Source organism: Melanerpes formicivorus, unplaced genomic scaffold (genome assembly GCF_026170545.1).
Source record: "Melanerpes formicivorus ecotype bairdi unplaced genomic scaffold, bMelFor1.0.p_v2 SCAF_34, whole genome shotgun sequence".
In the NCBI taxonomy this organism is placed as follows: Eukaryota; Metazoa; Chordata; class Aves; order Piciformes; family Picidae; genus Melanerpes; species Melanerpes formicivorus.
Genome location: NW_027142386.1, coordinates 1399519 through 1534984, shown reverse-complemented (window position 1 = coordinate 1534984; position 135466 = coordinate 1399519). Strand labels below are relative to the sequence as shown.

General features: G+C 60.3%; 4 protein-coding genes across 8 annotated transcripts in view; all 4 read right to left on the bottom strand.

Annotated features, from left to right (window-relative positions):
- ATP8B3 (ATPase phospholipid transporting 8B3) overlaps nucleotides 1-17651 on the bottom strand; it is a 26778-nt gene extending 9127 nt beyond the window's left edge. Inside the window, exons 1-19 of one of the 4 annotated variants that reach the window (XM_068156304.1) lie at nucleotides 17581-17651; nucleotides 16950-17041; nucleotides 16370-16483; nucleotides 15483-15581; nucleotides 13742-13803; nucleotides 12409-12481; nucleotides 12235-12305; nucleotides 10549-10631; nucleotides 9723-9881; nucleotides 9128-9216; nucleotides 7528-7721; nucleotides 6939-7156; nucleotides 5810-5844; nucleotides 4977-5133; nucleotides 3998-4186; nucleotides 2256-2368; nucleotides 1163-1327; nucleotides 345-456; nucleotides 1-56 (exon numbers count right to left, since the gene is read on the bottom strand). The exon at nucleotides 1-56 is cut by the window's left edge and continues 20 nt beyond it. In XM_068156304.1, the coding sequence (XP_068012405.1) occupies nucleotides 1-56; nucleotides 345-456; nucleotides 1163-1327; nucleotides 2256-2368; nucleotides 3998-4186; nucleotides 4977-5133; nucleotides 5810-5844; nucleotides 6939-7156; nucleotides 7528-7721; nucleotides 9128-9216; nucleotides 9723-9881; nucleotides 10549-10631; nucleotides 12235-12305; nucleotides 12409-12481; nucleotides 13742-13803; nucleotides 15483-15581; nucleotides 16370-16483; nucleotides 16950-17041; nucleotides 17581-17635 (2136 nt within the window). In that variant the 5' untranslated portion in view covers nucleotides 17636-17651. Of the gene's footprint in view, nucleotides 57-344; nucleotides 457-1162; nucleotides 1328-2255; nucleotides 2369-3997; nucleotides 4187-4976; nucleotides 5134-5809; nucleotides 5845-6938; nucleotides 7157-7527; nucleotides 7722-9127; nucleotides 9217-9722; nucleotides 9882-10548; nucleotides 10632-12234; nucleotides 12306-12408; nucleotides 12482-13741; nucleotides 13804-15482; nucleotides 15582-16369; nucleotides 16484-16949; nucleotides 17042-17580 lie in introns of those variants that run through there. The other 3 variants (XM_068156305.1, XM_068156306.1, XM_068156307.1) reach the window with 3 other exon arrangements.
- Nucleotides 17652-28833: 11182 nt separating this feature from the next.
- Nucleotides 28834-79729, bottom strand: REXO1 (RNA exonuclease 1 homolog). 2 transcript variants are annotated; one of them, XM_068156302.1, is made up of 16 exons: nucleotides 79457-79729; nucleotides 63800-65631; nucleotides 60672-60773; nucleotides 56365-56566; nucleotides 54873-55036; nucleotides 52617-52754; nucleotides 50483-50606; nucleotides 47448-47561; nucleotides 44842-44979; nucleotides 41059-41172; nucleotides 39646-39719; nucleotides 35942-36052; nucleotides 34995-35110; nucleotides 33792-33930; nucleotides 30277-30397; nucleotides 28834-29193 (listed from the first exon to the last, which is right to left on the bottom strand). In XM_068156302.1, the coding sequence occupies exons 1-16, from the start codon at nucleotides 79641-79643 to the stop codon at nucleotides 29105-29107; spliced, it is 3765 nt and encodes a 1254-aa protein (XP_068012403.1). In that variant the 5' UTR covers nucleotides 79644-79729; the 3' UTR covers nucleotides 28834-29104. The 2 variants fall into 2 exon arrangements, with proteins under 2 accessions (XP_068012403.1, XP_068012404.1); XM_068156303.1 differs by lacking the exon at nucleotides 79457-79729 and adding an exon at nucleotides 68582-68652 and having other exon boundaries at nucleotides 28835-29193.
- Nucleotides 79730-88603: 8874 nt separating this feature from the next.
- On the bottom strand, nucleotides 88604-97880 carry ABHD17A (abhydrolase domain containing 17A, depalmitoylase). Its single transcript, XM_068156354.1, has 5 exons — nucleotides 97756-97880; nucleotides 94031-94532; nucleotides 92244-92438; nucleotides 90977-91156; nucleotides 88604-89668 (listed from the first exon to the last, which is right to left on the bottom strand). Exons 2-5 carry the CDS (start codon nucleotides 94348-94350, stop codon nucleotides 89443-89445), a joined length of 921 nt encoding a protein of 306 aa, XP_068012455.1. The 5' UTR covers nucleotides 94351-94532; nucleotides 97756-97880; the 3' UTR covers nucleotides 88604-89442.
- Nucleotides 97881-99255: 1375 nt separating this feature from the next.
- LOC137450133 (AN1-type zinc finger protein 5-like) lies at nucleotides 99256-113501 on the bottom strand. The gene is made up of 7 exons (XM_068156362.1): nucleotides 113369-113501; nucleotides 112593-112892; nucleotides 110779-110952; nucleotides 109430-109523; nucleotides 108656-108774; nucleotides 104595-104705; nucleotides 99256-101785 (listed from the first exon to the last, which is right to left on the bottom strand). Exons 3-7 carry the CDS (start codon nucleotides 110927-110929, stop codon nucleotides 101637-101639), a joined length of 624 nt encoding a protein of 207 aa, XP_068012463.1. The 5' UTR covers nucleotides 110930-110952; nucleotides 112593-112892; nucleotides 113369-113501; the 3' UTR covers nucleotides 99256-101636.
- Between the last annotated feature and the right edge of the window lie 21965 nt (nucleotides 113502-135466).

Sequence of the window (135466 nt, the reverse complement as noted above, 5' to 3'; positions counted from 1 at the left end):
GATCTCCATGTCGTCAGTGAGCAGCTTGCAGGCGTAGCCAATGTTCACTGCAGTCTCTGCAGCATGCAGGTGTCAACAGCTGATGGCCACATGCTGCTGCCCCCCACCCCTCCCCATCCTGGGGCTGCTCCCAACCCCTGCCCTGCTCCAGCTCTGTGCCATGGTGCAGATAGCTTCCCCTTGCCTCAGCTTCCCCTGGGTGATGTGGGACCTGCTCTTCCTTCACGTTAAAGGGAACGGCAGAACCTGGTGGCTGCCCACTCCCAGGGTCTGATCCCTCCTCTCTGCTTCTGGTTAGGGAAGCAGAAATGTGTTGGTGGGGACCTGGGGTTGCCTCCACTGACCTTGTTTGTCTCCTGTCAGCACCCACACTTTGATGTTGCCCAGCTTCAGCAGCTGGATGGTCTCAGGGACTCCGTCTTGCAGCTTGTCCTCAATGGCCGTGGCCCCAAGCAGCTGGAAGGAGGGGAAGTGGGTGGCATGACATGGGGCAGGGCATGGTGCAGAGGTGGGAGCTGGCCCTGAGTTCAAGCCACAGCTCTTTGCCCATGGCTGGACACAACCTGACAGATGACTGCAGGTGTTTAAGAAGAGGCCTGATGGGGTGCTTGGTGCCAGGGTTTAGTTGATTAGATGGTGTTGGGGGATAGGTTGGACTCGATGATCTCAAAGGTCTCTTCCAACCTGGTCTGGTCTGGTCTATTCTATTCTATCCTGTCCTATTCTATCCTATTCTATTCTATCCTGTCCTATTCTATCCTGTCCTATCCCATTCTATCCCATTCTATTCTATTCTATTCTATTCTATTCTATTCTATTCTATTCTATTCTATTCTATTCTATTCTATTCTATTCTATTCTATTCTATCCCATCCCATCCCATCCCATCCCATCCCATCCTATTCTATCTCATCCCATTCTATTCTATTCTATCCCATCCCATCCCATCCTATCCCATCCCATCCTATCCCATCCCATCCCATCCCATCCTATCTCTAACCCAGTGGCCTGTCACAAAGTCACCCCTGGAGGGTGACCTCCACCTGCTCTCCTACCCAGAGGGCAGGGTTAGCCTCTTCACCTCCTCCCCCCAGAGAGCTGCCCCCCACTGCCCTGCCCTCCGTGGGGCCAGCAGGGGCAGTTGTGAGGCAGCTGCCCCCACCTGCAGGTCCTGCTCCATCTCCTCGTAGAGCCTGTGGAGCTGCGGCGCGCGGTCCCGCAGCCGGACGCTGGCCTGGTGGTGCCTCCTGCTCCAGGAGCTGTACTCCGCCTCGCTCACCTCCTTGCTGGCCAGGCACAGGGTCCTCAGTGTCTCCTGGGCAAAGTGCTGCAGGGATGAGACATCAGGGCTCCCTCCCCTTCCCCAGGCTGCCTCTCAGAGCAGGGAAGTCATTGTGCCCTGTGCTCAGCACTGGTCAGGCCACACCTTGAGTCCTGTGTCCAGTTCTGGGCCCCTCAGTTTAAAAAGGACATTGAGAGACTTGAAGGTGTCCAGAGAAGGGCAACAAAGCTGGGGAGGGGTCTGGAGCACAGCCCTGTGAGGAGAGGCTGAGGGAGCTGGGGTTGCTTAGCCTGGAGAAGAGGAGGCTCAGGGGTGACCTCATTGCTCTCTCCAACTCCCTGAAGGGATGTTGGAGCCAGGTGGGGGTTGGGCTCTTCTCCCAGGCACCCAGCACCAGAACAAGAGGACACAGTCTCAAGCTGTGGCAGGGGAGGTTTAGGCTGGAGGTGAGGAGAAAGTTCTTCCCAGAGAGAGTTGTTAGCCATTGGAATGTGCTGCCCAGGGAGGTGGTGGAGTCCCCATCCCTGGAGGTGTTCAAGAGGGGATTGGATGTGGCACTTGGTGCCATGGTTTAGTCATGAGGTCTGTGGTGAGAGGTTGGACTTGATGATCTTTGAGGTCCCTTCCAACCTTGGTGATTCTGTGATCAGGCCAGCTGGTCACAATGTCTCCATGGGCAGAGCCAGAGACTTCCCAGGGTCTCCCCCCACAGCCTCTGACTCCCTCCCCCCACCCTACAGCATCCCCATGAGCAGCCTTGCAGTGCAGCTGGTCCATGCAGCACATCAAAGGTGGATTTGATGCCCTCTTAGCCCCTGTCCCATAGGCAGGTGAGGTTCCTAGAGCAGCAGAAGAAAGAAGGAACCAAACCCCTCAAGCTAGAAGGAGAAAAAGAGCAGCAGGAGACTCCAGGACAGCCAGGCCAAAGGCAGCTCAGCCCTTCCCACCCACCCCAGGCTGGCATCAGACTCACATCCAGAGCCATCTCGGTGAAGCTCTCACTGGGGCCCCTCCTCTGCAGCCTCTCCAGGATGACTGTGTCTGCACCCTTGGTGTAGAGCCGGATCCTGCCCTGGGGGTCTCGCACTGGGAGGGAGGGAAGGGACAGCTTAGGACCCCAGAGAGGTGGCTCCCACTTGTGGCTGTCCCCAAGCAGTGGCCTTGCTGCAGGAGGCACTGCAGGAGGCACTGCAGGAGGCATTGCAGGAGGCACTGCAGGAGGCACTGCAGGAGGCACTGCACACTGCAGGAGGCACTGCAGGAGGCACTGCAGGAGGCACTGCAGGAGGCACTGCACACTGCAGGAGGCACTGCAGGAGGCACTGCAGGAGGCACTGCACACTGCAGGAGGCACTGCAGGAGGCACTGCAGGAGGCACTGCACACTGCAGGAGGCACTGCAGGAGGCACTGCAGGAGGCACTGCACACTGCAGGAGGCACTGCAGGAGGCACTGCAGGAGGCACTGCAGGAGGCACTGCAGGAAGCACTGCAGGGCACGCTGCTGCTCTCCTGCTGGCTGTGGTAGGGAGCAGAGGAATGTCCCCAGGTCACAGCATCACAGAGCATTAGGGGCTGGAAGGGACCTCGAAAGCTCATCCAGTCCAAGCCCCTGCCAGGCAGGGTCAGCAGCAGGCAGCATCATGCCTCAAGGGCTGTCAGTTCCTCACACACCTCCCCTCACCTGCTGGCTCCCTCTTGGCTGCTCAAACCCTTCACTGAGCTACTGGGGAGGAGCACTGCAGGGACAACCAAGACAGTCCTTAGGTGTCCCTATGCCAGGTGTGGTCAGCTGCAGCCATTCTGGAGGGCAGGGATCCACCCAGAGGGACTTGGACAGGCTGCAGAGCTGGGCCCAAGCCAACCTCATGAGGTTCAACCAGAGCAAGGGCAAGGTCCTGCAGCTGGGTCAGGGCAGTCCCAGGCACTGATACAGGCAGGGCAGGGACTGGCTTGAGAGCAGCCCTGAGGAAAAGGCCTTGGAGGTGCTGGGGGAGGAGAAGCTCAACAGGAGCCAGCAGGGAGCACTTGCAGCCCAGAGAGCCAAGCAGAGCCTGGGCTGCAGCAAGAGAAGTGTGGCCAGCAGGGCCAGGGAGGGGATTCTGCCCCTCTGCTCCACTCTGCTGAGACCACAGCTGGAGCTCTGGGTCCAGTTCTGGAGCCTCTGTGCCAAGAAGGATCTGGAGGTGCTGGGAGGTGTCCAGAGAAGGGCCAGGAGGATGAGCAGAGGGCTGGAGCTGCTCTGCTCTGAGGACAGACTGAGAGAGTTGGGGGTGTGCAGGCTGGAGAGGAGAAGGCTCCAAGGAAACCTTCTTGTGGCCTTCAGTATCTGCAGGGGGCTACAAGAAAGCTGGGGAAGGACTTTTCAGATGGTCAGAGAATGACAGGACTTGGGGGGATGGAACAAAACTAGAAGTGGGGAGATTCAGATTGGATGTGAGGAAGAAGTTGTTGCCCATGAGGGTGGTGAGAGCCTGGCACAGGTTGCCCAGGGAGGTGGTGGCAGCCTCCTGCCTGGAGGTGTTTGCAGCCAGGCTGGATGTGGCTGTGAGCAACCTGCTGTGGTGTGAGGTGTCCCTGCCCGTGGCAGGGGGGTGGAACTGGCTGAGCCTTGAGGTCCCTTCCAACCCTGACAGTTCTGTGATCCTGATGCCCTCCCTTGCAGGGCTGGCTCTGGAAGGGACTCTCCTCCATGTCCCTGCAGCCATCTCACTCACCCAGGACAGACATCCTCCTGCGGTCGCTGCTGAAGTCCAGCATGGCCAGGACCTTGTAAGTCCTCTTCACCCCCAGCTCACTGATGGTGATGGTGTCCTGTGTCCGTGCCAGGAACACGTACCCCAGGTCCCTGGCAGCCAGCACCAGGGCTTCTTCATCTGGGGAAGCTGCCTGATAAACCAGCTGGCCTGCAGAGGAGGAGCAGCAGTTAGGCAATGAGGCTCCCAGGCAAGCCCCACTTGGAGAGCTGAAACCTCCCTTTCATCCCCAGCACCACCTTTCCCTCTGCAGAACCTACAGCCCAAGCTACCAGGCTAGGGAAGCTCAGTCTCACTTGTCTCATCTCTTCTGCTTGCTGCCCCAGGCAGGACAAGTGCCCAGCCAGGGCTGGATTCACCTCTCTGTGCTCTGTTCTAACTGAGGAGCTTCAAACCAAGCCCAAGTATTCACATCCATGATGGTAGGACACTGGCCCTGAGCATCCCTGGGCTCTCAAGCTACCAGAGTTTGGTTGGGGGATGGAAAAAGCCATGGTGGCCAAAATGCCCTGAAGAGGCAGAAGAGCAGCATGAGGGAAGCTGAGCAATGCTCAGCAAGAGCTAAAGGAGCTGTGGGGGGCAAGAGGCTGGGGCCAGACTCTGCTCAGAGGTGCCCAGGGACAGCATAAGGGGCAAGGGACACAAACTGGAACCCAGGAGGTTCCACATGAAGAGGAATAGGTTTGGTGTGAGGCTGCTGGAGCCTGGAGCAGGCTGCCCAGAGAGGTTGTGGAGTCTCCTGGTGTGGAGAGCTTGCAACCCCCCCTGGGCACTGTGCTCCTGGGCAGGGTGCTGTGGGTGCCCTGCTGGAGCAGGGGGGTTGGGCTGATGATCTCCAGAGGTCCCTTCCACCCCCCCCCCCCATGCTGGGATTCTGTAACAGCAACCTGACCCCACTCCAACCACTGTGCCCACACATCAACCACTGTGCCCAACCCACCTCCCTTCTCCTCCACCATCACAGTGTGGCACAGGGCCAGCAGCCTCAGGAACTCCCTCAGCACAGGGTCAGTATCCTGCTGGGCAGCTTCCAGCAGAGTCACTTTGCAGAAGTCCAACTTCTTCTCCTCCTGTTGTCTCCAGTTCAACCCCAACCCCTGCAAGAGGCATGGGCAGGTTGCAGGAACCCAAGAGAGACCAAGCTGGGCTGCAGCCTTGTGGTGGCACAGCTCTGGCTCTGCACTCTCTACACAGAGGGGATCACAGAATGGGTTGGGGTGGAAGGGACCTGAAAGCTCATCCATTTCCAACCCCTCTGCCATGGGCAGGAACACCTCCCACCAGCACAGCTTGCTCAGGGCCTCATCCAGCCTGGTCTTGAACACCTCCACGGAGGAGGCAGCCACAGCCTCCCTGGGCAGCCTGTGCCAGGCTCTCCCCAACCCTCACTGCCAAGAATCTCTTCCTCATCTCCAGTCTCAATCTCCCCTCTCCCATCTCAAAGCCATTGTCCCTCATTTTGCCACTCTCAGCCCTCATCTAAAGTCCCTCCTCAGCTCTCCTGGAGCCCCTCCAGGCACTGAAGGCAGCACCAGATGTTGGGAAAGAAAGAGGACTAAAACAAGAAGAGGATTCTTTGATAAACCAATCCCCCTGGTCCTTAATGGGCAGCTGAGACCTGGCAAACTTCCCAAGCTCTCTGTGCCAGCCTGGGACCCTGCTGTGCTCCAAAAGCCTGCTCCTACTGCTGCAGGAACCAGTATCTGGCATGGCTTTGGCCCTGCTAAAGAGCAGTGTCCAGCCCCATGCCACCCAGGGAGGGGAGCTACACACCAGTGGCTGCTTGTTCTCCTGGGCTGTGTCTGCACCTGCCAGAAGAGAAAGAATTCATTAGCAGGGAGCTGGAGGAGGACATCAAGGGGCTCCTCTAGAAGGGCCTGGAGACCTGGGTGCAGGGGGACCTCGTGAAGCTCAAGCAGGGCAAGGGTAGGGTCCTGCAGCTGGGGAGGAGAAACCTCCTGCAGCAGGACAGGGGAGAGGGGAGCTGCTGGGGAGCAGCTCTGTGCAGAGAGATCTGTGGGTGCTGGTGAGCAGCAAGCTCCCCAAGAGCCAACAGTGTGCCCTGGTGGCCAAAAAGGCTCTTGGGGTGCATGAAGAAGAGTGTGGCCAGCAGGTCAGAGGAGATTCTCCTGCCCCTGTACTCTGCCCTGCCTGCATCTGGAGTGCTGTGTCCAGATACCTATTATATTCTGTAAGGAGGAGAGGAGAGGAGAGGGAGAGGAGAGGGAGAGGAGAGGGAGAGGAGAGGGAGAGGAGAGGGAGAGGAGAGGGAGAGGAGAGGGAGAGGAGAGGGAGAGGAGAGGGAGAGGAGAGGGAGAGGAGAGGGAGAGGAGAGGGAGAGGAGAGGGAGAGGAGAGGGAGAGGAGAGGAGAGAGACTTGGGGATTCTTGGGTTCACAGGGGGAAAACCAAATAAATGGAGATCATAAAAAAAAGCAAAGATGAAATCACTGGAACAAAACTGCCTAAGGGAGGCCTTCTGGTGGCCTTGCAGTGCTTCAAGGGCTGAGCAGAAAGCTGGGGACAGACTTTGGAGCAGGGCCTGTTGGGACAGGCCAAGGGGGGATGGTTTGGGGCTGAAAGAGGGGCATTGAGAGTGGAGAGAAGGGAGAAATGTTTGCCCCCGAGGGTGGGGAGAGCCTGTCCCAGGCTGCCCAGAGAGGTTGGAGCTGCCCCCTGCCTGGAGTCATTGCAGGTCAGGTTGTCTGGGGCTGTGAGCAACCTGCTCTGGTTGCAGATGTCCCTGCTGATTGCAGAGGGCTAGATGACCTTGAGAGATGCCTTCCAACTCAAACCAGTCTGGGAGCCTGGGACTTCTATCCAGCCAGGAGGAGTGAAAAGCAGCAAAGTGGCCTAGATTCCAGGTCAGCCTCACCCCCAGGGCTCTACAAACTTGTGCCCACCAGAAGCTGCATAGATGGTGCCATTGATGCAGCATTTCTTGAAGGTCATCACGTTCTGGGTCAAGGTGCCAGTCTTGTCTGAGAAGATGTACTCAATCTGGCCGAGCTGGTCGTTGAGGCTGGTGCTCCTGGCCTGGGCTGGGATGTCCTTCACAGGGTAATACATCTCCAGGTCCCAGTTGATGAAGAAGCTGTTCACCAGGTAGACAAATTCAAACCTGGGCCATCAGGTAGGAGAAAGGAAGGGGAAGGAAGTCTCATAACTCACACCCAATGAGTTTGGAAACAGCTTCTCCTGCTCACAGGGGCTGTGCCCTCCCTTTCCTGCCTTTCCAGCAGCTCCTCCTCAGCTCCTCCACCATTTCCACCCCCAGGATTGGCTCTTTGCATCTTTCTCCTCCCAGAAGATCTCAAAGGACATCACTGATGCTTGTAAGCCACCCCCCACCTCCCATCCTTACCCCCTCCCAGCCAAGGGAACACATGGGGCTGACATGCTCGGGGTCTCAGCCCCATTTGGGGGCTGCAAAGCAAGGTGCCAGATGCTGGCCAAGGTCAGGGCGCTGGGCTGCTGAGCTCTGATCCTTACGTGATGTACATGGACATGGGGATGATGATGCTCAGGAGGATTGTGAAGCCCCAGAAGCTGAAGAAGGCCTGCTGGGCAGGAGTGGTGTGCTGGTAGAGAGCAGAGAGGTAGCTGTGGTCCTCCTGGAAGGTCTTGGCCCAGAAGCCAGAGGCGACGGCGAGGCACAGGGAGGTGAGCAGCAGCCCCAGGAAGATCTGCGATGGGAAGCCAGGAGGAGAATGTCCTATCTCACAGAGCCCACCAGACTCTGCCCTAGGGCCAGCCACTGCCCCTCCCAGGCTGTCTCATTCATCTGTAAACCCATGGAAAGGTGTCCTGGGGGTGGTTCTCAGAGCTCAGCCTGGGCCCCGCCGAGGGATCAGAGCTTGAGCTGCAGCTTGACCCAGCCACAGCACACAGAGAGCAAGCTGGGCTGGTGGGAGGTGTCCCTGCCCAAGGCAGGGCTGTTGGGACTGGATGGTCTTCCAGGTCCCTTCCAACCCAAACCATTCTAGAACTCTATGGAATTTTCCCACCCTCCTAACCACCTTTCCCAACTTTCCCACCCTCCTAACCACCCTTTCCCAACTTTCCCACCCTCCTAACCACCTTTTCCAGCTTTCCCACCCTCCTAACCACCTTTCCCAGCTTTCCCATCTTCCTAACCACCTTTCCCAGCTTTCCCACCCTCCTAACCACCTTTCCCAGCTTTCCCATCCTCCTAACCACCCTTTCCCAGCTTTCCCATCCTCCTAACCACCTTCCCCAGCTTCCCCACCCTCCTAACCACCATCTCCCTGGACAAAGTGTGTCCCACAGCTTCCTGCTGAAATGCCAGCCAACAGAGGGATCACAGACCACAGGATGCTAGAGGTTGGAAAGGACCTCCAAAGATCACTGAGTCCACCCCCCCTGCTAGAGCAGGACCATGGAATCCAGCACAGCTCACTCAGGAGCACATCCAGATGGGCCTGGAAAGGCTCTAGAGAAGGAAGCTGCCCAACCTCCCTGGGCAGCCTGCTCCAGGGCTCTGTGAGCCTCACAGTGAAGAAGTTCCTCCTGATGCTGAGGTAGAACCTCCTGTGCTAGAGTTTCTATCCATAACCAGGAGTGCTCATGGCCAGCCTGGGAAATGATGACACTCAGCCACCAGCAGCAGGAGCAGGAAGCATCCAGCTCCTCGTTATGACCACACTGCTTAGCTTCCCATGGAGGAAGGACTTCTCCTTCCCCCATCCTCCATCTACTCTGTGCTGAGCCACAGCCTGCAGGTCCTTCAGCACGAGCCCCCTCCTTGGACCTGCATGGTTATGGATTAGTGAAGCACACCAGAAGGGGTTGGAGATCCTGAAAGCTCCAGCTCCTTGGTCCCAGAGGCTTTGGAGCTGAGGGCTGAGAGCTGCCAGCACCCAGGGTTTAAGCACGCCCAGACCCAAGAGCTGCTGCTTCCCGGGGCCACCACTGGCTCTTTGCCCATGGTTAAACCTAAGCTCTTCTCAGCAGGAGGTTGCAAGCTTAAGGGAATCAGCATCCTCCAAGCAAGAGGTCCTCCATGAGAAGACTTGTGAGCAAGCCCAGGAGGGCAGTGGGGCAGGGCAGGAGGTGTCTGCCCCACACTCACCATGATCACCAGCCGGTCCATCAGGCGGTCCAGCTTGGTTTTCTTCCTCTGGATCTTCCCACAGTTCCTCATGATTTTGGAATCAAATCCTGGGTGAGAAACATTTCAGAAGTAAAAAGGCAAGAGTCTGGAAAGTCTCCAGAGAAGGAGACTCCACAACCTCTCTGGGCAGCCTGCTCCAGGGCTCTGTGACCCTCACAGTGAAGAAGTTCCTCCTGATGCTGAGGTGGAACCTCCTGTGCTGGAGTTTATATCCATTACCCCTTGTCCTACCACAGAATGGAGCAGAACCTGTCCCTGCCCCTTCCCCCTTGAGCCCCAGCCCTCAGGTATTTATAGACATTGATCAAATCCCCTCTTAGTCTCCTCCTCTCCAGACTAAACTGCCCCAGGGCTCTCAGCCTCTCCTCCTCCTCCTCATTTATGAATGGTGCATCCCTGTAAATATTGCCTGCTTTATACTCATTCATTGCTTTGCTTGCAAACAGAGCTTCATTTCCTTCCAACTGAGCTGGTCTGGCAATCTTGGGGGGGTGGGGGAATTTCAACACCCCACACACACCCAGATGTGGAGGCAGCTGGGCCCAGATCTCACCTGCATAGAGGACCAAGCCGTAGCAGAGGTCTGTGTTGCGCAGCCTGCAGCCCCTCAGCAGGATCCTTTCACTGTCCAGGGAGAAGCTCTCCCCCCTCCACTCCAGGGTGCCTGTGAAGCTGTGCATGCGGCTGTTGGGCTCCTCACAGGTCACCCTCCCTGCAGCAGAGGCCATGCTCCACGTGGTGGCTTTGTGGGGAAAGGAGAAGACCCCTTCCCTCCCCTCTTCTCCCCTCCTGTCCCTCTCCTCTCCTCTCCTGTCCCTCTCCTCTCCTCTCCCTTTCCCTCCCCTCCCCTCCCCTCTCCTCTCCTCCCCAAACCTCTCCAAACCTCCCCTCTCCCCTTTCTTCCCTCCTCTCCCCACATCTCCAAAGCAGCTTGGGGGCTTCCTGGGGAGATTCAGTGTTTGCCAGGGCATCTCCCAGATGCAGGTGGGATGGGGATGGTCACCCTGTGGTTCTGGGAGGGTGCTCAGCCCAGCAACCTCACTGGGCTATATAAAGTGCAGGATTTACAACCCCAACCCCCTGCAGCCCCAGAGCCTCCAGGGGGAGAGTCTGCACCCAGTGGAGGACCGAAGGGGAAACCCCCCAGGGTCTAAGCTCAGGTTTGGGAGCCAAGCACTTGAATCCTTTGGGAAAACCAAGATCCAGGGCAAGGGGCAGGTGCACAGCTCTGATGGACTCAGCACTGGGGAAGGGTCTCCACATTAGGTCTTTGGCTCCTTGCAGCCAGAAGCAACCTCCTGCTGGGGTGATGGCACTTGGTGCCTGAGGGGACAGAGACTGGTGGGGTGAGCACCTCCCTGCCTGCTCAGGGCACTCACCATCAAAGGCAGCCATGCTCTCCTCACTCACCAGCTCCTGGTGGGTGACCAGAAGAGCTTGCCTGAACTTCAGGTTCGTTTCCCTACAGACAAGAACCAGGAAGGGGAAAACAAGAGCAGGCTGTGAGGGGACAGAGCTGCTCCTCCTGCTGCCAGACCCATGGGACAGAGACAGCCATTGATTAGCAGCTGATTAGAGGAGTGATGGCAATGAACAGTGAGATAAGGACCACAGCAGACTCCCAGCACTCAGACAGGAACAGAGCCTTGGCCTGGAGACCCTGGAGTTAAATCTTCCTGCAGATGGAGGTGAGAGGGATGGGCAGTGCGTGACAGTTTCAGGCTATGGCTTTAAAATGCTTCACAGATCTTGAGCAGAAGAGGAGTAGAATGTAAATGAATCACTGGTGGGTGGGAAAAGAGAACTAAAGATCATTCTGAACAGTCCCATGGGAGAGAGATCTACCATGAGATACAGTTCCCAAAACAAAAGGCTCTGGAGGTGCTGGAAGGTGTCCAGAGCAGGGCCTCGAGGAGGAGCAGAGGGCTGGAGCTGATCTGCTGTGAGGACAGACTGAGGGAGTTGGGGTTGTGCAGGCTGGAGAGGAGAAGGCTCCAAGGAGACCTAATTGTGGCCTTCCAGGATCTGCAGGGGGCTACAAGAAAGCTGGGGAGGGACTTTTTAGATGGTCAGGGAGTGACAGGACTGGGGGGGGGGGGGGTGGAGCAAAACTGAAAGTGGAGAGATTCAGATTGGCTGTGAGGAAGAAGTTGTTGCCCAGGAGGGTGGTGAGAGCCTGGCACAGGTTGCCCAGGGAGGTGGTGGAGGCAAGGAGGGAGAAGCTGGTAGCTTCCCCTGGTCCTTGGGGGGTGGGGGGGTGTGTGTGTGTCCTTGTGCTGTTTGTGAATTGCAAATCCCTGTGGATGTTGTGTGTTTTGTACACATCCAGTGCAGTTTGTTGTAGCTTGGAGTGCTGCTTGTAAATGCAGCTTTCATTTGCTTCCAGCTGAGCTGCTCAGGCAAATTTGATGTTGGGGGGGAGGATTTCCAGCCCACCACACAGTGGCTACCCCCTGCCAGGCTGAGAGGGAGTCCAGAAATGGGGGGGGGAGAGAGAGACCCCAGGTCATAAGCTGCTCTGTAGGAGCCCCAAGGGTGGTTTTGGAGTTCCCATTTCAAAAGCTGGAGCTCCAATCCCATTTCTGGGGGGAGGCCTGAAGGGTTCTCTTCCAGGGGATCCCTCACACCCCGTGGTTTCTGCTGACCTCACAGCATGCCTGAGCCTCTACCGCTGGGGGTTCCCCGGGGCTGGGGGCTTCAGCTGTTGGCTGGGATGGCTCTGCCCCTTTTATCCCCATGGCAATAGAGGTCCCTGCTCTGCCTTCAGGGGAGGTTCAGGTTGGATGTTAGGAAAAATATCTCCCCAGAAGGGGCTTCTCAGGCACTGGCAGAGGCTGCCCAGGGAGGTGCTGGAGTCCCCATCCCTGGAGGGCTTTGAAAGCCGAGGTGGTGGAAATCATCCCTGGAGGGGATGTGAAAGCTGCAGGGGTGCAGCACTGGGGGCTGTGGTTTAGAGGCAGTGGCTCAGCAGCAGGGCTGGGAATGTGAGCTCCAGGCCAGAGGTTGAACTTGCTGAGCTCCCAGGTGCCCCCCAAGCTCCACAGCTCCAGGGTTCTGTGCCTCACCCATCGATCTCAGCTGTCTCCACGTAGCACAGGCTGCTGGGCTCCGAGCTGCACAGCAGGAGCATGTCAGCCTTGAAGGGCAGAAAAGGGGGGGAGAGGGCAGCTGGCTGAGTCCCTGCTCCTCAAAACCAACCCCCCCAGCGCCTCCCACTGCCCCTGGGGGCCCTTCCTCACCGGGACGAAGCTGTCCTTGCGCAGGCGAACGATGTCCCCCACGCAGATGTGGCGCCACTGCTGCCAGCGGAACCTGCAGGAGGGGCAGGGGGAGGGGGTGGAATTTACCACCTCACAGAGCAGAGGGAATGGGGACAGAGGTGGCTTGTGCCCACTGGAGCAGCCTGTGTCTGTCCCAGCTTCTTCATGGAGCGCAGAGGAGGCCACAATGATCCAAGGGCTGGAGCAGCTCTGCCGTGAGGGAGCTGGGGCTGTGCAGCCTGGAGAGGAGAAGGCTCCAGGGGGACCTCGGAGCTGCCTGCCAGGACCTGAAGGGATCCTGCAGGAAGGCTGCAGAGGGACTTTTCCTGAGGGTGTCTTAGAGACAGGACAGGAGGAATGGTTTGAGGCTGAGGTAGAGTAGGGTTGGACGGTAGAGGGTGGTGAGACTCTGGCACAGGCTGCCCAGGGAGGCTGTGGCTGTCCCCTCCCTGGGGGTGTTGAAGGCCAGGCTGGATGAAGCCTTGAGCAAGCTGTGCTGGTAGGAGGTGTCCCTGCCCATGGCAGGGGGTTGGAGTAGATGATCCCTGAGGTCCCTTCCAACCTGAGCTGTTCCAGGATTCTATGAATGGGCTTTTAAGGTTGTTGGTTCCTCTGCCACCATGGTGACCTCCCTCCTGCATGCCTGAAGGGTGGCTGAGCAGCAAGGAGGGCATGAGGCTCATTTGTCACAGCCACATTCTCTGCACCTGCAGGAGCCAGGGACTTTCAGCCCCCTGGCCACCAGTGGGAAACATTGGTCCTTCCCTGGAGCAGGGCTTAGCAGTGACAGGACCTCATGGCTTAGATAGGGAGACCTGGAGGAACTTCTGTGGCCAAAGCAAGCCAGGGAGGTTTTGGACCTGCTGGGTGTGCCTGGGACATGACCATCCCTGCAGCTGGACCTGCAGCAGGTGGCTGGGAGCTGATGGGAGTGTGCAGAGAAAGAGGTAGTCCCACCAAAACCCTCTCAGTCCCACCAAACCCCATCTCAGTCCTACCAAAACCCTCTCAGTCCCACCAAACCCCATCTCAGTCCTACCAAAACCCTCTCAGTCCCACCAAACCCCCATCTCAGTCCTACCAAAACCCTCTCAGTCCCACCAGATCCCCTCCCAGTCCCACCAAACCCCCTCTCAGTCCCACCAAACCCCATCTCAGCACCACCAAACCCCCATCTCAGTCCTACCAAAACCTTCTCAGCCCCACCAGACCCCCTCTCAGCAGCTGTGCTCAAGGGTGCTCAGCCCTTCAGACAATCTAACATTCCATGCAGCCCTGGAAAACTCAGAGACAGTCTCCCAAAGCCTCTCACCTCTTCCCAGAGAGGATTTCACAGGGCCTGCTGTTGATGTTTCTGTCACTTTGGTGACGACCCTGCCCAGAGGAGAGAAAGAAAAAGAGAAGCCAGAAGTCTTCTTCATGCCATGAGACCAACCACGATTTGTTTCCTCAGCCCTGGGGCAGGATCTCCTTCCTGAAGCCACCAGAAGATGCCTCCTGATTAAGAAAGAGGCTAGCACAAGCCCTGTGAGGAGAGGCTGAGGGAGCTGGGGTTGCTCAGCCTGGAGAAGAGGAGGCTCAGGGGAGACCTTCTTGCTCTCTACAACTCCCTGAAGGGAGGTTGGAGCCAGGTGGGGGTTGGGCTCTTCTCCCAGGCAACCAGCACCAGAACAAGAGGACACAGTTTCAAGCTGTGCCAGGGGAGGTTCAGGCTGGCTGTTAGGAGGAAATTCTTCCCAGACAGAGAGATTGGCCATGGGAATGTGCTGCCCAGGGAGGTGGTGGAGTCCCCATCCCTGGAAGTGTTTCAAGTAAGCCTGGATGAGGCCTTTGGTGCCATGGTTGAGTTAATTGGATGGTGCTGGGTGATAGGTTGGACTTGATGATCTCAAAGGTCTCTTCCAACCTGGTTAATTATTCTATTCTATTCTATTCTATTCTATTCTATTCTATTCTATTCTATTCTATTCTATTCTATTCTATTCTACTCTACTCTATTCTAATCTATTCTATTCTATTCTACTCTATTCTATTCTATTCTACTCTACTCTACTCTACTCTACTCTACTCTAAACTCCACCAAGGTATTTCTGGGGACCAGCCTGGGAATGTTGGTTCAGGTAGTAAAAATCACAGAATCAATCCTTGAGATTCTCAGCCTGGGGAGATGCAGGATGGCCTTGTGAGCTCCACAGCCTGGGGAGATGTGGGATGGCCTTGTGAGCTCCACAGCCTGGGGAGATGCAGGATGGCCTTGTGAGCTCCACAGCCTGGGGAGATGTGGGATGGCCTTGTGAGCTCCACAGCCTGGGGAGATGTAGGATGGCCTTGTGAGCTCCACAGCCTGGGGAGATGTAGGATGGCCTTGTGAGCTCCAGCTTGGACAGAAGCAGGGAAAGATCCCATGTGCAGTCAGCAGGCTGCCTCCAAAAGGGGAGCTTCTATCCCAAGGGCCATCAGTGTGATGTGACCACCACTGTGGGGCTCCAGCCCCATCTCCATCTGGCCCCACAGCCCACTGATACCATGGGGCTGATGCAGAGCCTGGGGCAATTCCATGGGGATTTCCCTGGAGTTTGGATGGGAGTCTCTTGGCCTCACCCCTGGTGCCTGGGAAACTTTTCTGAGTCATAGAACCACAGAACTGTTTGGGTTGGAAAAGCTCTCAGAGATCATCAAGTCCAACCTATTCCCTAATCCCTAACACCTCCTGACAGCTAAACCATGGCTCCAAGTGCCACATCCAAGCCTTTCTTGAACACCTCCAGGGGCAGTGACTCCACCACCTCCCTGGGCAGCACATTCCCAGGGCCAATCTCTCTTTCTGTGCAGAACTTCTCCCTACCATCCAGCCTGAACCTCCCCTGGCACAGCTTGAGACTGTGTCCTCTTGTTCCGGTGCTGGTTGCCTGGGAGAAGAGACCAAGCACAATTCCCAAGCTTTCCACTTCACCCTACAGCAGAGATGGGAACCCTCCTGACCACCTCCTGACCATCCTCCCACCCCTACCTGCCCTCACCCCCCCCAGCCCTTGGCTCCAAGCCCTACTCACGATGTCATCGATCAGGTCCCGCAGCCCCCGGATGGTGAGAAGGCAGCCCAGGGGGAACAGCAGAGTGTACCAAGGCAACGTGGAGATCTCAGGGATGGTCTAGGGAAGGAGAATTTGACACTCCTGACACAGCTTTCATCCCACCTGGGACACTTGGGGTGGTTGAGTAACTTGAGGTGACCTCCTGCTCTCAGTGTCCCTTCCCAGTCAGCAGCAGAGGAGGGCAGGAGCCCAGCTGAGAAGCAGCTCAGCAGCTCTGGGCTGCAGGTGGCTGCTGGAGGTGGAGGGTTCTGCTTAGCTGGGGTCTGCCTGAGCTTTGCTTACATCCAAACCCAGCTGGTCTGAAGCACCCAAACTTAATGGAGGTTAAACTCCTCAGAGGTCATAGAGTCACAGAGTGGTTTGGGTGGGAAGAGACCTCCAAAGCTCACTCAGACCAAGCCCTGCAGCCAGCAGCATCCCCAACCAGAGCAGGATGCTCACAGCCCCAAACAACCTGACCTGCAATGGTGCCAGGGATGGGGCAGCTCCCAGCTCTCTGGGCAGCCTGGGACAGGCTCTTCCCACCCTCAGGGTCAAACATTTCTCCCTTCTCTCCACTCTCAAGCTCCCTCTTGCAGTTCCAAACCATCCCCCCTTGTCCTGTCCCAACAGGCCCTGCTCCAGAGTCTGTCCCCAGCTTTCTGCTCAGCCCTTGAAGCACTGCAAGGCCACCAGAAGGTTTCTGGACAGCCTCACCTGTGCTCACTCTTACCTTGGTGCCCAGCTCACCACCTGGACACCACTGCAGACCAGAGTCTCCTCCTCCACAGCCTCCCTTTCTGGAGTGCCTGCCCTGCCTGGAGGTGAGGCTGCCTAGAGAGCTCTTACCTTGGTGCCCAGCTCACCTGCAGCAGGATGACAAAGACAAAGTAGACGTTGGCCATCCGGTGGAACTGCTCGTAGAGGTTCAGAGGCAGGAAGGTGAGGATGTTGTACTTGGCTGTCTTAATGGCATTGCCCTGCAGGAGAAAGGCAGAGTCAGCCCCACAGCAGGGGTCCAACCCTGATGGCTTCAAGGAGGTGTTTGGAAAACGCCAGAAGCCTCCTGGTGGATCTGGGACCTTCTCGACTCCAACTGCCTCTGGCTGCCCAAGCCAGAGGGCAAAGAGGAGAGAGCTGTTAGAGCAAAGGGCTCCTGCTGACCTGGAGCCAGGGACACCCAAGTGGCCATTGTCCAGCTGGAGAAAATCCCCAGCTGGTTTTGTTCAACCAAATCTTTCCCCCCCTCCCCACCAAACCTTCCTTTTGGTTCAACCACCAGACCAAGACTTCTCCCCCCTAGGGCATCCAGGGCAGCAGGTAGGAAGCAGCCTCCCTGCTGGCGGTCTTCAGCCTCCTGGGTCCCTTCTCATCTCATCCCCAACCACCACCAGCTCAGGAACCAGGGGAAAAGAAGTGGCCCAGCAGTGGCCCAGGTGGACTCACTGAGTATTTCTCCCTGGTCAGGCAGAAGGCAAACTTCTTCTTGAACTGCTTGTGGTAGCTGCGGTCGTTGGCCCTCACCTCCCAGGAGAAGGCTGCAAAAGCAAGAGGGTGGCTGCCAGCTGTCACCAGCCAGCCTCTGGCCATCACCCCCTGGCCTCCAAGGACAAGTGGTGGTGCCTCTGAGCTCCTGGTGAGCTGTGCTGTCCACCTGGAGAGCTGCTGGAGGTACAGCTGGGGCAGAGTTTGCCCCCTGGGGTGGACAAAAGGTGGAGCAGGAGGCCAGAAGCTTCCAGAGCTGTAGGACTGCTGTGTCCTCTCTGAGCCTCAGGCTGACCATCTGGGCTGAGCTGTGGGTTAAGGTACAGCCAGGCCAGGTGAAGTTTCCTCCTCCAAGACTGTGCTGCAGACTGCTCCTGCCTCTCCTGATGTCACTTTTGCAGCTCCAGTGCAGATGCTGCCCAGCCAGGGGCATCCAAGCAGTGTTCCCCATCTCCCACACCCCAGCTGATGGCCAACCCACACCATCTCACCCCAAAGCTGCTTCTTCCCCACCCCCCAGCCCAGCCCCAGCTTTTTCATGAACTCTCTAAAGGAAGAGCAAAAGCCCCAAATGCCCTCCCTGCAGACTGACCTGGCAGCTGCTGCTTCCCAGCTGGGCAGCCTGGGCCTGGGTCCTGCTCAGCCATGATGCCACCACTGCCAGGACCTAGGAACCAGGACAGCCACAGAGATTTGCAATGCTGAACAGCCACAGAACCCCAGAATCCCAGCATGGAGGGGTGGGAAGGGACCCCTGGAGAGCATCCAGTCCAAGCCCCCTGCCCCAGCAGGGCACCCACAGCAGCTTGCCCAGGAGCACAATGCCCAGGGGGGGTTGGAAGCTCTCCACACAAGGAGACTCCACAACCTCTCTGGGCAGCCTGCTCCAGGCCCCCAGCACCCTCACACCAAACAATTTTCTCCTCCTCTCCTCCTGCTCAGATGGAACCTTCTGGGTGCCAGTTTTGCCCCTTGCTCCTTGTTCTGTCCCTGGGCAGATTGTGTCCTGTCCCACTGAGCACAGTCTGGTCCCAGCCTCTTGCCCCCCACAGCTTCTTTAGCTCTTGCTGAGCATTGCTCAGCTCCCCTCTGGGGCTGCTCTTCTCCAGCCCCAGGGCTCTCAGCCTTTGCTCCTCACAGAGCTACTCCAGGCCCCTCAGCATCTTCAGAGCCTCCACTGGACTCTCTCCAGTAGCTCCTTGTCTCTCTTGAACTGGGGAGCCCAGAACTGGACCCAGTACTCTCTGCCCCTCATGCCCACACTGCTGGGCATCAGCCCAGGACAGGGCTGGTGCTGGGCTGGCAACACTCAGTGCCAGCTTGTGTCCAGCTTTTCACCCCCCAGCACTCCCAAGTCCTTCCCCCAGGGCTGCTCTCATGTCCTGTTCTCAGTATCCACAATGCCCCTGCTGCAGCTGGCACCTCTCAGCCCATTGTACCCCCGGGCATCACTGTTACCCCCCCGTGTGTCACCCTTTGGCTCCAAGCAGCCTGTTCCTGGGCCATGCCAGGCACAGCCACCAGCCACCTGCAGCTGGCAATCGTGGGACCCTCTGTGGAGCTGAGCACCAGGTGAAGGCAGCTGGGAGGAGATCTGCCAGAGGCCAGGAGCAGGAGGAAGAGGGTTAAAAGGCAAAGCAGAGTGATTCAGAGCATAATTAGACATCAAAATCACAGCCTGGGCAGGCGGGAAGGGGCTGGCAGCAGGTGCCAGGGCTCCCTGCCAGCAGCAGCCGTGCCAGCAGGCAGCCAAGCCCTGTCCTGGCCCCAGCCTGGGGCTTCCCACGGCCAGAAAGAGCCAACAATGGCCAAAGGCACAAGAGATCCTTGACCTCCAGAGCTCACCTGCAGCTGCAGTGATTTATAACCCACAGGCTGTGCCTGCAGCTCGGTGCCCAGGAGGAACCGGCAGGGCCAGCAGGGCTGCCAGGGAACAGCTCGGTCCTGCTGCCCCCCGAGGGCTCCAGCTGTGGAGCAGCCACAGGTTGGGTTTCTCACCCCCCCAGAGAAGCACTTCGGGGGGGGGGAGCTTTGTGTGGCTTTAAGCTGGAGAGGGCACAGTGCCAGGGGGGTTCAGGTTGGTGAAGCACAGAGCCTGGTGCCAGCCCTGGGAGAGCCCACGGGGGTTGTTCCTGAACCCTCTGGGGGATGGCAAGTTGTGGCTCAGGGCAGGAAGCAGGGAGAGATGTCTTGGGTTCCTTGGGAGCATGCAGCACCCCCAGTGCCCACAGCACCCCCAGTGCCCACAGCCAGAGGACTCTGGGCACCTTCCTGCTCCCTGCCAGACAAACTAAAAGGGTGGTGGGAGCAGAGGGGGGGAACCAGAGGGGGGCGGGGGGGGGCTTCCCCCCAATCCCCTTGACCTCACCTTGCCAGTGCTGCTCTCCACCTGATCACAGCATCCCAGTGGGACCCCAGCCCTTGCTCCACCGCCCCGGGGGCACACCCCCCCCACACCTCCCACCTCCCCAACCCCAGTTCCCACGGCTCTGGCATCACCCCCAGCTCAGCCCCATGGGGACAGCTAGCAGCCGGGGGGGGTGATGATTGGGTCGGGTGGCTCACGCCTCCTCCTGCCCTCGTCACGCCGGAAACACCCCCACGCCCGCCCGGGTGGATCCCAGCTCATTAACCTCTCCCGGGCTTCCATCCCCAGCTCCCGGGACGTGCCCAGGCCCTGAGCTTCCCTCTCCCTGTCCTATTTTTCCACCTCTTTCGATGGGACTCCGGGTGAAAAGGTGTCTCCCCCAGCCCCAAAACATCCCCCCCCCCCCCAAACCCCCCCCCCCCCGCCGTGCCCAGCATCCACCCGAAGCATCAGAGGGGCTGCTCCAGGACCCCTCTCTTCTTCCCGGGGTCCACAGAGAGAGAGGCAGCTCCCAAGAGAGTCCCAAAGGGGTTCAAAGGGACAAGAGACCCCCTGACACCCCACCCCCCCCACACTCCCCTCACTGCCCATGCAGATCCCAGCTGGCACTCATGGGTGCCCCAAAGTGAAGAGGAGGAGGAGGAGGCTGGTGCCCCAAAGTCAAGATGAGGAGGAAGGGGAGGAGGAGGAGGATAGTGCCCCAAAGTGCGGGTGAGGAGGAAGGGGAGGAGGAGGATAGTGCCCCAAAGTGAGAAAGAGGGGGAGGAGAAGTAGGATGGTGCCCCAAAGTGGGGGTGAGAAGGAAGAGGAGGCTGGTACCCCCAAAGTGAGGATGAGGAGGAGGGAGAGGAAGAGAAGACTGGTGTCCCAAAGTGAGGATGAAGGAGAGGAGGAGGAGGAGGATGGAGACCTGCTGCCCTTAGCCGGGGGATGGCACTGTGCCGTGCAGCCCGCAGGGTTCCCCTACCTGCCCCAGCCCTGCCCGCGGCCCTGCCGGCAGCCGCCGAGCTCCTGCCGCCGCAGCTCCCAGCGCCGCTGCCAGCCGTCCTGCCCCGCCAGGGACCGCGGGCACTGCCCACGCCACACCTCCAGCCCTGACCTCCCCAGAGGGCCCTGCCCGCCCCCAGCCCTGCCCGCCCGCCCCTCCCTGCCCGCTGCCGGGGCACGCTCGCTGGGCAACCCCCCCGGGGCTCCCCCTCCGCGCTGGCAGCTCCAAACCTGCCCTGATTTATGTTCCCGAACCGCCCGGAGCTGCCTCTGCCGCAGCTGTTCCCATGGGATGTGCCCAGGCTGCCATGGCCAGGGCATCCCCACCCCCTGCCCAGGGACCAGCAGGTGGTGCCAGGCTGGATCTGAGGGCAATGGGTGGGCACCAGCACCTGCAGGGCAGTGCTCAGGCAGAGGGCAGGCAGACTGTGGCAGCACTGGGGCTGAACTGGGGTCACTGGGGAGCACTCAGTGTGCCCCAGAGCTCCTGGGCTCTGGCAGCAGTTCAGTGGGGCTCAGGCAGTACCTTCAAGACCAAGGAAGGTAAGAGCAGGCAAGGAGGAAGAGGCTGAAGGCACAGAAGAGCCAAACTGCCTCCCAGCAGCCCCAGGGTGACAGCTCTGGGACTGCAAATCCCCCTGGGGATGTGACTGCCTTCTTAGTGACAGCAGCTAATGAGATGGTGCTTCCCAGCTCTCCCATCCCTCCCAGCACTCATCCCAGTCACTCCCAGCTCTCCCATCCTACTCAGCACTCATCCCAGTCTCTCCCTGCTCTCCCATCCCTCCCACCACTCATCCCAGTCTCTCCCTGCTCTCCCATCCCTCCCACCACTCATCCCAGTCTCTCCCTGCTCTCCCATCCCTCCCAGCACTCATCCCAGTCTCTCCCTGCTCTCCCATCCCTCCCAGCACTCATCCCAGTCACTCCCAGCTCTCCCATCCCTCCCAGCACTCATCCCAGTCACTCCCAGCTCTCCCATCCTACTCAGCACTCATCCCATTAGCTCCCTGCTCCTCCACCCCTCCCCACACTCATCCCAGGCTCTCCCAGCTCTCATCCCAGCCTCTCCCCAAGCTCATCCCGTGCCACACTCACCCCAGTCTCTCCCTGCTCTCCCACCCCAGTGTCCCTCAGAGAGGCCCCACCACAGTGGTCCTTCATTAGCCATCATTAGATTAATTGCTCGCTGCAATTAAGCACTGACTGCCGGAGGCAATTAGCCAACTGCTGGCCCAAGAGTCCATAAAGCATTTCCTGCAGGGAGTGACTCCTTGGAGGTCCATAAGTGATGCAGCTGCACCACATCCCATGGCCCTCTGTCCCCGGGGGGGGACAGTGGTCAGCACCCAACCTGTGGCAGTGGATTTGGGAGCATCCCCACCCTGGGACTTTCCTCTCCTGATAAGGGAGGGGAGAAGCTCACCCAGACCCTGCCCAAGTGCAGAGCCCAGGGAAGGAGCTGTCAGAGGTGATGTGGAGATGGTGGCACATGGAAATCAGAGCCATGGACTGGCTACGGTGGGAAGGGACCTTCAAAGCTCACCCAATCCAACCCCCTGCAGCCAGCAAGGACATCCCCAACCAGAGCAGGTTGCTCACAGCCCCACACAACCTGACCTGCAATGGTGCCAGGGATGGGGCAGCTCCAACCTCTCTGGGCAGCCTGGGACAGGCTCTCCCCACCCTCAGGGTCAAACATTTCTCCCTTCTCTCCACTCTCAATCTCTCTCTTTTAGTTCCAAACCCCAGCCCCAAATCTCCCCATCCCTCCTTATCCGTCCCCATCCCCAAGCCTTCATGTTCCACTCCAGCCCCAAATATTCCTGTCCCAGCCGCAGCCCTCCCGGTCCCAGCCCAGCCGCAGCCCTCCCGGTCCCAGCCCAGCCGCAGCCCTCCCGGTCCCGGCTCAGCCTCCGCTGCCGCTCACCGCTTCCGGCAGCAGCGGCTTGGATGCGGAGGGAGGAAAGAGCTTTCCACATCCCACCCTGGTGTCCCCCCCGCCACGCAGGGACATGTGGGGGGGGTGGCTGTGGGCACCCGGAAACCGAGAACATGGCAGAGAAGGGCCGAGGTCACCCTGGCAACAGCAGCCAGGCACGGTGACATTTTACCGATCAATCCCCCCCTGCCATTAGCCCAACCCCCACCCCCACCCCGGTGCAATTAAGCCAGCACCAGGAGGCCACCACAGCCGAGTGCCAGGGCAGAGGATGCTCCGCTGGGCACCGCGGCCGCTGTCCCCATGCCTCTCCCTCTCCATGTGCAGAAGCCCCCGGTGGGAGCTGCCCCGGGGCAGGGGTGCCCAGATGCCATGTGCTGGCTGCTGCCCTCGCAGGGAAGGGTTAAACCTCGAGCCTGGCTCTCACCTTGGCTCTGGTGCCAGGTTGCAAGCGGCCAAGCAGCCACAAAGCTTCATTTGTTCAGAAAATCGCCCAGATTTGGGAGCTTTTCCTGCAGCACGGGGCAGGGGGGGAGGTCCTCAGCCTGGGAGCCGACCCTGCGCTGTCCTCGGCCTCAAGGTGGCATCTCCCCAGGCTCCCATTGCTGTCCCCAGCTTTAGTTCAGGCTTGGACAGCAGCAGGAGTGATGGCAGAGGATGGATTGGGCACTGCAGCTTCCAACCCTGGCTTCTGCCCTCCCATGTGCCCCCAGAAATGAGTGATGCCCTCAGCACTCACCTCCAGCAACCAAAACCTCAGCCACCCCTCCCCAGACCTTTACAAACAATCAGCTGCTGCCCTCTGGCCTGCTTGGCACCGTCCTTGGCAGTGAGGGTGGGGAGAGTCTGGCACAGGCTGGCCAGGGAGGCTGTGGCTGCCCCCTCCCTGGAGGTGCTCAAGGCCAGGCTGGATGAGGCCTTGAGCAAGCTGTGCTGGTGGGAGGTGTCCCTGCCCATGGCAGGGGGTTGGAGCTGGATGACATTCCAGGTCCCTTCCAAACCAATCCAACCCACTCTGTGAATCTTTGATTTGGGAGCTGGAAATTCCCCACCCTGCTTGGGAGAGTGGAGCCCTGGGCAGGGAGAGAAGCAGCCCTGCAGAACAAGAGGCAGGAGTAGGGCAGGGACTTGGGTGCCAGCAGGGACCCAGCAGGGACCCAGCAGGTCACTGTACCCCTGGCAGCTCTGAGGACACAGCCAGCCCAGTGGCACCAATTTGCTGGTAGAGAGCTCAGGCTGGGCCAGAGGCTATTTCCACAGATCAATACCCAGGGCTGGGCACTGCAGGGTGAGGGACACTGAGGGACTGGAGCAGGGCCAGAGCAGGGCAACAAAGCTGGGGAAGGGTCTGGAGAAGAGGGCTGGGGAGGAGCAGCTGAGGGAGCTGGGGGTGGTTAGTGTGGAGAAGAGGAGGCTGAGGGAGACCTCATTGCTCTCTGCAGCTCCCTGAGAGGTTGGAGAGAGGCTGCTGCTGGCCTCTTGCAAGTGACTAAGGACAGGACAAGAGGAAATGGCCTCAAGCTGCACCAGGGGAGGGTTAGGTTGGAAATGAGGAACAATTCCTTTGCTTCCAGAGTGGTCAGGGCTTGGCACAGGCTGCCCAGGGAGGTGGTAGAGTCCCCAGCCCTGGAGGGGTTCCAGAACCCTGAGCAGAAAGCTGGGGACAGACTTTTTGTCAGGGCCTGTTGGGACAGGACAAGGGGAGATGGTTTAGAACTGCAAGAGGGAGCTTGAGAGTGGAGAGAAGGAGAAATGTTTGACCCTGAGGGTGGGGAGAGCCTGTCCCAGGCTGCCCAGAGAGGCTGGAGCTGCCCCATGCCTGGCACCAGTGCAGGTCAGGTTGTGTGGGGCTGTGAGCAACCTGCTCTGGTTGGGGATGTCCCTGGGGGCTGCAGGGGGTTGGACTGGGTGAGCTTTGAAGGTCTCTTCCCACTCAAACCCTCCTGTGAGTCCATGGCTCTGTGAAGGTGGCAGAGTCCCCAGGTGCCTGTGAGAGCCTCTCACGGGGCTGCTGCCATCAGCAGGCCACCAGCAGCAGCTTCAGTCAAAGCCTTGCAGTGAGGTCATCCCACAGCTCATTATTCCTGTGTCTGAACTTTTTACCTTCACCTCTTCCTCCCTGCTGACTCAGCTCCTTCCCCTGGCACTTCAGTTCCTGCCCCATTTGTGAGATTGATTTGGGCTCTCCTGAGGAGCCAGCTCAGGCACTGGGAGGATGCCAAGGGTTGTGCCAGCACTGCTTAGCTTCTGCCCTGGCTCCAGGACAGAGGCAAGAGGAGCCAGGACCTGTCCAGCTGCTGCTCAGCAGCTCAGGGCACTTCATGGGGGGCAAGGTGGGCACAGAGCAAGGATATGGCCCAGAGCACCCCAGGCACCACCACAGGCATCAGCTCATCTGGCAGCCCCAGGCTGGCCTTTCACAGCTGCCAAGTGGCAGCAGGTTCTGCCCCTTGCCTCCAGCTCCTTGGCTGCCCCCAGTGAGCTGGTGAGGCACAGAGAGGCACAGAGCCTCAGCACGGTTTGGGTTGGAAGGGAGCTCTGGAGCTCACCCACTCCAACCCCCCTGCTGCAGCAGGGCACCTACAGCAGCCTGCCCAGGGGGACAGTGCCCGGGGGGGTTGGCAGCTCTCCACACCAGGAGACTCCACAACCTCTCTGGGCACCCTGCTCCAGGCCTCCAGCACCTTCACAACAAAGAACTGTCTCCTCCTGCTCAGCTCCAACCTCCTGGGTCCCACTTAGTGCCCCGTGCCCCTTGTGCTGTCCCTGGGCACCACTCAGCAGAGTCTGGCCCCAGCCTCTTGCCCCTGACACATCCTTTGGCTCTTGCTGAGCATTGCTCAGCTCCCCTCTGGGGCTGCTCTTCTGCAGGCTCTCAGCCCCAGGGCTCTCAGCCTTTGCTCCTCACAGAGCTGCTCCAGGCCCCTCAGCAGCTCTGCAGCCTGCACTGGACTCTCTCCAGTAGCTCCTTGTCTCCCCTGAACTGGGGAGCCCAGAACCTGACCCAGGACTGCAGCTGTGGCCTCCCCAGGGCAGAGCAGGAGGGAAGAACCTCCCTTGCCCTGCTGGCCACATCTTCTTGATGCACCCAGACTGGCACCAGTGGCTGTGAAGCCAAGGAGACGTTCTGGGGGCAGGCTGGGCTCTTGCAGAGCCACTTTGTGAGGCCATGGAAGAGGTGAGAGCAGCTGCAGGTTGAGAGGATGGCTCCAGGGACAGCTGGCCAGGCTGTGCCCAGCTGGAGATGTGTGCAGCCCCCCTCCTCCTGCCCTGGCCGTGGGCAGAGCAGTGCCAGCTGGGCAGCTTGTGTCTCATCAACACTCTTTTATTAAAAACAGTTACAAAAAGTGACAGGTTACAACAGTTCTGTACAGCCCCTGCCCTCCCCCCAACCCTCTGCCCTTCCCCCCCCCAGGGGCACCGCAGAGGGCAGCCCCCGGGGCACACCCGTGCCATGGGTGGCTGTGGTTGGCTTCCCCACCAGCATCCCAGCAGCAGGGCAACCTCCTCCCCACAGCCCACTCCCAAAGCCTCATTTCAGGGGGTCTCAGTCTCAGGGAGAGGGAGGGGAGCTGAGCAAGGCCCCTGGCACAGGAGGACTCCTGCCTGAGGAAGAGCCTGCAGCGATGTTCTGCCCTGCCCAAGCCGGGGGGATGGGATCAAGCCAAGCAACCAGCTCCCTGAGTAGGGCACCAGCCCCATGCTAGGAAGGTGCCAGCTTTCCAGGGCAAGCAGCTGCTGCAGGAGAGGGCCAGGAGCTGGGGTGGTCCTTCCAGTGCTGAGGGAAGCTTGGGGCAGGAGCTGGCTTTGAAAGCTCAGGAGATCTGGGAGCTGCTCCGGGTGTGCTCCACCCCTGCAGCCAGGGCTGAAGACAGACAGGGGATGGCCAAGGGGAAGGAGAGGCAGCAGCAGGAGCAGAGCAAAGCTTCCCTCCCTGGCTGCAAGCACTCAACCTTCTCCCACCTCTCCCACAGCCTGGGCAGGACCAGACCCCTGCAGGCAATGGGGAGGGGACAGGAGACTATGTCCTGAGGCTGCCTCACCTGGAAGCCCCCAGGCAGGGCAGGGGGTGGCTGCAGCACTTGGCAGAGGGCAGCTGGACCTGAGGTGCCCTGGGGAGTGCTGGGAACTCAGGGTAGCAGACTGGGAGCCTGTGCCACTGCTGCCAGGGGAAGCACAGGAGGGCTCAGTACTAACAGAGGCTTTACAGCCCCTGGCTTCAGGAGAGCCTGGCACAGATCAGGCCCTGGAAGCCACATCCTCACCTCCAGGGGCAGCAATGGCACAGGGAAGGTTCCCAGGGCTTGTACCAGCACCCCCCAGCCCACAGAGAGGGCTCCAAGCAGGATACCCTGCCCCTGGCACACAGCCCAGCCCTGCTGGGCACGGTGTGGGGACAGCAGCACATGCCAAGGGGCATGCAGCACATCCCCAAACGGAGCCCAGCACTGCCAGCAGGGCACAAAGGAAGGAGCTGGACCCAGCTCCCACAGGAAGCAAAGGCCAGCAGCTGCCCTGCTAGCCCATGCCAGGGTCATGGAGCCAGCACCATGCCAGGGCCATGGAGCCAGCACTGCCAGTCCCACCTGGGAGCAGCAAGGCTGTTGCTGCTCTGGAGCTGCCTGGAGCTCAGCTTGAAGAGCTCAAGACCTCATCTAGCAGGGACCATTTCAACCAGCTCCATTGCTCCCCCAGCACCACCAGAGCCTGGGCACCCAGGCAGGGAGCCCACCAGTGCTGCTGCCCCACTCACCACCACTGACAGAGACACCCTGTGGGCAGCTGCTTCAGCCCAGGGGCAGATGGGCAGGGAGAGGTCTTCTGCTCTTCTCCAAACACCCAAGGAATAAACTAAGTTCAGAGTCACTTTTCCCTATTGCTTCTGCTTGTGCCTGCAGCAAGTCCCTGCTCCGAGGGACAGAGTGCTGGGGAGTCCTGCAGGCTGCTCAGGGCCACCCTTGGCTGCTCAGGGCCACCCTTGGCTGCAGACTGAGTGGCCCCCAGGTCCCTCCAAAAACCTTGATCCCTACAGCCCAGCTCACTGGGGCCCTGCTGGAAGCTGAGGGTGAGGGCAGGGACAGTCAGCTCCCACCACTGCCCTCCCCAGCAGGGCTCCTTGCCTGGAGGGCTGTGAGCTGCTGCTGGCTCTGGCACCCCAGTTTGGCCCAGCCCTGCTCTCCCTCACCTCAGCACCACAGCCCTGGCTCCCCGAGGGCTGGGCAGGGTGGGACACTTCTGCAGCCAGCCTGCTGCCAGCCCTCACCCAGCAGGGGTCACCTGGGCTGCAGCAGGTCACAGTTCCCTGACCCCCTTCACTCCTCTGCTGCTCCCAACACACTCACAGCCTCCCCCTTGTGCAGCTCCAGCTATCTCCTCACCCTGGGACCTCACGAGGACCTCCCTGCTGGTTTGATCCCCAGCTCTCTCCACCCCTTGCTTGCTGTGCACACCCCCAGCCTCCTGCCCAGCTTTCCTCCATTGCCCCCCATCCAGGACTGGGGCTCCCCCAGCGCTGCAGCACAGAGGCAACAGAAGTTACATTGGAAGGAAACCCAAGACCAAGATCAACCTGGAACAGAACCACAAGGCCCTTCTGCAGCTGTGCACCGGATCTGCACCAGCTTCTGCCGGGAGCCAAGGAGTGCCTTGGGGCTGTGCCACTCACAGCCACCCTGCCAGGCCCACAGGGGCTGTGCCACAGAGGATGCCTCAGGTGGAGGGAGGAGGGGCTGAGAGCCAGCCTCTGGCCCCTGGGGAGCTGCGAGCAGCGAGCTGGAGCCTGCGGCGCTGCACCGGCAGCCTCCCACGGCACTGCGGACAGCAGCCTCCCATGCAGCAGCACCAGCAGCCTCCCGATGCGCTGCGGACGGCAGCCTCCTGAGGAGCAGCACCGGCAGCCTCCCGCAGCACTGCACCGGCAGCCTCCTGAGGAGCAGCACCGGCAGCCTCCCGCGGCGCTGCACCGGCAGCCTCCCGCGCAGCAGCACCGGCAGCCTCCCGACGTGCTGTGGACAGCAGCCTCCCGCGCAGCAGCACCGGCAGCCTCCCGACGCGCTGCACCAGCAGCCTCCTGAGGAGCAGCACCGGCAGCCTCCCGCGGCGCTGCACCGGCAGCCTCCCGCGCAGCAGCGCCAGCAGCCTCCCGACGTGCTGTGGACAGCAGCCTCCCGCGCAGCAGCACCGGCAGCCTCCCGACGCGCTGCACCAGCAGCCTCCTGAGGAGCAGCACCGGCAGCCTCCCGCGGCACTGCGGACGGCAGCCTCCCACGCAGCAGCACCAGCAGCCTCCCAACGCGCTGCACCAGCAGCCTCCTGAGGAGCAGTGCCAGCAGCCTCCCACGGCGCTGCGCATGGCAGCCTCCTGAGGAGCAGCACCAGCAGCCTCCCGCAGTGCTGCACCAGCAGCCTCCCGTGCAGCAGCACCAGCAGCCTCCTGAGGAGCAGCACCAGCAGCCTCCCGCAGCACTGCACCGGCAGCCTCCCGAGGAGCAGCACTGGCAGCCTCCTGCGGCGCTGCACTGGCAGCCTCCCGCAGCGCTGCACTGGCAGCCTCCTGAGGAGCAGCACCAGCAGCCTCCCGATGCACTCCGGACGGCAGCCTCCTGACGTGCTGCAGACGGCAGCCTCATGTGGTGCTGCAGACGGCAGCCTCCCGTGGCACTGCACCAGCAGCAGCCTCCTGCAGAGCTGCACCGGCAGCCTCCTGTGGTGCTGCGGGCGGCCAGGGGGCTGGGGGAGCATGCGGCTGCGGCGGAGCGTTTATTGCACTGCTTCGAGGAGCTGGAGGAGCAGCAGCAGCGAGAGAGAGAAGGCTCCAGGTCATCGTTTCACCTTGGCATCTTCTTTGATCTTCCAGACCATCAGCTCCATGCAAGCCCTGGCGTCCTCGCTCGAGTCGTGCCCTCCAACTGGGGACAGAGAGACAGGGGTGGGGGTCAGCACCTTGGCCGAGGGGTGAGGGACAGGCTGGAGAGAGGGCAGAGCCCAAGGGCAGGAGATTCAACACATCCAAGTGCCAGGTGCTACACACTGGCCACAACAACCCCAGGCAGTGTTACAGGCTGGGGGCAGAGGGGCTGAGAGCAGCCAGGCAGAGAGGGACCTGGGGGTGCTGGTTGATAATAGGCTGAACATGAGCCTGCAGTGTGCCCAGGGGGCCAAGAAGGCCAATGGCATCCTGGCCTGCATCAGGAACAGTGTGGCCAGCAGGAGCAGGGAAGTCATCCTGCCCTGTGCTCAGCACTGCTGAGGCCACACCTTGAGTCCTGTGTCCAGTTCTGGGCTCCTCAGTTTAGGAAAGATGTTGAGATGCTGGAGGGTGTCCAGAGAAGGGCAACAAAGCTGGGGAGGGGTCTGGAGCACAGCCCTGTGAGGAGAGGGGTCAAGAGGAAGCCCTCTGCTGGGAGGCAAGGATGAGAGAGTTGGGCTTGGGCAGCCTGGAGAGCAGAAGGCTCCAGGGAGACCTTCTGGTGGCCTTGCAGTGCTTCAAGGGCTGAGCAGAAAGCTGGGGACAGACTTTGGACAGGCCAAGGGGGGATGGTTTGGGACTGCAAGAGGGAGACTGAGAGTGGAGAGAAGGAGAAATGTTTGACCCTGAGGGTGGGGAGAGCCTGTCCCAGGCTGCCCAGAAACCTCCCCTGCCCCAGCAGCGTGTTAGGGTGTGCTGGAGGAGATGGAGAGGAACAAATCATGCTTCAAACAGAAAGAGCAACCTGAGTTTGCCAGGCAGAGAAGGGAGGGCATGGCCTGGCCTCAGCAGAGCTCCCTCTGCCTGCTCTGGTCCCCACTGAGCCCAGAAGCCAGCAGCTGCTGGCCCTCAGCGCAGGCTGCACACCGAAGCCGCCTGCGGCAGAGCCTCTGTCCGCCGGCCCCTTCCCAACCACCACCAGGAAACCCAACCAACCCCAAACCAAACTGACAGGGATCAAGAGGATGAGGAGGAAGCAGCCCACCCCCAGGCAGGCTGGGAGCTGGGGCCCCCCGGGTCTCACCGCTGTCCTGGATGATGCGCTTGAGGTAGTCGGCCATCAGCGTGCGCAGGGCTCGCTTGTAGGGCAGCCCCAGGCGGTGCGGGAAGACGATGGCAGTGTCCACCACGGTGCCATGGATCAGCTGCAGGGAGGCAGCAGGAAGCACAGGTGTTGATTTTCCACCTCCCACAGGGGTGGACACTCCTCAGGGTTAACCACGCTAAGGAGACCTTCTGGTCAGGCTCTGGGGGATGTTGCTGTTAAGCTCCAGCCCAACCGGTCCTGCAGGAGAGGCTCTCCACCGAAGGTGACCTCCTCCCTCCTCCCCTGCACAGCAGCTTCCCAAAGCCCTGCCCTCAGAGTTCAGCCTCCACAGCAGGAAGTGTCCTGGGAGAGCTGGGGCTGTTCAGCCTGGAGAAGAGAAGGCTCCAGGGAGACCTCAGAGCTGCATTTCAGTACCTGAAGGGGCTCCAGGAGAGCTGAGGGGCTCAGAAGGGGCTGTGGGGATAGGACAAGGGGCAATGGTTTGAAAGTGGAGCAGGGCAGAGGTAGGTTGGACATCAGGAGGAAGCTCTGCACAGGGAGGCTGGGGAGACACTGGAACAGGTTGCCCAGGGAGGTGGTTGGGGCTCCATCCCTGAAGGCATTCAGGCTCAGCCTGGCTGTGTCCCTGTGCAGCCTGCTCTGGCTGGAGCTGTCCCTGCTGCCTCCAGGGGGGTTGGACAAGATGCCCTTGGAGGCTCCCTTCCAACCCACTGCAAGCTGTGAATCTGTGAGAGCATCTCCCACAATGAACAACTAAGCTGAGGAAGCAGGTGACCACACAAAGCTGGTGGCAGCCTTTCAGCTGCCTCTCAAGAGGTGGAGGGAAGTGGGCAGGATGTGTAAGTCCAGCTGTCCCTAACCCATGGCAGGTCCTGGCTGAAGAAGCCTCACCTGTGAGGTGCAAACCACCCTGGAACTTCCTGCCTGGCAGCAGTGAGTCAACAGGAAGTTTGTGACCAGCAAGGATGAAGTGGGACACAGGGATCTGCTGCTCCTGCCACAAGAACTATGCAGAGGGAGGGAGGGAGGAGGCCCTGGCTGGTCCCATGCCTGGGCACACAGGAGATGAAAGAGCTTTGCTGTCCTCCCAAAGTGTCACCATGCTGGAGATGAGGAAGAAATTGTTGCCAGTGAGGGTGGGGAGAGCCTGGCACAGGCTGCCCAGGGAGGCTGTGACTGTCCCCTCCCTGAAGGTGTTCAAGGCCAGGCTGGATGAGGCCTTGAGCAAGCTGTGCTGGTGGGAGGTGTCCCTCCTCTGGACCTGCTCCAGCCTCTCAATGTCCTTCTTGGAGTGAGGGGCTCAAAACTGACCCCAGGACTCAAGCTGTGGCCTCCCCAGTGCCAAGCTGGGTGCCAGGCTGTAAGTCCAGCATTAAGAGCCTCAGAGCTCAGCTCTGAAGTGCCTTAGAGCAGCTGCAGCTCAGCAGGGACAGGCTGGGAGCTGTGCTGAGCAGCCAGCTGCCAACTCTGGGTAACCTCTGCTGGAGTGCAGTCAGCTCTGGCACCCAGCCAGGCACAGGGACAATCAGTTATGGAGAAGCAGAAGATGGAGAGAGGCTAATGTGGCTTTAAACACAAATGGCAGAGCTGTCACCACTTGGAGCTGGCCACAGCCATCAGGCAGACGGCAGCTGCCCTGCCAAGGCCATCAGGGAGGCTGTGCTGACGTGCCAGGGCCTGCCACACTCTGCTCTCTGCCTCCTGGGTTCCTTCTCCTGGCAGTGGCTGCCCCTGAGGGCTCCAGGCAGCCACCTCCTGCTGATGGAGTGGGAAATAATCTTTTGGTGATGATGATGAACTCCACAAGAGGCAGGGTAATGGGAGCCACCCAGAGGGGGAGGGATCTGCAGGCAGCCAAAGCTCCTGCTCCCAGCCATCCCCTGAGCTGGCAGCCACAGCCCCTTCAGCGTGGCCAAGAGTGGCTGCAGGAAGTGCTGGCTCCTGAGCACTGAGTGAAGACTCAGCTCCTGTCTGCCACAAGCTTTCCAGGACACCCTGGAGATCTGTGTGCACAGTGGGCAAGGGGAGGACAGCAGAGGGCTGAGGGGTGCAAGGCTGACTGAGGAGGAGCGAGAAATGAGACCCAGAAGAGGCCAAACTTTGATCACAGCAGCAGCACAAAGCCCAGCAGAGCAGGCAGAGAGGCTCAGGCAGGCATGGACACTGCTGGGGCACCAAACTGGGAGGGGTGGCTGAGAACCCACCAGGCTCTGCTCTCACTCAGAGAGACCTGGCCAGGCTGCAGGGCTGGGGCATAGGAACCTCCTGGAGTTCAAGCAGGGTCCTGCACCTGGGGGAGAAACAACCTCCTGCACCAGGACAGCTGAGGGGGGAGCTGGGAAGCAGCTCTGTGGAGCAGTACCCAGGAGTGATGGGGGACAAGTTCACCAGGAGCCAGCCAAAAGCCCAATGGTGTGAGGAAGAGTGTGGCCAGCAGGGCAAGGGAGGTTCTCCTGCCCATCCACTCTACCTGGGTGCAGCCACAGATGGAGTCCTGAGTCTAGTTCTGGGCTCCCCAGTCCCACAGAGCCAGGGAACTGCTGGAGAGAGTCCAGAGGAGGCTGCAAAGCTGCTGAGGGGCCTGGAACAGCTCTGTGAGGAGCAAAGGCTGAGAGCCCTGGGGCTGAGAGCCTGCAGAAGAGCAGCCCCAGAGGGGAGCTGAGCAATGCTCAGCAAGAGCCAAAGGATGTGTCAGGGGCAAGAGGCTGGGGCCAGACTCTGCTCAGTGGTGCTCAGGGACAGGACAAGAGGCAAAAGGCACAAACTGGAACCCAGGAGGTTCCACCTGAAGAGGAAGAGAAATTTGTTTGGTGTGAGGCTGCTGGAGGCCTGGAGCAGGCTGCCCAGAGAGGTTGTGGAGTCTCCTGGGGTGGAGAGCTTCCAACCCCCCCTGGCCATTGTGCTGCTGGGCAGGCTGCTGTGGGTGCCCTGCTGGAGCAGGGGGCTTGGACTGGGTGAGCTCCAGGGGTCCCTTCCCTCCCCACCATGCTGGGGTTTGGGGATAAGAAACCATCACAACTATCTCCAGCAGCACAGAACCTTGGCCTGCTCCTGCAGCAGGTACTGTGGGCATCCAGAGGGCACAGGGCACCCCAGGCCTGACCCTGCCTGAGCAGATTTTCCAACAACTCAAAGGATGCTGAGACCAAGAGAGGGCTCTTGTGTCTCTGGCAGGGGGGAAGGGTGGATGACTGGAGCTCAGTCCCTCCAAAGAGCTCTGCTCCAGCACCCTCACAGCCACCTCTAGAGAGCTCTGCCCCTCTGGGCAGCACCAGGCACTCAAAGCTGCAGTGCCACCAGGAGTGACCCACAGGAGCCTCCCACCACAGGCAGACAGACAGAGAGCTCCTCCCTGCCTCAGAGCCAGGAAAGACCTCCTGTGACCTCCTGCTTTTGGAGCTGAGCAGTTCCACAGCTTGAAGGAGACACCAAACCAAGCCTGGGGTGGGAAAGAAGCAGGGAGGGGTGGCAGGAGCAGACCTGGAGCTTACCTTTAGTGCAAATAAGTCACTCTCCAAGCTGTGCCCTATCAGGATGGTGTCTGCACTGAACATGTTCAGCAGGACAGCCTGGACGTCCCTCAGGGTGATGCTTGTGTTCTCCAGGTCCTCTTCTGTCACACCTGAGAATCTGCACAGCAACAGCAGAAAGGAGGCTTCCATCACTGCACAAGCTCCCAGACTGCTTTGGGGTGGAAGGGACCCTCAAAAATCCTCCTGTGCAACCCCCTGCAGGCATCAGGGACAGCTCCAGCCAGAGCAGGCTGCCCAGGGACACAGCCAGGCTGAGCCTGAATGGCTCCAGGGATGGAGCCTCCACCACCTCCCTGGGCAACCTGTGCCAGGCTCTCCCCAGCCTCACAGTGCAGAACTCCCTCCTGATGTCCAACCTACCTCTGCCCTGCTCCAGTTTCAAACCACTGTCCCTCACCCTGGCACTCCCAGCCTTTGTCACCAGTCCCTCCCCAGCTCTCCTGGGGTCTCTTCAGGTCCTGGCAGACTGCTCTGAGGTCTCCCTGGAGCCTTCTCTTCTCCAGGCTCAACAGCCCCAACCCTCCCAGCCTGTCCCCATAGCAAAGGCTCTGCAGCCCTCTGAGCATCTCTGTTGCCTCCTCTGGACCCTCTCCAGCAGCTCCAGGTCCTTCCTGTCTTGAGGGCTCCACAGCTGGCCCCAGCCCTGCAGGTGAGGTCTCCCCAGAGCAGAGCAGAGGGGCAGGATCCTCTCTCTCCAGCTCTGGCCACACTGCTTTGGCTGCAGCCCAGGCTGCCCTTGGCCTCCTGTGCTGCCAGTGCCCAGTGCTGGCTCCTGCCCAGCTTCTCCCCCCCAGCACCCCCAAGTCCTTCTCTGCAGGGCTGCTCTGGATCTCATCACCCCAAGTCTAGACTGATACCCAGGGTTGCCCCAACCTAGCTGCAGGACCTTGCCCTTTGCCTTCCTGACCCTCCTGAGGTTCTCCTCAGCCACCTCTGCAGCCTGGCCAGGTCCCTCTGCCTGGCTCCCCTCCTGGCCTTCACTCTTACCAACCACTCCTCTCAGCTTGGGGTCAGTTCCCCAAGGCACAAATCCTCCCAGCCAGTGTGTGACAGTTTAGGCTGTGGGGACAGCCTAAGGGCTGGTCAGTGGGGTTCAAACAAGTGCTGCAGCCACTGCCCCAGCTGAGCCTGAGCAGGCCTCTGAGCCAGGGAAGTCCTTACCTGGTGTTGTAGTCCACCACCTTGGTGTCTGGTTTGACAAAGGTGTCATAGACCACCTTCAGGTCAGAGTTGATCACAGTGACTCTTGTCAGCTCCAGGCCTTGCTTGGTGTAGCACTGCAAGGAACAGAGCAGGCATGGGGAGAGGAGCAGGGCAAGCCCAGCCTGGCACCAGCTCAGCTGCAGCTCCCACAGCACAGCACAGCACATGGAGTGCAGCCAGCAAGCACTGCCCAGCACTGCCCAGCGAGCTGCAGCTCTTCAGGGGTGCACACAGCCCCCAGGCCATGGATCACTGAGTGGTTTGGTTGGAAGGGAACTTAGAGATCATCAAATCCAACCCTGAACCCAGCACTGCCCCAGGGCACCACCAACCCCTGGCCCTCAGCACCACATCCCCAAGGCTTTGAAACCCCCTCCAGGGATGGAGACTCCACCACTGCCCTCTGGGCAGCCTGGGCCAGGCCTTGACAACCTTCAAGGGGAAGAAATTGCTCCTCATGTTCAACCTGAACCTCCCCTGGGGCAACTTGAGGCCATTTCCTCTTGTCCTATTGCTTGTTCCTAGGGAGAAGAGCTCAACTCCATCCTGGCTCCAGCCTCCTCTCAAGGAGCTGCAGAGAGCAATGAGGTCTCCCTCAGCCTCCTCTCCTCCACACCAACCACCCCCAGCTCCCTCAGCTGCTCCTCCCAAGCCCTCTTCTCCAGACCCTTCCCCAGCTTTGTTGCCCTTCTCTGGACCTGCTCCAGCCTCTCAATGTCCATCTTGGAGTGAGAGGCCCAAACCTGAGGCTTCTTTGCTTACAGTACTCAACAAGAGCAAACTGCCACGCACAGGAGCAGTGTGGCTCAGGAGTTCCCCCAAAGGTGGCAGGGAAACAAGAGCCCTTGGCCTTCCCCAGGGAGCTTCACTGTGGTTGTGCCTTGCCCCTGTGGTTGGGCACTCACCATTTCACAGTCTAAGGCATAGATCCCAGGGTAGCCATCAGTTGTAGGCAGCTTCTCGAAGGTCTTCACGAAGCCGTCCAGGCTCTCCTTCCGCCCGTCGTGGACGTGTTGCTGCAGGGCAAAGAGCGAAGGAGCCAGCTGCTGACCCCTGCACAGCCTCCTCCCCCTGCAGCACAGTCACTAATCCCAGCAGGGTGGGGTGGAAAGGCACCTCTGGAGATCATCCACTCCAAACCCCCCTGCCCCACCAGGGGCACCCACAGCAGCCTGCCCAGCAGCACAGTGCCCAGGGGGGGTTGGCAGCTCTCCACACCAGGAGACTCCACAACCTCTCTGGGCAGCCTGCCCCAGGCCTCCAGCAGCCTCACAACAAACAACTTTCTCCTCCTGCTCAGCTCCAACCTCCTGGCTTCCAGTTTGTACCCACTGCCTGTCCCTGGGCACCACTGGGCAGAGTCTGGCCCCAGCCTCTTGCCCCTGACACATCCTTTGGCTCTTGCTGAGCATTGCTCAGCTCCCCTCTGGGGCTTCTTCTCCAGGCTCTCAGCCTTTGCTCCTCACAGAGCTGCTCCAGGCCCCTCAGCAGCTCTGCAGCCTCCCCTGGACTCTCTCCAGCACTTCCCTGGCTCTGTGGGACTGGGGAGCCCAGAACTGGACTCAGGACTGCATCTGTGGCTGCACTCAGGTAGAGTGGATGTGCAGGAGAGCCTCCCTTGCCCTGCTGGCCACACTCTTCTTGATGCCCCCCTGGAGACCATCATCCACCTAGGCCATGAGGGCATCTTGCTGGCTCATGGTGAACTTGTTGTCCTCCAGCATTCCCAGATCCTTCTCCACAGGGCTGCTCCCCAGCAGGTCAGCCCTCACTGGTACCCCCAGCCTGTAGCCCCAGTTCCATCCCTGCATCCCAAGCCCACCACCAGCTGGCAGGAGAGCTCAGGGAGTGACTGCTGGAGTGGTTTAAGCCAACACCAGCCCAAGCTGCTGCTGCTGCTGCTGCAAGAGGCACTCCCACTGCTCCCCTCCACTCTCTGCACCCAGCCTGGGAGCCCTCTGCAGGAGGAGCTCCAGCTGGATGGTGCCACTGGGCTGATTTCCAGTGGGGATGCAGCAACATCTAATTGAGGGCAAGGCAGAGGCTGCCACAGCCCCTTCTGCCCACTGCCAGGGCTCTAGGTCAGAGAGGATGGTTGCATCACACCCAGAGGTGATTCAAGAGACCTGCAGGGAGGTGACTCCTGCACTGCAAGCAGCACACTGAGAGGCTGGAGCAGGTCCAGAGAAGAGCAACAAAGGTGGGGAAGGGTCTGGAGAAGAGGGCTGGGGAGGAGCAGCTGAGGGAGCTGGGGGTGGTTGGTGTGGAGAAGAGGAGGCTGAGGAAGACCTCATTGCTCTCTGCAACTCCCTGAGAGGAGGCTGCAGCCAGCTGGGGGTTGGGCTCTGCTCCCTAGGAACAAGACAAGAGGAAATGGCCTCAGGTTGCCCCAGGGGAGGCTTAGGTTGGACATGAGAAGAAACTTCTTCCCTGAAAGGGTTCTCAAAGACTGGATCAGGCTGCCCAGGGAGGTGGCTGAGTGCCCAGCGCTGGAGGTGCTGCAGAGCTGCAGAGCTGTGGTGCAGAGGGCCATGGTTTGGCAGCAGCCTTGGCAGAGCTGGATAATGGTTGGACTGGGTGAGCTTAGAGGTCTTAGAGGAGATGGTTCTAGGAGTCTGTTCTGTGATTCTCTCTCCCCCTTCTTCCCCAGGGCAGGGTTGTTGCTGTTGTTGAAGCTTTGTCCCTGCCTCAACCTCAGCTTACTTGAGCACAGTCACAGCAGCCTGCATGGGGCCTCCTGCTTCTCACAGAGCTCACCCTTGGAGCAGCCAAGCTCTGCTTGTTCCTCTCAGCAGAGAGAGGCTGGGGAGGTGAGCACCACAGACACTTGGAAAGCTGAACCCTGGAGGCAGAGGGATGGCCAGAGCCCAGGTCTGCCTGGCTCTGCAGGTGCTTACTGCAGCTGCAGCTCAGAGGACAGCAAGCTGGGCCAGCCCTGAGCACAACCTCTCCTTGTCTCCCAAGCCAGCACTGCTCAAAGGCCACAGCCTTTGCACTTTCCCAGGAGCAAGAGGCCACACTGCTCTGTGCCCATCCTGTGCCCATGGCTCTGAGTGGCAGAGCCAGGCCAGCAGGGAGTGAACACTGCCCCCCCTACAGCCTGATCTCTCATCACAGAGTCAGGGAATGGTTTGGGTTGGAAAAGGCCTCCAGGATCATCCAATCCAACCAGCAACCCAGCACCAAACCATGGCCCCAAGTGCCATGGCCACAGGGCTCTGGAACACCTCCAGGGCTGGGGACTCCACCACCTCCCTGGGCAGCCTGTGCCAGTCCCTCACCACTCCTCCAGCAAAGAAATTGTTCCTCCTCTCCAACCTAACCCTCCCCTGGCACAATTTGAGGCCATTTCCTCTCCTTCTAGCACCTGATCCTAGGGAGCAGAGCCCAACCCCCACCTCCCTGCAGCCTCCTCTCAGGGGGCTGTAGAGAGCAATGAGATCTCCCCTCAGGATCCTCCTCTCCCCTCCCTCCCCTGTCACACCAAGTACCCAGGCAGGGAAGGAAGGGAATCAAAACTAAACCCCTGGGGGGCTCTTCAGCACCAAGTGATGTTCTGCAGCTCTCCAATTCTCCCTTGCTGAGAGGAGGGTGAGAAAGTTGCTTGTGTTTGTCAGGCCAGAGGCAGCAGCAGGCTGGCTCCTCACAAAGGGCAGCAGGATGTGGAGCACAGCTCTGTCCTGCCACCTCCTGCCACAGCAGCCAACTGCAGCAGGAGCCTGAGACACCTCCGGGGGTGTGCAGGGAACAGAGCCAGGCCTGCTGCTCTCACCATGGAGTCGTTAAGGTGGGAAAAGACCTCTGAGACCATCAAGTCCAACCTTCTACCCAGCACCTCCATGACCAGCAGATCATGTCCTGAAGCTCCATACCCACTCATTTCTTGAACACCTCCAGGAGTGGGGACTCCACCACCTCCCTGGGCAGCCTGTGCCAGTCCCTCACCACTCCTCCAGCAAAGAAATTCTTCCTCCTCTCCAACCTAACCCTCCCCTGGTGCAGTTTCAGGCCAGCTCCTCTCCTTCTAGCCCAACCCCCAGCTGGCTCCAGCCTCCTCTCAGGGAGCTGCAGAGAGCAATGAGGTCTCCCTCAGCCTCCTCTTCTCCACACTAACCACCCCCAGCTCCCTCAGCTGCTCCTCCCCAGCCCTCTTCTCCAGACCCTTCCCCAGCTTGGTTGCCCTTCTCTGGACCTGCTCCAGCATCTCAATGTCCTTCCTGAAGGGACCAAAAACTGACTCTGGCATTTGAGCTGTGGCCTCAGCAGTGCCCAGCCCAGGGGCACCATCCCTGCCCTGCTCCTGCTGCCCACACCACTGCTCCAGGCCAGGCTGCTGGTGCCCTTCTTGCCCAGCTGGGCACTGCTGGCTCATCTCCAGCTGCTGCCAACCAACATCCCCAGGCTGCTCCTCTCACAGAATGTTAGGGGTTGGGAGGGACCTCCAGAGATCACCCAGTCCACACATCCCCCTGCCAGAGCAGGGCCAGCTAGGGCAGGTCACACAGGAAAGCATCCAGGCAGGTTCTGAATGTCTCCAGAGAAGGAGACTTCACCTCTTCTGCCAGCAGAGGACAAGTGGCACAAGGAAAGGTGTTGCTCAATCACTTACTTTGGCAACCTGGCAGCCTGGTGACCCCACAGCTCCTGAGCAGCAGCTGTAATGAGTTTCCCATCCTCCTGGCACTGGAAGGACAAGAGAGAAGAGTCAAGGAGGAGAGTCCTGGTAACAGAGACTGAAGGCTGCCTCTCCCATGCAGAGGCTCCTTGGGTGAGCACAGCAGCAGTGATGTGTCAAATCAAAGGGAGGAATCAGATCTGCATGCAGCCAGCTCAAGAATTCAGAGTGTCTCATCCTCTGCCAGACAAACTCCAGAAGCACCTGGATGCTCTGATGGCAAAGCACAGCAGAGCTCAAACCAGGTTAGTGTCTCACTGCCAATGAATCCAAGCAAGGCAGCAAACCTGTCCTGGGCAGTGACAGAGCCACAGAGCCACAGAAGGGTTTGGGTTGGAAGGGACCTGAAAGCTCATCCAGTTCCAACCTCCTGACACAGGCAGGGACACCTCCCACCAGCACAGCTTGCTCAAGGCCTCATCCAGCCTGGCCTGGAACACCTCCAGGCAGGAGGCAGCCACAGCCTCCCTGGGCAGCCTGTGCCAGGCTCTCCCCACCCTCACTCTCAACAATTTCTTCCTCATCTCCACTCTCACTCTCCCCTCTCCCAGCTCAAAGCCATTGTCCTTTGTTCTGTCACTCCCAGCCCTTGTCACAAGTCCCTCCCCAGCTCTGCTGGAGCTCTTTCAGCTACTGGAAGGCTGCTCTGAGGTCTCCCTGGAGCCAATGCTCCAAACTTGGCCTCCTAAACCCCTTGCTCTTCCCAAAGGCACCAAAGGTTTGGTTTTCCTTTGACATTTGCAAAGGAAGAGATGAACAACCTCTGCTCCAGCCCCAGCGGCACCACCACCTCGCAGCAGCTCCCTGCTGAGCTGTCTGAGCAGCTGCAGCAGGGCCACCCAGTGACAAAAGCAGGAACTGTCACAACCTGCCAGCAGGACAGCCCCAGGATGTTCATGGAGGCTCCATCCAGCTCCACAATCCTGCCCCCAGGGGCTGCTGGGGACCCAGACAGGAAGTTGGAGACTCCCCAGGACAGATTCACAGAGTGCAGCAGGTTGGGAGGGAGCCTCCAAGGGCAGCTTGGCCAACCCCCTGCAGGCAGCAGGGACAGCTCCAGCCAGAGCAGGCTGCCCAGAGACACAGCCAGGCTGAGCCTGAATGTCTCCAGGGATGGAGCCTCCACCACCTCCCTGGGCAGCCTGTGCCAGTGTCTCCCCAGCCTCACTGTGCAGAACTTCCTCCTGATGTCCAACCAAACTCTGCCCTGCTCCACTTCCAAACCACTGCCCCTTGGCCTATCCCCACAGCCCCTTCTGCACAGCCCCTGGCCAGCCTGCAGGTGGCCTGCAGGGGCCGGGAGGAGCCGCAGGGGCCGGCAGGAGCCGCGGGCCGGCCCGGGGGTACCTCTCTGCTTGCGCAGCCGCCCCCAGTGGTGGACGCACTCCTCCTTGCGCAGGCAGCTGCCCGAGGCGGTCACCATGTACTCCGTGCCACAGCGGCAGCAGATCCTGCAGGAGGCTGCAAGAGAAGACAGAAGCAACAGTCAGCTCCCCAGAAACCCAGAGCCACCCCCACTCCCAACCCCAGACACCGGGGGGACAACTTCTCCTGTGTAACAGCACAGAAAGGGAGGGGTTGGAAGGGACCCCTGGAGATCATCCACTCCCAGCCCCCTGCCAGAGCAGGGGCACCCAGGGCAGCTCCCACAGCAACACAGCCAGCTGGGTCTGGAAAGCCTCCACACCAGGAGACTCCACAACCTCCCTGGGCAGCCTGCTCCAGGCCCCCAGCAGCCTCACACCAAACAACTTTCTCCTCCCCCTCAGGTGGAACCTCCTGGGCTCCAGTTTGTGTCCATTGCCCCTTGCCTGGCCCTGGGCACCACTGAGCAGAGTCTGGCCCCAGCCTCTTGCCCCCCACAGCTCCTTTAGCTCTTGCTGAGCATTGCTCAGCTCCCCTCTGGGGCTGCTCTGCTCCAGACTCTCAGCCCCAGGGCTCTCAGCCTTCCCTTGGTCTGTTAGTGCTGTGACCATGGTCAGTGGAGCACAATGGTCTGGACTGGTGCTGTGCAGGGCTGGGAATGTTCTAGCAGCTCAGCTGCTCACCCTGGAGCTCACAGAGCTGCATGAAGAGCAGCAGCAGAACACTCAGCTCCTTTGCTGTGCCCAGGCTGCCCAGAGAGGTTGTGGAGTCTCCTTCTCTGGAGACAATCCAAACCCCCCTGGATGTGTTCTGGGTGACCTGCCCTGGGTGACCCTGCTGTGGCAGGGGGGTTGGACTGGGCCCAGGAACACTTCCAGCTGGGTCTGGGAAGTCTCCACACCAGGAGACTCCACAACCTCTGTGGGCAGCCTGCTGCAGGCCTCCAGCACCCTCACACCAAAGAAGTTTCTTCTCATACTGAGTGGAACTCCCTGGGTTCCAGTTTGTGCCCACTGCCCCTTGTCCTGGCACAGGACACCACTGAACAGAGCCTGGCCCCTGCTGCTTGCCTCCCACCCCTCAGACATTTACAGACTCTGATCAGATCCCTCTCAGCCTTCTCCTCTCCAGACTAAGCAGCCCCAGGGCTCTCAGCCCTTCCCCATCAGAGATGTTTCAGTCCCTTCAGCATCCTCATAGCCTCCCTTGGACTCTCCCCAGTAGTTCTTTGTCCCTCTTGAACTGGGGAGCCCAGAACAGGACACAGTACTCCAGGTGTGGTCTCACCAGGGCAGAGCAGAGGAGCAGCTCCCTTGACCTGCTGGCCACACTCTTCCAAATGCACCCCAGGAGCCCCTTGGCCTTCTTTGCCACATGGCCTCATTGCTGTCCCATGGAGAACTAACTGTCCCCCAGCACTCCCAGGTCCTTCTCCATGGAGCTGCTTTCCAGCAGGTGCCCCCTCACCTGTCCTGCTGCAGGAGGCTGCTCCTCCTCAGGTGCAGGACTCTACACTTGCCCTCCTGAGGTTTTTCTCTCCCCCTGTCCAGGTAATGCTGGATGGCAGCTCAGCCTGATGGGGTCTCAGCCACTCCTCCCAGTCTGGTACCATCAGCTCTGTCTCCTCACCCAGGTTGTTGAGGAAGATGCAGGATAGGACTGGCCCCAGCCCTGACCCCTGAGGAACACCACAAGCTCCAGGCCTCCAGCTGGACTCTGCACAACCCTCTGAGCTCTGGTGGTTAGCCAGCTCCAAAGGACTGAGATGTTGCTTCCTGCAGGTCCCTCTGACAATGCAGCTCCCCAGCATCTGCTCCCCCCCAGCACCTCTCAGGCACACCCCAGACTCCCCAGTGAGCAGCTTGAGCTTCATCACAGCTCACAGCAACATCTGCTGCCTGGCTCCTCCACCCCCAGCACAGGAGCTGTGCTCTAACAGAGTTATTTTAAGGCACAGGATAAATAAGTCATGTGTTGGACACCAGAGCTAATGAAGGCTGGCTTCCAGGGCATCTGTGCCTTCTCACTTCCCAGTGACAGTCAGTTTCTGCCTGGGCACAGCTTTTCCCTAAGGATTCTCCAGCATCTAGGATGGGAAGCCTCACAGCCCAGCCTGGGCCACCAAGGGGGCAGGCACAGACCCTGCCCCTCCTGACATCTGTGCTGCTGCTGCCACAGCTCAGGGAGGGGAGATGCAAACAGCCACAGGATCACAGAGTGACAGAATGGGAGGGGTTGGAAGGGACCTCTGGAAATCATCCAGTCCAACCCCCCTGCCACAGCAGGGTCACCCAGGGCAGGTCACCCAGAACACATCCAGGGGGGTTTGGATTGTCTCCAGAGAAGGAGACTCCACAACCTCTCTGGACAGCCTGGGCACAGCAAAGGAGCTGAGTGTTCTGCTGCTGCTCTTCATGCAGCTCTGTGAGCTCCAGGGTGAGCAGCTGAGCTGCTAGAACAATCCCAGCCCTGCACAGCACCAGTCCAGACCATTGTACATCACTGACTATGGTCACACACTAACAGACCAAGGGAAGGCTGAGAGCCCTGGGGCTGAGAGCCTGCAGAAGAGCAGCCTCAGAGGGGAGCTGAGCAATGCTCAGCAAGAGCTAAAGGAGCTGTGGGGGGCAAGAGGCTGGGGCCAGACTCTGCTCAGTGGTGCCCAGGGACAGGACAAGGGGCAAAAGGGCACAAACTGGACCCTAGGAGGTTCCACCTGAAGAGGAGGAGAAAGTTGTTTGGTGTGAGGGTGCTGGAGGCCTGGAGCAGGCTGCCCAGAGAGGTTGTGGAGTCTCCTGGTGTAGAGAGCTTCCAACCCCCCCTGGGCATTGTGCTCCTGGGCAGGCTGCTGTGGGTGCCCTGCTCTGGCAGGGGGCTTGGAGTGGATGATCTCCAGAGGTCCCTTCCAACCCCACCCTGCTGGGATTCAGTGAACAGCTTCAGTTAAAGATGAGCAAATTCAAGGATCCTGCAACATCTGCAGGAAACTCCAGAAGCAGCAGGGAAGACCTCAGGATGGTACCAAGGAGCTGGCTGGAGAAAAGAGCTCTGCCAGACCCAGCACTCAGCAGTGTCAGTGTAGGAGCTTTCCTCCAGGTTGCTTCAGCAACCACAGGACAAATGTAGACACAAGGTGTTAACATGGATGAGCACTTAACACACTTCAGCAAGGAGTCTCCACAGAGATGCTCAGAGCAGTGTGGCAGAGGTGGCCAAACCCCCTCCCCCCAGCCTGTGCTCTGTGCCTGCTGCCTGCTCAGCTCAGCATCTGAGAAGCAGAAACCCTGCTGCTGGCTGCAGGAAATTCAGACAGAGGAGGACCCAGGACCCCATCCTAGCATGAGGAAAGCCTGGGGATTGCTCTGTTCAGCTGCAAAAAGGGCTTTTGGGAACTGCTTGCTCTCCTCTGTTGAGGACCCATGGCACAGTGAGGTGTCAGCAAAGGGACCAAGCACCCCATCAAGTCTCTTCCTAAACACCTCCAGTGATGGTGCTCCCTGGGCAGCCCATTCCAGGGGCCAAATGTTGCTGTGATTCTGTGAAGTGCAACCAATCACCCAACCCTCACTGATCAACCAGAGCATGGCACTGAGTGCCTCAGCCAGGCTGCTCTTAACCACCCCCAGGGACGCCCACCCCAGCCCCTCCCTGGGCAGCCCGTCCCAATGGGCAGTCTCTCTGCCTGGGAAGAACTTCCTTCTAAGATCAAGCAGGCCAGTCATGCATCTAGCAGAGGCTGAGGAGGCCAGAGGCAGCAGGACTCACAGTCAGTGGTCTTCTTCTCCTCTGCAGTGAAGAGCACAGCCCTGCCAGGCTTGTCCGGGTGCGGCATGGGGTAGCCGTTCTCCTTCAGCTGCTCCTCGCTCATCAGGTACCCCTTCAGCCGGCGGTACAGGGCAGCTCCTGCACACACAGACAGGGCTGAGGCCAGACCACCCCCCCCAACAGAGCCTCTCTGCTTTCTTCTTGGCCTCCAGAAGGTAATTTCTCCTCCTGAGAATAAGTAAACATCACAAAGCACCTCCCAGGGGCAGCGGAGGGGGTCCCCTGCCTTTAAAGGCTTAGCTTGAGAGGGGGCTGGGCCAGATGGTTTCAGCTGCTCTGGGACCCTTAAAGGTTGGAGCACAAGAGCCTTGGGGTCTCCTCCAGCCTGGCACTCTGGGATTCAGTGACCAATAGCAGTGAGCAGCAGGATGAGGGAAGGGATTCTCCCCCTCTGCTCTGCTCTTCTGAGACCTCTCCAAACTGCCTCCAGTTCCGGTGTCCCCAGCACAAGGACCTGGAACCACTGGAGAGGGAGCAGAGGAGGTCACCAAGATGATCAGAGGGATGAAGAACCTCTGCTGTGGGGACAGGCTGGGAGAGTTGGGGCTGTTCAGCCTGGAGAGGGCTCCAGGGAGACCTCAGAGCAGCCTGCCAGTACCTAAAAGGGCTCCAGAAGAGCTGAGGAGGGACTGGTGACAAGGGCTGGGAATGCCAGGATGAGGAACAATGGTTTGAAACTGGAGCAGGGCACAGTTAGGTTGGACATCAGGAGGAGGTTCTGTACAATGAGGGTGGGGAGACACTGAACAGGCTGCCCAGGGAGGTTGTGGATATCCCCTCCCTGGAGCCTTCTCTTCTCCAGGCTGGACAGCCCCAACTCTCCAAGACTGTCATAGAATCATAGAATCAATAAGGTTGGAAGAGTCCTCAAAGATCATCAAGTCCAACTTGTCACTTCATGGCTACTAAACCATGGCACCAAGAGCCACCTCCAATCCCCTCCTGAACACCTCCAGGGATGGGGACTCCACCAACTCCCTGGGCAGCACATTCCAATGGCCAACAACTCTCTCTGCAAAGAACTTTCTCCTCACCTCAAGCCTAAACTTCCCCTGGCACAGCTTGAGACTGTGTCCTCTTGTTCTGGTGCTGGTTGCTTAGGAGAAGAGACCAACCCCCTCCTGGCTACAGCCTCCCTTCAGGTAGTAGAGAGCAAGAAGGTCTCCCCTGAGCCTCCTCTTCTCCAGGCTAAGCAACCCCAGCTCCCTCAGCCTCTCCTCACAGGGCTGTGCTCGAGGCCTCTCCCCAGCCTCATTGCCCTTCTCTGGGCACATTCAAGAGTCTCCATGTCCTACTTAAATGCCCCCACAGCAGAGGTTCTCCAGCCCACTGACCATCTCTGTGGCCTCCTCTGGACCTTCTCCAGCAATTCCAAGTCCTTCCTGTGTTGCAGGCCCCAGCTCTGGACACGGTGCTGCATTTTCCTCTCCTGTTTTCCCCCTTTGAACGCTTCGGCTGATCATTTGTAAGACAACCCAAACAACATCCCTCAAAGGCCACCCACAGCTAGCTAAAAGAAAAATATTCATTACCAGGAGCCTTTCTTCCTGCTGTTCACTTCAGGCTGCTGGTTTCATTTCACAGCCCAGTCACAACTTCTTGCCCTCTGCTCGATATCTTCTCTCGCTGCTGCGCCTGAACCCTCCCAATATTGCTCTGCAGCCTTTGATGTTGCCTGGCTGAGCTAGCCAGGCCCTTTTAAGCTTTCTCCATGTCAATTCCACCTGCTTTGTGGCCTCCCTGGCTCCTCTCTGATCTCCTCAACAATTTGCCTACATCTCTTGGCAACCCAAACACCCAGAAGCGATGTGAAGCAGGAGGGGGAGCGCTGGTGGCAAAGGCCTTTGGCTGGGATCTGACCTTACTGTGACATTGGTAAATGGGAGCCTGAGCCCTGCAGAGATGCAGAGATTTGTGAGGCTGCCTTCTAACCTGACAGGCAGATGGGGAAGGACTTTGCTGCAGGGCAAGAGGGTGAAAGGGAAAAGCCAGGAACAGAAACAGCCCAAAAAATGTCAGTAAAAACCCATACAGGAGAGGCAGCTTGGAGGAGTTACTGATGCAGTTTCAAAGCCATGGGAAGTGCAGAAGGGAACCTGCAGCTAAAGGCAAGGAATAAGACCAGGGAGTCCCAGAATGGTTTGGGAGGGAGGAAAAGAAGGGAGGAAAAGGGAGGCAGAATAAGAAGGGAGGAAAAGGGAGGCAGAATAAGAAGGGAGGAAAAGGGAGGCAGAATAAGAAGGGAGGAAAAGGGAGGCAGAATAAGAAGGGAGGAAAAGGGAGGCAGAATAAGAAAGGAGGAAAAGGGAGGCAGAATAAGGATGGAAAAAAAGGGAGGAAAGCAAAGACAAGGAAAAGGGAGGAAGGCAAAGAAGGGAGGAAGGAAAGGACTGCTCAGAGCTGCACCACTCAGCAAGCAGCTCTGCTCAGCCCAGCTCACAGCTGCAGCCCAGATAAATCCCAGCAGCTCCTGCTCCCTCTGCCCCAGCCCAGCACTGCCCTGCAGCTGTCACTCTCAGGATCAGCCTGGCAGGAGCAGCTCTCACCTGTCAGATCCTCTGCTCTCAAGCTCCCTGAGCGGTTCAGGGTGAAGCTGGTCTTAGCTGCAAGCTTGCCTCCCAGCACAGCTTCGTGGGACACCACCTTCTTGTTACTTGTCTCTGCAGTGAGAAGAGGGAAGAAGGAAAAGAGGACAGAGATGAGGTACCCAGTGAGTCAGTGGCTTCAGTCCTGCACTTTGGGGCACTACTCCCTGGCACAAGGATTGTGTTTACCCTCCTGAGCTGCTGCTCTGCTCCAGAGGGTGGCATGTGGAAGGTGGTGGCAGGGCTCAGAGCTTGGTGTCTGCACTGTCAGCTCCTCTCTTCCTAGATTCATGGAAACCCAGAACAGGTTGGGCTGGAAGGGACCTTAAAGATTATCCAGCTCCAACCCACTGCCATGGGCAGGGACACCTCCCACCAGCACAGCTTGCTCAAGGCCTCATCCAGCCTGGCCTTGAACACCTCCAGGCAGGGAGCATCCACAGCCTCCCTGGGCAACCTGTGCCAGTGCCTCCCCACCCTCACTCCCAAGAACTCCTTCCTCATCTCCAGTCTCAGTCTCCCCTCCTCAAGCATTTTAAGGGACAGTTCCTCTGGAAGCTCTGGGTGTTCTGCCTGCTGCTGGCCCTCCTGCTGCCCAAAAGCAAGAAGAGGACCTACACAACTCCACCCAGCCAGGAGCTGCAGCTTTGTTGTCAGATGGCAGCAGCCCAGGCTCCCATGCTGAATCACCAAATCTTAGGGGTTGGAAGGGACCTCTGGAGATCATCCAGCCCAACCCCCCTGCCACAGCTGGGTCACCCAGGACAGCTCACACAGGAACACATCCAGGTGGGGCTGGAAAGTCTCCAGAGCAGGAGACTCCACAACCTCCCTGGGCAGCCTGCTCCAGGGCTCCAGCACCCTCACAGTGAGAAACCTTCCCCTTCTGTTCCTGTGGCAGTCCCTCTGCTCCAGCTGGCACCCACTGCCCCTTGTGCTGTCCTTGGCCATCCCTGAGCAGAGCCTGGCTCCAGCCCTGCACATCTTTATCCCCAGCCAGGAGGGCAGCCCTCAGGCTCCTCTGCTCCAAGCCCCAGCTCCCTCAGCCTGACCTCCCAGGGAGATGTTCCCCTGCCTGCAGCAGCTCTGTGGCTCTGGGATGGACTCTCTCAAGCACTTCCCTGAGGTCCTTCTTGAACTGAGCAGCCCAGAGCTGGACACAAGATTCCAGACGCGGCCTCACCAGGGCAGCGCAGAGCGGGGAGGAGAACTCCCCTCCAAATCTTTCAGGGAAGAGCTTCAGGGCTCTGGAATATGCTCAGCACATCAGCTAATGGCAGCTAAGGTGCTTTTTACTGATCATTAACTGGCAGCCCTCTCCTAAAGGCCAACCTCCCAAGTTCAGCTGCTCTGACTAATGGCCACGAAGGTAATGAAGACAGAGGGGGAGGAAAAAAAGGGAAGAGACCAAGGGAAGAAAGAAAGAGAAGAGGGGGGAAAAAAAAAGGGAGGGGGGAGGAAAGGGAAAAATTCACAAGAACAGCACAAATTGATTGTTTAATGTACCCTCTGGAGAGCCAATAATGAAATGTCTTAACCCTCTTGGTTTGTCTCTTGAAGCTTAATGTGTGTGAGAGATTGCTGTGGTGATGGATGAGTCTATCACTTTGAAGGCATCATGTGAAAGTTACTCCATTAGCAGAGCTCTTTTCATGGCCAAGGGCCTGGGCTCCACACACACACACACACACAGACACACAAAAAGACAACTAGAATAAAGAAAGAAAAGAAATCCATGTGGCATTATCTCCATTTAGGTGCAGAGAGCCAACAAAGCAGTGCAAGGGATTTGCCTCTTGAAGGCCCATTAAGGCTTGCCAGGCTATAAAAAGCTGCCCTGGAGTTGTTTGCCTTTCAGCATAATGCTTCTGAGAAATGGGGCTGGGTGTTCACAGAATCACAGAGCAGGAAGGGTGGGAAGGGACCCCCAGAGATCAGCCAGGCCACAGCAGGGTCAGCCAGGGCAGCTCCCACAGCAACACAGCCAGCTGGGTCTGGAAAGTCTCCACACCAGGAGACTCCACAACCTCTCTGGGCAGCCTGCTCCAGGCCTCCAGCAGCCTCACTGTAAAAGAGTTTTCCTCATGTCGAGGTGGAAGTTCCTGTGACTGAGTCTGTGCTCACTGCCCCTTGTCCTGGCTCTGGGTGTCACTGAGCAGAGCCTGGCTGCTGCCAGCCACCCTGCAGGTGTTGGTAGGCATTGATCAGATCCCTCTCAGCCTTCTCCTCTCCAGACTAAGCAGCCCCAGGGCTCTCAGCCCTTCCCCATCACACAGATGTTGCAGTCCCTTCATCATCCTCATAGCCTCCCTTGGACTCTCCCCAGCAGATCCCTGTCCCTCTTGAACTGAGGAGCCCAGAACTGGACACAATATTCCAGCTGTGGTCTAACTAGGGCTGAGTAGAGGCAGAGGAGAACCTCCTTTATCCTCTTAACACACCCCAGGAACCCTTTGGCCTTCTTGGCCACAAGGCCACATTGCTGTCCCATGGATAACTGATTGTCCCCCAGCACTCTCAGGTCCTTCTCTGTGGAGCTGCTTCCCAGCAGGTCTCCCCTCACCTGTCCAGCAGCTTTGTAGCCTCCCCTGGACTCTCTCCAGTAGTTCCCTGTCCCCTTGAACTGGGGAGCCCAGAACTGGCCCCCGGACTGCAGAGGTGGCCTCATAAGGACAGAGCAGAGGAGGAGGAGAACCTCCCTTGCCCTTCTGACCACACTCCTCTTCACACATCCTAGGACACCACTGGCCTTTTGGCTGGCTCCTGCTGAACCTGTTGTCCCCCAGCACTCCCAGGTCCTTCTCTGTGGAGCTGCTCCCCAGCAGGTCCTCCCCTCCCCTGCCCTGCTGCAAGGAGGTTGTTCCCCACCCAGGCTGCAGGACCTCTGCACTTGCCCTGGTTGAATTTGAGGAGGTTCACCTTTCCAGCAAGTTTCTCTTGGTGGCTTCTGAAGCCAAGGAGAGCTGTGACTAAGAAGCCAGCCCCGTGGTACCTACTGGTTGTGCTGGTAGGGGAATTGGGCACGAGGCTTCGGAGCTTCTTCAGGGTGTTCACCGCCACGTTCAGGTAGATGTTGCGACTGGTGCTGCGCTCGTAGGCCACCTTCTCCTCTGCCAGGGCCTGCAAACAAGGCATCTGTTACCCAAGCTACACCTCCCTGACACTGAATGCACAATTAACCAGGCTGGAAAAGACCTCAGAGATCATCAAGTCCAATCTACCACCCAGCACCATCCAATCAACTCAACCATGGCACCAAAGGCCTCATCCAGGCTTACCTGAAACACCTTCAGGGATGGGGACTCCACCACCTCCCCGGGCAGCACATTCCCATGGCCAATCTCTGTCTGGGAAGAATTTCCTCCTAACAGCCAGCCTGAACCTCCCCTGGCACAGCTTGAGACTGTGGTCCTCTTGTTCTGGTGCTGGAAGAAGAGCCCAACCCCCAACTGGCTCCAACCTCCCTTCAGGGATTTGTAGAGAGCAATGAGGTCTCCCCTGAGCCTCCTCTTCTCCAGGCTAAGCAACCCCAGCTCCCCCAGCCTCTCCTCACAGGGCTGTGCTCCAGACCCCTCCCCAGCTTTGTTGCCCTTCTCTGGACACCTTCCAGCATCTCAACCTCTTTCCTAACCTGAGGAGCCCAGAACTGAACACAGGACTCAAGCTGTGGCCTCAGCAGTGCTGAGCACAGGGCAGGATGAGCTCCCTGCTCCTGCTGGCCACACTGTTCCTGATCCAGGAATACTCCTCAGGAATTCTTCCTCATCTCCAGTCTCAACCTCCCCTCTCCCAGCTCAGCTCAAAGCCATTGTCCCTCAGCCTGGCACTCTCAGCCCTTGTCCAAAGTCCCTCCCCAGCTCTCCTGGAGTCCCTTCAGATGCTGGAAGGTTGCTCTGAGGTCTCCCTGGAGCCTTCTCTTCTCCAGGCTGTGTTCAGCCCCAACTCTCCCAGCCTGTCCCCACAGGGGAGGATCTGCAGCCCTCTGATCATCTTGGTGACTTCTTCTGGACCCTCTCCAGCAGCTCCAGGTCCTTTTTGTAGGATTCTCAGCTCTGCCTTTGGAACTCCTTCTCCACCACTCCCTGCTGCTGGAAGGCTCTTCGCAGCTCAGCAGCAGCAAGTTTGACTCCATCCACCTCTCACACACTGACCTCTGCTGAACAGTTTAAATCCAGGAGGTGTTTGCTGCTCAGCCTGACCAGAATTCCCTGACTACATCCCACACCTGGGGTTGTTAAGAAGGTCATGCACACTTCTGCAGGGCAGGGCAAGTTGGGATTTCCCATGGGAAACCCCCACTGGAGGGGCACTCCTTGTTGACCAGCCTAGAATTCTTTAATGTCTCCTCTTTAATGCCTGCTCCACAGAGCTGGTTGTCCACAGGAGACTTTTCTGCCTTTGCTGCAACTTCTGAAGGTCTCAGCCAGGGCAGAGGAGGTTAATCACTGCTGCAGGCTGGAGTCACAAGAATCAGAGAATTGTTTGGGTTGGAAAAGACCTCCAAGCTCATCCAGGCCAACCTGCAACCCAGCCCCACCATGGCCACCAAACCATGGCCCCAAGTGCCATGGCCACAGGGCTCTGGGATGGGGACTCCACCACCTCCCTGGGCAGCCTGTGCCTATCCCTGACCACTCCTCCAGCAAAGAAATTCTTCCTCCTCTCCAACCTAACCCTCCCCTGGCACAATTTCAGGCCACTGCCTCTCCTTCTATCACCTGAGCCTAGGGAGCAGAACCCAACTCCAACCTCACTGCAGCCTCCTCTCAGGGAACTGCAGAGGGCAATGAGGTCTCCCTCAGCCTCCTCTTCTCCACACTAACCACCCCCAGCTCCCTCAGCTGCTCCTCCCCAGCCCTCTTCTCCAGACCCTTCCCCAGCTTGGTTGCCCTTCCCTGGACCTGCTCCAGCCTCTCAATGACCTTCCTGGAGTCAAAGGCCCAAAACTGACCCCAGGGTTTGAGGTGTGGCCTCATGAGCACCCAGCCCAGGGGCACCATCCCTGCCCTGCTCCTGCTGCCCACACCACTGCTGCTCCAGGCCAGGCTGCTGGTGCCCTTCTTGTCCACCTGGGCACACAGTGGCTCATCTTCAGCTGGATCCCAAGCAGAAGCAAGCAGCAGCACCAACCTTGTCAAAGGCTTCCTGGGAGGTGGAGCAGAACTTTAGGCACTCATCGATGAAGAGGTTGAGATATCTCTGACGGATGTTTGTGGGGACTTTAGCACCAAATTCTGTGGGAATAACAGGCCTCTGTAAGCTGGTGCTCTAGGGGTGAGACAGAGAGAGAGGAAGAGGCTGTTCAGGCTTTCAGAAGCACGCAGCTTGGAGTCTCTCACACTTCCTGCCCTCTTATTCCCAGCATCACCACCTCAGCTCTGAGCCTCTGCCCACAGCTGACCACAGCACACACAGAGCTCTTGGTACTGCAAACACCACCTGGAGCTTTTGGGGCCACCTTCAGGATCTGAACTACTTCAAAACACAACCACACAGCTCAGCCCAGCACGCCCAGCAGCATTACTCACAGCACCACAGTTACACACAGCAGCAGTGCAGAGCACACAGAGGCATGGTTAGGATGCAGAGCCTCACAGAATGGGTTGGGTTGGAAGGGACCTGAAAGCTCATCCAGTGCCACCCCCCTGCCATGGGCAGGGACACCTCCCACCAGCACAGCTTGCTCAAGGCCTCATCCAGCCTGGCCTTGAACAACTCCAGGCAGGGGACATCCACAGCCTCCCTGGGCAACCTGTGCCAGGCTCTCCCCACCCTCACTCTCAACAATGTCTTCCTCCTCTCCACTCTCAATCTCCCCTCTCCCAGCTCAAAGCCATTGTCCCTCATCCTGACACTCCCAGCCCTTGTCCCTTGTCACAGCAAAGGACTTTCTCTTCATGTTAAGGGGGAACTTTCTGGATTCTAGCTTACACCTATTGCTCCTTGTCCTATCACTGAGCACCAGAGAAAAACGACTGGCACCTTGTTCTTGATACCCACTCCTCAGATATTTGTAGACACAAAGAAGGGAAGGGGAAGAAGAGAAGGGAAGGAGGAGAGAAAAGGGGGAAAGGAAGGGGGTGGTGGGAAGGGAAGGGAAAAAAGGCAAAAGAAAAAGAGGGAAAGGCAAAAGAAAAGAGGGAAGGGCAAAAGAAAAGAGGGAAGGGCAAAAGAAAAGGGGGAAGGCAAAAGAAAAGAGGGGAAGGCAAAAGAAAAGAGGGGAAGGCAAAAGAAAAGAGGGAAGGGCAAAAGAAAAGAGGGAAGGGCAAAAGAAAAGAGGGAAGGGCAAAAGAAAAGAGGGAAGGGCAAAAGAAAAGAGGGAAGGGCAAAAGAAAAGAGGGAAGGGCAAAAGAAAAGAGGGAAGGGCAAAAGAAAAGAGGGAAGGGCAAAAGAAAAGAGGGAAGGGCAAAAGAAAAGAGGGGAAGGCAAAAGAAAAGAGGGAAGGCAAAAGAAAAGAGGGAAAGGCAAAAGAAAAGAGGGAAAGGCAAAAGAAAAGAGGGAAAGGCAAAAGAAAAGAGGGAAGGCAAAAGAAAAGAGGAAAGGCAAAAGAAAAGAGGGAAAGGCTTTTGCCCAAAGCTGGCAGCAGCCTGGAGTTTCCACACTCAGCTGTCCCCAGCCAGGTCACTGTGGGACAGAGTCCATCACCCTCTCCCTCAGCACAGCCCAGAGCTGTGCACACAGGCCACCCAGCCAGCCCTGCCCTGTGAAGGGGAGAGGCTCCAGGTCCCTGCCCCAGGCAGCTGCAGCCCCAGCCAGAGAGCAGCAGCAGAGCCCTCAGCGAGCAGCAGCAGAGCCCTCAGCGAGCAGCAGCAGAGCCCTCAGCGAGCAGCAGCAGAGCCCTCAGCGAGCAGCAGCAGAGCCCTCAGCGAGCAGCAGCAGAGCCCTCAGCGAGCAGCAGCAGAGCCCTCAGCGAGCAGCAGCAGAGCCCTCAGCGAGCAGCAGCAGAGCCCTCAGCGAGCAGCAGCAGAGCCCTCAGCGGGCGGCAGCAGAGCCCTCAGCGAGCAGCAGCAGAGCCCTCAGCGAGCAGCAGCAGAGCCCTCAGCGAGCAGCAGCAGAGCCCTCAGCGAGCAGCAGCAGAGCCCTCAGCGGGCAGCAGCAGAGCCCTCAGAGGGCAGCAGCAGAGCCCTCAGCGAGCAGCAGCAGAGCCCTCAGCGGGCAGCAGAGCCCTCAGCGAGCTCTGCAGCCTTGCTGGCCCCTCAAGCTCCTGCCCCTCAAGCTCCTGCCCCTCAAGCCTCTCATTTTCCCCCTATGCTATCGAGGCAAACCACAGGAAGAAGCAAACCCAACTCCATCAACCTCTTCCTGGAGCACCCAGCTGGGAGCTGGGAGGCTGCAGACACCACCCCCAAGGAGGAGGAAAGCAGAGAGGCTGCCAAGGTCTCTTACCTGCAAGGAGGGGACGTGTGCCACCCTTTTGGGCACGATGGTGCTGGTGGTCTTTGAAGCCATCCCAGCTAAGGTGCAAGCCTTCAGAGGAAGGGAGGGGGCCTCAGAGTCATGGGAAGGTGGAAGGCTCTTGCCAGCAGCAGTGGTCTTGCTGTTTGCCAGGCCTGCAAGAAGCAGAAAGCAGCTTTAGGGTTGAAATTCACAGAATGCACTGGGTTGGAAAGGACCTCCAAAGGTCATCTTGTCCAACCCCCCCAACCCCCAACAGGCAGCAGGGACACCTCCAGCTAGATCCTACCACTGGGCTTCAGATGGCCAGGATGACCTGACTCTAACAGGCCCAGGCTGCAAGCTGTGATTTTTGTTTGTTTGTTTGCTTTCAAATGGCAAAGCCTCCAAAAGGGCTACAAATTAAGTGATTTTACCTCCTCCCAGGCAAGGATGAAGGAACCTTCTGCCAGGAAACATGCCTCATTGCTGGGGTTTTGGGGTGACTGAGTCAGCAGAGTTTAAAGAGGCAACCCTGTCAGCTAACTGCCCACCACGTCAGCTCTGAGTCCCTCCAACTACAAAGGCTAATTAGTGCTGATGGTTAATTAGCACTTCCCTCCTGCTCCTGCCACGTCTGCAGGCTTAATTGGAAGAGTGGCTGAGGAGTAAACAGGCTGCAAGGAAGAGACAGCAAAAAAGACCAGGCTGAAGTGAACACCTCCCCTCCCTGGAGGTGTTGAAGGCCAGGTTGGATGAGACCTTAAGCAACCTGAGCTGGTGGGAGGTGTCCCTGCCCCATGGCAGGGGGCTGGAGCTGGCTGAGCTTTAAAGGTCCCTTCCAACCCAAACCACTCTTCTATGGCTCTATGAGGGAGGGAACTTCCCAGGGCAAAGACCTTCCACTGGTCACTAGTGGAGCTGTGGACAATGCTACACAGCTTCATGGACTGCAGGGGGGTGGAAGGGACCCACAAAGGTCATCTTGTCCAACCCCACTGTACCCAGCAGGGACAGCTCCAACCAGCTGGTAAAGGACTTCTTAGGGTGCTGGGTAGAGACAGGACTAGGGGGAATGAATCCAAGCTAAAGGAGGGGAGATTTAGATTAGATGACAAGAAGTTCTTCCCCATGAGGGTGGTGAGAGCCTGGCACAGGCTGCCCAGGGAGGTGGTGGAAGCCTCAGCCCTGGAGGTGTTTGCAGCCAGGCTGGATGTGGCTGTGAGCAACCTGCTGTGGTGTGAGGTGTCCCTGCCCATGGCAGGGGGCTTGGAACTGGCTGAGCCTTGGGGTCCCTTCCAACCCTGACAGTTCTGTGATTCAGATCAGGCTGCCCAGGGCAACATCAAGCCTGATCCTGAATGTCTCCAGGGCCAGGGCCACATCCCTGGGTCACCACATCTCCCGATGGCTTCGCATCTGCGCGGGAGAACTTTAAACAGGAGGAGGAGGCCAGGCCCTTTGAGGAGGGGGAGGAGAGGATTCCCAGTCCCCTGTGCCTTACTTTGTCTGGCTGCTGCAGAGAAGGCTGCATTTGGCACGTGGGCAATCCTCTTCTTTTCTCCTGGCAAAGAGAGAGAGGCCTTCTGGACGGCCACGGCCAGCTGTGCCGCCTGCTGCTGGGCCAGCTGGATCCTCTGGTAGCAAACCTCCTGGGCGGTGGGGGGCCGGTAGGGCCGGATCACAGGCTTGCTGGGCACCTCTGCCTGCAGGGACAACGAGGGGGTCAGAGCCAGCATGCTCAATCCCCACCCTCTTGCCTTCCACCCACCCCAGAAGCAGCCCTTCTCCTCACCTCCTCAAGCCCTCGCTGCTGGCAAACACAGGTTTGAGAGGATGATCCCAAAGCATCTTCCAGAGCAGGGTATTTAGAGTCCCCACCAAAAAAATCCATGACCCCAATGATTCAGCCTTTGGCAGGGCCTCCCAGCAGAGTCCTAAATTGGTAGGTGGTGGTAAGGGAACTGCTTCTTTAATGGCACCAGGTTTGCCATGGCCCTGCCTAACCCACTTCTGGGTCCTGCCACACAGTCACCGAATGGTTTGGGTCGGAAGAGCTCTTTCGGCTCCTCCAGTCCAACCACAGCCAACTCCACCAAGGCTGGGGCTAAACCACAGCTCTCAGCACCACATCCCTGCAGCTTTGAAACACCTCCAGGGATGGGGATCCAAACACCTCCCTGGGCAGCCTGTGCCAGGCTTTGAGAACCCTTTCAGTGAAGAAGTTTCTTCTGATGTCCAACCTAACCCTCCCCTGGAGCAGCTTGAGGCTATTTCCTCCTCTCACCCTGCTGCTCCTTCCTTGGGAGAAGAGACCAAGTCCCACCTGGCTCCAAACTCCTTTAGGGAGTCACAGAGAGCCAGAAGGTCTCCCTCAGCCTCCTTTTCTCCAGGCTGAACGACCCCAGGTCCCATCCTCTGTCACCACTCCCAGCCCTGCAGCCCTGCACCAGAACATGAACCCAGCCCTGGGCACTGCAGGGAGCTCCAGTCCCTACTGCCCCAAAGAGAGTGACCAACTGCTGGTGGCTGCCAAGAAGGGGCCAGGCTCATTTCAGCAGTGTCCTGTGACAGCACAAGGGGCAATGGACACAAACTGGAGCCCAGGAGGTTCCATCTGAAAAATGAGAAGCCTCTTTGGTGTGATGCTGCTGGAGGCCTGGAGCAGGCTGCCCAGAGAGGTTGTGGAGACTACCCTGGAGACTTTCAAAACCCACCTGGATGTGTTCCTGGGTGACCTGCCCTGGCTGACCCTGCCCTGGCAGGGGTTTGGACTGGATGATCTCAGGAGGTGCCTTCCCACCCCTACCCTTCCATGGTTCTGCTCCCCACTCCCCTTTGCTGCCCATGCTCAGCCTCACAGCTCTCTCCCTGAAGAGCCAGCAGCACCTCCCCTCACTCCCCCCTTGTCCACAGATCTCTCCCCACCTCTCCACAGCCTCTTTGCAGGTCCCTGGTTCCTGTAACTACTTAAAAGTCTCACCCAGGTGTATTTATGAGATTCCAGGGAATGTTACAGAGGCTCTGCCTCCTTCAGGGGCACTTTGCTGCTCCTGCTCCAGCCCTTAGCAGCACAAACAAGTCACACATCTGCTTCCTTTGATGTCCCAACTGAGGTTGCAGGCAAGGTGCCAGAAATGCAATCAGAGAGAAGGTTTCTGGCAGCAGAACAGAAGCAGGAGCAGCACAAACTTCTCCATCCTGCTTAAGAACCTTTGAAATCTGAGAAACAGGCTCTCTCCACCCCAAAATCTGCCCAGCCAGGGCTGCCCTGGCACTGCCCACGCTTCCAAGACTGCCAAGTGGGGGACAGCTGGCACCTCCTGCATTCCTGCTCCCTGATGCTGCCACCAGCTGCTGAATACCAACCTGAGGGCAGTCAGCTATTACCTGATAATTACAGACTTGCAAGCAGGACAGGACACTCATTTGCTGCCTCACCTGCAATTCTTTTGGCTACCATTTCCCCCAGCAACTCAATTAGGCCTCAGCTCCCTCCCCTCCTGCTCAGTCAGTCATAGATTCACAGAATGGGTTTGGATTGGAAGGGACCTTAAACATCATCCAGTCCCAGCCCCCTGCCATGGGCAGGGACACCTCCCACCAGCACAGCTTGTTCAGGGCCTCATCCAGCCTGGCCTTGAACACCTCCAGGCAGGAGGCAGCCACAGCTTCCCTGGGCAGCCTGTGCCAGGCTCTCCTAACCCTCATGCTCAAGAATTTCTTCCTCATCTCTACTCTCAATCTCTCCTCTCCCAGCTCAAAGCCATTGTCCCTCATCCTGGCACTCAGTGGGACAGGCTCTCCCCACCCTCAGGGTCAAACATTTCTCCTTCTCTCCACTCTCAAGCTCCCTCTTGCAGTCCCAAACCATCCCCCCTTGGCCTGTCCCAACAGGCCCTGCTCCAAAGTCTGTCCCCAGCTTTCTGCTCAGCCCTTCAAGCACTGCAAGGCCACCAGAAGGTCTCCCTGGAGCCTTCTCCTCTCCAGGCTGCCCAAGCCCAACTCTCTCAGCCTGGCCTCCCAGCAGAGGGCTTCCAGCCCTGCCAGCACTGCTGTGGCCTCTCTGGATGCCCTCATCCTGGCACTCCCAGCCCTTGTCACAAGTCCCTCCCCAGCTCTCCTGGAGCCCTTCAGGTACTGGAAGGCTGCTCTGAGGTCTCCCTGGAGCCTTCTCTTCTCCAGGCTCAACAGCCCCAGCTCTCCCAGCCTGTCTCTGATCATCTTTGTGGTCTTCTCCTGAGCCTCTCCAACAGCTCCATGCCCTTCTTGTGCAGGGGGCAGTGCTGCAGGTGAGGTCTCTCCAGAGCAGAGCAGAATCAGTCCTTGAGTTATCCATCACCAGGCTGAGAAACCAGTGGACTTGGAGAGCCCCAGGAGCAAAGCAGGAGGCTCCACTCTGCATGCAAAAGCAGCAGTTGAGGTCTTCCAGCAGCTCCTGAGCAGGCCTGGAGCAGCACTGAGCTGAGATGCTGCAGGGATCACCACATCCCAGCACAGGCTGGGGGCAGCTCAGCTCTGTTTGCCCACCCCAGGGCTCTGCTGGGGCTCCAGCTCTGCACAGCACTTTGGGCAGCAGCTGTCACACTAAGGAAGTGCCCTGAAAGATGTGTCCCTGTCTAAAAGGCACCTCCTGAGGATAAATATTTGAGTTAATGAATTTCCAGGCCATTTGCTTCCAGTCTCTTATCTCCTGGCTGGGGCAGGAAGGGCTCTTATCAAAGCACAGGGGCTGGCTGCAGGGAGGCAGTTAAAGAAAACACATTGCACTGACCTCAGGCCTTCCAATTATTAAATGCAAAGAAACCTTTCCTAGGCAAGAGAGGAGAGGAAGAGCAATTAATTCATTTGGACTGGCCAGCTTGAACCAGCTTGCCTGAGCCTCCCCCTGCAGGAACAGAAACCTGACTGCTCTGTGCTCTGCACCTGGAGCCCCAGAGGAAACAGGAACTGAAACCCAGGGAGAAGGAAAAATCATCCCAGAATGGCTCAGGTTGGAAAGGACCTCAGAGATCAGAGGATCACAGGATGGGAGGGGTTGGAAGGGACCTCCAAAGATCATCCAGTCCAACCCCTGCCAGAGCAGGACCACAGAACCCAGCACAGGTCACACAGGAACACATCCAGATGGCTCCACACAAGGAGACTCCACAACCTCTCTGGGCAGCCTGCTCCAGGGCCCTGTGACCCTCACAGGTCGAGGTGGAACCTCCTGTGCTGGAGTTTATATCCACTGCCCCTTGTCCTGTCACAGGGTGCAAGGGAGAAGATCATCTCCTGCAACCCCCCTGCCACAGGCAGGGACACCTCTCAACTGGACTCAGCTGCTCAAGGCCTCACCCAACCTGGCCCAGAACACCTCCAGAGAGAGGATCCACAGCCTCCCTGGGCAGCCTGTGCCAGAGTCTCACCACCCTCATGCTGAAGAACTTCTTCCCCAGCTCCACTCTAACCCTGCTCTGCCTCAGCTCCAAACCATTGCCCCTTGGCCTGGCTCAGACCCTCAGGAGAAGTCTCTCTGCAGCCTTCCTGCAGGATCCCTTCAGGTCCAGGCAGGCAGCTCTGAGGTGTCCCTGGAGTCTTCTCCTCTCCAGGCTGCCCAGCCCCAGCTCCCTCAGCCTGTGCTCCCAGCAGAGCTGCTCCAGCCCTGGGATCATCTTTGTGGAGCCACTCCAGCAGCTCTGTGTCCTTCCTGTGCTGGGGGCACCACAGCTGGACACAGCACTGCAGGTGTGGTCCCCTCAGAGTGCCCAGGACAGCAAATCCTCACTCAAAGGAGGCTTCCCCTCTGCTCCTCAGAGCTGCACTCACATTGCCTTGTTTGACAAGATGGGAGATCCTCCTCTTCTGGCCAGGGAACAAGGTGGTCAAGTTATCTTCTGGCTTTTCTTCAGTGCCCTCCTCTTTGGACAGCTGGAAAGGAAAGGACAAAGGATTCCAAGTTGAGCAGAATTGAGGCTCCCTCCCAAGGAGCAGCCTGGGAAGGTCTCCTTTTGGGTCAGCACAAAGCCCTTGCTGGTGGCAGCTGAGAAAGAGAGAGACAGAGAACTGTCAGGGTTGGAAGGGAGCTCAAGGCTCAGCCACTTCCACAGCAGGGTGCCCAGGCTGCTCAGCACCCACAGCAGGGTGCCCAGGCTGCTCAGCACCACAGCAGGGTGCCCAGGCTGCTCAGCACCACAGCAGGGTGCCCAGGCTGCTCAGCACCACAGCAGTGTGCCCAGGCTGCTCACCATCAAAGCAGGGTGCCCAGGCTGCTCAGCACCCACAGCAGGGTGCCCACCCTGCTCAGCACCCACAGCAGGGTGCCCACCCTGCTCAGCACCCACAGCAGGGTGCCCAGGCTGCTCAGCACCCACAGCAGGGTGCCCAGCACCCACAGCAGGGTGCCCAGGCTGCTCAGCACCCACAGCAGGGTGCTCACCCTGCTCAGCACCCACAGCAGGGTGCCCACCCTGCTCAGCACCTCTGGGGCCAGGTTTCTCTGCAGTTTTAGCCACAGCCACACCTGCAGGAAGAGCAAAGGGGCAGAGCCTTGGGTCACACACTGCTAGGGGCAGAACCAGAGAATGGTTCAGGTTGGAAAAGGCCTCCAGGATCATCCAGTCCAACACCAACCCACCCCCACCATGGGCACCAAACCATGGCCCCAAGTGCCATGGCCACAGGGCTCTGGAACACCTCCAGGCATGGGGACTCCACCACCTCCCTGGGCAGCCTGTGCCAAGCCCTGACCATTCCTCCAGCCCTGGCACAATTTGAGGCCATTTCCTCTCCTTCTAGCACCTGATCCTAGGGAGCAGAGCCCAACCCTCACCTCCCTGCAGCTTCCTCTCAGGGAGCTGTAGAGAGCAGCCCAGAGGAACAAACCTGCTCCTCTCCACAGCTACAGCTCCTGCTGAGCCAACACCTCCAACTGGCTCCCAGGGGCAAACCAGGTTAAAAACTTCCTTGGAGTGAGCTCAGCTGCTCCTCTGTAGCCAGCACACTCCAGCAGTTTGTTTTTCCTTTCATTTCCATTTCATTTCTCACCCAGCTGCTCTCCAGCCTCTCCTGCTTCCAGCTTCCCAACACCACCTCCAGCACAGCTCTGGGCAGGGCCCAGCCTGACAATGCCTCAGAGATCCAGCAAGGGGGCTGCAGGCTGGATGTGGGGAAGGGCTCAGGCCTCAGATCCATCACCACAGGGATGTCCTGCAGGAACATTGTGCAATGATTCCAAGAACCCTGGAATTCTGTTCTCCTTCACTCACATCCCTACTGAACCCCTCACACAATGATCCTTCCTGGTGGGCAAAACTGCTCAGCCCCCAGGAGCCTTCCCTCCAGACCACCTCCAGCTCCACAGTTCTGTGAGCAGCAGCACAGGGAGGGGATTCTGCCCCTCTGCTCTGCTCAGCCCCCACCTGCAGCACTGCCTCCAGCTCTGGGACCCCCAGCACAGGAAGGACCTGGAGCTGCTGGAGAGGGTTATGAAGATAACCTGGAGAACCTTCCCTGTGGGCACAGGCTGGGAGAGTTGGGCCTGTTCAGCCTGGAGAAGAGAAGGCTCCAGGGAGAACTCAGAGCAGCCTCCCAGTACCTGAAGGGCTCCAGGAGAGCTGGGGAGGGACTTGTGACAAGGGCTGGGAGTGCCAGGATGAGGAACAATGGCTTTGAGCTGGGAGAGGGGAGAGTGAGAGTGGAGAGGAAGAAGAAACTCCTGAGAGTGAGGGTGGGGAGAGCCTGGCACAGGTTGCCCAGGGAGGCTGTGGCTGCCTCCTGCCTGGAGGTGTTTGAGGCCAGGCTGGATGAGGCCCTGAACTGGATGATCTTTAAGGTGCCTTCCAACCCAACCCATTCTGTGAATCTATGAATTCCACCAACACAAAACTCCCTGTGGCTAACCCCACCCAGCAGAAGCACACTGGGGGAGCAGGAACCTACCTGCAAAGCCTCACCCCTCAAGGAAGGACCCCAAGGCTTGCTCCTCCCATTCCAAACTCCACTGCAGCAGAGGGGCAGAAGGTGAAGCAGTGCAGAGGAGGCCCAGCTGGCTGCTGACAGCTCAACATTGCCTCTCTAACTGTCTGCAGTGGGTGGGTGGCAGCCCCTGGTTCAGCACTTTCTGAATCCAGCCCAGTTTCAATCAGTCCCTACTGGGAAAGCTCTCCATGGATTAGTGCTTCCCACCACAGACTGAGGGGGGCTGCAACTATTTTGCTTGAGCTGGGCAAGTGGGAATTAAAGTGGGAACTAAACTGGGAATTGTGCTGAAGAGTGAGGAAAGAGCAGCTGAATTTTACAGAGGGAACATCCAAGTCATGTTTAGGAGTGCAGGAGAAGCTGGAGCAGGTCCAGAGGAGGACAACAAAGCTGGGGAAGGGTCTGGAGAGCAGGGCTGGGGAGGAGCAGCTGAGGGAGCTGGGGGTGTTCAGCCTGGAGATGAGGAGGCTGAGGGGAGACCTCATTGCCCTGAGAGGAAGTTGCAGTGAGGTAGAGGTTGGGCTCTTCTCCCTGGGATCAGGTGACAGGAGAGGAAATGGGCTGCAGTTGTGCCAGGAGAAGGTTAGGTTGGAGATGAGGACAAATTTCTTTGCTGGAGGAGTGGTCAGGGCTGGGAACAGGCTGCCCAGAGAGGTGGTGGAGTCCCCATCCCTGGATGCGCTCAAGAAATGTGTGGCCATGGCACCTGGGGCCATGGGTTGGGGGCTATGGGTTGGTGTTGGACTGCCTGGTCCTGGAGGGCTTTTGCCACCCAAACAATTCCCTGACTCTATGAAATCCTTCCATTCCCCAGCACCTTTCCATCCAGCAGGTAAGCTCAGGTGCAAGCTCTTCAGCCACACCAAGGATGAGATTCTTCCACCCTCAGCAGCCTCCCCCTTCAGCATCCGCGCTGAGCTAAGCCCAAAGCCCTGCCCAGGAAGAGGCGAGAGCAGCAGCCCCCGGGGCAGCATTACCTGTTTGCCCAGCCTGCCCTTGTCCTCAGTTTTCACATCTGTAGACTCATTGAAAATCCTGAGGCACTCCTCCATGGGGTCTGACTCGAAGTCCAGGTCCTTCTCCAGGATGGAATAATCGATGTCATCGGACGTGGAGGAGGAGGAGGAGGAAGAGGAGGAGGAGGACTCGGCCAGCTTGGAGCGCTTCGCTTTCTTTGCCCCTCCACTGTCACTCTCCGAGTCTGACCCAGAGTCATCCCCATCTGAGTCTGAGCTGACCTCAAGCAAGGTGGCTGGCAGAGGCCTTCCTCTGTCATCATCATCTCCACTCTCATCTCCAAACAGGTCGACGTGGCTCAGGCTCCTCTGCTTCCGCCCCTTCTTGGGGTCTCCCTTGTCCGCAGCCCTGCCCTTCCCCTTCTTCTGCTCCCCTGCTGGAGCTTTGGTCTCTTTCTCTTTGTTCTTAGGCCCAGAGCTTTCCTTCCCATTTTTCACCTCAGCTGTTTTCAGCTTGGAGTCCTTCTTGCTGCTCCCCAGCTTCTCTGTGCCGGAGCCTTTGCTGCCGCTCTCGCCCTTGCCCTTCCCCGAGCCGCTGCTGGAGGCCTTGGCTTTGTCTTTCTTGAGGCCTTCCCCCTTTTCTGCCTTGTGTTTGTCAGGTTTCTTGCTGCTCCCTTCAGCCTTCACTTTGACACTTTTGTCTTTGCAGCTCTTCTCCTCATTCTTACCCTTTGCCTTCTCTTCCTTCCTCAGCCCTTTCTCCCTCTCTGCAGTTTTGCTTCTCTCCTTCTTCCCAGCCTCTCCCGGGCCAGGCGCTTTACCACCGTCCCACTTCTTCTTCTTCGTCTTGTCCTTCGACTCTCTGCTTTTGTTTTCACTTTCCTGCTCCTTCTTACCAGAGGATAACTTCACTGCTTTGGCATTCTTGTCTGCCACAGTTTTGCCCAGGCTCTTCTGTGCCCCTGGGAGGTCCCCGGCGCCCTGCCCTGCCGCCGTGCCCTGCGCCGCCGCTTCTTTGCCATCCAGGGGAGCGAAGCCTTCCCGTCTGGAGCTCTGCTCCTGGGGGGTTAGGCCATCGTTGGACTCGCTTTCAGAATCCCCTTTGGACTGGGAGCTAACAGAAGCTGACTTGTAGTCCACATCAGCTTCATCTTCAGAGGAGGAGAACCTGGCACAGACCTCATCGTCGTCATCGAGCGCTTCGCAGAGCTTCTTCCGCGAGGGCGAGTAGGACTCCTCGTAACTCGCCGGCCTGCCCCTCTTGGAGCCCTTGGCCTCCTTCACTGTGGCCTTGCTCAGGAGCCTGGCTGAGTAGTTTGAGAGTGGGTCGTACTCCAGGTCTGTGGAAGGCTTGGAGTCGTCAATCACATACTTGGTGTTGGTGACGGTGCTGCTGTACTTCCTACTCTGCGCCACGGCCTTGGGGACGTACTCCAGGGCGCTGCCTTTGGGGCGGGAGGTCTCCAGGGTGTACTTGCTGGAGCGGCCAGCAGCAGCAGCAAGAGGAGTGGGGTTGTAGTCTGAGCTGTTGATGAAGCTGTAGCTGCCTGGGTTGTACTCCAGGGAGCTGAAGGCATCGCCCTGCGAGCCGGCCGCTGCCACGGCCGCGCCGGAGAGCAGCGCGGAGGCCTCCGAAGCGCTCAGCTCCTTGGTGGTTTCCAGCAGCTCCTCATACTTCTTCTGCTCTCTCTCCACTTCGTTTTTGACAGCCTCGATGGCTTTGTTGACCAGCTCCAGCTCCAGGATGCCAGGGGTCACATCAGGGATGGCAGGCAGGGCACCATCCTCATCCTCCTCCTCCTCCTCCAGCGAGGGCCTCGGGAGCTCAGGGTTGTAGGGGTCGTAGCCTCGCTCTGTAAAGGGACACAGAGAGTCACTGACTGCCAGCACCTCAGCTCAGAGTGTCCTAAGAGCTTGACAGAAAAGGGCTTCTTAAGGTCTGCTCTCAGCCAGACCCAACACTAAAGATGCTACCAAAGCCAGGCTCTTGGCACCACAGAACAAAGGGTTGGTACCAAAAGCCCCCAGCGATGATCTCTGCCCTGCAGCTAGGTTAGCCCTGACCAACTTCAGAGTCTCAAGGGATAACTCAACTAGGAATGGAAGAACCAGGCTAGGTGAGGTGTGGTTAAGAGCAGCCCTGAGGAGCAGGCCTTGGGGGTGTCAGGTGGTGACAAACTCCCCAGGAGCCAGCAGTGGTCCCTGGCAGCCCAGCAGGCAGCTGAGTGCTGAGCTGCAGCCAGAGCAGGGAGAGCAGCAGCACAGGAAGGGGATTCTGCCCCTCTGCTCTGCTCTGCTCAGCCCCCACCTGCAGCACTGCCTCCAGCTCTGGGGCCCCCAGCACAAGAAGGACCTGGAGCTGCTGGAGAGGGTCCAGAGGAGACCATAGAAATTATGAGAGGGCTGCAGAAGCTGTGCTGTGGGGACAGGCTGGGAGAGTTGGGGCTGTTCAGCCTAGAGAAGGCTCCAGGGAGACCTCAGAGCAGCCTGCCAGGACCTGAAGGGCTCCAGGAGAGCTGGGGACGGACTTGTGACAAGGGCTGGGAGTGCCAGGATGAGGAACAATGGCTTTGAGCTGGGAGAGGGGAGAGTGACAGTGGAGATGTGGAAGAAATTGTTGAGAGTGAGGGTGGGGAGAGCCTGGCACAGGTTGCCCAGGGAGGCTGTGGCTGCCTCCTGCCTGGAGGTGTTGAAGGCCAGGCTGGATGAGGCCTTGAGCAGCCTGGGCTGGTGGGAGGTGTCCCTGCCCATGGCAGGGGATTGGAGCTGAATGATCTTGAAGGTCCCTTCCAGCCTAAACCCTTCTGTGGATCTATGGCAATGGATGTTTTCAAGGCCAACTGGTGCCACCTTTTCCCCTTGGTCAGGTAAGGGAAGTTGCATTCAGCAGGGGGCAGGGATGGTGAAGGCTGCTGGGAGAGACCTCTTTGGAGTGGACCACAAAATTGAAGGCATTTTTATGTTAACATCATCAGGAGGAGAGCTTTGACAGCTGAACAGCTTGGCTGTGTTTACTGTGCCTGTACTCAGCAAACCCCCAGCCTGTGGTGATTGCAGAAAGACTCTCACCACTGGAAAATTATTTGAAGCTTCTCATTTAATGCTTGACTAAAAAGAAAGTGGTTGCAGAGAATGGCTGAGGCTGGGAGGCACCTCAGGGATCATCTCTTCCAACCCCCCTGCCATGGGCAGGGACACCTCCCAGCAGCACAGCTTGCTCAAGGCCTCATCCAGCCTGGCCTTGAACACCCCCAGGCAGGAGGCAGCCACAGCCTCCCTGGGCAGTCTGTGCCAGTCTCACCTCCCTCACACTGAAGAACTTCTTCCTCAGCTCCACTCTAACCCTGCTCTGCCTCAGCTTCAAACCATTCCCCCTTGGCCTGGCTCAGACACCCTCATGTGAAGTCCCTCTGCAGCCTTCCTGCAGGATCCCTTCAGGTCCTGGCAGGCAGGCAGCCAGCTCTGAGCAGAGCAGCCTCCCAGGACCTTAGGAGGCTCCAGGAGAGCTGGGGAGGGACTTGTGACAAGGGCTGGGAGTGCCAGGATGAGGAACAATGGCTTTGAGCTGGGAGAGGGGAGAGAGAGACTGGAGATGAGGAAGAAATTAAGAGTGAGAGTGGGGAGAGCCTGGCACAGGCTGCCCAGGGAGGCTGTGGCTGCCCCCTGCCTGGAGGTGTCCAAAGCCAGGCTGGAAGAGGCCTTGAGCAGGTGGGAGGTGTCCCTGCCCTTGGCAGGGGGCTGGAGCTGGATGATGTTTAAGGTCCCTTCCAACCCAGCCCAGTCTGTGATCTGACTACAGAAGAAAAGTCGACCTTCTGTTTGGAGAAACAACACTCCTGAGCTGATGAAGGACATCATCCCCCCCCTGCTTCTGAGCCAGAGCAGCAAACACTTCCACATCTCCTGTCTGAGTGCTAGGTGAAGGTCAGGAGCTACTCCCACACTTAAATGAGCAGAGCAAGGCAGAAGGCAAAAAAAAAAACCCAACACTTGAAGCCTTCTGGTGCCTTCTCTTCTCTCTGCTCAACTCTGCCTTGAAAAGCAGCAACTCCACTCCTCACCCACCCTGGTTTCCCAGCCCTCCCCTGCTTCACTCCAGATAAGTTATCTTCTCAACACCTGCCTCACTCCTTTCACCATTTGGGGGTGAAGAATTCCCACGTGGAAGGAAGAAAGAGCCCAACAGAACACCCACCCCCACACACCCCCCACAAGCATTTCAGCACTGCCACGAGTGTCCACTGCTAAGCAGCAGTGCAAGCCAGAAGCAAAGCACCTCTCAAGCTCTACAGCATCTAAAACCCACTCCAGCTGTGGCTCCTGAAAGGGTGAAAGAGAAGGAACCAACCTAAAACCACCTCAAAACTGGTTTCAAAACCTGTCTGGGCTTTAGGTGAGTGCAAGGCTGGGATGAGTGCTTTGCAGCTGCCTCACAGCCCTGCAGCAGCTCCTCAGGCCCTTCTCAGCAGCCAACCCAACCCAGCACGCTCCTGCCTCTCAGCATGGAGCCTCCTTTTCCTCCTCCTCCTCTTCCTCCTCACTGCAAAGGCAAATTCAACTCCTTGTGGACCTAAAGCCTCCAAAGCAGAGGCTGATGGCTGCCTGCTTCAGAGGCAACCCCGAGGAGCTCAGCCCGCTGGTAAGTGAAGAGCTGACACGTGGGAGCCTCCTGGAGAAGGAACTTCTCTGCTGGCTGCTCCTCCACGCTGCTCCCCATGCCTCCCTCCACCCCCACCCCCCCACACAGAGAGCCCAGAGACAGCAGCTTGCTCCTCAGCAGCTCCAAACGCTTCCCAGATTTACCTGAGCTCCCCGGGGTTAACAAATGTTGCAGGTATTTGTTCATGCTGCACTCCAGGCTCTGAATGGCTGCTGCCTTCTAAGGCAGCTCCGGCAGAGGCTGGTGGCACAGCAGGGCTGACCAGCTGCTGACTCGGCACTTTCTGGGCTGCAGAGATAATTAGGGCAGGACTCAGCCACCCCGGGGCCCGCCTTCAGCCTCCTTCACTCCCAGCCTGGACCCAGCTGGGCCCCAGTGCCTCACAGCCCCGGCTCGGGAGGCAGGGCTCGGGAGGGAGCTCTGCAGCTCATCCAGCCCAGCCCCCCTGCCAGGGCAGGGGCAGCCAGGGCAGGGGCAGCCAGGGCAGGGGCAGCCAGGGCAGGGGCAGCCAGGGCAGGGGCAGCCAGGAAGGTGGCCAGGGGACCTCTGCAGCTCATCCAGCCCAGCCTCAGGGCCGGGGCAGCCAGGGCAGGAGGAGCCAGAGCAGGGGCAGCCAGGGCAGGGCAGCCAGGAAGGTGGCCAGGGGACCTCTGCAGCTCATCCAGCCCAGCCCCAGGGCCAGGGCAGGGGCAGCCAGGGCAGGGGCAGCCAGGGCAGGGGCAGCCAGGGCAGGGGCAGCCAGGGCAGGGGCAGCCAGGGCAGGGGCAGCCAGGGCAGGGGCAGCCAGGGCAGGGGCAGCCAGGGCAGGGGCAGCCAGGGCAGGGGCAGCCAGGGCAGGGGCAGCCAGGAAGGTGGCCAGGGGACCTCTGCAGCTCATCCAGCCCAGCCCCAGGGCTGGGGCAGCCAGGGCAGGGGCGGCCAGGGCAGGGCACCCAGGAAGGTGGCCAGGGGAGCTCCCAACGTCTCCAGAGATGAAAGTCTCCAGGGATAGAGACTCCACCTCGCTCTCCACCTGTCTCAGGGGGGGTTGGACTCTTCTTTTCTTCCCCACAGCTCCTGACATCACCTTGGGGGATTTTTTGCCAGCTTACCTTGCCTGCTGCCCAACCACAGAGGTCACTTTCTACTCCATTTGAGCCACACAAGCTGCCAAGGACTCAGAACCACAGAAGGGGTTGGGCTGGAAGGGACCTTCAAGACCATCCAGTTCCATCCTGCCAGGGGCAGGGACACCTCCCACCAGCACAGCTTGCTGAGGGCCTTGAACACCTCCAGGCAGGAGGCAGCCACAAACCTCCCTGAGCAGCCTGTGCCAGGCTCTCCCCACCCTCACTCTCAACAATCTCTTCCTCATCTCCACTCTCAGTCTCCCCTCTCCCAGCTCAAAGCCATTGTTCCTCATCCTGGCACTCCCAGCCCTTGCCCAAAGTCCCTCCCCAGCTCTCCTGGAGCCCCTTCAGGTCCCGGCAGGCTGCTCTGAGGTCTCCCTGGAGCCTTCTCCTCTCCAGATATTTGTAACAGATCATCAAAGGCTGATCCCTTTGCCCCCCTCCCAGCAACTCATTCCCTATTCAGAGCCCAGTGCCTCCCTGCTTCTCAAGCCCCACAGCAGGGAGAGGGAGAAGCTGGCAGTGCCTGGCAGTGCCAGCAGTGCCCATGGCCTCAGCACTGCTGTGTGAGCTGATGCTGGCATCACTGCCAGGCCTCACCCAGCACAGGGCACTGGGGAGACTGGTTTGGGAAACTCTGGGCCAGGGAACTGTGCCTCTGCCTGCCCCAGCACTGAGAGAGAGCTGCAGGCTTTGAACAGAGGGGAAAAATACCCCAGGGAGTGCTTAAACTTCAGGTCAGATCCTCTACAGGAGAGAAACATCACAGCCTCAGCCACAGCCTGCTTTGGGTAGGAAGGGACCTTCAAAACTCACCCAGCCCAACCTGGGAGGACCCCACAGAGATAAACTGCCCCCAGACTGCCCCTTCAGCCTGATCCTGGCTGTGCTTTTGCTTCCCCCCCACAGCAAACAGCAGCCTGGGGGCTGGGATGCACACCCAGCTCCCAGTTAGCAGCACTGGGAAAGGTCCTGAAGGTTCTTGCACACTCCAGGGCAGCTCCCCTGAGAAGAGGGATCCCCAGATTAGAGGCACAGACTGCTTAGGGTGGGGAGGGACCTTTAGAGATCATCCAGTCCTCTGTAGCCCCCAGGGACATCCCCAACCAGAGCAGGTTGCTCACAGCCCCAAACAACCTGACCTGCACTGGTGCCAGGCATGGGGCAGCTCCAACCTCTCTGGCAGCCTGGGACAGGCTCTCCCCACCCTCAGGGTCAAACATTTCTCCCTTCTCTCCACTCTCAAACTCCCTCTTGCAGTTCCAAACCATCTCCCCTTGTCCTGTCCCAACAGGCCCTGCTCCAAAGTCTGTCCCCAGCTTTGTGCTCAGCCCTCGGAGCACTGCAAGGCCACCAGGAGGTCTCCCTGGAGCCTCCTCTTCTCTAGGCTGAACAGCCCAACTCTCCCAGCAGAGGGCTTCCACCCTGCCAGCACTGCTGGGGCCTCCTCTGGCCCACTTCTAACAGGTCCTTATCCTTCTTGTGTGAGGGCTCCAGAGCTGCCCCAGCACAGCAGAAGGGCAGAATCCCCTCCCTGCCCCTGCTGCTGGGGATCAGCCCAGGCCACACTGGGATAAATCCTGCAGCAGCAGACAAAGGGCTCCTGTGGCAGGCAGAGGGGAGCCCAGGGAGCTGGCACAGCCTGGCACAACTCCAGTGCCTTCCCCAGCCAGGCAGGTCGCTGCCCCTTCATCCCTCCCCATCCTCCCAGCTCCTCCCTGCTCCTGCTCTCCACAGCCTGCAACTGGAGCAAGGAGGAGCTGCAGGCTCCAGGCCCAGGCTCCTCACAGCCCCTCTGCCACCTGCAGAAAGCCCAAAGCTGGGAAGGTCCCTGCCAGCCCCCAGTGCAATCCCTGCAGCTGCAGCTGCCCCCACACAGGAAGCCTGCCCCAGCCCACAGCTCAGGCACACGAGAAGAGATCCCTCCCTGCTGGGAAGGGACAGGACCAGACCTGTCCTGATCTCACCCTCAGCTGGCTTTGCTCCTCCTCATTTCAAAACTCACTTCAGACCTCAGGCAGTTTGGTATTTACTGTCCTAGACACAAATGTGAGGGGTGGAGAGGGGGAGGACAAAAGCATCAGTGGTTCTGCACCTGGACCCAAACAATCCTGACTAGCAACACAGCCCTGGGGAAAAGGATTTGGGGGTGAAGATGGACAAGAAGCTGGCCAGGAGCAGGCAGGGTGAGACTGCAGCACTGAAGGCAAATCACAGCCTGGGCTGCATCCAAAGCAGCACTGCCAGCAGAGCCAGAGGGGATTCTGTCACTTGGATCTGCTGAGACCTCACCTGCAGGGCTGTGTGCAAGGCTGGAGCCCTCAGTGTAGGAAGGACCTGGAGCTGATAGAGAGGGTCAAGAGGAGGGACACAAGAATGATCAGGGGGTTGGAGCAGCTCTGCTATGAGGACAGGCTGAGGGAGCTGGGGGTGCTCAGCCTGGAAAGGAGAAGGCTCCAGGGAGAGCTAACAGCAGCCTGCCAGTACCTGAAGGAGATACAGGAAGGATGGAGAGAGACTGCTTGCAAAGGCCTGCAGGGACAGCACCAGGGACAATGGCTTCAAACCACAGCAGAGCAGATTGAGATTGGATATGAGGAACAAGTTCTGCACCAGGAGGCTGCTGGAACACTGCAACAGGTTGCCCAGGGAGGTGGTTAACCGAGGCCCCAGCCCTGGAGATGCTCAAGGTGAGGCTGGACAGGGCTCTGGGCAAGCTGATCTAGCTGGGGATGTCCCTGCTGAGTGCAGGGGCTTGGACTGGCTGAGCTTTGGAGGTCCCTTCCCACCCAGCCCATTCTAAGCTAAAGCATTCCACAGCCTGGCTCTTCCCATCTCACTCTAACCCCAGGCTCAGAGCAGACAAAGAGGGACTCAGACCTCCAGACCTGGATGCAGCTTTCTGCTCTGAGTTCAAACCACATCCAGCTCTCAAGCAGCTCCTGACAGCTCCTATCAGCCCCAAAGAGCTGCTTTCCTTAAGATATTTATGAAGAAAGAGATGGATTACTCTTCTTTTATGTCTTTTAGCATACTCAGGGCCCAGACTTTAAAGCCAGACCTATTTTTCTCCTCTGCAGCTCTTGAAGAGCTGCTTTTAGGACTGCAGGCAGCTCTGCCCCCCCCTCCCCCTTCTCACAGAGAAGGCTTTCAAAGCACTTCACACACATTCAATAATCTTTTCATCCTGCTCTGAAGCAGGTTGGGCTTTAGTCATTTTGCAGATGGAAAGAGCACTTCAGCCAAGGCAGGAGGAGAATCTGCAATCCCCAGGTTGCCAGCCCTGCACAGGCTCAGGTCCATCCTTCAGCCCACCAAGGCTGCTCTGCAAATACCACCTGGGTGCCTGCTAGCACCCAGCACCTCCACAGATTGCATCAGGCTGGCAGGGAGCCTCCAAGGGCAGCTTGGCCAACCCCCCTGCAGGCAGCAGGGACAGCTCCAGCCAGAGCAGGCTGCACAGGGACACAGCCAGGCTGGGCCTGAATGGCTCCAGGGATGGAGCCTCCACCACCTCCCTGGGCAGCCTGTGCCAGGCTCTCCCAACCCTCACTGTGCAGAACTTCCCCTGATGTCCAACCTAACCCTGCCCTGCTCTCCAGCAGCCTCCTCAGGTACTGGGAGGAAGCTCTAAGATCTCCCTGGAGCCTTCTCTTCTCCAGGCTGGAGAGTCCCTCTGACAGGCAGTGCAGAGATAGGGTGGAGAGGGATGCAGCCCGCAGGGGGAGAGTGAAGGCTGTGGCCCGCAGGGGGAGAGGGAGAGGGCTGTGGCCCGCAGGGGGAGGGCTGTGGCAGCCTGCAGGGGGAGAGGGAAGGCTGGGGCAGCCCCAAGGGGGAGAGGGAAGGCTGGGGCAGCCCAGAGGGGGAGAGGGAAGGCTGGGGCAGCCCGCAGGGGCAGAGGGAAGGCTGGGGCAGCCCGCAGGGGCAGAGGGAAGGCTGGGGCAGCCCGCAGGGGGAGAGGGAAGGCTGGGGCAGCCTGCAGGGGCAGAGGGAAGGCTGGGGCAGCCCCAAGGGGGAGAGGGAAGGCTGGGGCAGCCTGCAGGGGCAGAGGGAAGGCTGGGGCAGCCCGCAGGGGCAGAGGGAAGGCTGGGGCAGCCCGCAGGGAGAGGGCTTCAAAGTGCAAGAGGGAGAATTTGAGCTGGAAGAGGAAAGCTCGAGACTGGAGATCAGGAAGAAATTCTTTAGAGTGAAGGTCCTGAGAGCCTGTCCCAGGCTGCCCAGAGGGGTTGGAGCTGCCCCCTGCCTGGCACCAGTGCAGGTCAGGTTGGCTGGGGCTCTGAGCCACCTGCTGTGGTTGGGGATGTCCCTGCTGGCTGCAGGGGGTTGGACTGGGTGAGCTTTGAAGGCCTCTTCAACCCCAACCACTCCATGAGTTTGTTGCAGGACTCCATTCTCTCCCCACACAATCAGTCTGCATGTACTGAGCTGCTTTCAGAGGGGAAGAGAAAGGAACAGCTGCCATAAGCAAACAGCAGCAGCCAGGGGGAAACTCAGCCCTGCTGCAGAGCCCCCGACAGGCACAGAGGCCTCTCCACCACTGTCCCCCCGAGGCTGGGCCCATGAGGGCACTGCATGAAAAACAAAGATCATCTGTTACAAATAGCTGGAGAAGAGAAGGCTCCAGGGAGACCTCAGAGCAGCCTGCCAGGACCTGAAGGGGCTCCAGGAGAGCTGGGGAGGGACTTTGGACAAGGGCTGGGAGTGCCAGGATGAGGAACAATGGCTTTGAGCTGGGAGAGGGGAGAGTGAGAGTGGAGATGAGGAAGAAATTGTTGAGAGTGAGGGTGGGGAGAGCCTGGCACAGGCTGCCCAGGGAGGCTGTGGCTGTCCCCTGCCTGGAGGTGTTCCAGGCCAGGCTGGATGAGGCCCTGAGCAGCCTGGGCTGGTGGGAGGTGTCCCTGCCCATGGCAGGGGGTTGGAGCTGGATGAGCTTTCAGGTCCCCTCCAACCTGAGCCATTCTGTGAGTCTCTGATCTTCTCCTCAGGATGCCTGGAGCAGGGAAGGGGCTACAAGAAAGGGAAGAGTGCTGCACCCCACTGCTGGCTGCTTGCACCTCCCCTCTGCCCATCTGACCCACAGCCACACACCCTGGCAGGGCCAGCACCACTCCTCAGCCTTCAGAAGCTACTTTCAAGGCTCCAGAAGTGCTCCTAAGAGTTTTGGATTTGCTGGCAGTCCTCAGGTGATCCACAAGCATCAAAGTCCACAGCAGCCTCCAATCAATCTGTTTAGCAGGGTGGTTCTTCAGATGTTAGCCTTTCCTCCAGGCACTGCCTCAGCAAGCCCAGCTCTGTGCTGGAGCTCTGGGTGTAGACCCCTCCTGCTCTGGCCAGAAGAGCAAAACCAGACAGAATGGGAGGGGTTGGAAGGGACCTGTGGAGATCATCCAGTCCAACCCCCCTGCAGCAGCAGCAACACCCAGGGCAGGGCCCACAGGAACACAGCCAGGTGGGGCTGCAAAGGCTCCAGAGCAGGAGACTCCACAGCCTCTCTGGGCACCCTGCCCCAGGCCCTGTCACCCTCACAGTGACAAAGTTCTCCCTTCTGTTCCCACAGAGCCTCCCCTGCTCCAGCTTGCCCCCAGGGCCCCTTGTGCTGTCCTTGGGCACACCTGAGCAGAGCCTGGCTCCAGCCCTGCACATCTTTATCCCCAGCCATGAGGGCAGCCCTCAGGCTCCTCTGCTCCTAGCTCCAGGCCCCAGCTGCCTCAGCCTGGCCTCCCAGGGAGATGTTCCCCTGCCTGCAGCAGCTCTGTGCCTCTGTGCAGTTCCCTGAGACCCCTCTCAAAGCCAGGGGCCCAGACCTGGACACAGCATTCCAGAGGTGGCCCCAGCAGGGCAGAGCAGAGGGGCAGCAGAACCTCTCTGCCCTACTCCCCACAGCCCTTCTGATGCACCCCAGGATGCCTTTGGCCTTCTTGGCCCCAAGGGCACACTGCTGGCTCCTGGGCATCCCTCTGCCCACCAGGAGCCCCCCAGGTCCTTTTCCCAACAGGTCAATCCCCAAGCCATGCTGGTCCCTGGGGTTGCTCTTCCTCAGATGCAAGACTCTAACCCTCACCCTTGTTGGATTTCATTCCACTGCTCCCTGCCTTTAAAGCTCCTTCCTGGGGTGAGGGAAGGGAGGCAGCCACACATGCCCCAGTGCACCCCTGGGAGGCAGCTTCACTGCTGCTGGCTGAGAGCTGCTGCCAGGAGGATGGCTGCTTGGTTGCTAGAGGACTACCCCCCTCTAGTGTAAACCTTACAGACACCTCCCAGCAGAGAGCAGCTTCAGCCAGGCAGGGGGCAAAGGCAGCAGCAGCTCTGCAAGCTGAGCCCTTTGGATGAAGCAAAGCTTCACTGCTCAGAGGAAAAAAACACAGAGCACTGCAAAAGCCTTCTGCTTCCTCCAGAAACCTGCCACCAGCCTGCTGAAGTCCCTTCCATCCCTGCTCCCCCTGAGGGGCTGTGCAGCAGCTCCACTGCTTGTTGGCCAGCTCTCAATGCAAATCAACACTGCAAAGGGGGAAAAAAAACCCCACAGGCATGGCTGAAGGCCAAAGCTAAGCTGAGGGAGAACTGAGAGCTCCTGTGCCAGGTGCAGCACAGCAAGAGTCTGGGCAAGAGGGCAGGGGCTGAGCTGGTGGCAGGGAGTGGGAGGCAGCAGCTGAAGTTGAGCCTCAGCATCCTCTCTCTCTCTCCCTCTCAGAAGTGGCCCAGGAAAAGCAGCTCCATGCAAAGCTTCTGGGTTTCAGCAGCCAGAGCCTCTCCCAGAGCCACAGCACAGTGGCTGAGCTGCTCTCCATCCCCAGGCCCAGGGAAAAGCCTCCTGGGACACCAGCCCAGCCCAGCCAGGCCTGCTGAGGCACTGGGATCAGTCCCTCCTTGGCAGTCACACTCACTTCCTACATCAGAATCATGCAATGGTTTGGGGTGGAGAAGTCCTTCAAGATCCTCCAGCCCAACCACTCCCTACCTCTGCCAAGGCTGAGGTTAAACCATGGCCCCAGCACACCTCTGCAGCTCTGAAACCCCTCCAGGGACAGGGACTCAACCACCTTCCTGAAGAGCCTGTGCCAGGCTTGGAGAGCCCTTGCAGTGAAGAAGTCTCTTCTGAGGTCCAACCTAAACCTCCCCTGGGGCAGCCTGAGGCCATTTCACTCTCACCACAGAACCCTGGAATGGCTCAGGTGGGAAGGGACCTCAGGGATCATCTACTCCAGCCCCCTGGATTGGTTGGACACCAGGAGGAAGTCCTGCACACAGGGTGTGTGGCTGTGGGTCAGATGGGCAGAGGGGAGGTGCAAGCAGCCAGCAGTGGGGTGCAGCACTCTTCCCTTTCTTGCAGCCCCTTCCCTGCTCCAGGCATCCTGAGGAGAAGATCAGAGACTCACAGAATGGCTCAGGTTGGAGGGGACCTTAAAGCTCATCCAGCTCCAGCCCCCTGCCATGGGCAGGGACACCTCCCACCAGCACAGGCTGCTCAGGGCCTCATCCAGCCTGGCCTGGAACACCCCCAGGGAGAGGACATCCACAGCCTCCCTGGGCAGCCTGTGCCAGAGTCTCACCACCCTCTACTGAAGAGCTTCTTCCTCAGCTGCAGTCTCACCCTGCTCTGCCTCAGCTTCAAACCATTGCCCCCTGCCCTGTCTCTAGACACCCTCAGGAGAAGTCCCTCTGCAGCCTTCCTGCAGGATCCCTTCAGGTGCTGAAAGGCAGCCCTGAGGTCCCCCCAGAGTGATTTCCTCTCCAGGCTGAACACCCCCAGCCCCCTCAGTCTATCACTTGTCCCTTGGGAGCAGAGCCCAACCCCAACCTCGCTCCAACCTCCTCTCAGGGAGCTGCAGAGAGCAATGAGGTCTCCTCTCAGCCTCCTCTCCTCCAGGCTGAGCAGCCCCAGCTCCCTCCCTGCTCCTCACCAGCCCTGCTCAGCACTTTCCAGCCAGCATCAGAAGCCACAGAGGCTTTCCAGGTGTTACTAAAACCCACCCTTCACTTCCCCAGTTTGAAAATCAGAGCCAGCCCCAGCCTTTATTTAGCAGAGCAGCAGCAGCAGCTGTTCCAGGTGGCAGACCAAAAAGAGCAAAGAGAGTTCCAGAAGTGACTCTGCAGATATTTAAAGACACACAAAAAAAAACCCCACCACACTGGAGGGGAACAGCAAGAGGACCACCCCAAGGAGTTCAAGTCAGCTTCAGGTAGACCTCAGAGCAGCCTGCCAGGACCTGAAGGGCTCCAGGAGAGCTGGGGAGGGACTTGTGACAGGGGCTGGGAGTGCCAGGCTGAGGGACAATGGCTTTGAGCTGGGAGAGGAGAGATTGAGAGTGGAGATGAGGAAGAAATTGTTGAGAGTGAGGGTGGGGAGAGCCTGGCACAGGCTGCCCAGGGAGGCTGTGGCTGCCTCCTCCCTGGAGGTGTTCAAGGCCAGGCTGGATGAGGCCCTGAGCAGCCTGGGCTGGTGGGAGGTGTCCCTGCCCATGGCAGGGGGTTGGAGCAGATGATCTTTAAGGTCCCTTCCAACCTAAGCCACTCCAGGGTTCTGTGGTTGCAGATTCAACCTGTACTAAACCACAGCCCTGGTAACTTGCCCTGCTGACCAGGAGGCACAAGGAATTCATCCTGTGAATGAGGAGCCTGTGAATGACTCCTCTTTAAACAGCACAGGAGCAGCACAACGACTTGTGCTTTAGTTTGGATGACTTCTGCTTCGGGTTGGAAGTGACCTCAAAGCTCATCCAGTTCCAACCCCCTGCCATGGGCAGGGACAGCTCCCACCAGCCCAGGCTGCTCATGGCCTCATCCAGCCTGGCCTTGGACACTTCTGGGGACAGAGCCTTCACACCTTCTCTCTGCAGCCTGCTCCAGAGCCTCACCACCCTCACGGGGAAGAATTTCTTCCCAATGCCTAATCTCAATCTGGCTCCTCCAGGTTGGCAGCCATCGCTCCTGTCACTCCATGCCTCTGCCAGAAGCCCCTCCCCAGCTCTCCTGTACCCCCTTCCAAGCCTGGAAGGCAGCTCCAGCATCACAGGTGCGGCACAGCAAAGCTCTCCCAAGCAAGCAGCATTCCCCCAGGGAGGAAGGACGAAGGGGTTTTGTCTCCAGGTGAAATAAGATGAGCAGCAAATAACCTCAGCAGAGCACCCAGAGCTGCTGGAAGGAGAGAACAATGGCTCGGGCTCCGTTGGAGAAGCCTGGCAGCTCTCCAGGCCTCACGGGAGAGAGCTCAGCTGACTGCAGCCCCCCGCCAGGGCACCCCCAGCAGCGCCGGGCCAGAGAGCAGAGCGCCCGCGGCGCCCCACAGCCAGCCCCCTGCCGCCGGCCAGGGCCGGAGGCTCCCCCAGGCGCCGCCACGCGAGCCGGGCTGCCCGGAGGCACAAAGGAAGGGAGGGCAGCAGAGCCGCTCCACGCCGGCGATGCAGGCAGGCTGCCCCCGGGCACCGGCACGGGCCGGGCGGCCGCTCCCCGCCGCTCCCCCGCCGCAAGGCAGCCGCGGGGCCGGCACGGGGCGCAGACATCCTCCTCCCGTTCGCACAGCCTCCTCGAGAGGCAGCCAGAGGCGACCACCAACGGCCCAGAGCCCGGGCAAGGCTCAGCACAGAGCGAAGGGGCGAGGGGGACCCCCCCCGGCCCCGCCTGGATGGCGCTGACAGCCCCCAGGGGGACCACACTGCCCAGGGGATGGAGGGGGCAATCCCGAGCCCTGGGGGCGGCTGGGCTTCGGAAACGTCCGCGGCAGGCTCAGGCGCTGGAGGGCGGGCAGGTGTGAGAGGGAGGAGGAGGAAGGGCAGGGAGCTGTCCTTGCCGGGAGCAGGACACAAAGCTGCGGGGACGCAGACCGGGGGCGGCGGGGCCACAGCCCGGCAGCGGGAGAGATGGGGAAAGGGGAAGGAGATAGCGCGACCAGCGGGCCGGGCCGGGCCGTACCTGCGCCATGGCCGAGCGCGACCCCCACGCCGGGGCCACCGGAGGCTCCGCACCGGGCCGCAGCCGCCGCCGCCACCGGGGGGTGCCGGAAGTGGCAGTAGGGCCGGCGGCAGGGTCCCCCGCCCGGCCCCCCGCCGTTGAGGAAGGGGCAGTCGATGCCGCGGAAGTAGCCGGTGGATCTCAGCATGCCGCCGGCTGCGGGGCCGGGCAGGGGGAAAGGAGGCGCCGGAGGGGGGGGCGGCGGCGGCGACGCGCTCACGCCTCAGACCGCCGGCCCCGCCGCCATCTTGCGAGCGCCAGGCACGGCCCCGAGGACCCCGCGACGCCGCTGCCCGCACAGGGCTGCCCGCGGCGCGCCTGAGCCGAGCGCGGGCCGGGGGCGGGGCCGGGGGCGGGGCCGCGCCGAGCGCGGAAGATGGCGGCCGGCGGCTGCGCTCCCCTCGGCCCCGCCGGGGCCTGCATGGCCGCTGCGCGGCGGCTGGGGGCAGTGCTGTGCCGGCTGCAGGAGCCTGGCGCCCGTCAGGGAGGGACGGGGGCGGCGCTGGGTCCGCCCCGGCGGAGATGCTAGCGAGCATCTCCCTGAGTCATAGCCTGGTGGGGAGGGAAAGGACCTCTGGAGCTCGCCCGGTCCAGGCCCCTGCTCCGCAGGGCACCCACAGCACCTTGCCCAGCAGCACAGTGCCCAGGGGGGGTTGGAAGCTCTCCACACCAGGAGACTCCACAACCTCTCTGGGCAGCCTGCTCCAGGCCTCCAGCACCCTCACAACAAACAACTTTCTCCTCCTGCTCAGGTGGAGCCTCCTGGGTGCCACTTTGTGCCCCTTGCCCTGTCCCTGGGCACCACTGGGCAGAGTCTGCCCCCAGCCTCTTGCCCCCCACAGCTCCTTTAGCTCTTGCTGAGCTCCCCCAGACTGGCAGCAGAGCAAGGTGGGAGGATGCTGGGGAAGGAGACTGCATCCCCCAGCTCTGTGCCCACCCTGTCCTGCTGCTTCACACTGGGCTGGGCCAGACCAGTTGAACAAAGCAGATTTCTCCTGCTACAGCCAGGGTGACATCCCTGCGCTGTCCAAGCCGCAGCCCCCATTCCCAGCACGGCCTCAGCCTCGCAGGAGGTAGCAGAGCAGCAGCCAGGAGCTGGCAGGGGGACTCGAGGCACAAACACCTCACCTGAGGCCACCCAGAGGAGTGAATCCCTCTGCACTGAGCCTGCCGTGGGCACCTGTCCCTCCCTCCCCCAGGCAGTGGCTGCTCTCACATTTACCAGTGGGGAAACTGAGGCACTCGTGGTCTGTGCTGGGTTGGCACCAGAGCAGGGACTTGGAGCTGGAAGGGCATCTGCAGCCCCTGGCAATCATCCTGCCTTGAGTTTTCAGAAGAGAGAGACTCCACCAGCAGTGGGTGAGGCTGTTTTGGGTTGAGAGTGACCAAGGACGAGGTGATCCTCCCCCTCTGCTCAGCCCTGGTGAGACCCCACCTGGAGTACTGTGTCCAGTTCTGGAGCCCCTATTACAAGAGGGATGTGGAGGTGCTGGAATGTGTCCAGAGAAGGGCCACAAGGATGATCAGAGGGCTGGAGCACCTCTCCTGTGAGGACAGACTGAAGGAGTTGGGGCTGTTCAGTCTGCAGAAGAGAAGGCTCCCAGGTGACCTCATTGTGGCCTTCCAGGATCTGAAGGGGGCTGCAGGAAGGCTGGGGAGGGACTGCTCAGGATCTCAGGGAGTGATAGGACTAGGGGGAATGGAATGAAGCTGGAGGTGGGGAGATTCAGGCTGGATGTGAGGAGGAGGTTCTTCCCCATGAGAGTGGTGAAGCCCTGGAATGGGTTGTCCAGGGAGGTGGTCAAGGCCCCGTCCCTGGAGGTGTTTAAGCCCAGGCTGGATGAGGCTCTGTCCAGCCTGATCTAGTGTGGGGTGTCCCTGCCCATGGCAGGGGGGTTGGAACTAGATGATCCTTGTGGTCCCTTCCAACCCTGAATGAAACTATGAAACTATAAGGACCTCGGGAGAAAAGCCATAAGGTGGAGCCAAGAGCCCCAGCCCAGAGAGAATGGATGAGCCAGGAAAGCCTCTTGGCTTTGGAAAAGAGAGATGGGAGTGAGGAGGGAAGCTTGGAGCAATGCAGGGAGCTTGGCTGCCCGAGAAGTGCACAAGGAGGAGCTGCCCTTGGCCCCGGGGCAGCGATCACTCAAGTTTCAGAGTGGTCTTCAGCAAAACAAAACCTCCACTTCGTTTTCAAATGCAGCACCGCAGCAACCCCAGGAAGCTGCTCCCTGCCTGCCCACCGCTCTCCACACCTCCCACCAGCGCCAGTCTGGGAGCTGAGGGCATCAGGAGGTGTCCCTGCTGGCTGCAGGGGGCTGGCACAACATGACCTCCGAGAGTCCTTTGCCAGCTGTGAATCATCAGGAGAGGAACCTGGGCCAGCACCCAGGGGAGCAGGAGACTGATGCCCCAGAACTGCCAAGGGCTAAGGACAAACAGCCCCAGGGGAACCTCAGGAAGTGATAAAAAGCTTCTCAAAGTACCAAAATCAACAGAAAGGGGCAAAATCCTGCCACTGCCACATGAGAGGGAAGGCTGACACTGAGCATCCTCCCACCATGCTCCTGCCACCCACAGCTGCTAAAATAGCAACAGATTCTTACTCCCTAAAGGAAGAGAAAGGTTTCACTCTTTTTGTGGTGGCAGACAATCAGAGAATTGTTTGGGTTGGAAAAGGCCTCCAGGATCATCCAGTCCAACACCAACCCAACCCCACCATGGCCCCAAGTGCCGTGGCCACAGGGTTCTGGAACACCTTGTTATGGGGGGTTGCTCCAGACCCCCCTTCCCCCACCTCCATCAGCGCAGGTTTGAATGGGGGGAAGACAAAGGAGCCAAATTGCCTTCCCCTCCCCCTGGGGAGTGTGGCCAGCAGGAGCAGGGAGCTCATTCTGCCCTGTGCTCAGCACTGCTGAGGCCACACCTTGAGTCCTGTGTCCAGTTCTGGACCCCTCAGTTAAAGAAGGACATTGAGAGACTTGAAGGTGTCCAGAGAAGGGCAACAAAGCTGGGGAGGGGTCTGGAGCACAGCCCTGTGAGGAGAGGCTGAGGGAGCTGGGGTTGCTCAGCCTGGAGAAGAGGAGGCTCAGGGGAGACCTCATTGCTCTCTCCAACTCCCTGAAGGGAGGTTGGAGCCAGTTGGGGGTTGGGCTCTTCTTCCAGCACCAGAACAAGAGGACACAGTCTCAAGCTGTGCCAGGGGAGGTTCAGGCTGGATGGTAGGAGGAAATTCTTCCCAGACAGAGAGATTGGCCATGGGAATGTGCTGCCCAGGGAGGTGGTGGAGTCCCCATCCCTGGGAGTGTTTCAAGTGAGGCTGGATGCGGCCCTTGGTGCCTATTCTACTCTTCCTGCAGGGGCAGAGGTCCCTGTGATGGATGGAGTGATAATTTGTGTCCATTAAGATGATTTTGATTAAAGTAAAACCCAAAGCAGAAGCAGGAGTGGGGAAACAGGAGAGCAGACTTTATTAGCACCAGTTGCTGAGGATTCATTTGGTTTGCTTTGCAGTAGGTATACAAAGGCCTCAGTGAAACGTCAGGAGCTAACAGCAAGAAGTTGTTCAAGGATGAGGAAGGAGGAGAGTTCACTTCCCCCCCACAGCAAACAGCAGCCTGGGGGCTGGGATGCACACCCAGCTCCCAGTTAGCAGCACTGGGAAAGGTCCTGAAGGTTCTTGCACACTCCAGGGCAGCTCCTCTGAGAAGAGGGATCCCCAGATTAGAGGCACAGACTGCTCAGGGTGGGGAGGGACCTTTAGAGATCATCCAGCTCTCTGCAGCCCCCAGGGACATCCCCAACCACAGCAGGTTGCTCACAGCCCCAAACAACCTGACCTGCACTGGTGCCAGGCATGAGGCAGCTCCAACCTCTCTGGCAGCCTGGGACAGGCTCTCCCCACCCTCAGGGTCAAACATTTCTCCCTTCTCTCCACTCTCAAGCTCCCTCTTGCAGCCCCAAGCCATCCCCCCTTGGCCTGTCCCAACAGGCCCTGCTCCAAAGTCTGTCCCCAGCTTTCTGCTCAGCCCTTCAAGCACTGCAAGGCCACCAGAAGGTCTCCCTGGAGCCTTCTCCTCTCCAGGCTGCCCAAGCCCAACTGTCTCAGCCTGGCCTCCCAGCAGAGGGCTTCCAGCCCTGCCAGCACTGCTGTGGCCTCCTCTGGCCCTGCTCCACCTGGTCCCTGTCTGTGCTTCAACCCTCCACGGGGATGCTCTGGCCCCCAGAGGTTCCTTCACACCCTCAGCATCCTCCTGATTCCCCAAGGGTGCTCTCAGCCCTCTAAGGATCCTGCCAGCCCCTCAGGGTGCTCCAGTCCCCCCAGGCATGCTCCCAGCCCCCCAGAGAGTTTCTCCAGCCCCCAAGGGGATACTCCAGTCCCCAAGAATGCTCCTAGCCCCCCAAGGGGTTACTCCAGCCTCCCAGGGATGCTCCCAGCCCCCCAAGGGGGTACTCCAGCCCCCTAGAGATGCTCCCAGCCCCCCAAGGGGTTACTCCAGCCCCCCAGGGGGGTACTCCAGTCCCCCAAGGGGTTACTCCAGCCCCCCAGGGGTGCTCCCAGCCCCCCAAGGGGTTACTCCAGCCCCCCAAGGGGTTACTCCAGCCCCCCAAGGGGGTACTCCAGCCCCCCAGGGGTGCTCCCAGCCCACCCCTCCGCCAGGACTGGGGTCTGGGCTGCGTGGCCCCGCAGTGTCCCACGCTGTGCCGCGGCAGGGGGGGGCAGCCCGTGGGCCTCCCTTCAGCCTCCCAGCCTCCAGACATGGCTCAGGCATAGGATGACAAAGGGAAGCTCACAGGGGGCAGGGGGGGCGCGGCCCCTCGCGTTCCTCCGGCCGAGGCTCCTGCGGGTGGGGAGAGATGGAGTGAGCCCGGGGGGAGGGAGGGAGGGAGAGGGTCCCCAGGCTGTGCTGTGTGGCTGCAGGAGGTGAAAGCAGCCCCGGGTGTGAGTCAGCCCCAGGGCTGGGGGCAGTGTGGGGTGCTCCCAGCCCCCCAGGGGTGCCCCTGGCCTCCCAGTAGGATGCTCCAACCCTCCACGGGGATGCTCTGGCCCCCAGGGGTTCCTCCAGCCCCCCAGCACCCTCCTGGCCCCCAAGGGTGCCCTCAGCCCTCTAAGGAACCTTCCAGCCCCTCAGGGTGCTCCAGGCCCCCAGGAAGTGCTCCCAGCCCTGCAAGGGGACACTCCAGGCCCCCAGAAGTGCTCCCAGCCCTGCAAGGGGACACTCCAGGCCCCCAGAAGTGCTCCCAGCCCTGCAAGGGGACACTCCAAGGGGATACTGCAGCCCCCAGTGTGTGGCCATGTGAGGGGTGGCAGCTGGGGGGTGCTGGGGGGGTGTTGGTGCATGAATGTGGGAATGAGTGTGGCACAAAAGAGGCAACATGGGGGGGGCATGGGCATCTACACGTGGGTGGGGGTCTGCACACCTCTGTGGGTGCTGCACACCTCTCTGAGTGCCTTGCACACCTCTGTGGGTGCTGCACACCTGTGTGAGTGCCTTGCACACCTCTGTGGATGCCTTGCATACCCCTGTGGGTGCTGCACACCTATGTGAGTGCCTTGCACACCCCTGTGGGTGCTGCACACCTGTGTGAGTGCCTTGTACACCTCTGTGGATGCCTTGCATACCCCTGTGGGTGCTGCACACCTATGTGAGTGCCTTGCACACCCGTGTGCACAGCACAGAGCTCTCTGGGTCCATCCCACTGTTGCCCACCTGCAGAGCCCAGGCCTAGGCCCCGACCCAGCACCCTGGGGACCGCTGGGCACCCTCCAACCCTGTGCCCCCCAGCACTGGCCAATGGGTGCCCCCCTGCACCCCACACTCCCTCCTCCCTGTGATTTGGTGCCACCCTCACTGCTGCTCACCAGGGACGTGCCAGCTGGTGGCTGGGCACTGCCATGGGCACTGCCATGGGCACACCAGGGTGGATGTTCACAGCCTGGGTGCTGCTCAAGGGGTGGGGACAGTTGGGCACCCCCCAGCCCCATCACCATCCCTGTCCCCAGCTGTCCCCCCACCAGCCCCAGGTCTGTGCCTCACTCACCTGGCAGGGCAGAGCCAGGGGCTGCTGCCAGAGCTTCCTCTCCTCCTCCTCTCCTGTCCCCTTCCCTCCATCTTGGCCTGTGCCATGCGGAGCCCCTGGCAGCCCTCCTGCGGTGCCCTCCCCTCTGGCAGCCTGAGCACGGCCAGGATCCTTCCCCTGCCCCTTTTATGCCATCCCTGCTCATATGAGGAGCACGTGAAAGCCCAGGGCAGGGCTCTCAGAAAGCTCCTTAAGGCTCCTTAATTCAGGCTGCTGCGTCCCATGACCGAGCTGGGCTCTGAGCAGGGTCTCATGACCATGGCACACAGGCCTTGGCCATCAAAAGCTTCATTTATGCCCCAGAAGAGACTTAAACCCCTCCTGGCTGGTCACCTGGGCAGCCCAGCGGCCCCATGCCCAGCCCTGCCTCTGGGCACTGCTGCCAAGGGCTCCTGGCCATGGGCATCCAGGCCTTTGCCCCATGGGATCCCACAGACATCCAAGACATCATCTTCCACAGCCATCCTCTCCTCCCACAGCCACCATCCTCTCCTTCCACAGCCATCTTCTCCTCCCCCAGCCACCATCCTCTCCTCCCCCAGCCATCACACTCAGGGATGTGCAGGGACATGGAGCCCACACAGCTCCCCTCTCTGGGCAGCCTGCTCCAGGCCTCCACCACCCTTCAGTCACAGAAGTTCCTCCTCATGTTCAGATGCAGCTTCTGATGGGCAACTTTGTGCCCACTGCCCCTTGGCCTGGCACTGGGCACCACTGAACAGAGCCTGCTGCCCCCCTGCTGACAGCCACCCTTGGAGTGTTGCTCAGCACTGCTCAGATCCCCCTCAGGCTGCTCTGCTCCAGCCTGAAGCCCCAATGCTCTCAGCCTGTGCCCACCAGAGATGTTCCACTGCCCTCAGCACCTTGGTAGCCCTTTGCTGTGCCCTCTCCAGCCAGTCCCTGACCTCCTTGAGCTGGGGAGCCCAGACCTGCCCCCAGGCCTCCAGCTGTGGCCTCACCAGGGCAGAGCAGAAGGGAAGAAGAACCTCCCTTGTCCTGCTGGCCACACTCTTCTTGATGCCCCCCAGGATGCCATTGGCCTCTTGGCCACGAGGGCTCCTTGCTGGCTCATAGCCTTTTGTCCAGCAGGACAAGATCCCTGAGCTGGGTCTAGGCTTTGGGGATCAGGCTGAACTCCTCTGACCTTTTGCTTTTCAGTTTTCAAGCTGAGCCACAGCAAACACAAACTCCAGCACCCCACCCCTCCCAGCCCAGCCCCTGGCCCCAAGAGGTCCCAGCAGTGCTGTGGAGCTGCTCAAAGGCCTCAGCAACTCGACAGGAAACTGGGAGAAGTAAGAGGATAAAAATACCCTGGGTGGAAACAAAACCTCTCTGTGCTGGGATTAGGGCCCCGGGGGCTGCTCTGGCCCTGCTCAACCAGGCCAGGCCAGGGGGCAGCTGGGCTGGGCCATTGTGGTGGCTGTGGCTGCCAGCACTGCTGTGAGCTAAAGGCTCTAAAGTCACCCAGCAGGAGCTTGGCACCTGGGGGATGCTCAGGGAGAAGCCAGGCACCCCAGCTCCTGGGCCCTGGGAAAGAGCCCCAACATCCAAACGCAGCCCCGGGGCCAAGAAGGCTCCAATGGGCTGCTGGGGGCATGGAGAAGTGTGGCCAGCAGGGCAAGGGAGGTTCTCCTCCCCTCCTGCTCTGCCCTGGTGAGGCTACACCTGCAGTACTGGGTCCACTTCTGGGCTCCCCAGATCCACAGAGCCAGGGAACTCCTGGAGAGAGTCCAGCGGAGGCTCTGAAGATGCTGAGGGGCCTGGAGCAGCTCTGTGAGGAGCAAAGGCTGAGAGCCCTGGGGCTGAGAGCCTGCAGAAGAGCAGCCCCAGAGGGGAGCTGAGCAATGCTCAGCAAGAGCCAAAGGATGTGTCAGGGGCAAGAGGCTGGGGCCAGACTCTGCTCAGTGGTGCCCAGGGACAGCACAAGGGCCAAGGGGCACAAACTGGAAGCCAGGAGGTTCCAGCTGAGCAGGAGGAGAAAGTTGTTTGTCGTGAGGGTGCTGGAGGCCTGGAGCAGGCTGCCCAGAGAGGTTGTGGAGTCTCCTGGTGTGGAGAGCTGCCAACCCCCCCTGGGCACTGTGCTGCTGGGCAGGCTGCTGTGGGTGCCCTGCTCTGGATGATCTCCAGAGCTCCCTTCCCATCCCTACCCTGCTGGGATTCTGTGCAATCCTCTTCCAGCTCCTGCACAGCACCAGGCCAAGGTCCCTGCACTGGGGCACCCACCCTGGGCACAGGGAGCTGTGTGAGGGGCAGAGGGTCCTGGGTCCCCCATGGCTCCCAGCCCCAAACAATGGCTGCATTTGAGGGCTCCATGTGTGGGGCTCCACAAGGCCCCTGAGCCCCTAAGGAGATTACAGCTCCTCACATGAGCCTGCAGGGCTGGCACCAGGGAGGGGACACCGGGGGGGCACAGAGAGGGAAGGGGAACTGCTGCCTGGGAGCCCCTGAGGGCACAGGAAGGGGCAGAAGGGGTTTTGCTGTGTGGGTTGGGGTGAGGGCTGCCCTCCTCCCCGAGGGGATTTCAGGGCAGGCACAGACCTACAAAGCACAACCTCAGAGCTCTGCTGGTCTGTGGCTGCAGGAGGGCACAGGGGGTGCCCCATGCCCCCACCTCTATGGGCAGCACACACAGCAGCCAGGGGCACAGCTGGGCATGGAGCAGGTCAAGGAGAAGCTTTGTCCTGACCCCACCACTGCCACAGCTCCAAAGGAGGCTGAGGCCATCTCCCCCCTCTGCCCCCACAGTCCCCCAGGATGCCCTGGCACAGCAGGACAGGGGCTGGTGGGAGAAGGGGTGCCCATGGCCCATTTGGGAGACACCTTTGCAGCCCTGTCCTGGGAGGGCCTCACAGGCTCCTTCCCCACCCACTGGCACCTTGGGGCTGCCAGGGCCCCAGGGGAGGGTGGCAAATGTTGGGGGGGCTGTGGTCAAATGTAAATGGAGAAAGCCAAGGGGCCAGGACCCCAGCCCAGGGTGGGTGCCAGGGTGGCAGCCCCCAGAGTAGCCAAGGAAGGGGCACAGGCAGGTAAAACATTAAACCTCTGCTCTTTATTGGGTGCCTGGGTTCCTGGCCCTGCTCCCCGAGCATGCCAAGAGCTGCAGGAGGCTCTCCAGGGCTGACCTGAACTTGGGGAGTGCTCCAAGCAGGACTGGACTGGAGGGGGGGCAGGGCAGGGGGGGCACCTCCTCCACCTATCCCCAAAGTCCCCTGGGGAAAAGGGCTCTGCCCCAGCCCCGGGCGAACGCCAGGCACCGGCAGCGCCGATCCCAGCCAGCTCCCAGCCTGGGCAAGCCGCACGGAGAGCAGGAGCTGCACAGCCAGCCTGGGGCCCACCCTGCAGGGGGGCTGAGGAGGGGGCCGGGCCCCCAGCCCCTCTCCAGCTGCCTTATTGCTGTAGTCAGAGCAGTGGAGCAGGCAGGAGCTGAGCCGGTCGAGGAGAGGGGATGAGGACGTGTCCGAAGCCAAGGCTGTGCCACCAGCAGGGAGGGCTCTCATCCTCCTGGGCACGGGGAGGGAGGGAGCTGCCAGCCTGTGCCAGCCCCCCGCGGGTGCCGGCAGCGCCGGGGCCGACCCAGGAGGGAGGGAGGGAGGGAGGAGAGTTGTGCTGTGCCCCGGAGGAAGGGCACTGCCCTCTCCAGGGCACTCGGCCCACAGCCCAGCCTGGACCAGCTCCTCACACCTCCAGCAGCAGGGCCTGGGGGAGGGGAGGCCGGGAGAAGAAGGGGAGACACTGGGGAGCATCCCCCTGCCCCTGTGGCCACCCCGGGGGCAGCACCCCCCTGCTTCTGTGTCCAACCCAGGGGCAGCATCCAAATGCCCCTGTGGCCACGCCGGGGGCAGCGCCCCCCTGTGGCCAGCCCGGGGCTAGGTGCGCTGGCTGGGCAGCTCCTGGGAGATGAACCTGCGCAGGCGCTCCAGGTACTGGCTGTAGAGTTCGATGTCGTTGTGCCCAGCCCCATCCACCCAGAGCGGCTCCACCGCCTTGGGGCAGCGCTCGAAGAGCGCCAGCCCGTGGGAGAAGTCAATGACCTCATCCTCAGTGCCGTGGATGATGAGCACAGGGGAGGTGATCTTGGAGATCTTCTCGATGCTGCCAAAGAGAGAGAGAGGGGGAGGGAGGGGAGGGTGAGGAGAGGGGATCAAGGCGTTGACCTTCTTCCTGCCCTTCCTCCCCACCCCCCAAACCACAACTGGGATCAGGAAATGCTCTTTGATCCCAGCAGAGTTGCTGCCAAGGATGTGCTGCAGGACAAAATCCACCTCCCTGCCTTGGTGTGACAGATGAGGACCAGACTGTGGTGACAACAGCCCCAAGGGACCCAAGGCAGGACTGAGGGACAGAGGAGCACAGGCCCTGCCTGCAGCAGGCTCTGAGAAGGGGAAGCTCTCAGCCTGGCCCCAAAGGCCACATGAGGCCATGGGGACACAGAGCATGGGTTGGTGGCTTCCAGTCATACCTTCTGGCCTGGGGACTGTCCCCTGGGCCCTGCTGGCTGCAAGGGAGAGGAGAAGCAGGAGCTTGTCCCACCTCAGCACTGCTTTGCCACCAGCCCTGCCAGCTGCACAGAGGGGCACAAAGACCAAGAAGATACCCTGGAGGGAAGGGGTGGCCCAGGGACATCCTGGGCTTCTGACACCTGACAAGGAGCTGACAGCAAAGACACTGGGACAGGATGGGCAGGAGGTGATGCAGCCAGAGGGGCGAAGGGTGCACAGACAATGGCTTCAGCAGGGGCACAGACACCCAGAGGGGACCAAATGGCAGGTGATGGGCATGCCTCAGCCACTCATTGGGCCACAGTTCCCACCACAAACCCCCTGCATGGTCAGGGCTGGTGACCAGGACAGAGCTGGCCCAGGCACTGCCCCTCCAGAGCTGAAGGGTCTGGACAGCTGGGGTCAGTTTTGTGTCCCTGACTCCAAGAAGGACACTGAGAGGCTGGAGCAGGTCCAGAGAAGGGCAACAAAGCTGGGGAAGGGTCTAGAGAACAGGGCTGGGGAGGAGCAGCTGAGGGAGCTGGGGGTGGTTAGTGTGGAGAAGAGGAGGCTGAGGGAGACCTCCTTGCTCTCTGCAGCTCCCTGAGAGGAGGCTGCAGGCAGGTGGGGGCTGGGCTCTGCTCCCTAGGATCAGGTGATAGGACAAGAGGAAATGGCCTGAAATTGTCAGGGAAGGGGTAGGTTGGAGATGAGGAACAATTTCTGTGCTGGAGGAGTGGTCAGGGCTTGGCACAGGCTGCCCAGGGAGGTGGTGGAGTCCCCAGCCCTGGAGGTGTTCCAGAGCCCTGGGGCCATGGCACTTGGGGCTGTGGTTTGGTGACCATGGTGGGGTTGGACCGGATGACCCCAGAGAGCTTCTCCAACCCAGACAACTCCCTGGTGCCCCTGCCCAGGCACTCACTTGGGGAAGGCATCAAACCAGTAGGTCTTCTTGGTGTCGGGGAAAGCGACTCTCATGCCGGAGGTGAGGGGGGAGTGCAGCACGATGGCCGCGCACTCGTAGCGCGAGGCCAGGTCCACCGTGGGCACGGTGCCGATGCTCTGCCCGTACAGGATGATGTTCTCGGGGCTGATCCCATACCTGCAGGAAGAGCAGGGGGCAGCTCAGCACCCAGGCACCAGAGGGTCACCCTGCTCTGGGCACAGCACCCTGTGAGGGGGTGGAGGGAGTGGAGCTCTGTCCCCTCTGCCTTCCCCCCGCTCCCTGTGGCTGGGCACGAAGCAGCCACCCTGCACCCCCCGGCTCCAGCCAGGGCTGGGCTGCCAGGTGAGTTGTGGCAGGTGTCAAGGCTCACTCTTGCCTGAAGCAGGGCTATGGGAGGGGATCTGTGAGCCCCAGATTGCAGCCAGTTTGTGGGGCACACTGGGAGCCAGGGCTGGCTGCAGGCAGGGCAGAGCTGCACCTGGAGCCTGGCTGGAGCAATAGGGCTGAGCCTGGGCACAAGGTGGGGATCACAGCTTGTGCCAGCATCCCCAGGCTAGGTCATACACCCCCAGAGCTTGTACCAGCCCCCACCCCCAGCTAGGTCAAGCCCCTGTAAAACTTGTGCCAGCCCCACAAGCTATATTGTACCCTTGCAGAGCTTGTACCAGCTCCCCAGGCCAGACACTGTACCTCTGTACAGTTTGTGCCAGCCCTCCAGGCCAGGTCATACCCCTGCAGAGCCTGTGCCAGCCCCCAAGCCAGGCCATACCCCTGCAGAGCCTGTGCCAGCCCCCAAGCCAGGCCATACCCCTGCAGAGCCTGTGCCAGCCCCCAGGCCAGGCCATACCCCTGCACAGCTTGTGCCAGCCCCCAGGCCAGGCCATACCCCTGCACAGCTTGTGCCAGCCCCCAAGCCAGGCCATACCCCTGCAGAGCCTGTGCCAGCCCCCAAACCAGGCCATACCCCTGCAGAGCCTGTGCCAGCCCCCAGGCCAGGCCATACCCCTGCAGAGCCTGTGCCAGCCCCCAGGCCAGGCCATACCCCCGCAGAATCCCCACCCTACGCCTCCGGGTCCCCAGCCCCGCCGGCGCTGCAGCTGCTTTCCGGCCTCCCCCTTCCCGCGCTGGGAGGCAGCCAGGAGCCCCCTGGGGGCCGTTCCCGGTTTCCCAGCAGGGCTTTCCCGGCGCCGGGGGGGGGCCGGGCCGGGGGGGCCGGGGCTGTGCTCGCCGGGGCGGTGCTCACCGCGTCCGCAGCGCCTGCCAGGCGGCGTCGATGTCGCTGTAGAGGTTGCGCTCCGAGGGCTTGCCGGAGCTGACGCCGTAGCCGGAGTAGTCGTAGGAGAAGATGTTGCAGTTGATGCGAGTGCCCAGCCCGATGTAGAAGCTGCTCATCTGCCCCAGGTCCACAGCGTTGCCGTGGGAGAACAGCACGGTGTACCTGCGGGCACAGGGGGTGCGCTGGGCACGCTGCCGCCCGGCCCTGCCACACACAGTGCCAGCCAGGTCGTGCCTGCCGGGGAGGCTGAGAGCCAAAGGCCAGCATGCAAAGGGCCAGCACCAACCTGGCCACCAAGGAAGAGGTCTCTGCGGACAGCATTCCTTGGAGGTGCTCCCGGGAAGAGCAGAGAATCCCAGCATGGAGGGGCTGGGAGGGAGCTGTGGAGCTCATCCAGGCCAAGCCCCTGCCCCAGCAGGGCACCCACAGCAGCCTGCCCAGGGGCACAGTGCCCAGGGGGGGTTGGAAGTTCTCCACACCAGGAGACTCCACAACCTCTCTGGGCAGCCTGCTCCAAGCCTCCAGCACCCTCACACCAAACAAGTTTCTCCTGTTCAGGTGGAGCCTCCTGGGTTCCAGTTTGTGGCCATTACCCCTTGCCCTGGGCACCCCTGGCCCCCTCTGGCACTTGCTCCTCTCACTCTCCCTGAGGAATCAAATGTGTGGTGAATCAGACTCCAAGTGCCATGTAGGAAAGCTGGGGACAGACTTTGGAGCAGGACCTGCTGGGACAGGACAAAGGGGGATGGTTTGGATTTAAAAGAGGCAGCTTGAGAGTGGAGAGAAGGGAGAAATGTTTGACCCTGAGGGTGGGGAGAGCCTGTCCCAGGCTGCCCAGAGAGGTTGGAGCTGCCCCAAGCCTGGCACCATTGCAGGTCAGGTTGTTTGGGGCTCTGAGCACCCTGCCCTGGTTGGGGATGTCCCTGCTGGCTGCAGGGGGTTGAATTGGGCGAGTCTGAAAGGTCCCTTCCCAGCCAACCCATTCTGTGAGACCACAATTCTGTGACCTCCAGGCCTGCACAGGCTCTTACCATCCATGTGGTCACCAGGGGCTGGGGACAGAGAGTGAGCAACTGGCACAGACCCTCTGGAGCTCCCCAGGAGCTTCACAGTGACACTCAGTTCAAATCTGGAGCATTACCTCATGGTGTGACATCAGGGCTGATGTGAGGAACAGCCTGGGGGACCCCTCCATCCCCACAGCCTCTGGCTTTGCCTCTGCTCCATCTTTAACCTCATTCCCAGCTGCAGCCACAAGCCAGACCAGTCCTGGCAGCTGGGGCAGCATCACCCAGCCTGGAGGGTGCCTCCAAACCCCCGGGGGGGACCAAGCTCCTTCTGCAGGCCGCCAGGTCAGGCTAGGACACAGAGCTGGAGGAGAGGAGGGGGCAGGATGGACCAGCACTGGAGCAGGCTCCCCAGAGGCACTGCGGAGTGTCCTTCTCTGGAGACTTTCCAGCCCCATCTGGATGCCTTCCAGTGCGACCTGTGCTGGATACTACGATCCTGCCCGGGCAGGGGGTTGGGCTCAATGCTCTCTGGAGGTCCCTCCCAACCCCTAACACCCTGGGATCCTGTGCCCACCCCAGCCCCTGGAGCTAGTGCCCAGTGCTGTACTCAGACTAAGATCAGCACCACTCAGTCTGCCTGACGAGACTCCTCCTGCCCCGAGCCCGCCGGCATCCCTCCAGCTCCTCCGAGCGGGCAGGGCCGAGACGCACAGCCCCAGGCTGGCACACCCCGGGGCGACTCACCTGGCGCCGGGCACGCAGCGGACGTACATGCAGCCCACGCGGTTCCCCCGGCTGCTCTTGGTGACGAACACCTCGATGCTGTCCAGCTCCCGCTGCGAGTACTGGAAGTCCGCTCGGTCCTTCAGGTGCAGCTTCCAGCGCCCCCCGGCGGCGCCGCTGCCGCGCAGGGAGCCGGTGCTGGCGCTGCCCGCGGGCTCGGGCTCGGGCACCACGGCGTAGGTGGGCTCGGGGGGCAGGAAGGCCAACTTGGCAGCGATGCGGCTGGGGCAGGGCGGGCAGCAGAAGAGGCAGCAGAGCTGGCTGAGCGACAGCCCGTTCATGGCGGCGGCGCCCGCGGGCGGGAAGCGGCCGGAGGGGATCCGCGGCGGGCGGGGGAGCGCCGGCGGCCTGCCCTCAGCTGGCCCTGGGCGCTGCTGTCGCCAACAGTCCAGCGCGGGCCGGGGTGCTGCCGGTCGGGACAGGGGCGGAAGCCATCCGGCTGGCGGCGGGCAGCGGCGGTGGCCTGCGGGCAGGGCAGGCAGCAGTCAGGGATGGAACCCCACCAGGACCCCCCCCTGCCCCCCCCCCCAGATACATCAGGCACCAGTGAGGGATGGAACCCCACCAGGACTCCCTCCCTGCCCTCCCCCAGATACATCAGGCACCAGTGAGGGATGGAACCCCACCAGGACCTCCTCCCTGCCCAACCCCAGATACATCAGGCAGCAGTCACGGATGCAGCCCCTCCAGGACCCCCTCCCACCCCCAGACATATCAGGCAGCAGTGAGGGATGCAGCCCCTCCAGGACCCCCTCCCTTCCACCCACCCCCCAGATACAGCAGGCAGCAGGGAGGGATGGAGCCCCTCCAGAACCTCCTCCCACCTCCCCAATACATCAGGCACCAGTGAGCACTGGAGCCCCTCCAGAACCTCCTCCCACCCCCCCAGTACATCAGGCAGCAGTGAGCACTGGAGCCCCTCTAGGACCCCCCTCCCCCCCCAGATACATCAGGCAGCAGTGAGCACTGGAGCCCCTCTAGGATCCCCCCCGACCTTCCTCAGATCATCAGCAGCAGTAATGTTGGCTTGAGCCCCTCCAGGACCTCTCCCCAGCCCCCTCTAGATACATTAGGCAGCAGTGAGGGCCGGAGCCCCTCTAGGATCCCCTCCTCCCCCCAGATACATCAGGCAGCAGTAATGATTGGCTTGAGGCCCTCCAGGACCCCTCCCCCGCCGCCCCCCCCCCCCCCCAGACACACCAGGCAGCAGCGAGGGCTGGAGCCCACCCGGTTCCTCCCCACAGCAGTGGACACCCCCAGATACATCTGACCCTGGGCTGGGGACAGACATGCACCTCCCTGGCACAGCCAGGCCCTGTCCCCAGCTCACACACACACAGAGCCCCAAGGCTCAGGCTGAACCCACGCACCCCCACTCCTCTCCCCCCCCCCCCCCCCCCCAAATCCAGCCTCCTTCAAGGCTTCCCAGCCCACACCCTGCGCTGCAGCCCGCACCGGGGGAGGCGAGGACAAGGATCTCACACAGCCCACACCACCACAATGGCCACACAGTGGGTGGCACAAAGGTGCCTCCAGGACCTCCCTAAACCCCGGCACAAGGCGGTGGGAGGATTGAGCTGCCGAAGAAAAAGAGGAGGGGGGGGAGAAAGGAAGAGAATTAAGGGGGGAAAAAAATAGAAGGGGGGGGAAAAAAAAAAGCAAAAGGCAACTATTTTCTGCAAGTTTGGGCACAGGCTCTCGCTGAGGAATGTCAGAGCAGCCCACACCCCGAGGAATTCGCTCCATCTGCTTCAGCAGGGCTGGGAAAGGGGAGGAAAGGGTGGAGGGGGGGGGGGGGGGAGGCCTCCCGCCCAGCTGGGAGGGGAAGGCAGGCACATGGCGCCCAAATCCTCCCGGATCACACAGAATCGAGGGAATTGTTCGGGCTGGAAAAGCCCTCCCAAGGTTAAGCCCGACCAGCAACCCAACCCCACCATGGCCGCTTGACCACAGCCACAAGTGCCGTGGCCACAGGGCTCTGGAGCCCCTCCAGGGCTGGGGACTCCACCGCCTCCCCGGGCAGCCTGTGCCAAGCCCTGACCACTCTGGACGCAAAGGAATTGTTCCTCACCTCCAACCTAACCCCCCCGCGGCACAGTGTCAGGCCATTTCCTCTCCTTCTATCACCCGGCACTAAGGAGAAGAGAGCAACCCCCACCAAGGTCCCCAGCCCCGGTGCGGCGTGTCGGGGGGCTGGGGATGGATGCAGGTCCCCAGCCCCGGCGCCGCGTGTCGGGGGCTGGGGATGGATGCAGGTCCCCAGCCCCGGTGCCGCGTGTCGGGGGCTGGGGATGGATGCAGGTCCCCAGCCCCGGCGCCGCGTGTAGGGGGCTGGGGATGGAGGCAGGTCCCCAGCCCCGGTGCCGCGTGTCGGGGGCTGGGGATGGATGCATTTCCCCCCTCCCCGGGCCGGTGGCCGCCCGCCGCAGCGCTGGGGGCAGCGGCACTGCCCGCACATGGCAGCGCCGGGCCGGGGGCAGCGGGGGCAGCAGGCGCGGCCGGCGGTGTCCGGCAGCCGCGGCCGCGCCCGGGCACGCCGGGGTGTGGGGGCACGCCGGGGCGTGGGTGCCCGCGGGCAGGGGGCGGCTGGCAGCGGACGCGCGGGCTGTCACGCTCGTGCCCGGCCTGGCACCTGCCCCCCGTGGGGTCTGGGTCCGCACCACCCGCGGGGACTGCCCCCCTCGGCGCAGACCCTCACCCACGGCCGGAGCGAGGGGAGCCACGCCGCGTGCGCTCACTGACCCGGGCGGGAGCCACTGACCAGTGGGTGCACCCCACGCAGCGCTTGCTGCCGGAGAGGCTCCCACGCCGACTCGGACGGAGCCCAGACTGCTGCAGGCACACGCCGACCCTCCCCCCGCTCCATCCTCCGGCAGGCGCAGGAGCCCCCACCCCCACCCCACACCGGCCTGCGTGGGACCCTCCCTATCCCCCCGCGACCGCTGTGGGCCTCCTTTCCCCCGGACTGCTCTTGGGGCCCCTGCTCAACACACACCGACCGGCGTGGGCACCCCACTGCGCTGCCTGCTGCGGGGGGGGGGCCCCACACATTGGCCACCCAGGGACCCCCACCGACTGCTGTGGGCCTCCCTCTCCCCACCGCTGCTGGACAATCCCTCCCCGCTCAAATGACCAATAGGTGCCCCCCCCCCAGCCCCACACACTGATTGCTGTGGGCCTCCCCCCCACACACTGACCGGCGTGGGGCGCACAGCCCCCCAGAACAAACGGCACGGGGCGCCCCCCATCCGCTGTAAGCCCCCCAAACCGACAGGCTGACCGGTGCGGGACTGCCCCCATCCCTGCCCCGTGTGCTCCCCGCCAGCTGACCCGTGTGGGCCTCCCACGGCCGCTGTGGGCTCCCCGAGCCCCCACGCAGAGCAGCGCCCCCCCCCCCCCCCGACTGCCGTAGGCCTCCCACACACACAGCCCGGCGTGGGCCTGGCCACGACCACCGTAGGCCCCACACCCCCCTCCTCCACTGACCGGTGTGGGTCCCCCGCAGCGCCTCGCGGCCGCTGCCCCCACGCTAACCCGAGCGGGCCCCCCACGACCGCTGTGGGACCCCAAATCCGCCTCCGCTCACCGGTGTGGGACCCTCCCCCCCCCGCGACCCGCCCGCCGCCAGCAGCCCCCTGTACGCCCGCCCCGCTCCCGGGCCGAGCCGGGCCCGGAACCCCCCGTACCGGGACATGCTCTGCCGGGGCCCGGCCGGGCCCCCCCGCTGCCGGGGCTGCCGAAGGGACGAGTCGGTGGCTACAGGCCCTCCGCGGCGGGGGCGGCGCTGCACAACGGCCGCGCTGGCCCCGCCCCCCGCTGCCCGGAAATTACGTCATCGGCCCGCCCCCTCGCGTTGCCATGGGAACGCCGCGGCCGTGCCCGCGCAGCTGCGCGGCCCTGGTGGCTGCCGGGGAGCGGGCACGGCCGGGGAGCGGGCACGGCCGGGGAGCGGGCACGGCCGGGGAGCGGGCACGGCCGGGGAGCGGGCACGGCCGGGCCGCGGCCCCGCGGCTGCGGGCTTGTTCAGACCGGAAAAGCTCTTTATGGTCATCCAGTCCAAGCCCTACCCCAGCACCGCACCCCCAAAACAGGGCTCTGGGCACCACATCTGCACAGCTCCGACACCCCTCCAGGGGTGGGGACTCCACCGCTGCCCTGGACAGCCCCCAAGGGAAAGAAGTTGTTCCTCATGTCCGACCTAAGCCTCCTCTGAGGCAACTTGAGGCCATTTCCTCTTCTTCTATCAGCTGATCCTAGGGAGCAGAGCCCAACCCCCACCGCACTGCAGCCTCCTTTCAGGGAGCTGCAGAGAGCAATGAGGTCTCCCTCAGCCTCCTCTCCCCCACTAAACCCTCCCAGCTCCCTCAGCTGCTCCTCCCCAGCCCTCTTCCCCAGCCCCTTCCCCTCCAGCCTCTCAGTGTCTTTCTTGGGGCTGGGAGACACTAAGTGGCTTTACTAACCTTGGCTGCATCAATTTCCTTGTCACTGGCATTAACTGCTCTGCTCTGTCTCATGTCCCTTTTATGTGCAGGGAGGGCAAGGGTGAGCAGGCAGGGAGAAGCTATTAGCTGCCCCAGGTCCTTATGCTGTTCATTAATTTAAATACCTGTAATTATTGTAAATCATAGAATCATTAGGTTTGGAATGGAGCTCAAGGCTCAGCCAGCTCCAACCCCCCTGCCAGGGGCAGGGACACCTCACCCCACAGCAGGTTGCTCACAGCCACATCCAGCCTGGCCTTCAAAACCTCCAGACCTGAGGCTTCCACCACCTCCCTGGGCAGCCTGTGCCAGGCTCTCACCACCCTCCTGGGGAAGAACTTCCATGCTATGATGGGTGAGTCCCACCAGTCAGTGTGTGTTGGGGGGAAGTGCCCACACCCAAAGGGAATTTGGTCCCCCAGGGCTTGGGGGTACTGGATACAGCCCCAGGACACAACCTGAGCACTGGGGTGGTAAGACACTTGGAGTCCCTATGCTCCTAACCTCCACCCAGCACCAGGCACAGTTAGTTATTGAATCACAGAATGGTAGGAGTGGGAAGGGACCTCTGGAGACTGAGTCCAACCCCTGTGCCAAGGCAGGGTCACCTAAAGACACTGAAGCAGAGAGCCCCAGAGCTGCCCTGGAGAAGCCCAGAGCTGAGTGGTGTGCCACATCCATGCCCACAATGAAGCAGCCTCAGCATCCAAGCAAACTAGACTGTATTCATATTTACACTTACCAAGAGGAAGGAAAGAAAAGGGGGAAAGGGAGGTGGTGGAGGAGCAGGTGGCTGCCAGTTTGCTGTGGGAGCTCTCCCATTGCATCCATGGAAGCTGCTCCCTGTCCCCAGGGGCTCACAACCTTGGTGTGAACACAAAGCAAGGGCTGGTTGCACTTTCTCCTGGTGGTTCATCCCCAGCCTAAACCTCAGTGGTTGACACCTGGCCTCACCACAGGCCTGGCCTCACCACCTACCACCAGTGCCATGCTGATGGCCCAGCACTAAAAAGCACTCTGGGCCTGAGGCTGATGTTCTGCAGGTGCCAAAACCCAAGGAAGAGGCCAAGATGAGCTGGCCTGGCCTCTGCTGCACTCCAGTGGGGGACTGGCATCACTTTTGGGAGGCCAGAATCCTTCAGGCAATGGCAGAGAGCAGGAGCTGCTGCCGGGCATGCACTGCTCTGGCATCACAGGGGAAAAAACAAACTTGGGAATGATCCCCCCAACAATCCCTAAACTGCCATGAAGAGGGAAGGAAAGCAGCCCCTGGCAGGAGCTGCTGTGATGTCCCTCAGCTGCTCTGCTCCTCACCGCCCCTGGACGAGCTGCCGCCGAGGGAAACGCTTCCAGAGCGTGGGATGGGCAGGAGTGGGGCAGAGGCTGCTGCACCCCTGGGGACCCCTCCAGCTTCCTCTGCTGCTCACAACCCTGCAGTCACCACCCAGCTCCTGGTGTTCCCAGGGAGGAGATCAGACCTTGATCCCAGGTGGGCACAGCCCCTGTGGAGCACAGAGGTGGCTTTTGCTGCACCCCAGGAGCTGCTGCCTGCCTTGTCCTGCATACCCTGGCCCTGTGCTGTGCACCCCAGCCCTGCATTTCCCTTTTTCACAGACCCAGATTTCTCCATGTGGTGTTTGTGGAGTGCTGCTGAGCCCAGGGTTTAGCTTTCCTTGCACCTCAGAGCCTTCCAGGTGCACTTTGGGGCACCCAAGTACTCTGTGCTTGTTCAATGCACCTCAAAAACTCTCCTTTTGCTTTCTCTTGCAACCTAGAGCCCTCCCTGAGCTTTCCAGCACCCCCAAGAACTCTACTTCAAGTCCTCCTGTGGCCTCAGATGACCCCAGCTGCCACTCCCTGCTCCACAAACCCCTCCATGGGATCCTCTGAAAGCCCCCATCTACACTTCTGGGCATGCCAGGGCCCTCCTCATGACTTTTCCCATGCCCTGCAGCCCTCTGCATGCCTTTTCCTGCACCTGATGCCTCTGTTCGGCTTTGGAAGCATCTCCCAGGGATCAGACCCTGCCTCTTGCCCCAGGGGGACATGCAGAGAGGTGGGAGAGCAGGGCAGTGGCTGGAGAAAGGGGCAGAAAGGCCCTCACCCACTATCAGTGCAGCCCATAGGGGAGGAAGTGTCCCCAGCTGTGTGCAGGAGCAGGGGAGGAGGCAGAGGTTTGGTGATCTGAGCTTTGTGCAGAACCCTGATGAGAAAGAACTGAGTAAGGCAGAAGGCAGGGGGGGAGCAGAGTGGAGAGGAGAGGTGCAGGTGGTTACAGCCTCCCTGGGGAACAGGCCAGAGGTTCTTTGGGGGTTGCTGAAGCACAGGGCAGGGGTGGTGGAAGGGAGTCCCTAGCCACCCTGGGTCCCACAGGCTGGCTCCCTCCTCATGGCAAGGGGCACGAGGCAGTGAGTGGGACCTTCCTAAAGCCCTGACCTGCAGCTGGAGTGCAGCCACCTCACCTCAAGCCACAAAAGAACTTGCCTGCACTGGTCCTCTGCTGCTCCACCACCTCGGTGCTTCAACAACAGCGGCTCAGAGGGAGGGGGAGGGGTGTTTGGGGTGTCAAAACTACAGAATCCCCTTCTGTGCATCTTGGGTTGGGGTGGGGGGAAAGGGTGGGGGAAAGGCAGCCTGGCTGCCCAGGGTTCCCCAGCTCCTGGTTCTAGATCTGCCACAAAGAGACGCAGGGGGCAGAGGGGCCGAGGTCCAGCGGCTGCCGAGGGGCTCCGGCAGGCCTGGGAGCCGCTGGCGGCAGGGAAGCGCCGCCCGGCCGAGCCCCTGCCATGCAAACCACCCTCTGCTAAACGAGTCCGAAGGGCTCAGCGCTGGATCAGCAGGGCAGGACAGTTCCTTTTCCCTTGGGAAGCTGCTCGGGAAACGGATCAGCTGAGCTGCGGGGGCTGGACGGGCGGGAGGGGGCGAGAGAGAGGTGCGAGGAGCCGCCCGGGTCCGGGCGCTCGCTCGTGTGCGCTGCCGGAGCCTCCGTCGCACCAGCAGGGGGGGCCGGGAGGAAGAGGAGGAAGGCTGGGAGGAAGGGGAGGAGCACCAGGCCGCCGGGCTGCAGTTCGAGCCGCTCAGCCCCTTCACAACTTCTGGATCTTCTCGGCCACAACGACGGGGTTCTCCTTGCGGATCTTCTCGGCAGCCTCTGCCTTGTAGTCGTAGGGGCAGGCGTGCATGTCGGAGTACCGGTGGATGGCGCAGAACAGGTTCCCGCAGCGGCAGTCGAAGCCTGAGGGGGAGGAAGAGCAGAGAGAAAGCTGCTTCAGCCTTGGGAAAGCAGCAGCAGCACCACCCCGTCCCCAGCTCCTCCCTGCCAGCCCGGGAATACCGAATTAACCAGGCTGGGAAAGACCTTCGAGATCATCGAGTCCAACCTATCACCCAGCACCACCCAACCACAGGCACCGAGTGCCTCACCCAGGCTTATTCTAAGCACTTCCAGTGATGGTGACTCCACCACCACCCCTGGCAGCCCATTCCAGTGGCCAATCTTTCTGGGAAGAATTTCTTCCTAACATCCAACCTGAACCTCCCCTGGTGCAGCTTGAGACTCCACCCCGTGCTGAGAGAGGGTCAGACCTGGGGGGTGCCACTGTCCTGGAGAGGAGAGAGGGAGGCTCAGTGCAGGGGACAACCACAGCTGGCAAAGCCACTCCTGTGAGTGCATCAGTTCCAGAGAGCCAGGGAACTACTGGAGAGGGTCCAGTGGAGGCTCCAAAGCTGCTGAGGGGCCTGGAGCAGCTCTGTGAGAGTCCTGGGGCTGAGAGCCTGGAGAAAAGCAGCCCAGAGGGGATCTAAGCAATGCTTAGCAAGAGCTAAAGGGCCTGTGAGGGGCAAGAGGCTGGGGCCAGACTCTTGTGAGTGGTGCCCAGGGACAGGGCAAGGGGCATAAAGTGGAACCCAGAAGGTTCCACCAGAGCAGGAGGAGGAAGTTGTTTGGTGTGAGGCTGCTGGAGGCCTGGAGCAGGCTGCCCAGAGAGGTTGTGGAGTCTCCTGGGGTGGAGAGCTTCCAACCCCCCCTGGGCACTGTGCTCCTGGGCAAGCTGCTTGAGCAGGGGGGGTTGGAGTGGATGATCTCCAGAGGTCCCTTCCATCCCCACCACGCTGGGATTCAGGGATTCTGTGCTCTGGGCAGCCCCAGCTGTCACAGTGGTGGGAATCACTCCCAGAGCAGCTGCTCTCCATGCTCCCTGGGGACAAGGGCCCTGCTGGGATGCAGAGTGCCAGATTAGCAACCCAGAGCAGGCTCCCCAGGCAGCCCGAGCTGCAGCCAAGCTCCGCGCGCCAGCCTGGCTGCCCGGGCAGCAGGCAGCAGCATCTGCAGTGCCCAGCACTCAGCAGCAAAGCCTACACCTCCTTGGGGTTTGAGCTATTTGAGCCTCCCAAATTCATCATTCAGCCCCTTCCCTGCCAGGCAGGGCTGGTCAGCAGTGCTGCTGCTCTCACAGCACAGTGGGGAAGTAAAGCAGGAGCAGGGAGGGGTTTGCTGCAGCACAGATCAGCCCTGGCAGTGAACCAGGCTCCTTCCCTTCACCTCTCCCCAGCTGCAGGCACCTTGCTAGGAGGTGCCAGCCTGCTCCTGTCTGAGAAAACTCATTTTATCCTGAATGCCCTGAACTAGCAGAAGCTCCCTGCAGCTTGGTTCCTGTAGGAGAGGAAACCTCTTGTAGTTTGAGGAGAAAAAACCAGAAGGAAGTAAAAAAGGAGGAGTCAAAAGAGAAACAGAGAGGAGGGGGAGGAAAGAGAGAGAAGGAGGAGAAAAGAGAGAGAGAGAGAAGGAGGAGAGAAACAGAAGAAAACAGAAGGAGAAGCAGAAAAAAAGGGCAGAAAAAGGAAAGGCTCTGTCAGTTAAAGCACCCTCCCTGCAGCCATGGCAGCACACAGCACCCTGCCCAGGCTCAGCTTTCCAAGCCCACCCAAGCTCCAGGACAGCCTCTCCTCACACCTTTGGGCACACAGGGACCCACATTGCCCAGACCCTGCCAAAGGCACTGGGGTCAGTGCCAAGGGGAGCATGGGTCCAGCCCCTGCTGCTGGACACCCCCTGCACAGCTCCAGAGTTCACTTTCCAGGAGCTACAACCACAGCCAGCCTGAGGTGGGGCAGAGCTGGACCCACAGCCTGCCTGAGCTGGGGCAGAGCTGGACCCACAGCCTGCCTGAGCTGGGGCAGAGCTGGACCCACAGCCAGCCTGAGCTGGGGCAGAGCTGGACCCACAGCCAGCAGTGCCTTTGCTTCTACCAGCAGCAGAAACAACCCAAGGGGCTCCATCCAGACTTGGAGACTCTCCAGGACATTGCCTCAGATTCACAGAGTGCATGGGGTTGGCAGGGAGCCTCCAAGGGCATCTTGGCCAACCCCCTGCAGGCAGCAGGGACAGCTCCAGCCAGAGCAGGCTGCACAGGGACACAGCCAGGCTGAGCCTGAATGTCTCCAGGGATGGAGCCTCCACCACCTCCCTGGGCAGCCTGTGCCAGTGTCTCCCCAGCCTCACTGTGCAGAACTCCCTCCTGATGTCCAACCTAACTCTGCCCTGCTCCACTTCCAAACCATTGCCCCTATCCCCACAGCCCCTTCTGAGCAGCCCCTCCCCAGCCTGCCTGCAGCTCTCCTCCAAATATTGAAATACAGCTCTAAGGTCTCCCTGGAGCCTTCTCTTCTCCAGGCTGCACAGCCCCAACTCTCCCAGCCTGTCCCCACAGCAGAGGCTCTGCAGCCCTCTGATCATCTTTGTGGCCTCCTCTGGGCCCTCTCCAGCAGCTCCAGGTCTCTCTTATGTTGGGGGTCCCACAGCTGGACCCAGTTCTGCAGGTGAGCTCTCCCCAGAGCAGAGCAGAGGGGCAGGATCCCCTCTCTCCAGCTCTGGCCACACTGCTTTGGATGCAGCCTTATGACAGTTCCATTTGCAGGCCAGAGTTTCCCTTCCTCCTCCCTTGTCTCTTGCACTGTACCCCTCTTTGGAGGGGTATCTCCAACCACTGCCCCTCTGAAGCCAGGCCAGCAGGGCCAGGAGGGTGTCCCCACAGGCAGGCCCTTACCAGTCAGCCCAATCTTCTTCCTGCAGGTGAAGCAGCGATTCTTCTTCTGTTTGGGTTTCTCTGCAGCTGCCTTGTCCTCAGCAGTGCTCTGGGACACCTCAAGCAGGGTACCTGGAAGTGAGGCAAAAGAGTTTTGCTACCTGTCCTGATAAAGCAAACACCACTTTGCTTCCAGGAGCTGCTTGGTGCCCTGCTGCCTGTGTGCCAGGTGCCTCCACGTGCACACTGCCACCCTGGTGTCAGAGCAGAGCTGATTCTGGTCAGGGTTTGACTTCCCAGCTCAGTGAGGCTCTTGCTGAAGTTCAGGCCAGGTTTGCACAGCCAAGGGCTGCTTCTGGCACTGAGGACACTGATGGGGAGGGATGGTTCCTGCCAAGGGGCAGGCTGCAGAAAGGCTCTGGCTTGGATTTGCTCCTGGGCTGACCAAGGGGAGCTGTGCTCCACCTTTGGGGGGCAGAAAGGCAGAGGTGGCCGCTGTGGGGAGGAGCAGACAGGACAGGGGACCCTCAACTGACCAACAAGGGACTGCAGCCCATGGATGGCATCTTCAGGAGCAAGCTGAGGGATCCCCAGGGTCAAGCCTCTTCTTCAGAGGTTGGCATCCAAGCAGGGCTCTGTCCCTCCTGCCTGTGATCCTGATCCCTGTGTTCCTCAAGCCAGTTCCAGAATCCAGCTCTGAATTCAGTTCCTGTCTGCTGCTGAGCCCAGTCTGGGAGTGCCTGCCCCCACTATCAGTGGTGACAGAGCCACCACTGCCACCAGGGGCTGGGCTCCATATTGATTTTGTCTATCTTCCTGTTTATTTCATGTCACTGCTCTTATTCCCATCCCAGCTGCCTTGGTTTCTGTCCCACCCCATCAGTCTCTGCCCTTTGGGGAGCAGAGGGGCTCACAGAGAGCCTCTGGCACTCATTTAGTGGCCAGCCCAGGCCTGACCCTTGACAACCAACATACCCCAAACTGTGAGATTTCCTGAGAGTCACAGAGGGGGTTGGGCTGGAAGAGACCCCAAAGCTCAGCCAGCCCCAGCCCCCTGCCATGGGCAGGGACACCTCCCACCAGCCCAGCTTGCTCAGGGCCTCACCCAGCCTGGCCTGGAACACCTCCAGGGAGGGGACATTCACAGCCTCCCTGGGCAACCTGTGCCAGGCTCTCCCCACCTTCACTGTCAAGAATTTCTTCCTAATCTCCATCTTCCTAACCTCAAGCTCCCTTTTTCCAGCTCTAAGCCACTGCCCCTCATGCTGCAACCACAAGCCCTCATAAAAATTCCCTCCCTGGCTTTCTTGTAGCTCCCCCCTCCCCCTGAAAGTACCACAAGATCTACACCTCAGCCAGCCTCAGGTTTTCTCCCTGTTTCAAGCTCCTGAAGCCCAAGACTCAGAAACTCCAAGGAGTTATTAAGGGACTAGGGCCTAGGGTCTAGCTATGGGACACAGAAGGTGACACAAGGGCCACTGAGGTCCCCCTGAGGAAAAGCAACACCAAACAGAGCTACTTGGTGCTTGCCACCACTTAACCAGGGGCTGGAGAGTCCCTGCACAGAGCTGAGCTCCACAGCTAAGCCCTGAGTTAATCTTAGCAGGGGAGAAAAAAAACCCCAAGCCATCAAATAAAGAAGTTAACCCCTTGTAAGCCTTACTAATTGTTTTTACTGCCTCTTATGTAAGTGTTCCTCATATGTAGGTCTCAGAATGCTTTACACAGATACTCATCACTGCCTCTAATCTACCCAAAGGAAAACTGAGCCCTGAGAGGCAGATTGGTAAAGGTCAGAGACGCTTAGCAGGATTTCCTACAGCTACCTAAGCAGGTTACAGGAGCCAACAGGAGGGAGGAGCTCCAGCTGCTGGCAGACACTCACCTGCAGAGCTGGAAACCAGGCTGAGGAGATAGGCAGAGAGAGCTTTGTGCTCCTGACCCTGAACAGCTTCCTAAGAGCACCCCCCCCACCAGGGGCAGGCTCCCCCACAGGCTCCCCCAAGCCTCTCTTCTAGCAAACTGTTTCTCACCAGCCTCTTGTGAATTCTCTCCTGGGCTTGCAGGCCAGGGACTAACTCATTGAATCACAGAGTGGTTTGGCTTGGAAGGGAGCTTGGTGATCTTCAAACCCACCTGAATGGGTTGAAGTTGGAAAGGACCTGAAAGCTCAGCCAGGTCCAACCCCCTGCCATGGGCAGGGACACCTCCCACCAGCACAGGCTGCTTAGGGCCTCATCCAGCCTGGCCTTCAACACCTCCAGGGAGGAGGCAGCCACAGCCTCTCTGGGCAGCCTGTGCCAGGCTCTCCTCACCCTCACTCTCAAGAATGTCTTCCTATCTCCAGTCTATCTCAATCCAAGGTGCCCAGCTGTGTGGAGAGGAGAGCCTGGGGTTTTAGCAACCAGCAGCTCTCAGGGGTCAGCTGAGGTCAAGGAGGGTGGCTCCAGGGCAGTGTCACTCAGCTACAGTTCCACTACACCACCTTGTAACTCAGTAACTGGAGGAGCTATCCTGCTGGGCAACAATGCCCTCATCACTTTCAGTGCCCTTTTTGGGCCCCTCACTCCAAAGACATTGAGGGCCTGCAACAGGTCCAGAGCAAGGAGACAAAAGCTGGGGAAGAGTCTGGAGAACAGGGCTGGGGAGAAGCAGCTGAGGGGCCTGGGAGTATTTAGTGTGGAGAAGAGGAGGCTGAGGGAGACCTCATTGCTCTCTGCAGCTCCCTGAGAGGAGGCTGGAGCCAGGTGGGGCTTGGGCTCTGCTCCCATAGAACAAATGACAGGACAAGAGAAAATGGCCTCGAGTTGCCCCAGGGGAGGTTTAGGTGGACAGGAGGAAAAACTTCTTCCCCCTGGGGGTTCTCAAGGCCTGGCCCAGGCTGCCCAGGGCAGTGGTGGAGTCCCCATCCCTGGAGGGGTTTCAAAGCCATGGAGCTGTGGTGCTGAGGGCCATGGGGTGGTGGTGCCCTGGCAGTGCTGGTGCCCTGGCAGTGCTGGTTAAGGGTTGGACTGGATGATCTGAAAGGTCTCTTCTGACCAAAAGGATTTCTTGGTTCTGTGACTGAAGGCACCACTCTGCACACAAAGTGGCAGCAGAGGGGCAGATGTGTCTCCTGCCACACTGGGTGACAACACCCAGGCCAGCAGCCACCCTTGGGCACCACCACAAACATGCCTCCTCTCTCCCAAGACCACACTGGCTCTGTCTCCCTTCCTCCCTGGAGAGACAGCAGGGAAGTGCAGGCAGCAGCAGCAGGCAGCAGCAGGCTGTGGGACGCTCTGGGCTCTCTGCCACTGCCTGGGAGAGACGTCAGAGGAGATTATGCTGCTGCCAGGCAGGCAGGGCTGGCAGCTCCTCAGCCCACAAAGCCAGCTCTGTGGGCCTGCCCTCAGGCACAGCCTTTTCTCTCCTCCCTGTTTCAGGAGCAGATCAACTGTTTCTCCTCAGCTCTGCTTTTTGCTGGGTTCTCCTCCCCCTCTACTCTGCCCTGGTGAGACCACACCTGGAATACTGCATCCAGGGCTGGGCTCCCCAGTTCAAGAGGGACAGGGATCTGCTGGAGAGAGTCCAACAGAGGCTACCAAGATGACTGAGGGACTGGAGCACTGCCTGATGAGGAGAGGCTGAGAGTCCTGGGGCTGTTTAGTCTGGAGAGGAGAAGACTGAGGAGGGATTTAATAAATGTTTATAAATCTCTGAGGGCTGGGGGGCAGGAGGGAGGGGACAGGGACAGGCTCTGCTCAGCTGCACCCTGGGATAGGCCAAGGGGCAATGGATATAAACTCCAGCACAGGAGGTTCCACCTCAACATGAGGAGGAACTTCTTCACTGTGAGGGTCAGAGAGCCCTGGAACAGGCTGCCCAGAGAGGTTGTGTGTGGGACTCTGTGGAGTCATGCCCTGTGTGTTCCTGTGTGACCTGTGCTGGGTTCTTTGGTCCTGCTCTGGCAGGGGGTTGGACTCAATGATCTTTGGAAGTCCCTTCCAACCCCTAACACCCTGGGATCCTGTACCCCTCCTGGCCCCTGGAGTCAGTGACCAGTGCTGTGCTCAGACTGAGATCAGCATCACTCAGTCTACCTGATGAGGAAGATGCTGATGAGACTTCTTCTGCCTTGCCAAGTTCTTCTGCCTCACTGCTGGTTTCTTCTCTGGATATGCTCATGGCTGTCATCTGATGGGTCACAGGAGTCTGGGCACTGGGAGCACAAACAAACAAATAAAGCAGGGAGCAAACACAAAGGTTTGCTGCTGACAAACAGCTGCATGGGAGAGACCTTCAGCACAGAAAGTTAATTGCTCGATCCTCAGAGGTAGCTCAGGAGTACAGTAGGCCAAATCCCCTTGAGAATTGGGATCAAAGTTCTTTGTAGACAGGAATAGAATCAATATCTGATGATCTCAGCTTCCTTTTCCACCCAGTTCTATCTCAAAGCCAACACAACAGCCCAGACAAACAAGCCCAGGGCCAGGGAACAGTTATGAGTCAGGACTGTAAGGGATGGCAGAGCTCAACGCAGGACAACCTTCCTTCCTGTCTCATGTGACCAAGGCCCCTAATGCTGCTGTCACTGCTTCCAGACTGAAGGTGCATTCACTTCAGACCAAGTGGAAACCCAAGTCCAACACAGCTGGTGAGAGCCAAGGGGCACTGGCTGCAGGAGAACCAAGATGCCTCTTAGCTTGCTACAGGTTTCAACTACACATCCCCAGGGACATCTCAATCTCCCAGATACAGCAGGGTGACAAAGAGCAGCTCTGCAGGTCCCCTTAGCCTGATGGAAGACAAGAACTAAGCCCTTGTGCCCCAGAGCTGGCTGCAGATGCAGAGCCCACCCCAGGCTGTGCCCCTACCTGGCTTTTGCATCCTCAGGCGTGGAGTCTCCCTCCGCGCGCTGCCCTGCGATCGACTCTGAAGCCATGGGGCTGCTGCTGGGACCAGTGGGGGCTGCAAGGCAAGGCCACAGGCTTGGTGAGCTCCTTCAAATGCCAGCAGCCCCCTCAGCTGCCTGGCACTCAAAGATTAAGCAGGATGAGCACTTCCAACAGGCTTTAAAGTCCTGATTGCCAGCAGGAGCTGAGAGGGCCCCAGCCTGGTGGGATCACTCTCACAGCTCCTGCTCTGACACTCCCTTCTCTGAATCTGTCCACAGAGGGTAAGACAGCAGGGCTGGATGGACCTCACCAGGACCCAACATCAGGAGTCAGTCCTTCTATCTGCATCACACAGCCCTCTGAAATGAGCTGCTGGTCTTCAGGAGAGCTGTAGGCCTTGTTTATGGAGATCTGCTCAGCTCCTCAGGGTCTGGGAGCTCCCTTTGGGCAGGTAAGGATTCATCTGCAGCAGCTCCATGCTGAACATCTGGGGATTTAATATCTGGAACCCATGGCTCCTCCAGCCTCTGCAGGACTTGGGGTGCTGGGGGGTGATGAGCTGGACATAAGCTGTCATCAAGTGCTGCCAGCCCAGCCCCAGCCCTGTCCTGGGCTGATTCCCAGCAGCGTGGGCAGCAGGGGCAGGGAGGGGATTCTGCCCCTCTGCTGTGCTCTGCTGAGACCTCCCCTGCAGTGCTGGAGCAGCTTTGGTGTCCTCAGCACAGCACAGGCAGGGACCTGTTGGAGCAAGGCCAGAGGAGGCCACAGCAGTGCTGGCAGGGCTGGAAGCCCTCTGCTGGGAGGCCAGGCTGAGAGAGTTGGGCTTGGGCAGCCTGGAGAGGAGAAGGCTCCAGGGAGGCCTTCTGGTGGCCTTGCAGTGCTTCAAGGGCTGAGCAGAAAGCTGGGGACAGACTTTTTCTCAAGGCCTATTGGGACAGGACAAAGGGGGATGGTTTGGGACTGAAAGAGGGAAATTCACACTGGGGAGAAGGGAGAAATCTTTATGCTGAGGGTGGTGAGAGCCTGTCCCAGGCTGTCAGAGAGGTTGGAGCTGCCCTATGCCTGGCACCATTGCAGGTCAGGTTGTTTGGGGCTGTGAGCAACCTGCTCTGGTTGGGGATGTCCCTGCTGGCTGCAGGGGCTTCAAGGGCTGAGCAGAAAGCTGGGGACAGGCTTTGGAGCAGGGCCTGTTGGGACAGGCCAAGGGGGGATGGCTTGGAACTGCAAGAGGGAGACTGAGAGTGGAGAGAAGGGAGAAATGTTTGACCCTGTGATTGTAAGCCAGCTGCTCAGCAGGGTTTGCATCCAGGCTCCTGTTGAGCGCCTACCTGAGGGGCTGATGCGGTCGCTGCTCTGCTGGCGCTGCAGGAACTCCTTGTAGCAGACGGAGCACATGCCGTTGGTGCGGGGGCTGCCGTAGAAGCCACAGCCCGTGGTGCACAGCAGAGGCACCTGGGTCTGGTTGGTCTCCTGAGCCATCTTCCCTCCTCCAGGGCACGGAGCTAGCAACAGGAATAAAAGGAGACAGCTGTCAGGGCCGGGGAGCTCGCTCAGGGTACACGGCAGCTGAGGAGGAAGGAGCACAAAGGACCCCGAGGGAGGCCGGTTCCTGCCCGTGCACAGCGCAGCCCTCGGGCATGGGACAGGATCCAGCTGCTGGAGAGGCTCCAGAGGAGGCCATGAAGTGATCAGAGGGCTGGAAACCTCCCCTGTGGGGACAGGCTGGGAGAGTTGGGGCTGTTCAGCCTGGAAAAGAGAAGGCTCCAGGGAGACCTCAGAGCAGCCTTCCAGTACCTGAAGGGCTCCAGGAGAGCTGGGGAGGGACTGGTGACAAGGGCTGGGAGTGCCAGGATGAGGAACAATGGATTTGAGCTGGGAGAGATTGAGAGTGGGGATGACAAAGAAATTGCTGGCAGCAAGGGTGGGGAGAGACTGGCACAGGTTGCCTAGGGAGGCTGTGGCTGCCTCCTGCCTGGAGGTGTTCAAGGCCAGGCTGGATGAGGCCTTGAGCCTCCCTGGGCTGGTGGGAGGTGTCCCTGCCCATGGCTGGGGGCTGGAACTGGATGATATTCAAGGTGCCTTCCACCCCAAACCCTTCTGTGACTCTACGAACATCCAGGGCTGGAAAGCAGCCACAGGATCCACTTCCTGGGGCCTCCAGGCACCCAGAGCTCAGCTGCCAGAGCTCAGCTGCCCACAGCCAGGCTGAAAACCAACAGGAACCAGCCCCTGGAGCTCCCTCCTCGCACCATGAGGCTCCTTAAAACTCCCAGGGACAAACCAGCACACAAGACCCAAACAATTGGCTCTCGGAGGGTAACAAGAAGTGCCATTGTGGAGCCACTAATGACTCCTGCAAACAGCAGAACAAAGAATGCCTCTCAAGCAGCAGTGGCCAGCCTTATCAGTTCCATTTTGCACGGGTTTGTTCTCATTTCCAGGCTGCTTGACTTTTTTTGGTGCTCAGGAAGATGATGTAAGTGGTGCATAAAGAACTCACTGACTCAGTTCTGACACACACTCCTGTATTCCCAGACACACACACTGCTCAGCACAGTTAAGCTGAAAAAGAAGGGTAAGGTTTCTTTCCAGCAGCAAAGGATGTGGCCCTGGAACACCCCTCCCGAGGTGGGGGGGAGGAAAAAGCAGCCACCGTGGAACCTGCTTTTTAAAGTGGATCTCAACAGCACACTCAGGTTTACCTCCAAAGCCAGGGGCTGGCCCCTTCCACCCACACGTGGTGCCACACTGCACCGCACCCCTTCCAACCAGAACCCTAAGCACTGACTCCCAGCAACAACAAACACCAGGTGTGTGCCGACGACGCGGCCCTGGCCAGTCCAGCTTGGGCGGAGGACGAGGGGAGAGGATGTTTGTGGCACCCTGGTGGTGCCGGTGGCTCCAGCTCGGGGGCAAAGACACAGCCTTGCTACTGGCGGTCCCCAGCAGCGATCCCCTTTGTGAGATGCACAAAGTGTCCATCCCCACACAACTAACCCCGCTGCTTCCTTTCATGGCTTCATGGCAGGCTGGCTGGAACTGGAGGATCTCATTCAAGGTCCCTTCCAACCCAAACCACTCCGTGATTCCATGACAATCTGCTCCACTAAGGGAATAAAGAACAGGAACACGAAATAATTACCCTCCCAGGAGTGCTCCCGTGGGATGGAAGTGGATCAGCTCTGGTTTACTTCTCCTTGTCCTCAGCTGGGTGATTCGAATCTCCCCTCCACACTCGTGGCTCCCCTTGCAGAGCTCAGACCAGCACTCCCATTACCAGACCAGGAATCCTTCCCCAGCACAAGCCGACCTCTCCTTCGGCACCCGCAGCCAAGGGAGCCTCCTCCGCACCAGACCCGGCAGGCTGGATCCCCGCAGAGGCAACAGTCTGGCAACCGCACACCGAGGAATTTTCAGGAATCGCTTCGGATTTTGAGCGTCCCTGGAGAGAGATGGTGATGGTGATGATGATGGTGATGATGATGACTGCTGTGACCTCGGACGAGTTCAGCTCGCCCTTTGCCAGCAGCCCGACGACGACCTGCCGCGGGAGCCCAGCAGCTCATGGCTTCCAAAGGCAGCTGAAAGGAAGAACCGCGAGGGGCACCGCACCGCTCCCGCTGCCCCTGCACCCCACGCCCCGGCCGGCCGGGACGAGCCGAGCGCGCAGGGGAAGCCCCAGACCACCCGCCCGCCCCCTGCCCCTCCGCCCCGGCCGCCGCCCGGGCCGAGGCCGGCGTCGCCCCGGCGTTTTCCCGTACCCCCGCCCCCCCACCTCCGCCGCAGCCGGGCCCCGAGCCCCGCTCCCCGGCCGCGGCAGAAATCGAGGCCGAGGCTTTGCGGCCTGCGCGGCGGCGCCCCGGGGCCGGAACGGAACGGAACGGAGCAGGCCGCCGGGCCGCGCCGGGCCCCACTCACCGGCGGCAGAGGCGGGCGGCCGCCGGGCCGGGCCGGGCAGGGCCGGGCCAGGGCGGCCGCCGGGAAGCTCAGGCAGGCAGCGGGCGAAGCAGGCTGCCGGGAAACATGGCGGGCGCGGCCGGCGGGACCGCGGCCCCCGAGCGCCCTCCCCCGGGGAGGGCCCGGCCCGGCCCGGGCGGCACTGCGGCGGCGGCGGGACGGCGCGGGACGGGGCGGCGGCGGGACGGGACGGGACGGGGCTGGGACGGGACGGCGCGGGACGGGGCGGCGGGACGGCACGGGACGGGGCTGGGACGGGACGGGACGGGGCAGCGCTCCACGGCGGCGTCTGGGCCGTGGCTGTGCCCCAGCTGGAGGGCAAGGGGCTGGGACCCCCTCCCAGCTATGGGGCTGGGGTATAGGGCAAGGGGCTGGAACCCCCTCCCAGCTATGGGGCTGGGGTATAGGGCAAGGGGCTGGAACCCCCTCCCAGCTATGGGGCTGGGGTATAGGGCAAGGGGCTGGGGTATAGGGCAAGGGGCTGGAACCCCCTCCCAGCTATGGGGCTGGGGTATAGGGCAAGGGGCTGGGGTATAGGGCAAGGGGCTGGGACACCCTCCCAGCTATGGGGCTGGGGTATAGGGCAAGGGGCTGGGGTATAGGGCAAGGGGCTGGAACCCCCTTCCAGCTCTAGGGGCTGGGGTATAGGGCAAGGGGCTGTGACCCCCTTCCAGCTCTAGGGGCTGGGGTAGATGTTTACCTCATCTGTAGCTGAGGGGTTGAGACCCCTCTGTGGGTGTAAGGGCTGGGACACAGCCAGACTCCCCTGTAGAGAGAGAATCCAGGACACCCTGCTAGAGGGGCTGGGAAACAGTCAGCCCCAGCTGTAGGAAGAGGGCTGAGCCATTGCTCAGATGTTGCCATGACCCAGCTCCTCACTGGACTGATTCACCTCTTAAGTCTGTGTACCTAGGTCTGGGCTTTGTGCCTAGGGTCATAGAATAGAGTCACAGACCGGTGTTTTTGTGAAGGGACCTTTAAATCTCACCCAGTTCAACCCCCTGCAGCCAGCAGGGACATCCCCAACCAGAGCAGGTTGCTCACAGCCCCAGCCTGACCTGCAGTGGTACCAGGGATGGGGCAGCTCCAACCTCTCTGGGCAGCCTGGGACAGGCTCTCACCACCCTCAGGGTCAAAAATGTCTTCCTTCTCTCTGGTCCAATTTTACTTGGTCCAGGGCTGGGGTCTGTGCCCGGGGTCTGCTCTCAGAGGGTGCCCAGGGCAGATCACCAAAGGACAAAATGCCCCTTGTCCAGCCATTCTGGGGCTTTGGGAACACCCACAAACAAAACCGTTGGGAACCCACCACCGAGCTCTGCTCGGGTGTATTCCTGGTCTTGGGGTCTAGAGCAAACTTTGTGTGTTAGCCCTGAGCAACCTCTGGATGCAGGGTTTCTTCTTGTCTTTGTTTGTAACATGGACAAGGCTCTGCTCTTGGGGCAGCTCTCACGGGCATCTCGAGCACCCAGTGGTGCAGTTTGGTTTCATCTGCAGTGCCTGGTATGGGAAAAGACCTCAGCTGAGGTCGGGCAGGTGATGGCCGAGCCCCCCTAGCTCCCCGAGCATCCCTGGTACCCGAGCGCCAGCACCGGCGAGACCTGCACATGCCGGTCCTGGCCACCAGGTGGCACCAGGCCCCCACACGATGGTGCCGCAGTCTCCTTTCCCCCCCGCAGCCCCCTGCCCGTGTCCCTGGCACCCTCCCTGGCACCCTCCCTGGCACCCATCGCTCACTGCCGGCCCAGGCTCCAGCAGAGCAGAGTGGGACCCTCTAGGCACTGGAGCCCCACGAGGGTCAGCGGGCTAAGGAGAGTTTAGTTAATGAGGGACCCTCGGCTAACTTGGGCAAGGGGCTCTGGGGCAACCAGACCCAGCCCGGGGTGCCCCTGACCCCATGGCACTCTCCATGCTCCCCAGAGCTGCCATCCTTCTTCCCAGGCTCTTTATCTTTACCCATTGGGACAGGAAGGGGTGTCAGGGTGGCTTTTTGGGGGGCAGAGCCCACCCAGCCCCAGCTGAGCTGGTGAAGTGCAGGGGATGCTCTGCAAGGGATGCTCTGCAAGGGTGCTCACAACTTGACCAGGAGCGTCACAGCCCCTGAGGTCCCACCTGCAGCTGGGGCAGCACAGCAGGAGCAGGGAATACCTTGCTGAGGGACATGGGGCAAGTGGGGTGGTGGGGCACAGGCAGCAGGGCAGGGCCACCAGCAGGGCTGTGAAGATCCAAGGTCCCAGTGATGCTCCAGCAAGAGGTTTAGAGCCAAAGCTGCAGCGAGCTCCTGGCTGACACAGCCTGGGTTTGTCCTTCCCCTGCTTGATCTCCGCTTATCACAATCCCAGAATCCCAGCATGGGGGGGTTGGAAGGGAGCTCTGGAGATCATCCAGCCCAACCCCCTGCTCCAGCAGGGCACCCACAGCAGCCTGCCCAGCAGCACAGTGCCCAGGGGGGGTTGGAAGCTCTCCACACCAGGAGACTCCACAACCTCTCTGGGCAGCCTTCTCCAGGCCTCCAGCAGCCTCACCCCAAACAACTTTCTCCTCCTGCTCAGATGGAACCTCCTGGGTTTCAGTTTGTGCCCCTTGCCCCTTGTGCTGTCCCTGGGCACCACTGAGCAGATTCTGGCCCTAGCCTCTTGCCCCCCACAGCTCCTTTAGCTCTTGCTGAGCATTGCTCAGCTCCCCTCTGGGGCTGCTCTTCTGCAGCCTCTCAGCCCCAGGGCTCTCAGCCTTTGCTCCTCACAGAGCTGCTCCAGGACCCTCAGCAGCTTTGTAGTCTCCACTGGTCTCTCTCCCTGGCTCTGTGGATCTGGGGAGCCCAGAACTGGACCCAGTACTTCACAGGTGGCCACACCAGGGCAGGGTAGAGAGTGAAGAGAACCTCCTTTGGTCACACTCTTCCTAATGCTCCCCAGCAGCCCATTGTCCTTCTTGGCCACACTGCTGGCTCATGGGCAGCTTGTTGGCCACCAGCACTCCCAGATCCTCCTCCGGAGAGCTGCTTCCCAGCAGGTCCCTCCTCACCTGTCCTGCTGCAGGGGGTTGTTCCTCCCCGGCTTGCAGCACCCTATGCTTGCCCTGGCTGAGCATTGTGAGGTTTCCCTCCCCCAGCTCTCCAGCCTGTCCAGGTCTCTCCTAATGACAGCAGAGCCTGCGGAGGTGTCAGCCACTCCTCCCAGTTCGGTACCGTCAGGCACACTGCTGAGTACACTCTGTTCCTTCACCCGGGGCGTTGGGGAAGATGTTGAACAAGCCTGGCCCCAGCCCGGACTTTTGGGGCAATTCTGCAAGCTACAGACCCCTAACCAGGCTGCAGCACTGCTCACAACCCTCTGAGCTCTGCCCTTCAGCCGGCTCTCATCCGCCTCGGCCCAGCCGGCAGCGCTGCGCTCCCCCCCTGCTGTCACTGCCATCATCTCCATCTGCCCCGGAGCCGTGGCAGCGGGGAGAGAGCTGCCTCCATCTCTGCCTGTCTGCCTCGGCCTTCTCCTCGGCATCTTCTCCACCTGGGTTACCTAATGGCCGTGGCAGAGCCATCTAAATGTCACTCACTAATGGGAGCAGGGCGTGCGGGGAGGGAGCGCCGGGGCCAGCCTGGGTGGGAGAAGCAGGAGCGAAGCGGCATCGATCTGCAGCCAATTATCGGCATTATCAAAGCAGTGCAATTAAAGGCTGAGGACACAGCTCCAATCTGCTGCCAGGCGAAGGGCTCAGCCCAGCACAGCCACCCCCAGCCCCCTGCATGCACGCGAGGCCGGCAGGCCTGTGCCCGCGGGTGGCACGGGAGAGTGGGCACAGCCAGGCGGGCACGGGTGGCACGGGAGAGTGGGCACAGCCAGGCGGGCACGGGTGGCACGGGAGAGTGGGCACAGGCGGATGGGCACGGGTGGCACGGGAGAGTGGGCACCGCCGGGCGGGCACGGGTGGCACGGGAGAGTGGGCACAGCCGGGCGGGCGCGGGTGGCACGGGAGAGTGGGCACAGCCGGGTGGGCACGGGTGGCACGGGAGAGTGGGCACAGCCGGGCGGGCACGGCCGGCCCCAGTTCGGCAGCATCTGCTCAGCGCCCTCTGCCCAGCAGCCTCTGCCCAGCAGCCTCTGCCCAGCAGCTTCTGCCCAATACCCTCTGCCCAGCAGTCTCTGCCCAGCAGCTTCTGCCCAGTACCCTCTGCCCAGCAGCTTCTGCCCAGCACTCTCTACTCAGCAGCCTCTGCCCAGCAGCTTCTGCCCAGTACCCTCTGCCCAGCAGTCTCTGCCCAGCAGTCTCTGCCCAGCAGTCTCTGCCCAGCAGCCTCTGCCCAGCAGCTTCTGCCCAGTACCCTCTGCCCAGCAGCCTCTGCCCAGCAGCCTCTGCTCAGCACTCTCTACTCAGCAGCCTCTGCCCAGCAGCCTCTGCCCAGCAGCTTCTGCCCAGTACCCTCTGCCCAGCAGTCTCTGCCCAGCAGCCTCTGCTCAGCACTCTCTACTCAGCAGCCTCTGCCCAGCAGCTTCTGCCCAGTACCCTCTGCCCAGCAGCTTCTGCCCAGCAGTCTCTGCCCAGCAGTCTCTGCTCAGCTTGTTTTCCTCCCCGAGTTAATCTCCCAGTCTGCTCCCTTCTCCTGCTGCAGCCAAGATGTGCTTCCATCTGGCTCTCCCCAAGCCCAGGCAGGGTGGAGGCCCCTGGGGGTGGCTGGCAAAGCTCTGCCCAGGGCTTCTGCCTGAAGAGCTGCAGGAATTTGGCTCATTTCTCATCCTTAGGGACTTCCATAAAATGTGTTCCTCCCTCTAGTCCATCCCTCCTTCTCCCTCCTCATATTCACCCCTCCTTCTCCCATCTCATGTCCACCCCTCCTTCTCCCTCCTCATACCCATCCCTCCTTCTCCCTCCTCCTCCTCCTCGATACACAGGGGCTGGCTCCAGCCCTGCTGCACCCCAGGGCTCTCCCAGGCTGCCAGCTGGATGCTGGTCTCATGGGAATTTGGTTGCCAATGCTCTGGCAGGGTGAAGCTCAAGGTCACACAGCTCACAGTGAGGCTGCTTACATCCCTTCATTGGTGGGCAGTGGTGGGCAGCACTGAAGATGGCAGCAGAGACCAGACCCCCCTCTCAAAGTGTGTGCCCAGAGGGGGAACATGGACTGCACATGGGCAGTGCCCTCAGCCTGGGGAGCCTCGGGATGCAGCAGGAGCTTTGTGCATGGTCTCCAGCACTGGGAAGGGTCAGATGTCTCCATCCCCAGAGGCAAACTCAAAGGCAGGATTGATCCCTGGTTGAGCAGACCCCCCTCACATCCAGTCCCAGCCTTATCCCTAGGGATGAGCTCCCCACTGCCCACCAGAGCAGCTCAGCAGCAGCAGATCCAGCAGCCAGCCCAGGAGATGCTCCCAGACTGGTGGGAAGGAAGGGCCATGTGGAGTCTGGGAAGGACCTTAAACAGAAAGCCACCCAGGCTGGCAGCAGTGCCAGCTCTCACCCTGAGCATTGCCACTGCCCCAGGAGAGGAGCAGAACCTGAGCCCCAGCACCCTGCCACCTCCATGGCCACCACCACCTCCCTGTCTCACTGTGCCCAGCCCCTGCTCTGGTCATGGAATCACAGGCTGGGATGGGTGGGAAGGGACTTCAAAGCTCATCCAGTCCAACCCCCTGAAGCCAGCAGCAACATCCCCAACCAGAGCAGGCTGTTCACAGCCCCAGGCAGCCTGACCTGCAATGGTGCCAGGGATGGGGCAGCTCCCACCTCTCTGGGCAGCCTCTCCCCACCCTCAGGGTCAAACATTTCTCCCTTCTCTCCACTCTGAATCTCCCTCTTGCAGTTCCAAACCATCCCCCCTTGTCCTGTCCCAACAGGCCCTGCTCCAAACTCTGTCCCCAGCTTTCTGCTCAGCTCTTGAAGCACTGCAAGGCCACCAGAAGCTCTCCCTGGAGCCTTCTCCTCTCCAGGCTGCCCAAGCCCAACTCTCTCAGCCTGGCCTCCCAGCAGAGGGCTTCCAGCCCTGCCAGCATTGCTGTGGCCTCCTCTGGACCAAAAATCCCCTCCCTGCCCCTGCTGCCCTGACTGCTGGGGATCAGCCCAGGACAGGGCTTGGCCTGGGCTGGCAGAGCTTGGTGCTGGCTCAGCTCCAGGTTTGCATCCCCAGCATCCCCAAGGCCTTCTCCCCAGGGCTGCTCTGCAGCCTTTCACACCCCCAGCCTGGAATGATTCTGGGAGTTGCCCCAACCAAGCTGCAGGACCTTGCACTTGGCCATGTTGGTAACCTCATGAGGTTCACCTGGTCTCACTTCTCCAGCTTGTCCAGGTCCCTCTGGATGGATCCCATCCCTCAGGTGTGCCAACTGCAGCACTCAGGCTTGGTGCCATCTGCAAACCTACTGAGGGTGCACCTGATCCCAGTGTGTCATTGAGGAGGATGTCAAAGAGCACTGGTCCCAGTACAAACCACTTGTCAGCAGTCTCCATCTGAACATTGAGCCATTGACCACTGCCCTCTGGATGCAACCACCCAACCCTTAGCCACCCCTCAAATCCCATTCTCCAGCTCAGAGGGAAGGATGTTCTGGGGGTGGAGGAAGGGGGAGTGGGGCTCCAAACCATCCACAGCTCTCCCCCGGCCCACCCTTGGCAGGTAACACATTAACCCAGTGCTGCTCCAGCCCCCGGCCGCAGCCCCCCATGCTGCCTGCCTGCATGACACACATCTGGGGAGGAAGAGAGGCGCCAGGGTGGTGCCATAAAGCCCTTTGAAGAGGCTCAGTGGGTTAGAAACCCCCTTTGCAATCACCACCTTCTCCTTGTCCGGTGCAGACAAAGGGCTCGCCAGGGCGCCGGGCGCGCTCCTGACGAGCCCGAAGGCGGCCGTGGGAGCCAGGAGGGAAGAAGGGACACGGGGAGCCCTTTCAGCTGCTGCTATTTGGTTGCAAACTGCTTAATTTCCTGAACAAAATGATATTTTTGTTGTTGTTGTTGTTGTGATGGAAGGAAGGCACTTTTTTGGCATGGTACGATCCCAGGGCTATTCATCCGTCGCCACAGCAACCAGCTCCATCAATGGCCATCCAAGATTGAGGATGATTAGAGACAACATGTAAAAGGTGGAAGATGCTGGGCACCTCACAAACCTCATCTTCCCAAATGACTTGAATTATCCTCATTATTTCTCCCCCCGGGCCAATTCTCTCCCCCGGGGCCGCAGGAGACATCGCTGTTATGTAAACATGGGAAGAGCTGAGTTATGAGAGCAGGAGGGGGAGAAGGAAACAGTCCCTTCTGCTGGGGACTGACCTGGAAAGCTCATGGCATGGGGGGATGAAACCTTCTGAGGGGCTCCAAGAGCTCCAAACGTCTCCCTGCGGCAGGAAGGCTGTGGGGGAGCGAGGCCACGCTGCTGCTCGTGGAAGCACGGAAGGGGTTGGGCTGGAAGGGGCCTGAAAGGTCATCCAGGTCCAACCCCCCTGCCGTGGGCAGGGACACCTCCCACCAGCACAGCTTGCTCAAGGCCTCGTCCAGCCTGGCCTTGAACACCCCCAGGGAGGGGGTAGCCCTCCCTGGGCAACCTGTGCCAGGCTCTCCCCACCCTCAATGGTGAGTATTTCTTCCTCATCTCCACTCTCAATCTCCCCTCTCCCAGCTCAAAGCCATTGTTCCTCATCCTGGCACTCCCAGCCCTTGTCAAAAGTCCCTCCTCAGCTCTCCTGGAGCCCTTCAGGTACTGGAAGGCTGCTCTGAGGTCTCCCTAGAGCCTTCCCTTCTCCAGCCTGAGCAGCTCCCAGCTCTTGCATCCTGTCCTGTTGGGGCAGCAGGAAGCATGGCTGAGTTTTGGGGTGGGGTGGCCAAAACCTCTGCTTGTCCCCAGGGCCCTGCACCTCCCACAGCTCTGCCTTGAGCTGTGCTGCTCCATTCATGTGTCCTTGTGGCCAAGAAGGCCAAAGGTCTCCTGGGATGCATGAAGTAGAGTGTGGCCAGCAGGTCAAGGGAGGTTCTCCTCCCCCTCTACACTGCCCTTGTGAGACACTTCTGGTGTCCTGGGTCCAGTTCTGGGCTCCCCAGTTCAGGAGGAACAGGGAACTACTGGAGAGTATCCAAGGTAGACTATGAGGATGATGAAGGGACTGCAACATCTGTGGGAGGAGGAAAGGCTGAGAGCCCTGGGGGTGGTTAGTCTGGAGAGGAGAAGGCTGAGAGGGAATCTGATCAATGTCTGTCAGTATCTGAGGGGTGGGGGCAAGAAGGTGCCAGGCTGGGCACTGCACTCTTTTCAGTGGTGCCCTGGGATGGGACAAAGGGCAATGGATGTACACCAGAACCCAGGAGCTTCCACCTCAAGATCAGATCAAACTTGTTTGGTGTGAGGCTGCTGGAGCCCTGGAGCAGGCTGCCCAGAGAGGTTGTGGAGTCTCATTCTCTGGAGACTTTCAAGATCCACCTGGATGTGTTCCTGTGTGCCCTGCCCTGGGTGCTCTGCTTTAGCAGGGGGGTTTGGACTGGATGATCTCCAGGGGTTCCTGCCAACCCCAACCATTCTAAGCTTCTATGATCATTTGGACATAGCAGGGAGCTTCAAGCCAGTTTGCTCTTGGTCCACTTCAGGGACCAAGCCTATCACCACCACCTCTTGTGGGGGTAGAACAGAGGGAAGGAGGTCACTGAAGCCTGGTGGAGGTGTGACCCGAGCTGGTGGAGGGGCTTCCTGTGGAGACAGTGTCCATGGGGCCGTGCTGGAGGCTGGCAGCTGTGAAACTTTAATGTCCACCTGCAATATTGATGGTGCTCTCCTCAGCAGGGCAGGAACCATGCTCAGCAGGCTGAATATTTCATGGGTGGCTCCATGACAGGATTTCAGGGGGGGGGTTTCCTCCACTGCTGCTGCATCCCCACCCTGCTGCAAAGCCTGAGCCATCCTGGGTGCAGAGAGGGTGATGGTGACAGCCAGAGCTCCACCATGTGTCCTCCTGGGCATCTCCTTGCTCCAGACAAATGGCAGAGCCCAGGTGCAGGGCTGGAGGGCTCCCAGACTGCTGCCAGGGGATGTGCCCCAGCCCAGGTCCCACAGCACTGGGTGGGTGCCCTGGAGTGCTCTCCAAGCCTCAGGTTGGGCTATCCTGGGGTCACTGCAAGGGACAGGGACAGCAGCTGCCCCTCTGCTGTCCTCCCTGGCCGTGGCAGGGCTGTCCCCAGTGCTGGACATTCCTTTCTCAGGGATGTGTAGTTCCATGGGAGGTGAAGGCCAGTGAGGAGGTGGCTGGGATCCAGACCAGCTCCATGGCTGCATCCCTGTCATGAGCCAGGGCTCTCAGAGCCAGCACTGATCCAACCTGAGCCATCCCAGGTGAGCACAAGGCCCCCAGACCTTGTGGCCAGCCTGTGACAAGGCAGTGATGGGGGAGGTGATCAGAGTCACAAAATAGTTTGGGTAGGAAGGGACCTTGAAAGCTCACCCAGTCCAACCCCCAGCAGCCAGCAGGGACATCCCCAACCAGAGCAGGTTGCTCACAGCCCCAGACAGCCTGACCTGCACTGGGGCCAGGGATGGGGCAGCTCCCAGCTCTCTGAGAGCCCGGGACAGGCTCTCCCCACTCTCAGGGTCAAACATTTCTCCCTTCTCTCCACTCTCAAGCTCCCTCTTGCAGTTCCAAACCATCCCCCCTTGTCCTGTCCCAACAGGCACTGCTCCAAACTCTGTCCCCAGCTTTCTGCTCAGCCCTTGAAGCACTGCAAGGCCACCAGAAGGTCTCCCTGGAGCCTTCTCTCCAGGCTGCCCCAGCCCAGCTCTCTCAGCCACTTCTCCAGGTTGTCCAGGTCCCTCTGGCTGCATCCCTCAGCTGTGTCAGCTGCACCACTCAGCTTGCTGTCATCTGCAGACTTGCTGAGGGTGCCTCAATCCCCCTGTGTCTGAGGATGTTAAGCAGCACTGGTCCCAGCACAAACCCCTGAGGGCCAGGGATGTGGTGCTGATGATACCCTGGGGATGATCTTTCTCTCTGGGTGTTTTGCAGGGAGCTGTAGCCACCTCTCAGGACCACAGACAGGAGAATGGAATCCAGCTTGGATCTTGACCTCCACCAATCTCTGCTGCTGGGCAGGTGGCCAAGGAACACATTTACATCACTTTTTTCATCACAAGGAGAAGCAGGAGGAGGTTGGATGTGGGTGCTCTCCCCCCAGGCTCAGGCAGGATCAGCTTTGCCTCCCCTCTGTCCTTGGAGTAGGGGACTGAGGATCATTGCCACCTCCCCTGAATCTCTCCAGGGGAGCAGGGACAGGAGGGACAGCTCTACCCCAACACAGGACAGTGGTGTCCTTGGGGCAGGGGCTGGTCCCAAGGAGAGGACCTCACACCGTGTTTTGACCTCACACTGCTGTGCTGCTGGAGCTGCTGCCAGCAGAGCCAGCACCCCCACCCACCCAGCACCACATTGGATGTGAGATGCTGACACCCCCGAGCTGAGACACTCCTGCCCTTGTGCAGGGGCCATGTGCTGGCTGCTGACTGGGGCTCACCCAGCTGCCCTCCGTCCCTACCATGGCCCAGGTCCCCCTGCTCGGGGAGCACCCCCTAGCCGGGATGCTCAGCCCAAACCCCCACCTGCCCCAAGCTCTCCAGGCTCATTTGGGTCCTATCTCCTCACCAGCAGCCCCAGCACCCCTTGGTCAAAACAGGGACAGGCGCTTTGCAGGAGCCACGGCTCACATCGGGCTCGATTGGAGCCGATAATTAACAGCGGGAGAGGAGATCAATGAGGGGAGCCGCGGGAGCTGCAGCTGAGGTCGGGGATGGCCGAGCTGGGGCCAGGGACTGCTGAGCTGGGGCCAGGGATTGCTGAGCTGGGGCCAGGGGTGGCTGAGCTGAGGCCAGGGTTTGCTGAGCTGGGGCCAGGGTTTGCTGAGCTGGGGCCAGAGGTAGCCGAGCTGGGGCACCCAGTGCCAACCTCCTGCCCCTCTGGCACCCTCCAGCCGGCTCTCTGCTCTCATCCTGCATCCTCAGAGGAGGAGGAGGATGGGAGATGCACACCCAAACGACTTCCCATGGGGAACCCATCTCCAGGCCGGGGGGGAAGGGGGGGGGGAGTGACAAGGGAAGGGAGGAACTCCCCCCCTAATCCCACAGCCCCCAAGCCATGCCGGTGATGGAGCCGGAGCTGCCTCTCCAGGTCTGGGAGCTGGGCAGCAGGGTGGGAGAAGGAGTTAATTCCTACACCGAAAAGCTCTTTGCCAGCATTCTCGGCTCTTAATGGAAGAGTCATGTCGGATTAGCGGGCGGCGGGGCGAGGAGCGGAGCGAGAGCCCTGCCTGCCGGCGCCCGGCCCCGGGGAGAGCCAGGGCAGCCATGCGGAATGGCAGATCTGGGCCACTGTGCCAGCTCCCGGCTGGGGTGGGCTCCTCTGAGCCGCCCTCTCCGGCTGGGGTGGGCTCCTCAGAGCCGCCCTCTCCGCCTCCGCGGAGAGGGCGGCTCTGAGGAGCCCACCCCAGCCGGCTTCACGTCGGGGGGTTGCGCCCATCGCGCCCCACGGAGGAGCCCCGGGGATGCTTCCCCTTCATTCTCATCCCGCCTGGACAAATGAAAGGGTCGGGAGGGGGTCCAGCAGCCCCCCGCCAAGGCGTGGTGGCGCAGCAGCTGCGGTGGGGAGCAGCGGGGCGTTCGCAGGCGCTTGCAATCCAATCGCCGAGGGCGAGAGCCGATGCCCGGGCGCTGGAAAGTGGGTCAGGCACATTGGACACCATGCGGCCGCCTCCCCTTTCACACTCCTTATCGCAGCCCTGACGGTAAATAAACAGCCCCTTGTCTCCCCAGCAACCCAGGGCAGTGCCGGGAGCGGAGTCCAAGGTGAGCGAGCCACGGAGCTGCCGATAGGAGCCAGCCAAGCTTGCCAGGAGCCTAGAGGATGAGCCACAAGCTCCAGCTCGGCGGCAAGGCTCGGCGTGGCTTTGGGGAGCTCGGGCTGCCCAGCAGCTGGGAATCACAGGATTGTGGAGGCTGGAAAAGACCTCTGAGATCAGCGAGTCCAAGCCTATGACCTAACACTACCACATCACAGGCTCACAGGGTGTTAGGGGTTGGAAGGGACCTCTGGAGATCATCCAGCCCAACCCCCTGCCGGAGCAGGACCAAAGAATCCAGCACAGGTCGCACAGGAACGCATCCAGATGGGTCTTGAAAGCCTCCAGAGAAGGAGGCTCCACAACCTCTCTGGGCAGCCTGCTCCAGGGCTCTCTGACCCTCACAGAGAAGTGCCTCCTCCTGTGCTGGAGTTTATATCCATTGCTCCTTGTCCTATCCCAGGGTGCAGCTGAGCAGAGCCTGTCCCTGTCCCCTCCCTCCTGCCCCCCAGCACTCAGAGATTTATAAACATGTATTAAATCCCCTCTCAGTCTTCTCTTCCCCAGACTAAAAAGCCCCAGGTCTAAACCATGCCACCCAATGCCACATCCAATCTTTTCCTGAAGACCTCCAGTGGTGGTGACTCTGCCACCTCCCTGGGCAGTCCATCCCAGGGCCTAATCAACCCTCTCTGTGAGGAAGAGCTTCCTAATATCCAACCTAACCCTCCCCTGGCACAGTTTCATACCATGCCCTCTTGTCCTGTCACTAGTTGCCTGGGAAGCACCCTCCCAGGTGCCAGCATGGTGGGTGAGGTGGAGAAGCTCCACTTTTTGGTGTGATGATGACTCTGCAAAGGGCACTGAGCTCCTCAAAGCTGCTTGCTGGTTCTGGCACAGCCCAAGATGGGATTCTTGACAATGAGGGTGGGGAGACACAGGAACAGGATGCCCAGGGAGGTTGTGGATGTCCTCTCCTTAGAGTTGTTCAAGGCCAGGTTGGATGAGGCCTTGAGTAACCTGGGCTGGCAGAAGGGGTCGGAGCTGCATTGATGTTTAAGGTCCCTTCCAACCCAAACCATTCTATGAATCTATGAAAACTCTGCAAAATGGGAAGGTTTGCCACCAAAAAGCACAGTCAGGGGCTCAGGGCACCTTCAGGGTGAGCGTGTCCCTGAGCCAGGCTCCCTTGGGTCCTCAGCAGCAGGACCTGTGGCTGAAAGCATCAGCACATCCCTGACCCACTGACCCATAAAAACGAGGCACCCCAAGGGGATCCAACACCTGGCTGAGCACCCCCTTGGGCAGGTAACCCCAGCAGCTCTCCCTGGGGAGGGCTGGGCCACCCTGCCCCCCTCTCCAGGCTGCTTAAATCAAGCAGAGCCCTTTGTTTTCTGCTTTCATATTTGTTTAATTCTCCTCTCCTCACTTGCACTGCAGGGGCAGCGGCTAAGCCTGGGGCTTTGCTAAGCTGGGATCGTATTAAAAGACCAGAGAGGAAGAGAGTTTCTGGAGCTAAGCTGCTTGTGGTAACAGAGATGGATTTAAGGAAACTGCTCCCAGAGCGATATTATTGCCCCAAAGCAGCTGGGATGCAGGGAAAAGCCCTGGGCTGCTCCCCGTCGGGATGCATCGGCACCGGGATCAGCGTGGAAGGGGTGGGGAGGGCTTGCTTGAGGCCACCTGGCAAAGTCCCAGAGGGCTGCAGCTGGGGCTGGGACATGCAACCAGGGCTGGGACATGCAACTGGGAACCACAGTCGGTGCTGGGATCTGCAGCTGAGTCTGGGAATCACACCAGGGCTGAGACGAACAGCTAGGGCCAGGACATGGACGTGCAGCCAGAGCTGGGGACCCACAGCTGGGTCTGGGACCTGCAGCTGGGGCTGGCCACACACATCCGGGGCTGGAACCTGCAGCTGGGGCTGGGACATGGACCTGCAGCCTGGGCTGGGACCCACAATTGGTGCTGGGAACCCACAATTGGTGCTGGGACCACAGCAGGGTTAAGGACCCACAACCAAGGCTAGGACCCAGGGTTTGGGCTGGGACATGAACCTGCAGCTGGAGCTGGGACCTGCAGCTGGTTCTGGGACCAGAGCTGGGGCTAAGGACTCGCATCCAGGGCTAGGACCCAGAGCTGGATTTGGGGACCCACAGCCAGGACTGGAACTCAGAGCTGGGACTGGGATCCACAGCCAAGGTTATCATAGAATCAATAAGGTTGGAAAAGACCTCAGAGATCATCAAGTCCAACCTGTCACCCAACACCTCCTGACTACTAAACCATGGCACAGCTTGAGACTGTGTCCTCTTGTTCTGGTGCTGGGTGCCTGGGAGAAGAGCCCAACCTCCACCTGTCTATAACCTCCCTTCAGGAAGTTGGAGAGAGCAAGAAGGTCTCCCCTGAGCCTCCTCTTCTCCAGGCTTAGCAACCCCAGCTCCCTCAGCCTCTCCTCACAGGGCTGTGCTCCAGACCCCTCCCCAGCTTTGTTGCCCTTCTCTGGACACCTTCAAGTCTCTTAATATCCTTCTTTAACTGAGGAGCCCAGAACTGGACACAGGACTCAATCTGTGGCCTAACCAGTGCTGAGCACAGGGCAGAATGACTTCTCTGCTCCTGCTGGCCACACTCTTCCTGATGCAGGCCAGGCTGCCATTGGCCCTCTTGGCCACCTGGGCACATTGCTGGCTCATGTTCAGCTGTTGTCCACCCAAGGTCCCTTCCTGTCTGGCTGCTCTCCAGCCACTCTGACTCCAGCCTGTAGCACTGCATGGGGTTGTTGTGACCAAAGTGCAGCACCCAGCACTTGGACTTGTTCAATGCCATCCTCTTGGACTCTGTCCATCTGTCCAGCCTGCCAAGGTCCCTCTGCAGAGCTCTCCTACTCTCTAACAGATCAACTCCTGCCCCCAGCTTGGTGTCAGCTGCATATTTACTGATGATGGACTCAATCCCCTCATCCAGATCATCAATAAAGATATTGAACAGGCTGGGGCCCAGCACTGATCCTGGGGGACACCACTAGTGCCTGGCTGCCAGCTGGCTGTGGCACCATTCACCACCACTCTCTGGGCTCAGCCTCCAGCCAGTTCCTAACCCAGCTCAGAGTGCTGCTGTCCAAGCCAGGGGCTGACAGCTTGGCCAGGAGTTTGTTGTGGGGGACAGTGTCAAAGGCCTTGCTGAAGTCCAGGTAGACCACATCCACAGCCTGCCCCACATCCACCAGGCAGACACCTGGGCATAGAAGGAGATCAGGTTGGTGAGGCAGGACCTGCCCTTCCTAAATCCATGCTGCCCTTCCTAAATCCATGCTGATCCTTTGGCCATCCTGCAGGAGCACTGTGCTTACCCCCAAGAAGATCTGCTCCATAATTTTTCCTGGCACTGAGGTCAGGCTGACAGGCCTGGAGTTTGCAGGTTCATCCATCCGACCCTTCTTGTGGATGGGCATCACACTGACCAGCTTCCAGTCATCTAGAAGTCATCATCATGACTCAGAGCTGGGGCTGGGACCCACAGCCAGGGCTGGAACTCAGAGCTGGGGCTGGGACATAGATCTGCAGCTGGGGCTGGGACCCACAGCCGGATATGGGACTCAGAGCTGGGGCTGGGACCCACAGCCAGGACCAGAACTCAGAGCTGTGGCTGGGACATAGACCTGCAGCCAGGGCTGGGACCCACAGCCAGGGCTGGAACTCAGAGCTGGGGCTGGGACATAGACCTGCAGCTGGGGCTGGGACCCACAGCCAAGACTGGAACTCAGAGTTGGGGCTGGGAGCCACAGCCAGGACTAGGACTCAGAGATGGGGCTGGGACATAGACCTGCAGCTGGAACTGGGACCCACAGCCAGGACTAGGACTCAGAGCTGAGGCTGGGACTTAGACCTGCAGCCGGGGCTGGGACCCACATCCAGGACTAGGACTCAGAGATGGGGCTGGGACCCACATCCAGGACTAGGACTCAGAGGTGGGGCTGGGACATAGACCTGCCATTGGGGCTGGGACCCACAGCCAGATATATGACTCAGAGCCGGGGCTGGGACCCACAGGCAGGAGGGGAACTCAGAGCTGGGGCTGGGACCCACAGCCAGATATGGGACTCAGAGCCGGGGCTGGGACCCGCGGGCAGGGCTGGGACCGTCCCGTTGGGTGCCGCGCAGGCGGCGCGGGCAGCGGAGGGTGGCTCACCTGGGCTTTGGCTGTATTAAAAGCTAAGTCCTCCGGCATGGCTTTTTCCAGAGCAGGAGCCAAAAAGGTGCTTACGGGGCTGCGGCGGGAGCCTGCCAAGCCCTAATTAGAGGCGCTCAGCGGTACTGCGCGTTAATGCGCAACCTTTCGCCTCTGGAGACCGGGATTTAAACCGCAGCGAAATCGTCTCGGGGAAGCGAGTGCTGGGCTTGGGTTCTTGGGGTGAGAGGGGGAGATAGCTCTCCCTTCCCTCCCCAAACCCTGGCAGACAGGGAGCTACCAACCCTCCCTGGCCCGTCAGTGTGCGCTGTCCCCGAAGCGGCTCCGCGGTGGGACGCAGGTGTCCTGAGCCTGGGCCAGGGGAGAGGCTGGAGCAGATCCCTGGGCACTTTCCTCTCCCCTGCTCTTTCTCTCACCCTCTCTCCGCCTTAACGTGTTAACTTTGGCCAAGAGCTTTTCCCACTGACCTACTGATCTTTCCTATTTCGGTCCCTGGAATTAAGGGATTGTTGGGATTAACTCGTGCTAAAGCCTCCCGATCAGCTCTGGAGCAGGACGCCCAGGTATGGGCACCGCGGGCAGCCGGGGCCACTGGCCCCAGGAAGGGGAAGCCGAGCGGTGGCCAACGGCCCGAGTGCGGCTGGGTGGGGGCAGCACCCCAGGCTCAAGCTCTTCAGGTGCTCTCAGCTCCTCCTTCTTCTCCCCTCTCTGGGGTTTTGGGCTCACTGCAGTCAGGGCTGAGAACCCATCCAGGACGTGGATGGGTCGGGTGGTGGCGAGGATGCCCAGATGCCCCTCAGGGACGGATGACTACTCTAAAGACCACCCCATGCCGGCAGCGGGAATGTCATCGAGGGTCTGGAGCTGGCCAGGACTGAGGAGTTGCAAACGTGGCTGCAACAGCTCCTAACTCCCTTCCCCTGGATACAGCGGGTTCCCGTGGAGGAGCTCCCGGTGGGCAGCCAAGACAGGACCCTCAGGCAGCACCACCCTCCTGCCATCGTCCTCCTGCTACTGCCCCCACAGCTTCCACTGGTGCTCCCACAGCTGTCCCCAGCCAAGGTCTCAGCATCCACACGGCTGCCCTATGACCAGCTCAGCCTCTGCAGACCTCCACCCCGGCTCCTCTGCCTGTCCCCAGCAGTGATGCTTAAGTGTCACCTGTCCTGGAGCCCTCATTGCCAGCATCAAAGCAGGGTCTGCCCCCACCTCAGCTGAGCCAGGGGCTGCTTCCCCCCCCCCCCCCCCCCCCAACATTTCCACAACGTTCCAGTTTGGAGGCAAAAATCTCCTTAGATATCCCCATTTCACCTCACTTTGGAGACTCCCTACAGAGACAAGCTGCTCTTCCAGCTGGAGGGACACCCCCAGGGTGTCCCCATCCCATGCCCATGCCCTGGGGGCCGTGTGCCCCTCCTAATGTGCCTCAGGTCCCCCCTCGCTCTCTGCCGGGCGTGGGAGAAGCAGAATCAGATGAAATTCGGCAGGTTTGTGCCTGGGAAGTTCAAAAAGATGGAGGCAAAAAAGGGGGGGAGGGGGAAGGGGAGGGGGTGTGCAGGAACAGCCCAGCTTTGAAGGTGCCTGGAGATTAACTCAAGGCCACGGTGGAGGCTCAGAGACTTTTACAGCGAAACCTCATTAAGGAGGGAGCTGGGGAAGGGGCGGGAGGGGAGGTGGGGGGTAGGGGGGGGGGGAGCAGGGAAATCTTCTAAGCAGGAGGAAAAATGTTTGATTCAGCAGAAACAAGGGGGGAAAAAAAGCCCCCTCGCGTCCCCCCACTCCGCTTTTATCTGTCTCGGGGGGATCAGGGTGGAATATGAAATCTGCCCCTTTCCTCCTTCCTGTTTATCTCTTAATTATTACGCTGGAGATTCGGCAGCGCCGAGCGGTGCCCAGGCCAGCAGCGAGCGCGGGCAGGGATGCCCAAGCCGGGGGGCAAGTACTGGGGGGAGGGGGAAGCCACCCGAGGAGCCCCTCTGAGCCCCCACGCTGCAAGGCTGAGCCCCACCCCAAGGCAGCAGGGAGGGAGCAGAGGGCACCGTAGGGGGCCAGGACCCTCCTTCAGGCACCATTTGTGCAGCGAGATGTACCAGGGCTCTGCCGCCCAGCCCTGGGAGATGCCACCTTCGCCCCCTCCCCGGGGACTCTGGAGGGATCTAGCAGGGCTCAGGGCTCAGGGGAGGGTGGGGGTGGATGGGGTGGAGGCTGAGCTCCCCCAGAGAGAACCCCCCGGGGCGGGTGCTGCGGCTGCCCGCTGTTGCCCGGCACCTCGGCACACTGACCTACTTTGAGCAGCGCTGCCGCACCGGCGTGTGGGGATGGGAGCGGGGATGGGGACGGGAGCAGGGATGGGGATGGGGATGGAAAAGGGAATGGGGATGGGGATGGGAGTGGGGATGGGGATGGGGATGGGAGTGGGGATGGGGATGGGAGCAGGTATGGGGATGCAGATGGAAAAGGGAGTGGAGATGGGGATGGGGATGCAGATGGAAAAGGGAGTGGGGATGGGGATGGGTGTGGAAATGGAAATGGGGATGGGAACAGGGATGACAGCGATGGGAACAGGGATGAGGATGGTGATGGGAATGGAGATAGGGAAGGGATGGAAATGGCAACAGGGACAAGAATGGGGATAGGAACAAGGATGGGGATGGAAATGGGAACGGGGATGGAGATGGGAACGAGGACAGGGCAGGATGGAGATGGGAACAGGGACACAGATGAGGATGGGAATAGGGATGGAGACAGCCATGCCACGCTCCAGCTCGGTGGTTAAGCAATGCTCCATCCTACCCCATGGGCACCAAAACCCCACCGTGTGGTCCAGCTCGTCCATGCCCCCTCTAGACCCCCTCTAGACCCCTAACAAAGGCTCAGCAGCCACTAATTGCTTGGGACTCTGCCCCAGGGTGCAGGGTGACACCAAATGCCCCTGGCCCTGGCCGCTGCAGCAATGTAGCTGCAGTCAGCTCCATTGTGCTGCAGGGCGCGGGGTGCCCCCGGGGCCAGGCAGTGGCTGCGGCACTGGGTGCCCCCGGGGCTGGGCACAGCCATTGCATAAGTGCCAGGCAGATCTTACGTGAGCAGGTCAGGCCAGCTCAGGGGCTCTGCTTACACCAGCCCTGCTGCTCACCCCTGCACCCCCTCCCCAGCTCCACTGGGGACAGGGACAGCCCTGCACAGGCTGCAGGACCTGAGGGCACCCTTGCTGCTGCTGCTGCTGCCTCAGTTTCCCCCTTCTCCATGGTTTGCTTTGCTCCTGCCACACACCTGCATCTCAGCCCCACAACCCCACACCACAGCCCACAGCCCCACACCACAGCCCCACACCACAACCCCACACCACAGCCCACAGCCCCACACCACAACCTCACACCACAGCCCCACAACCACACATCACAGCCCCACACCACAACCACACATCACAGCCCCACACCACAACCTCACACCACAGCCCCACACCACAACCTCACACCACAGCCCCACAACCACACATCACAGCCCCACACCACAACCTCACACCACAGCCCCACAACCACACATCACAGCCCCACACCACAACCTCACACCACAGCCCCACAACCACACATCACAGCCCCACACCACAACCCCACAACCACACATCACAGCCCCACACCACAACCACACCACAGCCCCACACCACAATCCCACACCACAGGCCACAGCCCCACACCACAACCATACCACAGCCCCACACCACAACCACACCACAGCCCCACACCACAACCACACCACGATCCCACACCACAGCCCACAGCCCCACACCACAACCTCACACCTCAGCCCACAGCCCCACGCCACAACCTCACACCATGGCCCAACATCATCCTGTGCCAGCCTTTGCATAACGATGCCATGGGGCAGTGACTCATGCGGTGCCATCAGGGCCACGTGCCCAGCGCCATGCCAGAGCCAGCCAGCTGCTGGGGCTGGCACAGGCACCAAAGCCATGTCTTGTCCCCCTGGTCTGACAGCACCATCCCTGTCCAGCACAGTGTAGGGACCCCCAGCCTGCACCACTGGAGAGCTCCAGCAGTGGGTGGCACTGATGCCATGGAGAGGACCAAGCGGTGGCCCCGGACCCTGTGTGTGGGAATTCTCCATGGTGTAACCCACAGCCATGGAGGCCACTGTAAGGCTTCCTCACAGCCACCCTGTTCCTGCTGCCCTCACCCACCCCTCAGTTTGGCACTAGGGAGTAGGAGTCTTGCCCAGCCCCGGGGGCTAGGGGCTAGCACAGGGCACACACACACACTATATGGAGGGCCACATTGGCACCCAAGGACGAGGTTTGGGGGCACTGATGCCATGGCCCCTGTCAGCAGGTTGAGCCTGTGCCCTGCTCCCCGCCGGGTAGGTCACCCATTCCCGAGGAGAATCTGAGTCACCGTGAGGCAAAGCCAGCTGGCAGTGCCCACGGTGGGGAGCCCACGGCAGAGTCACTGTGGGGGTGGCGACCGCCAGCTGGCTGTGCTGGGGCATGGGGCAGGCTGATGGGGCAGCCTGGCACAGCCCCAAAGGGGGCTTGGTGCTCTGTGAGGCTGGGCGAGGGGCAGTGCTGGGCTGGCAGAGAGGTTCCCCTCCGGCTGGGTGGGGCGGGAGCGAGAGCAAACAGTGATTAAGGTGCGGTGGTGTCATCCCGAATTCCTGCTCGCCTCCAGGCCAGCCAGGGGCTGACTGCGCCGATCCCGGCAGCAGAGCGCAGCTGCGCTTTGCCACTCCAATGTGCCCACGGGCGAGCTGGGCCCCATCCTTTGTCCTGGCCCTGACCACAAAGAGTCAGCAGTGAGGCCATGCCGGGGAGGAGGGGAAGGAGAAGGGCTGAACGGCAGCAGGGTGGCAGAGCTTTTGCTTCTTATGCGTTTCCAGCGGTTGTCTCCTCCCCGATGCCCAGGTCTGCTGATGCCACCTGCACTGGGCTGGATCCAGCCAAGCTGGACACGTTCCCGGCATCACCCAGGCAGGTGCAGCTCCCAGCAGCGAGCCTGGCTCTGACAGCACCCAGGCACTGGGCGACAGCTCTGCCTCCATGGGGATGGTGCTGGTGATGCCAGGGTCAGGGTCTCTGATGGAAGTGGGGAGGCACCGAACTCCACATCCCAGCACATGAGGGGGGAGATGCTTTTTAGGGGAGGCTTGATGACCTCCAGTGCTGCCAGCTCCAGAACAGCCCTGGGCAAAGGGAGAGGAGGCTGCTCCAAATGTGCCAGTTTCAAATGTTATGCCAAGGGCTCAGCCATCACCACCGGTGAACTAGCAGCACCTGGGTTCTGGCTTTGCCAGGACCCGGACCCCAGTGTACACCTCTCTAAGTCCACAGGATGAGGCTCTGCTCAAGATGGAAGAATCCTGCTCTGGTGTCACCTCTCCACTTCCACCTCTGAGGCCCCAGAACCGTGGGGCTGAGTCTCTCAGGACCTTACCTGGGCAATGTCAACGCCTGGGGTTGGAGGTTAGGCAGCGCACAGAAAGGGTTAAGGCGCCGGTGGCAGGGAGCGGGTGCGTGGGTCCCGCGTTGCTCATGGCAGGCGTGGTGCCACTTATGTAAGCTCCGAGTTTTGGGCTGTGCCAAGGCACTCGGGCAGTATCGTGGCTCTCACTCCAGCACGGTTCGGCCGTGACTGTCCCAAGAGCGGCCACCGGGGCCAAGCAGGCGACCGCCTTTTGGGAGGGGCTACCTCCCCGGAGCCGGACCCTGAGCACCCCGAAAAGTCACCGCGTTGCTCCCGGTCTCAGTTTCCCCATCTGTGAAACGGGGTTAATGAGGGTGACCTCCTTCGGGCAGTGCCCGGGAGTGACCTCCGGGGACGGGCATCAGCCTCGTGCCGCGCACGCCGCCGGCGCTGGGGCTGCACCCCACCGGGGCCGGTCAAAGACGTGTGTTCCAGGGTGGGATTTCAGGGGCTGCTCCTGAGCTGTGCTTTGCAGAAGCCTTCGCTGGAAGTGGAGCTTGCAAAGAGCGAGGCGAGACGTCGGTCCGCGTCCCGTCTGCGTGCCCAGCCATGCGAGGCGCGGCGGGGAGGAGGGAGGGAGGCCGGGAGGAAGGAGCGAATCCGA

Bases quoted from the DNA above. Each gene is read 5' to 3' on its own strand.
- REXO1 (XM_068156302.1), bottom strand. From the start codon at position 79,643: ATGCTGAGATCCACCGGCTACTTCCGCGGCATCGACTGCCCCTTCCTC. The intron at 56,567-60,671 runs GTGAGTGCAGCT...TTGTCCCTGCAG, and splicing joins ATCTTGTCAAACAAGGCAAT to GCAGAGGTGCCCAGCAAGCC. The intron at 35,111-35,941 runs GTGAGTGCCCAA...TGTTCCTTGCAG, and splicing joins ATGCCTTAGACTGTGAAATG to TGCTACACCAAGCAAGGCCT.
- ABHD17A (XM_068156354.1), bottom strand. From the start codon at position 94,350: ATGAACGGGCTGTCGCTCAGCCAGCTCTGCTGCCTCTTCTGCTGCCCG. The intron at 92,439-94,030 runs GTGAGTCGCCCC...CTGTGCCCGCAG, and splicing joins CGCTGCGTGCCCGGCGCCAG to GTACACCGTGCTGTTCTCCC. The intron at 89,669-90,976 runs GTGAGTGCCTGG...TCTCTTTGGCAG, and splicing joins TGGTTTGATGCCTTCCCCAA to CATCGAGAAGATCTCCAAGA.
- LOC137450133 (XM_068156362.1), bottom strand. From the start codon at position 110,929: ATGGCTCAGGAGACCAACCAGACCCAGGTGCCTCTGCTGTGCACCACG. The intron at 109,524-110,778 runs GTAGGCGCTCAA...CTTGCCTTGCAG, and splicing joins CGACCGCATCAGCCCCTCAG to CCCCCACTGGTCCCAGCAGC. The intron at 108,775-109,429 runs GTAGGGGCACAG...TTGTGCTCCCAG, and splicing joins CCTGAGGATGCAAAAGCCAG to TGCCCAGACTCCTGTGACCC.